The sequence below is a fragment of the Syngnathus typhle genome, linkage group LG13, assembly GCF_033458585.1.
Source record: "Syngnathus typhle isolate RoL2023-S1 ecotype Sweden linkage group LG13, RoL_Styp_1.0, whole genome shotgun sequence".
NCBI classification, from domain to species: domain Eukaryota; kingdom Metazoa; phylum Chordata; class Actinopteri; order Syngnathiformes; family Syngnathidae; genus Syngnathus; species Syngnathus typhle.
The window spans coordinates 2,483,742-2,624,542 of NC_083750.1; the positions used below are offsets into that span (position 1 = coordinate 2,483,742).

General features: G+C 45.6%; 1 protein-coding gene across 6 annotated transcripts; it reads left to right on the plus strand.

Moving 5' to 3' along the window:
• Window positions 1-9,540: 9,540 nt before the first annotated feature.
• On the plus strand, window positions 9,541-85,767 carry LOC133165482 (opsin-3-like). 6 transcript variants are annotated; one of them, XR_009717606.1, is made up of 6 exons: window positions 9,541-9,919; window positions 30,853-31,181; window positions 62,191-62,424; window positions 64,084-64,159; window positions 65,016-65,191; window positions 66,691-68,058. XR_009717606.1 is itself a non-coding variant. In XM_061295166.1 (5 exons), exons 1-4 carry the CDS (start codon window positions 9,541-9,543, stop codon window positions 70,126-70,128), a joined length of 1,095 nt encoding a protein of 364 aa, XP_061151150.1. In that variant the 3' UTR covers window positions 82,552-82,660. The 6 variants fall into 6 exon arrangements, 5 of the variants coding, with proteins under 5 accessions (XP_061151150.1, XP_061151152.1, XP_061151151.1 ...); XM_061295166.1 differs by lacking the exons at window positions 64,084-64,159; window positions 65,016-65,191; window positions 66,691-68,058 and adding exons at window positions 69,976-70,128; window positions 82,552-82,660; XM_061295168.1 differs by lacking the exons at window positions 65,016-65,191; window positions 66,691-68,058 and adding an exon at window positions 69,976-70,070.
• The last annotated feature ends 55,034 nt before the right edge of the window (window positions 85,768-140,801 follow it).

The window sequence follows — 140,801 nt, forward strand, 5'->3', positions numbered from 1 at the left end:
TCAACTTCATGTTATTATCACATTTTCCATGGTCATCAAAAAAAGGCTTATAGTTGTCATTAAGAATTGATCAATATTGCTTTCAAGACCTGTTGAAAGTCATCTGAAAAGACAAATAATGGATGTCCGATCATTTTGAGATACTCTTTGATGCGTTCCTATTATGTTAGCCTGAGATTATAGTTGATCAATGCAATCTCAAAGAATTTGGCTTGGTTTCCCATCCAAAAGCTCTTTTGCAATCACACTTACTCAAGGTTACTGATAAACCCCAATCACATATGCTCTTAAAACTACAAAGACTTAGACAAACAGGGATGAGCGGACAAATATTGCACCTGGCAACCAGAGTGGGGCATTTAAAACTATTTGGCTGTAATCAGACGGCAATTTCCCTTTTCATGCGTGAGACGGTGATGGATGTTTGCAAGGTGATTCATACAAAAGGTTCTTTAGTCAAGTGTTGTTGTTGGCTTTAGAACTTTTAGTAACTTTTAGTTACTGATGCCAGTGACCTTCAGGTTATACACAACTAGAGGCAGAAATAAATCCTAATAACTGACTTTTAAATTCAATTCAAGTTGATGTAAACACCTAGTTGACCTAAATATGTGACCAAATACCAACCGCCCAGTCCCACTGAGATGATTAAATAAGGTTGATCTTCACCACAGAACCTGAGTGCCATAATTAGGACAGAATATGTTGTCAGAGTAAATTTCGCGGAACGTTTTTCTCGGGTAATTACTTTGTTGGAGTGCATCAAGAGTATTATTTAGTGGGCACGGATTAGTACGCACCTTGGAGAGAAAGACTATCATTTTTAGCTCTGTACCACTCCCCTGGCATTGCATAGGAAAAAGTTGGGCATATATTTGAAGGCCACGAAATGCCAGCTTTTAATCACATGGGCCTACTTTTAATTGCCACATAGTGGTTGACATCTTGAACCACTCATTGTGGTGAATCTTGTTAGAATTGTCTGCACTCACTAAAAAGACAAACATGCAATATAATTGCAGGGATGTACGGTGAAGACGAAGAATTTGTTGATCCTGGAGTAGACAGATTTAGAAATTAATTAAATATTTGGGGTCTTCTTAATTAAACAAAGGTCGTGCTGTTCTTTCCCTAAAAATAATAAAAACGTTTAACCAAAAACCATAAAACCCAAGCGATTAGCGCTGGTGCAAACGATATAAAAAAAAATAATAATAATTCCCCTCTCACCCTCCGCGGGTGGTCTCCCACTCCAAGCTCGGGTCCTCTACCAGAGGCCTGGGAGCTTGAGGGTTCTGCGCAGTATTTTGGCTGTTCCTAGCACTGCACTCTTCTGGACTGAGGTGTCTGATGTTGTTCCTGGAATCTGCTGTAGCCACTCCTCCAGTTTGGGGGTCACTGCCCCAAGTGCCCCAATGACCACGGGCACCACCGAGGCCTTCACTTTCCAGGCCTTCTCAAGCTCTTCTTTGAGGCCCTGGTATTTCTCTAGCTTCTCAAGTTCTTTTTTCCTGATGTTGCCATCGCTTGGTATTGCTACATCCACTACAACGGCCTTCTTCTGCTGTTTGTCCACCACCACAATGTCCGGTTGGTTCGCCATCACCATCTTGTCAGTCTGGATCTGGAAGTCCCACAGGATCTTGGCTCGCCCGTTCTCTGCCACCTTAGGGGGTGCTTCCCACTTTGAACTTGGGGCTTCCAGTCCATACTCTGCACAGATGTTCCTGTACACTATGCCAGCCACTTGGTTATGACGTTCCATGTATGCTTTCCCTGCTAGCATCTTACACCCTGCTGTTATGTGTTGGACTGTCTCAGGGGCCTCTTTGCACAGCCTACACCTTGGGTCTTGTCTGGTGTGGTATATATATATATATATTTTCCGCCCTATAAGGCGCACCTAAAAACCTAAATTTTTATCAAAAGTCAACAGTGCGCCTTATAGTCCGGTGCGCCTTATATATGGATCAAGTGATGAATTTGTTGATCCATACTGGTTGTACACAGTGCTCTGCCAAAATGTTTTAGTACGTTTTAGTACGACTAGTAAATTACAAGGTCGCATCGCTTCCCAACATTACGGTAACTGTAGTCAGGGGGCGTCACCGAATAGCTGTTGTACCCGCGAGGCTATTTCATTTCAAAATAGGCTGCTCCGTTAATGTTTCGAGTAAATCTACGGATCGATATGGAAGGGAAACATAGGTAAGTAGTACCAATGCGTTAGATCAAACTTTAGGCAGTTCTGATCATTTTATAGGAGCTCGTTTGAGAAACGCGATTGTTTACACTTTGCTGAGGCTCATGGGATATTGCGAGCTGAGGGTCATGGGGTTTTGCGGATGGCTAATGCTATAACGATAGCTGCTATACGCGCGAGGCTATTTCATGTCAAAAGAGGCTGCTCTGTTCATGTTTCGAGTAAACCTACGGATCGATATGGAAGGGAAACATAAGTAAGTAGTACCAATGCGTTAGATCGAACTTTAGTCAGTTCTGATCATTTTATAGGAGCTCGTTTGAGAAACGCGATTGTTTACACTTTGCTGAGGCTCATGGGAGATTGCGAGCTGAGGGTCATGGGTTTTTGCGGATGGCTAATGCTATAACGATAGCTGCTATACGCGCGAGGCTATTTCATGTCAAAATAATCTGCTCTGTTCATGTTTCGAGTAAATCTACGGATCGATATGGAAGGGAAACATAGGTAAGTAGTACCAATGCGTTAGATCGAACTTTAGTCAGTTCTGATCATTTTATAGGAGCTCGTTTGAGAAACGCGATTGTTTACACTTTGCTGAGGCTCATGGGAGATTGCGAGCTGAGGGTCATGGGTTTTTGCGGATGGCTAATGCTATAACGATAGCTGCTATACGCGCGAGGCTATTTCATGTCAAAATAATCTGCTCTGTTCCTGTTTCGAGTAAATCTACGGATCGATATGGAAGGGAAACATAGGTAAGTAGTACCAATGCGTTAGATCGAACTTTAGTCAGTTCTGATCATTTTATAGGAGCTCGTTTGAGAAACGCGATTGTTTACACTTTGCTGAGGCTCATGGGAGATTGCGAGCTGAGGGTCATGGGTTTTTGCGGATGGCTAATGCTATAACGATAGCTGCTATACGCGCGAGGCTATTTCATGTCAAAATAGGCCGCTCTGTTCCTGTTTCGAGTAAATCTACGGATCGATATGGAAGGGAAACATAGGTAAGTAGTACCAATGCGTTAGATCGAACTTTAGTCAGTTCTGATCATTTTATAGGAGCTCGTTTGAGAAACGCGATTGTTTACACTTTGCTGAGGCTCATGGGAGATTGCGAGCTGAGGGTCATGGGTTTTTGCGGATGGCTAATGCTATAACGATAGCTGCTATACGCGCGAGGCTATTTCATGTCAAAATAGGCCGCTCTGTTCCTGCTTCGAGTAAATCTACGGATCGATATGGAAGGGAAACATAGGTAAGTAGTACCAATGCGTTAGATCGAACTTTAGTCAGTTCTGATCATTTTATAGGAGCTCGTTTGAGAAACGCGATTGTTTACACTTTGCTGAGGCTCATGGGAGATTGCGAGCTGAGGATCATGGGTTTTTGCGGATGGCTAATGCTATAACGATAGCTGCTATACGCGCGAGGCTATTTCATGTCAAAATAGGCCGCTCTGTTCATGTTTTGAGTGAAATCTACGGATCGATATGGAAGGGAAACATAGGTAAGTAGTACCAATGCGTTAGATCGAACTTTAGTCAGTTCTGATCGTTTTATAGGAGCTCGTTTGAGAAACGCGATTGTTTACACTTTGCTGAGGCTCATGGGAGATTGCGAGCTGAGGCTCATAGGAAATTGCGGATGGCTAATGCTATAACGATAGCTGCTATACGCGCGAGGCTATTTCATGTCAAAATAGGCTGCTCTGTTAATGTTTCGAGTAAATCTACAGATCGATATGGAATGGAAACATAGGTAAGTAGTACCAATGCGTTAGATTGAACTTTAGTCAGTTCCAATCATTTTATAGGAGATCGTTTGAGAAACGCGATTGTTTACAGAGGGCTCGTTGGTTATTGGCTAGTGGGTGCATACCGCAACCCTAGTCAACCTCAGTTTGTTGCAGTAAAGCTTCTATTTTATATCTATCTTATAGGCCGGTGCGCCTTATATATGGACAAAGTTTTAAAATGGGCCGTTCATTGAAGGTGCGCCTTATACCCCGGTGCGCCTAATAGGGCGGAAAATACGGTATATATATATATATATTTTTATTAAATTGTTTTGGATTGCTTATAAAGTGTTGTTTGTGCATGAGTAGACGCTTCTCATTTTGTGGATAACCACCTTTTGTATTTTAGACAGACAAATAAATAAACTAATTAACAAATACACGTTAATCTAACAAAAAGCCAATTGTAAATAAAATAAGCAACAGAAATGTTATGATAGCGACAAATAAAAATAACCATGTCTTCATCACGAAGAACGCAGTGTAGACAAAAACTAACATTTGCAACAAAATGTTCACACACGTGCTAATTTTCAAACGTATAACTTTACTATTCATGATTTAAGGAGTTACCCTTCCAATGTGATTTTTTTTCTCACTGGAGACCCCTTTGCCTACACTATATTAGATTTTCAGTGCTGATATAATGCAGTCATGTTAAAATCCCTCAACAGTCATCACCACGTTTCTAGACAGAAGCATTATTTCTTCGCCCAGTGTGAGTTTAACTTTAACTTTGCTCACCTTATATTCTGTCTGTCTGTGAATACAATTATATAAAGTTGTTTACATGGCCTATAATTCTTGAGAGCCAGGAAATGAACAGCAGAATTATTTTTTTACTCTACTCAAGGCAGGTGCAGAGGATGTAACTTTGGGTAATTCGACTCGTCACTTGAATGAAGATGAGCTCATATTCCGAAAGCTTTTTTGTTTGTTTGTTTTTCTATTTGATGCTGTTTAAATCTGTTATATAATGCATCTGTTTACCGACAATGAGCACCAGTTTTTACTCTACAACCTTTCACTCTCCCGAGTGTGCAAATTTGCTTGCTCATCCTACAAGGGACACTGTTGAAATATTAGATTTTTCAATTTTCATTCATTATAAAACCCACTTTCAATTTCGATAATATGCAGAAATAAAAAAATGTGTTCCATCACATCAACGGACATTTGTATAGAAAATTAAGTGCACAAGTTTTGACCACTCTGTTTAGTCTTGTTTTTGATATGCAACCGATCATTTACCAGAAAAAGAAAAAAAAAAGATTTGTGGTGCTTCATGATTGTTTTACACCTACTAAATGTATTTAGTGGTGTTGTCATTTTGCCCCACTTCTTCAAGCCATCATTGTGATGGGTCTGAGTCTGTTTAGTTGCTTCTGCTTCTCTTCGTTACAATTGTCCCTTTCCTATTTCTGGCAGAGTTTATTTTCTCTTTATGGATTCCAGTCTGAGTGCCGCTTTTTTTTTGTCTGCATTCTTCTGGATCAAATAGGGTCACAAAGGATGCCAGTCCTTCGCTGTTATTTACGCACAGAAGGAGACCCTAATGGCACAGATGCCGTGAATGGCCTGTAAAATGGTGGAGGTTGACCTTCTGACCACTTGGTGCAGGGACAACAATCTCCTGCTGAACGTCGACAAGACCAGGGAGATTGTTGTTAACTTCCGGAAGGGTCACACCCAACACCTGCCGCTGACCATCGACGGTGGTGTGGTGGAGAGAGTGAGCAGCGCCAGGTTCCTGGGGGTGCACATCAGTGAAGATCTCTCCTGGTCCACCAACACCGCATCACTGGCGAAGAAGGCCCAGCGCCGCCTGTACTTCCTGCGGAAACTCAGGCGAGCGAGCGCTCCTCCGGCCGTCATGACTACATTTTACCGTGGCACCATTGAGAGCGTCCTCTCCAGCTGTATTGCTGTTTGGGGTGGCAGCTGCACTGACTACAACTTGAAGGCCCTGCAGCGCATAGTGAACACGGCTGGTAAGATTATTGGTGCTTCACTCCCCTCCTTGAAAGACATTTACATCTCCCATCTCACCCGCAAGGCGACCACGATTGTGAGTGATGTGAGTCACCCCGCTCACTCTTTGTTTGAGCTTCTGCCCTCTGGGAAGAGGTACAGGAGCCTGCGCTCCCGCACCACCAGACTCACCAACAGCTTCATACTCCAGGCTGTTAGGATCCTGAACTCTCTCCCCCTTTCTGCTTAGCGTCCTGTACTTTGCGCTATGCTTACTGTCTGCTGTATGCACACTGGCTCAGTTTTGCTCCTCTTATTTATTGTGTTATTTGTTTATTATTTATTCATCACTCATTATTTATTTATTATTTATTATTTATTGTTTGTGCCTTCTTGTTTTTATTTTGTGTCGTCTACTTGTATGTCTATCGTGTACTATGTCTCGTCACCGTAGGATAGAGGAAACGGAATTTCGGTTTCTTTGTGTCTTGACATATGAAGGGATTGACAATAAAGCAGACTTTGACTTTGACTTTGATAATTAGAATAAATACAGTATATATATATATATATATATAGTAGATGTATATGTAGATGTAGCTAAGGTATACCAGTGGTGGGCTGTCAGGGCTTGCAAGGCCTTCTCTGCTGGCCTAAAAATATCTGAATCACAGACTGATGTTAGTTATATTTTGTCCATGAATACATGTATTCATTTAATACGTATTCATGGACAACATTTATTTCAAATGTATTTAATACGTATTAAATACCATATTGGCCCGAATATAAGACAATGTTTTTTGCATTGAAATAAGACTGAAAAAGTGGGGGTCGTCTTACATTCGGGGTCGAGACATTATACCCATTCACTCGTGTGCAGCGGTAAGTTAAAGGTTGCTGGTATCGACTGAGAATGTTGCTGTGATCGTGTGCCTCTTGGACACAAAGTAAGTATATACATTTCATTGTTACTACGGTACACTGTCGTGCCGTTTGTCCGATCGCGGTTTGCTTCGTGTGCGCGCCGTTTGATTGACAGGTCCGGCGCGCTCCTTTAAATTTGCCTTGCATCGTACGAGTAGCCTGTTACGCAGTGGCACGGCGACTAACGGTCGCCAGCAAATGTATTTTGTTGTCTCGATGACTTATGTTTGGTGTGTTGCCGAGAGTATTTCATTTATGGGTATTTAGTATAGCGGAACCGTTACGCAGTTAATTATGTAATGTGTGCCGTCGTGTTGTGTGACGTCAGAAGTTGAGCGTTGACTTACGAGGTGTATTTACTGTACTGTTGCAGAACCACACACACCACGCACACACACACACACATGCACACACACTCCACACACCCTTCACATCTTTCATACAATAATCACACATACAAGAATCGCATTCACACACCCAAAGACTCACCCATGTACACTACACACACCTGCTCTCACATCCTTACGACCAAACGTGTGCCTATACCCTTTTGCCAGTTTGCCTGTATGCCCTTATGAGCCACAGCGCCTGTTACTTTTTTGCCAATAATTCAGTAAAGCAATCAAAACTGAACCACGTCTTCCCTCCTGTGTTCTGACCAACACCCGGGGGCGAAAATAACATAACCATCCGAGCCAACTCCCATACAGTCCTCAGGCTCCCCAACAATAGCGGTAGCAGTTTGCATTATTTTATTGCAATGTTTTTCCTTATTCAGATTTGTTTCAACACTACAGTTACAGTTAGACTTCACTTTGATGGTTAATGCAGTTATTGCAATTTTGTTGTTTTATCACAGTATATTGGTTTATTTACATTTCAAAACCTAGAAGCCATTCATTTACAAATGTATTTGCACTTTAGTTTACATATTTAATGTTCAGATATTAAGATGTAATAGTTTTTGCATTATTTAAATGAGGCAAAATAACATGCTTTTTCTCTCGAATATATTATAATTTATAATCATTTGTTTCAGATGTACTGTAATTATTTTCTGTATAAAAATTTAATTTTGTGTTCAAAAAGTCTTTTTCAAACTTGAGTCTTGAAAAAGAGGGGGTAGTCTTATAATCAGGGTCGTTTTATATTCGGGCCATAACGGTAATTCCAAACGGTCTGTCCGCTTCCTTTCATTGCGAGCCCCCTGGTTGCGCTGCTTCCAGACGTGTATTTTCATATTTAAGCATTTGCCCAATCACATTTCAGCAACTATTTGTTGCCAGGGTCAAAGAAATCTGCCTGGAGGCCTTCACAATCAGTTCTGCGGGCCCTGTAGCATAAAATAAATGTCGATCAGACTGTTGCTTCAACTAATCAGATTTTGAGTTGGCGACACCAAGGCCTTCTAGCAGGCATACGGAAACGTCAGCGTATTCACACGCTTTGATTGGATAGTCAGAGAGTGTACTAGCCAGAGCGAGCAAACTGCATCTGTAGTGAGCTGAGTGTTCATTTAATCGCTGTTTTGTCAACCCACCAGGGCTGAAGTGTCATGCTGTCGTGTTTTGTGGATTGTTTTTGTCTTGTCCTGTTCTTCGTATTGTCACTTCCTGTTTTGTTTTGGTAACTCTCCTCTCGTTTCAGTTCGTGGGTCCTTCTTCTGCACGTCAGGCCACTTGACTTCCCTGATCCCAATTGTGTGCACCTGTGTCGTTGGACCTAATCGTCTGCACCTATGTCCTCCCCCTTCTGTGTGTGTATATACTATATACGGTCCTCGGGGGCCGAATCCTTACATGTTTTCCAAGTTTCCCTCGTTAAACACACCTGATTCAATTAATCAGGCTCCTGCTGAAAGTGAGGACGAACTGGACATTTGAATCAGGTGTGTTTAACAAGGGAAACTTGGAAAACATGTAGGGATCCGGGCCCCGAGGAAAGGAGTTTGACACCCCTGGTATATAGCCTGCGTCTTCCCCTTGTCTTGTGCCAGTGCGTCTTGTCCTGTCTTGAACACTAGCGATCACGTAAGTCACAGAAATCCCCTTAGAGATCATAGTTAGAAGATACCTTTTGTCCAGCCTGAGCTCTGTGTTTTTGTGTAGTTAGGTTTTTAGTAGTAGCGCATGCACGAGCGCATGCAGTTTTACATCTCGTCCACGAAATGATGATGATGGCAATGATGACGATGAAGATAGTCTGATTGGCCGCTCAGTCTTTCCCACTGCACCGGCGCGCCTTACGTCAGCAGCCTTGCTCGGCCAAGAGTGATTTAAACACGGCCAGAGTGGGAAGGTGTCTGAGAGGGAGGCGCGAGCATCTGTAGAAAGAGCCAGTGTGAGTGTGCATGGACACTGCCACACGGTGGAGCAAAGTCTTATGAAACTTTTATTCTTCGTTATTACCCCCTTCTCATACACTTTGAGAAGTTCTAATTACCCCCACCCCCCTTTTAAAATAAACATTTGCACCAAATTATGACCCACGGTTTTAAAACAGAAATTTGATGGCTGGACATAAAAGCCTTTGTCCACTCGCACACATAAAGAGAAAGCCCAACGACAGCAACAACTGTCGTGTAATTGTGGTCGTCAATTAGTTGGTGCGCAGTGGCCGCCCAGTGCGCCTACGCCGCGATGCTTTTGTCCAACGTGAGCCTGAGCATCTGCGCGGGCTTCAACAGTGCCCTGCACGGCGGAGCCGGGCAAGGGCACCCGGACCTGGGAGGCGGCTCTCAGCGCTCCACCCTCAGTCCGACAGGGAACCTCCTCGTGGCCGTGTGCTTGGGCTTCATCGGCACTTTTGGACTTGTCAACAACTTGCTGGTGCTGGTTCTCTACTGCCGCTACAAGATACTGCGCTCGCCCATCAACTTGCTCCTGATTAACATTTCCATCAGCGACTTGCTGGTGTGCGTGCTGGGGACGCCGTTCAGCTTTGCGGCCAGCACACAGGGAAGGTGGCTCATTGGAGCGAAGGGCTGTGTATGGTACGGCTTTGCCAACTCTCTCTTTGGTAAGTAAGTACGGTACTCTTTCCACAACATTCGTGTATTTAATTGACGGACGTTTAGCGACTGGAGGCTTTCCAGATTGCCAAGATCGATGATTCGCGGCTAAATTCACGCTTTCTGTATTTAAATGAAGGGATGAATGATTGAGAATAAGTTTTCTCACAATCAGTGTTCATCACAAGTTTGATTCAAGCCTGGAAACATAGCGTTTCGCTAAGCGTGTGTGAAAATGATGGAATTTTAATGACAATTCTCAAACTACCTATTTCCAAGTGGGCAAAAATGCACAGGTTTGTATTGCACTCCTCGTTGATTGCGGCTGTGGTCATGCTATTTAAAGGTAATTATAGACTCCGCAGTTGCGCACCATGCTCTTAAATACAACAATTAACGACGTCTTCTGGTGTAAATGAGCATTGTTCCTATTGGGGGATACCTTTAAAGACATCCCCGTTCCATCCTCACGCATCCCACAGCCTGCATGAAGGACAGTTGAGTACCACAGCTTGTATATATGGATGACATTTAAGTGGGCTCATTAACGCGACTTTACAAGCGCGTCCTTAACATAGACTGCCTGGTCATTATTGTGGCAATGACTTATTTGGGTTCTTGTGAGTGCACAGGATGAGGGAGAGTGCAGATGGTCGTTAAATATTGCCGATGTTATTGTGTATTGGATATTGTCATTGAGAGCGCCTGAGGCAGCCGATGCTCCATTGCCCCTTATTTAGCTGTGGCGCACGCTCCTTGGGTTATGAGCAGGCGGAGGCACAAGCAAGGCAAAAGGGACAGTTTTAATAAGAAACGGGACCCTGGTGTAGCTACCTTTGCTGGGATCATAAAGAGTGAGCATGGTGACGGAAATTATGAAAAATGGCCCGTTCACCTGAAACCAGGTCAGGCTGTGAAAAAAAAACAAGCCCTCATGTGTGCACCTCTTTAAATGCAGTAAAACCAGCGGGTCTGCATAATTCATAGAACGGCAATTTGATCAGAAAACAGCTAATCTGTTTTGACCTGGTGCAACAACCTGGCAATGTCCAATGAGGGGAGCCGCTCTAATGGCCCCAGAAACAAGTCAACTGTGCTGACTTCCACGTCATTGTAAACGCCCCCTCAAATTTACAAAAATACCAAAAGAAAACCCCAACCATGCACTTTGCACTGGAAACAAAAACGAATGATTTAATGTTTGTTTTTAACTGGTCAATTTTTCATCCATCATCTAACTACCAAAATATTTGTTAAATAATTCTTGCAATGATCTGAAAAAAAAAACTACTGTCTTATAATTTATTGATATCATGTTTGAGTGAGTGACCAAAACAAATCATACATGTCTAAAAGTGTCAGCATGCTTTTCAATATGTTGCATTACAAAGGCACATCCTCATAATTGTTAAAACTGCGATATACAAGGCAATCTATCAGCGCTGTTCTTGTTTTGTATTTCAGTCATTTATCTTATTCTAATTACCTGTTTGTACAACACGGGACACATCCATCAATCCACCAAATTTTACGCTCACCTACTCTGAAACATCTCCTCCAGCTCGTCCGTCTTAACAATGAAACCGTATCGCCTTATGCACAACTATTTAATAGGATCACAAAATAATCCATCCATCCATTTTCTATACCCCTTATCCCCACGGGGTTCGCGGGCGTGCTGGAGCCTATCCCAGCAGTCATCGGGCAGTAGGCGGGGGACACCCTGAACTGGTTGCCAACCGATCGCAGGTCACATAGAGATGAACAACCATCCGCACTCGCACTCACACCTAGGAGTAATTTGGAGTGCTCAACTGGCCTACAAATCATGTTTTTGGGATGTGGGAGGAAACCGGAGTGCCCGGAGAAACCCACGCGGGCACGGGGAGAACATCCAAACTTCACACAGGGAGGGTCGGAGGTGGAATCGAACTAGCACCCTCCTAACTGTGAGGTGGACGTGCTAATTAGTGCTCCACTGAGCCGCCCTCACAAAGAAATATTGAATAAAATCTCTATCAGTTTTCAGAAAGTCTTACCTCTACATTCTTTCTCAAGCCTATGCACGATAAGCTGCAGTCGCCGGTCATAAACTTACCGCAGTTTTGTGGGAGGGCTCGTATATCTTTGGCTGGCTACTATGTGTTTTGAAAAGCTGCTTTTGAATTTAAAACATTGATTCGGCTGTGTGTTGCACTTAAAGAGAATCTGGAATAGTCCATATATCACAGAAAACTGTCTGAAGAAGATATGTGGATGAAATGTGGACATCCAGATTTTGTGTTTGAGAAAGTCAAAAGCAAGGTGCTCAGTAAATCAGATTCAGCATAACATCAAGCTCATGTCTATTATTTACTTCGCTGGCTTTGTGAATTGACAACCATTTTGCTTTCCATATCAAATAATGAAACTCCTTCAACCTTTTGTGCTCCACATGAATAAATTTTACTTTTACTTTTCTTGAATCTAGTATAAACCCAAAACAGACTCTCATGCTTTCACTTCAAGTTCCGAAGCGTTTATTTTTATTTTTTAAAACAGCATCGCATATAACAAAGTCAGCCACCCAATACTGTAGTATATCTGGATGTCGTTTTGCTGAAGCCACAACCTCACTAAGTCAAGTGTTAGGCTGATATTAAACTCTGACGATGTGTTGCGCTCACATCCATAGGAGCCAATTTAGTCTGATCTGACAAGAGTTTGGCTTGTGCAAGAGGAGGAGGAGCGCCACATTGAAAGTATGTTGAAAGAGCGATAACATCATTAGCATCTGCATTGCTTGTGGATGGATGACTTATCCCCTAATGGGCTCATAAAAACCAGCAAAGAATCAGATTGGTTATATTTAGATGGAACATGTTAGATTCACTTGTGAATCTTCAGTAAAAATGGTCATTGGAGCTTGAAATTGAAAATATGTTTAAAGGCTGATGCATCAATGTAATAATAATAATAATTCATTAAATTTGTATAGCGCTTTTCAAAAACCCAAAGACGCTTACAGGGAACAAGGCAAGGACATACATGAGGGGAGGGGGACGGGGAGGAAACAATCGGATAAACTTAAGAAGAGGAAATCAGTTATGGGTAGGGGAGGTCATGAGCTTGGGAGAAGAGGTAAGTTTTTAGACGGGACTTAAATATGGGGAGTGTGGGTGAGTCACAGACAGACTGAGGGAGAGAGTTCCAGAGTCGGGGTGATGTGCAGGAGAAGGCTCTGTCACCGGATGTAGTGTTTTGATAATTAGACGCTACCCCTTTAAGAGACTGAGGAAGTGAGAGGGTGTTAAACAGTGAGAGTGGGAGTTGTAGTTGGACAGGACAAGCGAGGAGTCAATGTTATACTACCTGTAACTGCGAATGAAAGTTATTAAAGCTTCAACTTAAAAGATCTAAACTGAGAGGACATCCAGTTTCTACACCGAAGGATTTGAGTTTGGATTTTGGGACTGTCAGACGTGAAGTATTGAAGGATCGGAGGGGACGGTTGGAGCAGTAGGGGACAAGGAGGTCGGATAGGTAAGTGGGAGCCAGGTGGTGAAGGGCTTTGAAGGTGAGGAGGAGTATCTTGAAGATGATACGCTCCTTCATGGGGAGCCAGTGAAGAGAGTGGAGAACGGGAGTGATGTGTTCACGGGACCGGGTGTGGGTAAGGAGGCGGGCAGCAGAGTTTTGGACTAGTTGAAGTCTATGGAGTGAGTGAGCAGTGATTCCAGTGAGAAGGGAGTTGCAGTAGTCAAGCCGGGATGAGATTCAGCGGCAGGGAGAGAAAGGCAGTGCCAGATTTTGGCGATGCGTCGGAGGTGGAAGTAGGAGGTCTTGACAACTGAGCTAACATGAGGTTGAAAGGACAGTGTGGGGTCAAAAATAACGCCAAGGTTGCGTGCCAGAGGGTATGAATGTATGCATATTATATGTGCTGTTATCATCCTGATTAAGTTTGTTCGAGTCTCTCGGTTGGAGTCTGCTCCTTTTATACTCACAGCAGACTTTATATTCTTTTGAGAACTTCCACAGATTTGATTTTATCAGGAGCACAGACTCAAGCATTTTTGGCAACATACCTGTTCTGGATAAATTCCTCCTGCATCATTTTCCCCGTGTCTTACACTATATACTACATTTGACCCATTCACCTTTGTCGGCCACCTTTGACGATGGGGACTTCCAAAGGTTCCTTTTTTGCCTTTTCTAAATGACATCAACGCTGCGTGTCCGTGCATGTTGTTGGACTCCTGCTCCTGGGCTCAACTGGACTCTGCACACAGTCACTGGATAAACCTTGCGGTGCTCAGCCCACTTGCTGCATACTGAAGTTAGATTGCCTTTAGTGCACGCACACAGACACGCACGGACACGCGCATACACATACACATACACATACACATACACATACACATACACATACACATACACATACACATACACATACACATACACATACACACACACAAACAAAAACATGCTTGGATATCTTTAATGTGAGCACAAAGATGAATGCACACGTTCAGAGGGGAGTGATTGCATATCAATATGGGCATTTTGTAGACACACCTGGTTGGACTGAGGTTAACTTGTCATGACGGTGAAAATTGATATTAGCATGGAAAGAACAACACACATCGTTATGAGTTTCCGTTGGAGACATACTAGTCACTAGTAACTAGTTGAATAGATAGTGACTGAGGAGGATCACTGCTGTGATATATATCTTTGCATTGGAAAAACATCTCAATCCCACGTTTTTCATTCAGTCTGCCTTTTCCTGGCTACATTGTATCAGTGGTGACATTATGAGCTTGATGCTTCCTATCAGACTCTGAAGCGAGAGGCGCACGAAAGCATCAGAGCTAGGACAGAATAAAGATCCTTTCTTTATCTCGTCGTAACGTCCTTGATTTCGGGAAATTAGATTCAGCCGTTGCCTTTGATCCGTTCATTTGATTTGAGATGTTGTGAAGTTGAGCAAAAGTTGCGCTCGCTACTACATTGAATCGCCTCAAGCAGTGGGAGATGGCATAATAAAAAAAAGGACCTGTAATTGCTATGGAAAACACAATATTATAACTAGTAGACTTAAATATGTTGGCTTGACTGGAGATCACCTACTTTACTGGTCTGGAATATTAGAACAGTACGGAAAATTGTGTTAGTTCTGTCAGGGTCCTGGGTGGCATGTTTCTTTTATCCACAGGGAACAACTGTGAGCAGAGTGCAGAGGGCCCAGGTGTGTCTCATCAGGCTCGTTAAGGAGTGCTCTTAAGGAGCATGCTGTCGACTGCTCGTCACCTGAGTGTCCCTACTAGTGTGATCATCTCCATGGTTGTGCCTCTAGCTCCGCGATCTTGCTCCTTGTTCGCGCCTTGCTCATCCACGCCACGCTCTTCAGATTCCTCTGGTTCGCAGTAAGATCTCCGCCACAGTCACGTTGATTCCTCTGACGAGGTCTTGTGCATCCTGCTTGCAGATTACTTCCACCGATCACCACCAAGATCTACCCCGGTCTGGCTGAACTCCTCACGCTCCGCCACTGCTGCTCCGCTCCGTGCTCCTGGCTCAGATCATCCCGCTCTACCTCACCGCAGCTCCTCCAATAAACACTCCTAACTCATTGTCGACATCTGAGTTGGTTTTTCTGCATGTGGGTCAAATCAGTCGTTACAACAATGACAGAACACTCAGGCCAATCAGACCCAGCAGAGCCACTCAGACGCGCCCTCGCGGAACAACAATACCAACTCCAATCCCACGACTCAAAGCCCTCCTGGAGCAGCAGCAGCGAACCAATGATCAGCTAGAATAAGTGACCAAATTGCTCCAAAACACCCAGGTCAGAGAAACCCCCTTTCCGCCAGCTGGCGCCTCGAGCTCTTCCGCATCGCCGCCGAGTCTGCACTTTGGCGAGGTTCGTTCCCCTCATCCGGAGAAGGTGGTAATTGCGGAGGTTTCCTCCTGCAGTGTTAGTTAGTTTTTAATCGGTCTCCCCAGTCTTTTTCCCACGACGGAGCTAAGATCTCTTTTATTTTGGGACTCATCACGGGCAAGGTGCTGCGATGTGCAGAAGCCCGCTTTTCTGACTGCAGGTATTTTGGCTGTTCTTATGAGGAGTTTTTGGAGGAATTTAAGCAGACCTTTTCGACCGAGACCGATCAGACCGATGTGTCTCGCTGGTTGTGGGGGCTTAGGCAAGGGAATGGCACCGTGCCAGATTTCTCCATTGAGTTTCGGACGTTAGTAGCTGCGTCCGGGTGGGGCCCTGTAGCCTTAAACGGTATTTTTCTTATAGCCTTAAATGGGTCCTTAAAGGACGAACTGGCAGTCCTGGAAGAACCAGGGACTTTGGACAATTAGGGAGAGACGGAGAAGCTCCCGATGGGAGCGGACGGAGGAGAGATCACAGTTTTTAAGCAGGCCCAGTCCGCCCAGGCGATCGCCCAGCCAGTCCTCTCCAGAACCCGAGGCCATGCAGATTGGCCGGGCCCGACTTTCCCGGGAGGAGCTGCAGCGGCGCCGCGAGTCCCGACAGTGTCTGTACTGCGGCTCCCCGGATCATTTCATTGCCTACTGTCCAGTTCGGCCAAAAGAGCGGGTCCGACGGTCTTGAGGGGAGGACCGCCGGACCAGCCGACAAATGTTAAGTCTCCTCGCTTCTCCCTACCCGCCATGATGTCTGTGCACAACCATCACTACGAGCTATCCGCACTGGTCGACTCGGGGTGCGAGAGAAACTTGATCGACCAGGACTTTGTCTCCCGAGCCAAAGTCGAGATGGAGCCCCTCCCTACGCCTCTCGCTGTCGCTGCCCTGGATGGGAGAGGGCTCTCTAGCATAACCCAACGCACCAGACCCGGCGAGCTAGTCATCTCTGGCAACCATCGTAAAGTCCTTTCCTTTTATGTTTTCCCCGTGAGACAGTCAGCTCTTGTACTTGGTTTCCCCTGGCTCTAGAGCAGTGGTCCCCAACCTTTTATGGACCACGGACCGGTTAGGTGTCAGAAATATTTTCGCGGACCGGCCTTTATATAAATAAATATATTTATTATTTAAATATTAATATGTATAAATAGGATGAAATAAAATGATACGACTGGCATAAAAACAAATATAAACCACATAAAAATAAAATGTTGAATTAGTGGGAGCACCGAGCTCTTTTCTCAGAAATGAGCCGTTCCCATCTAGGCGTAATCGGAGACAATGACACCCAAAGTGGTTAAGGTTTGTCTTTAAATGCAGGATGCTTGGTCTCCATGTGCCGAAGCAGGTTTGAAGGCTTCATTGCCTCGTTAGCTAGCCTTTCGCCACATATGCGGAGTGCACTTGGCGCGTCAGAGTCACCTGTGGCGATAAATCGGGTTAAGTAGGACTCCAGAAATGTTCTTTTAAATGCAGCTTTCCTTTTCTGAAAAGTCGTAGCCTCTTCTTCTTCAGTGTTCTCATTGGACGTTTTTCCCTTTCCGAAGAAGCTTTCCAAACTTCTCTGTTTCTTGCTCATTTTTGCTTGCCTCGCGGGTTTGACTGTGGTGACATGTCACGTGACCGAGACGAGCGCCCTGTGTCAAGAGTCCTTATTTTTCAGATACACCGACAGATGTAATTGGGAGAGATTCGCCAAATTTTTTATATTTTTCAAAATAAATTCTTACTCATTTTTGCTAGCTTTGCAGGCTCGACTGGGGAAACATGTCACGTGACCGGGACGAGCGTCTTAACATGAATGAATTGATCGTCAATGGAAAAAAAAAATTTTTTTTTTTTTTTCTTGTGCGGCTCCGCGGCCCGGTACCAAGTGACCCACGGACCGGTACCGGTCCGCGGCCCGGTGGTTGGGGACCACTGCTCTAGAGACACAACTGGTCAGAATGCCATATCGAGTCCTGGTCCACGACGTGCTTGTCCTCTTGTCTTCAGTCTGCCGTGCCATCTTGCCCGCCCCTAGTAGCACCTGAGGAACCTGGGCTGATTGACCTTTCACAGGTGCCCAGAGAATACCATGACCTGAGACAGGTTTTTAAGAAGAGCAAGGCTTTATCCAGCTCAGTGGCCTAGTGGTAGAGTGTCCGCCCTGAGACTGGAAGGTTGTGGGTTCAAACCCCGGCCGGGTCATACCAAAACTATAAAAATGGGACCCATTGCCTCCCTGCTTGGCACTCAGCATTAAGGGTTGGAATTGAGGGGTTAGATCACCAAATGATTCCCGAGCGCGGCGCCGCTGCAGCTCACTGCTCCCCTCTCCCCCAGGGGATGGATCAAAAATCACACGGGGATGGGTTAAATGCAGAGGACAAATTTCACCACACCCAGATGTGTGTGTGATGATTATTGGGACTTTAACTTTAACTTTACCACCGCATCGCCCCTATGATTGCGCCATAGAGCTTCTTTCCGGAGCTCCGCTACCGTCCAGTAGACTCTACAATATCTCACGCACCGAGAGACAAGCTATGGAGACTTACATCAATTAATCACTGGCCGCTGGCATCATTCGCCCATCCTCCTCACCCCTGGGGGCAGGTTTCTTCTTTGTGGGCAGGAAGGATAAGACTCCCCGCCCTTGCATTGACTACCGTGGCCTCAACCTCATCACTGTCAAAAACAGGTATCCTCTTCCCCTCCTTTCATCAGCATTTGAACCAGTCCAGGAATCCACCATCTTCACCAAGCTTGACCTCCGTAATGCATATCATCTGGTCAGGATCCGCCAAGGTGATGAGTGGAAGACCGCTTTCAAGACCCCGCTAGGCGACTTCGAGTACTTGGTCATGCCTTTTGGACTTTGCAACGCCCCCGCAGTCAACAATGTCCTTTGGGACTTCCTCAACATATTCGTCTGTCTACCTTGATGACATCCTGATCTATTCAGGGAACCCCTCCGAACATCGCCATCATGTCCGCCTGGTGCTGCAGCGTCTCCTGGAAAATCGCTTATTTGTCAAGGCTGAGAAGTGCGAGTTCCACAAACATTCATCACATTCACATTCTTAGGATTCATTCTCGAGGGAGGCCTGACCCCGACAAGATCAAGGCTGTCCTGGACTGGCCTGTTCCAGAGAACTGCAACCAGGTCCAACGCTTTTTCAGGTTTGCCAACCTACTACAGTCAGACAGCCGCTCCCCTAGCAGCCTTGACCTTTACCAAGACAACATTTACCTGGACTCAAGAAGCCATCACTTTAAAGGAGATGTTCTCACAGGCACCAATCCTGATTCATCCAGATCCCAGCAAACAATTTACCTTGGAGGTCGACTCTTCCAACAGTGGAGTAGGGGCTATCTTGTCACAGCGCTCTGATTCTGATGGGAAGCTTCCCCCCTGTGCCTTTTTCTTGACGTCTGTCACCCGCAGAGAGGAATTATGATGTCTGTGACCGGGAACTTTTGGCCATTAAAGTGGCGCTTGAGGAGTGGTGTCACTGCCTGGAGGGCACTGAGCAACCGGTGCTAGTCTGGACCGACCACAAAAACCTGTCTTATCTACAGTCCGCCAAACGCCTGAATCCTCGCCAGTCTCACTGGTCCTTGTTTTTTTCTCGTTTTATTCTGTCCATTTCTTATCGCCCAGGCTCCCAGAACACAAAGCCAGATGCCTTGTCACACCAATTTGCTCCCGGCGAGTCTGTGGAAGAACCAGCTCCCATCCTTCCCCCCAGTTGTACCATAGGCTCCCTCTCCTTGGATATCGAGGGCCTCGTTGCTCAGGCTCAGCTACGGGAACCCGATCTAGGCACAGGGCCACGGGGAAAGACAGTCCGTCCTCGCTTAATTAACCGGTTTCATTCGACCAAATTCTCAGCCCATCCCAGGACCAGCCGCACCATCGCGTTTATCACCAGACTCTTCTGGTGGCCATCCATCCAGAAGGACGCCAGGGAATACATTCTCGCCTGTCCCATCTGTGCTCGGAACAAGTCCTCCCATAGATCTGGTCTTCTACAGCCAATCGCCCCTGGTCCCATATTGCATTAAATTTTGTCACTGGCCTGCCCGTTTCACAGGGAATGACCACAATCCTCATCATCGTCGACCGTTTCTCCAAGTCATGTCATCTTGTATCGCTCATTAAACTGCGTTCCAGACAGCTCAGCTTCTCATCAAACACGTCTCCACGGTATCCCGCAGGAGATCCTGTCTGATCGAGGTCCCCAGTTCTTATCCAGGTGTGGAAACAGTTCTGTTCAGCCCTTGATGCGAAGGTCTCCCTGACATCAGGCTACCATCCCCAGACTGAGCACTTGAACCAGGAGCTCGAGGAGGCGCTCTGATGTCTCCACTCTGATACCCTGTCCGAGTAGAACAAGTTTCTCCCCTGGGTAGAGTATGCCCACAACTGTCATGTCTCCTCTGCCACAGGACTCTCCCCGTTTGAGATTTCATTAGGTTATCAACCGCTGTTGTTCCCGGCTACCGAGAAGGAGATCTCGGTCACGTCTGTTTGACACCATATCCGACGCTGCAAGAGCATTTGGTCAAACGCCGTCAAGGCCCTTCGTCGGTCGATCGAACAGAACCGCAAGTATGCCGACCGACGCACGCCTGCCCCTCTTTATTCCCCAGGTCAGAAGGTCTCGGGATGTCCCCCTCAAGTCCGTGTCCCGGAAACTGGCCCCATGCTTCATCGGGCCATATGAGATCCTGGCAGTAATTAGTCCCTCGGCGGTCCGTCTCAGTCTTCCTCGGAGCCTCCGAGTCCATCCCACCTTCCACATCTCTCAGATAAAGCGAGTCGAGTCCAGTGCGCTTCTTTCCCCGGCCGTGCCCGCGCCTCCTGTGCGGGATCTTGATGGGGACCCGGTCTACCCGGTCCGACTGAGCGTGGGCGCCCGTCGGCAGTACCTCGTCGACTGGGAGGGCTACAATCCCGAGGACCGGTCGTGGGTGCCCCGTTCCTACATCTGCGACTTTGCCCTCGTCTCAGACTACTGGTCGTCACTCCCTTCTTCCTCTTCTGGGCGGCCGTTGAGGACGGGGTGGTATCAGGGTCCGGGGTGGCATGTTTCTTTTATCTACAGGGAGCAACTGTGAGACGAGTGCAGAGGGCCCAGGTGCTTATCAGGCTCATTAAGGAGTGCTCTTAAGAAGCATGCTGTCGCCTGAGTGTCCCTACCAGTGTGATCATTGCCACGGTTGTGCCTCTAGCTCCTCAATCTTGCTCCTTGATCTTGCTCCTAGTTTTCGCCTTGCTCATCCACACCACGCTCTTCAAATTCCTCTGGTTCGCAGTAAGATCTCCGCCACAGTCACGTTGAATCCTCTGACCAGGTCTTGTGCATCCTGCTTGCAGATTACTTCCACCGATCACCACCAAGATCCACCCCGTTCTGGCTGAACTCCTCACGCCCCGCCACTGCTGCCCCGCTCCGTGCTCCTGGCTCCGATCATCCCGCTCTACCTCACCGCAGCTCCTCCAATAAACACTCCTAACTCATTCTGGACATCTGAGTTGGTTTTTCTGCATGTGGGTCAAATCAGTCGTTACAACAAGTTCAGATGCTGTGCCAGTCAAACACTTCACACACATTAAAATGTCAAGTCGTGCACACTATTTGATTGATTTATTAAGTATCGTTTTTTTCCACGTATAATGCGCCCCGATGTATAATTTGCACCCTAAAAATGGCATGTCGATGCTGGAAAAAAGCCTGTACCCATATATAATAAGCACCCCAAATTTATTTTTTTTGATCTTTTGGTCACATTTGGGTGTGGTGAAATTTGTCCTCTGCATTTAACCCATCCCCATGTGATTTTGATCCATCCCCTGGGGGAGAGGGGAGCAGTGAGCTGCAGCGGCGCCGCGCTCGGGAACCATTTGGTGATCTAACCCCCCAATTCCAACCCTTAATGCTGAGTGCCAAGCAGGGAGGCAATGGGTCCCATTTTTATAGTGTTTGGTATGGTCTTAACTAGGCTGGATGTATTTTTTTTTGTTGGCGTTGATTTCTCCGACTGCCCGTGAAGGCACCACCGCGATCAGTTAGGTTAAAATGAAAAGAGGAAAGTGACGTGCGGACATGTGAAAAAGGCGGCTCTGTATGGGAGAGAAGTTGAAGAGGAATAAAAACACCCTTGGAAACCAAAACTTGCCCCTCGATGTGACTCGTAGCCGCAACAAATGTTTCAGATTTGTGTAGGATACATTGTGACAGCAAACGAGCAGGTGATCGAACAAGCGTCTGATACGAGAGCATTGCGTTCGTATGGAGCGTGTTTGAAGTGAACAGCAGAGACGAAAGGAACAAGGCAAAGTGTTGTGAAATAAAATATTACCTGTAATACGCATTTTGTTATTTGCTGATTGTATTAAACTATCACATTCATTGTCAGTCAAGAAGAGAAGAGGACTATTCGCATCGGATCCATAGTGCGCATGCGCAGTGATACTGCCTCCGTATGACGTCCAGTCCGCGATGGAGATTAAAAAACATAATTTGACAAAAACACAGGTTTCTGTTCCTGTCTTTGGTAATGTCACCCTGTCTTTTTGTTCCACGTCTTTGTCGGTCAGTCCTGTTGGTTTTGTTAGAGAGTTATGTTAGTTTACCAAGTCTGTGTTTTGAGTTCCTCCAATGAACCCTGGTCCAAGCTGCACTTGGTCGCCCTGCTCCTTTCCACATTCCATCCGTGACAAGATTTTCTTCAAAAATTGTTGTACCATGATTTTTTAAAAAATATATAAAAATTAAAAAAATAAAAAAAAATAAAAAAAATTGTACCCATGTGTAATGCACACCCCAGATTTTAGGACAATAAATTAGTTAAATTCTGCGCATTATACATGGAAAAAAACGGTAGTAAGAATTCTATCCATTTTCTTAAACTGAATCTTGAAATGTTTTTGAACAAATAAAAGTATGTTTTTTTCCATGTATAATGCGCAAAATTTAACCAATTTATTGTCCTAAAATCTGGGGTGCGCATTATACATGGGTACAATTTATACTTCATACAGAGGCCGCCATTACAGATGCGCTTCCTTCTCTGCTGGTCACTTAAAAAATGCTCCATACAAACACAATACTCTCGTATCAGACGCTCGCTCGATCACCTGTCACAATGTACCCTACACAAATCCGAAACATTTCTTCGCTATTGAGTTTGTTAGTGCATGCGCAGTGATACTGACCGGCAGAATAACATCCGGTTGTTCCCAAAGATGATCTTTTTTCTGAAATAATTTTACGTTTACGGACTTAAGTAGGAGTAAAAATTTAGGTGCGTATTATACATGGGTACAAGCATTTTTCCAGCATCAACATGCAATTTTTATGGTGCGTATTATACATGGGGCGCATTATACATGGAAAAAAACGGTACACCAAAAGAGGCAGTCTATACTCACTGGCACATAGGTTGTGATCCGAAAAAAAGTATAAAACAGTTATTGAAAGTTGAGCCACAAGCACTTCACACTGCCACTAATCTCATGACAGCACCTCCACGGAAACAGTAGCTGGAACCACCCAGAATCAAAACACTGCGGTAGATTTGAAAACCAGTCTAACTTTCATGCCAATGTGAAAACCGGTATTACTAAAGCTGCCCAATTAAATCAGTAGCAGGACTTGATTTCAGAGAGGGTCTTCAACACATTGATCAGCTCATTGAGTAGCCACCGTGGGTATTATTTTTCAAATCAATAGAAGAATAGTGCCCATTTTCTGTTTCTTGATCATTCAATAGGCCTTTCTTTATTCTGTTTAACCAATTCCACGCATCATTGCTGCAACGTAATCATAGCCAATCGGTTTGGATCATAAGATTAGATCAGATAACTACTACATGCTACAATGATGACTGACATATTTTTGGGAATATTTGATGTGCTAAAATAGAGAAGAAACATGATTCAATGCATATTTTCTGTGTGGTAAATAGACTTACATATGTACGTCTCTTAGCTGTCCATCGCATTCGATGATGACGCTTGCTCCAAGTGGGAGAGGGGGGCGGGTAGGGTCAGCAACAATGTCGCTGTTGGCACTTTTCGTGGGCGTAGAGCCCGATCCTTGAGCCGCATAACCGCTCAGTGATGGAGCAGGGGAACCCAGATACCAGGGGGTTACCAGCTGCCCACTGGTGTTGTTCAATGCACCTCTATCTATCTGTATCTAATACAGTAGATCCCGCCCGCCTTTTCTTGTCTTCCGGGTTAGAGCAACGCTGGCGTCTGGACTGTTGACTGCCGCTTCTACCCCGTACCGTGTCCGCTACTTGTTTGTCCCCCGTCTGTTTTGTGTTTCCCGTTTTAAGTGTGCCCGTTTTTTTTAAAATTTTATTTGCTCGCCTTTTCTCCTGCCCACCGCGTATCTCTGGAGCTCTGCTTGCACCTCTCCGATCCCGCTCCCTCTGACTACGAGCTACGCTAGCCAGCTAGCCAACCCACCACCGGACCCTCCTACCTCCCGGCTCTGAGCCTGTAGCTGCTTGCTCTTGGCTCGGCAAACGGCTCCAACCCAACTTGCTGGCCACTTGGCCGGCGTCCTCGGGGGGGAGCACCCGCTCGCTGCGAGCTCGCCGGTCGTGGCTCGGCTGTGTGCCGCCATGACACACTGGGGCGTGCCGTTTGCATGGGTACAGTCGGGATTGGCCAACACCACCACCCACTCCATCAACATCACGACTCGGTCCACTGCTGCTTCCATGCATTTCACTGCCTACCAACTTCTAGTTAACCAGCTACTAGCCATTTCTACCATCTTATCTGGATTATTCCCTGCTGCTGTCACGTCTCATCTCCTGCATGAACTATCACTTCTGCTACTCCAGGCTTCCATTCCACTAACTTCTCGTCCATTCGTCTACACTGCTGCTGATCTTCATCATTTCAACGATAATCACCGTCTCCCTGCTGCTGCTGCCTCAGCTGCCAGCAAGGCTGGGATCCTCCGCCGTCGCCGCTACATCCACCGTAGCTCCGGACTATCTTTTAAACGACATTTCCCTGATGGCTCACCCATCCCCTCTTTCTGGACTAACTCTCTCCCCCCCCCCCGTCACCCCCACCTTCCGTACTGTGAACTTCAACAATCTCCGTTCCCCCACCCCCGCTCCTTCATCCATCACCCTTGCACTGCTGAACTGTCGCTCCCTCTCCAACAAATCACTAGTTATTTTCGAACTAATATTGGACAATAATTTGGATCTGCTCCTTCTCTGTGAAACATGGCAACAGCCCCTGGACTATTTTTCTCTCAACCAAGCCACTCCGTCTAACTACAGCTACATCGCCAAACCCCGAGGAGGGCGAGGAGGTGGTATTGCTGTCATCCATAAGCGGTCCCTATCAATCACTGAATTGGACCTTAACCTCCCATCCATTTAATCCTTTGAATATCTCGCTTTTTCCCTCCCCAACTCTACTACTGCTGTTCTTATCTACCGCCCCCCCAGTCACATCCGTCTTTTCTCTCTGAACTCTCTGAACTTCTCACCATCGTATCCTCAGTCTCCTATTCCCTCCTACTAATCGGTGACTTCAATATCCACATCGACCAGCCAACTGCTCCACTGACGTCTGACTTCATCTCCGTTCTGGACTGCTTTCATCTCACCCAGCACATCAACTTCCCCACCCACACCAAAGGCCACACTCTGGATATAGTATGCTCCTCCATTCCACTCACATCCAACCCCCGTCCTCTCACCTTTCCACTGTCAGATCATCTCTGCATCCTCTTCTCCGCCCCTCTACCCTCGCCTCATAAATCCACAAAGCGCACCATCTCCTACCGCAACATCAAGACTGTAAACCCAATCACGCTTTGCCAGCTCTTATCCTCTGCTCTTCCCTCTGACCCCACTTCTTCCTCCCCTGATGACCTTGCCACCACGCTCAACAACATCCTTTCTGACTCCCTTGATTCCCTAGCCCCCTGGAAAACCTCCTCTGTTACATTCACTAACTCTGCCCCTTGGTACACACCGGAACTCCGCACCATGAAACAAACTGGCCGTCAACTCGAACGCCTCTACAAAAGAACCCGCCTCACCGTCCATGCCAAAACCTTTAAACAACACATCTCCTCCTATCGTGATGCTCTTCTTGCTGCCAAATCTGCTTACTTCTCATCTCTCATTAATAACACCAACCGAAACCCCCGCATACTGTTCTCCACCATCAACAAATTGCTCCAGCCACCGGTCACTAAGCCACCCTCCTCACCCGCCCTCTGTAACTCCTTCCTTGTCAACTTTAACAACAAAATCGCCCAAATCAACAGTTCTCTGACCGACACCATCAATAACTCCTCCTCCCCTGCCCTCCTGCCCCCCCTTCCTGACCGCCCGCCCTTTCCCTCTCTCACTGCCTTCTCCCTTGTTGACTCCTCCACTATCCTAGACATCATTACCTCATCCAAGACAACCACCTGCTCTCTTGACCCTCTTCCAACGACCTTAACTAAGGCCTGCCTCCCTGTCCTCCTCCCCTACCTCACCACTCTTTTTAATCAGTCTTTATCCCTAGGCCACTTTCCCACTGTCTATAAACTTGCAGCCATCACCCCCATCCTCAAAAAGCCCACCTTAGACCCACTCAACCTCTCCAACTACCGTCCCATCTCCAACCTTTCATTCCTTTCCAAAGCCCTTGAACGCATTGTCTCCGCCCAACTCCACACCCATCTCCAGTCCAACAACCTCTATGAACCCTTCCAGTCCGGATTCCGCCCACTTCACAGCACTGAAACAGCTCTAGTTAAAGTCACCAACGATCTCCTCATTTCTGCAGACTCTGGTGCCCTCAACATCCTACTACTACTTGACCTTAGCGCAGCCTTTGACACTGTGAACCATTCCATCCTCCTCCAAAGGTTGCGCCAACTAGGTGTTGAGGGCACTGCACTCGACTGGCTCACCTCCTACCTCACCAACAGAAACCAGTTCATCTCTCTCTCCGGTCACACATCCATCCTCTCCCCAGTTACACAAGGGGTCCCCCAAGGCTCAGTTCTTGGCCCCCTCCTATTCATCTGTTACCTCTTTCCCCTTGGTACTGTCATCCGCAAACTCAATCTGGACTTCCACTGCTACGCTAATGACACCCAGATCTATATACGTACGACACCAACCAGTAACCCTTCCCTCACCCATCTTGAAACCTGCATCTCTACAATAAAAGCATGGCTGACCCACAACTTTCTCAAACTCAACAGTGACAAAACAGAGCTCCTCCTCATAGGCACTAAATCCTCCCTTAATAAAACTGGATCCATCACACTCACCAGTGACTCCTCAAACATCACTCCTTCCCCTCTGGCACGCAATCTTGGCGTTATTTTCGACCCCACACTGTCCTTTCAACCTCATGTTAGCTCAGTTGTCAAGACCTCCTACTTCCACCTCCGACGCATCGCTAAAATCCGGCACTGCCTTTCTCTCCCTGAATCTCTCATCCACGCCTTCATCTCATCCCGCCTTGACTACTGCAACTCCCTTCTCACTGGAATCACTGCTCACTCACTCCATAGACTTCAACTAGTCCAAAACTCTGCTGCCCGCCTCCTTACCCACACCCGGTCCCGTGAACACATCACTCCTGTTCTCCACTCTCTTCACTGGCTCCCCATGAACGAGCGTATCATCTTCAAGATACTCCTCCTCGCCTTCAAAGCCCTTCACCACCTGGCTCCCACTTACCTATCCGACCTGCTTGTCCCCTACTGCCCCAACCGTCCCCTCCGATCCTCCAATACTTCACGTCTGACAGTCCCAAAATCCAAACTCAAATCCTTCGGTGACAGAGCCTTCTCCTGCACATCACCCCGACTCTGAAACTCTCTCCCCCAGTCTGTCTGTGACTCACCCACACTCCCCATATTTAAGTCCTGTCTAAAAACTTACCTCTTCTCCCAAGCTTATGACCTCCCCTATCCATAACTGGTTTCCTCTTCTTAAGTTTATCCGATTGTTTCCTCCCCGATCATGTATGTCCTTGCCTTGTTCCCTGTAAGCGTCTTTGGGTTCTTGAAAAGCGCTCTACAAATCTAATGAATTATTATTATTATTATTACCTCTCAGATCATCTGTCTTGGTTGGTTTGATGAATTTTTGAAATTGCAGTGGCACAAATCATCTGCCAGGTGTATCTGTCGAGTACCAGTTTCAAGCTGCGTAGTGTTTGTTGGATCGCTTTAAAAGGTCCGTGGTGTAGTCCTTAAAGCGCCGCTTTTGCCCCCCAACAGAGCGCTTTGCACCTCTCAGTTGGCCGTAAAGAACTTGGCGGGGCAGACGGTGGTCAGGCATGCGGTGTCACGGAAGGAATGGAGCAGGGCGACCAAGTGCAGCTTGGACCAGTGTTTATTGAAGCAAACTCAAAAGACTCGGCAAACTGACATGTCTTACTAACAAAACCAACAACAGGACTGACCGACAAAGACATGAAACAAAAAGACATGAAGACATTAATGATCCGGCGGGGCATGAGGGGCAGACAGGATTTATATACACGACAGGTAACAAGAGGCAGGTGAGAATAATCAAACTAATCATGGGCACACAGGAGGAGAGGGGCGAGCACACAGACAGAAACATTGACAACAGACACGTAGTGGAACGGCTGGGGACGAGACGTGACATTGGGATGGTGTTTCCACTCCACCGAAGATGCTTCTTAGCCACGGCCGCGTCCATGCAGGTGGAGTTGGTGTTTTTGAAGATGTCTGTATAGGGGACTCGATCTTTCCAGGACAGGCCAAGGATCTTCTGTAGCCAACGGATGTGAAATGCCTCCAGCTTATTGATGTGTCGACGGTATGGGGTCCATTACTCCCCCCCATCGAGGAGAGTGGAGACACATACTGCGTTGTACACGGTAATCTTGGTGCTGCCCTTCCGGTCACGGTTTTCAAAAACTCTGCGGCGTAGGTGACCAAAGGATGATGAGGCTTTATTGATACGGGTGTGCAGTTCAGCATCAAGGGAGCAGCATGAGGACAAAGTGGAGCCAAGGTAAGAGAAGCAATCCACTGTGTTAAGTGGAATGCCATTTATATGGAATCTGGGGGGTGGGGAGGACATGACTTCATTTTTTTTTATGTTGACCTGGAGACCAAAGTATTTGCACAGGCTGGAAATGGTGTTGAGGGCGTGCTGCATAGAGTCTGGGCTGTGAGCTAATACAGCGCAGTCATCAGCATACTTACTGATGTTGGTCATAGATCCAACTTGGTCTTTTTGTGGGCCTGGAGCCGTCGGATGTTGAAGAGGCTCAGTGGCCTAGTGGTAGAGTGTTCGCCCTGAGACTGGAAGGTTGTGGGTTCAAACCCCGGCCGGGTCATACCAAAGACTATAAAAATGGGACCCATTGCCTCCCTGCTTGGCATTAAGGGTTGGACTTGGGGGGTTAGATCACCAAATGATTCCCGAGCGCGGCACCGCTGCTGCTCACTGCTCCCCTCTCCCCCAGGGGATGGCTCAAAATCACATGGGGATGGGTTAAATGCAGAGGACAAATTTCACCACACCCAGATGTGTGTGTGACAATCATTGGGACATTAACTTTTTTTATCTAGGTGGTACTCCACCTGGACACCATATTAATGACCCTTGCCACGATGGAAGAGGCACGTAATTGCAGAGAGGAGGATGTTAAAGAGCACTAGAGCCAGGACACAACCCTGCTTCACCCCGACATTCACCTTGAAGGGCTCTGACTGGAGCCCACCTGTGAGCACTCTGCTGGAGGATACTTAGAAACTTGGGTCGTACGCCTAGTTTGGAGAGGTGTTTCCACAGGAATTCACAGTTGATGGTGTTAAATGCTTCGCTGAGGTCGATGAAGGCTATTAGAGGTCCTTGTGATGTTCTCTGTTTTTCTCCATTAACTGTCTTAAGACAAAGATCATGTATGTGGTGAATCTAGTTTTCCGGAAGCCACACTGAATTTCCGAGATGTGCTCGACCAGCCGGCTGAGCATGATCTTCGCCACATATGTACGTACATACATAAGTACATAGGTATGTATGTACGTATTCATACATTCATACATACATACATACATACTCTATACATACAAACATACATAGGTACGTACGTACACACATCATATACATACGTATATTCATATGTACGTACATACGCACAAAATTAACACTAGCAAGTACATACTGTATTTGTCAGAATGCTAGACAAACAGACATCAGTTTGTTAGAAACTATATTTCAAAAACAATTGATTAAGCCAAATTAAATGCAGTGAACAGCATCAAAATTGACCTTTGATCGGAAGTATGAATATCAGAGGCACTTTCTTCTCATGTTTGGGTGAAAATCCTCTGACCACGCTTTGATGTTGCAGAGCTATAGAACAAACACAAGCAACAGACAAATAGGAAAATACAACACTAAGTGGTTTGCGAGCAAGATTAATGAAGCAAGATAAGTTGTTGCCATTAGAGCAGATCAAATAGAAACACAAGCATGAGGTTGTAAGATAATAAACATGTAAGCTATCTTTTTTAAATTAATATAATTTTTAATATGTGGGGAGTGAAAACTTTTATGTTCACTCATGATGACTTGATGGGCTCTGATCAAGTGGACGTGTTCTTCACAATGCCCTGAGCAGAACCACACGGCACAAACATTTTAGCAATTATTGTTTTACCTTTCAGATTGGAGCCACAAAAATAATATGAGAGCCATAGGAGAGATGATTTTTGAAGAGATCATTTTAATATTATTTTACTGTCAGGTCATAGAAAAAGTTTCAACACATAAGACTGCAAACTGTGCAGTAAAGCAACTGTAAAGTTAACAGCATATTTTCAATGCCTGCTAATAAAAGTGGTTATTTTTAATGTTAATGACTGCATTGTTGCTTCGAGTCTCACAGGAAAATGTAAAGTGGTTAAAACTTACTGAAGTGGTGATTTGGTAAAGATGATTCACTGTTTGTTGATATCGTTGGGTTTGATGCATTTTTCTGATTTCACTGTAGGCATTGTGTCCCTCATCTCTCTGGCTGTCCTCTCCTACGAGCGCTACAGCACCATGATGACCCCGACTGAAGCCGACTCCTCCAACTACTGTAAGATCTGCTTGGGCATCACCCTTTCGTGGGTTTATTCCCTCATCTGGACCCTGCCGCCACTTATTGGCTGGAGTCACTACGGTCCAGAAGGTCCCGGGACCACCTGCTCCGTGGACTGGAAAGCCAAGACGGCCAATAACATATCTTACATCATTTGTCTGTTCATCTTCTGCCTCATTGTGCCATTGATGGTGATCGTGTTCTGCTATGGAAAGCTGCTGTGCGCCATCAGACAGGTGAGTTCTAACAAGGGAAGGGGAAGGTTTGCTACATCAACACAATCATGTGAGCCTAAGTATAACATTTTCTTATGATAAGATGCACCCACATGTATAATTTTCATATACCCCCATAATCCTCATTTTAATACTACTACTACTACTACTACTACTATTGCTGCTGATAATAATAATAATAATAATAATAATAATAATAATACCACCACTACTACTACTATTACTACTACTACTACTACTACGACGACTACTACTACTACTACTACTACTACTAATAATAATAATACCGTTTTTTTCCATGTATAATGCGCCCCCATGTATAATACGCACCCTAAAAATGGCATGTTGATGCTGGAAAAAAGCCTGTACCCATGTATAATACGCACCCAAATTTTGACTCCTACTTAAGTCCGTGAACGTAAAATTATTTCAGAAAAAAGATCATCTTTGGGAACAACCGGATGTTATTCTGCCGGTCAGTATCACTGCGCATGCGCTAGCAACCTCAATAGCGAAGAAATGTTTCGGATTTGTGTAGGGTACATTGTGACAGCAAACGAGCAGGTGATCGAGCAAGCGTCTGATACGAGAGCATTGTGTTCGTATGGAGCGTGTTTGAAGTGAACAGCAGAGAAGAAAGCGCATCTGTAATGGCGGCCTCCGTATCATATCCGGATTTAAAAAAAAAAAAAAAATTTTTTTGTTTTTTGTACCCATGTATAATGCGCACCCCAGATTTTAGGACAATAAATTAGTTAAATTTTGCGCATTATACATGGAAAAAAACGGTAATAACTCTTGCTAGGAAATGTCAAACTTAAGTGACTCACAGGAAAGAACATGCTAACTGCCCTAGAACACAGAACAATTTGTACTATTGATGGGTTTGTACATTTACAATAAATATTTCCGAGCAGACTGCCCATGATGCCCATCTCGAAACTGCATTTGGAGGTAATCATTGTTAGCATTTCACATTGTCCAGACTATACTCAAGAAAATGTGGGTAGCCAGAACAAGTGCTATATAGTCCTTTCCCTCTCTAGGGAAAGCGCATAGACTCACACTCACACACATCCAAACAAAGTCCACTGTTTGCAACCAGTTCTAGAGCAAATTTTACAGGATTGCAGACTACTCCAACTGTGAGAGTCATGTCTGTCAAATCAACACAATGCGCATGTGTTTTTTTGCATCAGCACACTCTTGTCTTATCTGGCAGCAGCCTGCCATTGGTGTATGAATGTATGAATGGGTGAATGTGAGGCATTGTAAAGCGCTTTAGGCACCATGTGGTATAGATAAAAGCCACCATTTCCCATTTATCTTGTAAATTTCCTTGCAATCTAAGGCGTGATATTGAGACAGCAAAGTGGTGGAAAGAATGACAATCACTCTCGGCACAACACTGTGACCTTCCTTCAGTCAAGACAAGTGTGTAATTGTTTCTCTGATTAAATTGAAGTTGTTTCTTTGACAACTCTAAATTTTTGTCCATTTCAAAAATAATCATTTGTGTGTTGGAAGAAAGAACCAAAGTGAATAAATTGCATTTTATTTTATTTGGTGCTGTGTTATTTGAAGGTGACGGGTGCTGTCATTTGCGACATATTAAAGGGAAGGTGCCAACGAAATGTGGAAAGTTCAAATCCCTCATTTGATAATGGGGCACTCAAGTAAACAGTCCGCATGGGGGTGATTCATATTTAATTTGGGCCTTGAGATTGATGAGAAAACAAGAATTTGGGAAGTATTTGACTTCTTTGAGTTCTCCTCACATGTAAGAAATAAAACCATCAACATATAAACAGAAAAGTCAAATGTTTAGGGATCATTCTTATTTTGTTACGGAAACCAGTAACTGCTAATTTACGCCAGTAAAACTGATTTAAAAAGATTTAAAACATCATGTTTGAATCATCAGGTTGAAAAGGAGCAAAAAATAGTTGGTAAATAATTTAGGTCCTGTCCCCCAAACCTGCGGTCTGAATGATGCAACTCACAAATCCTTGTGATTTTTAGCAATTCACTCATGCTTTAAATTTTGCCAACATCCTTTAGGCTATGTGACACAGTTAGAAATGGGGCGGGAGGGTCGAGGGGGAATGAAGATATCAAGAGAAAGTGTAGCAGCCAGAGAGATGAAAGAGAAGCGGATGGCTGTGCTGGTATGGGAATCCCCTTCAAAGTGCCGGGCCCGAGTTTCAAATGTAGTGACCTTGTATCAGTCAGTGGTAAATTCATTCGCCACAAGCATTTTTTAGTCTCAGACCATTTGCTAATGCTAATTCAAGATTCAAGAGTTTTTATTCGTTTTTTATTATTTGAGCGTGCCAAACAAGGAATTTGACTTCGGTAAATCACACCCTCTGTTCAACATTTAGGTGACTAACAACACTCAGGACGTGAAAAATGGCAGATTTCTCAAACATCCCCTGATCTTAAACTCCTAAAAGGGCAAGGAAAAACTCAAAACTCCAGCTAGGGGAAATGAGAAACCTTGAGAAGAGACCACAGATGGGAAGGTCCCTTATCCAGGATGACCAGGCTGCAATGGATGAAGACAGGACACATAGTACAAACAGTGTAGACAAATTCAAAAAAGGTGTGGAGAACAGGATGTTATTGCACAGTAATGACTCTGAGACTCTAAGAGTGGTGTGAGTTAATCAGCGCAACAGCCTGGGGGAAGAAGCTGTCTCTGTGTCTGCTGGTTTTGGCGTACCGAGCTCTATAACACCGTCCAGAAGGGAGTACCGTTTTTTTCCGTGTATAGTGCGCAAAATTTAACTAATTTATTGTCCTAAAATCTGGGGTGCGTATTATACATGGGTACAAAAAAAAAATATTTTTTTTTTTTTTAAATTTTTTTTTTTTTTTTTTTTTTTTTTTTTAAAGAAAGTCATGGTACAACAAAACCAACAACAGGACTGACCGACAAAGTCGTGGAACAAAAAGACAGGGTGACAGTACCAAAGACAGGAACAGAATGACAGTAACACATGCAATGATCCAACGGTGAGCGAGGGGCAGACAGGACTTAAATACAAGACACGTTACATCGATTGAGGTGACACAGGAAGAGAGGGGCGACGCGAACAGAAACTATGGCAACCTAGACACATAGCAAAACTGGGGACGAGACATGACAAATCTCCCCCGAAATAAAACTCACCTTTCTTCTTGTTTGTTGTCAATCGCGCATCACATTCAGCCATCGTGCCCAACACACTTAGTCAAAAAAATCCATAATTGACGACACATCGTTTGATGCGATGGTGCAATCCTTGATGGTGTGTTATTGTCAAATATTGTTTGTTTTTAATCTCCATCGCGGACCGGACGTCATACGGAGGCCGCCATTACAGATGCGCAGAACGTATGCGCAAGACACGGTCAGCTATATTAAGAGCGAGATATGTTTTCTTCCTATTAGTTTCAATTCACAGTTTAATTAGCAGTTTCAATCAGCAAATAACAAAATGCGTATTACAGGTAATATTTTATTTCACAACACTTTGCCTTGTTCCTTTCGTCTCTGCTGTTCATTTCAAACACGCTCCATACGACCGCAATGCTCTTGTATCAGACGCTCGCTCGATCACCTGCTAGTTTGCTGTCTGTCACAATGTACCCTACACAAATCCAAAACATTTGTTGTGGCTCCGAGTCACGACGAGGGGCAAGTTTTGGTTTCCAAGGGTGTTTTTATTCCTCTTCAACGTCTCTCCCATACAGAGCCGCCTCTTTCCCGTGCGCGCACGCAGCGCGGTGGTGCCTTTACGGGCAGTCGGAGAAATCAACGCCAACAAAAAAAATTACATCCAGCCTAGTTAAGACCATACCAAAGACTTTAAAAATGGGACCCATTGCCTCCCTGCGTGTGTGACGATCATTGGGACTTAAAAAAAAAAAAAAAAAAAATTAAATTTTTTTTTTTAAAAAAATCATAAAAATTGGGTGCGTATTATACATGGGTACAAGCTTTTTTCCAGCATCAGCATGCCACTCTTAGGGTGCGTACTATACATGGGGGCGCACTATACACGGAAAAAAACGGTACATTTCCCAATAGCCAATTCCCATCAAATAACCACGTTTCTGTAATAGCAGATTTGTTTATGTGATCATCCATCACACTAATTATCGATATCCATTTCTGCTGCCGAGGCTCCTCATGCTCCTCACTACACTGACTCTGTATAAATGCAGGAATTCAACCTTAACACACACTACATACACAATCATAGCAGAATTAAAAAATATATGTTAGAGTGGTGCTCACTCTAACTTATTTTGCAAGAACCACTCGGAGACAAGTTAGTCGTTTTAGACACCTGCAGGCGAGAGTTCACTCGTCGCTGTGCTTACAGCGATGGTCGAATGAAGTCTGACTCTCGCTTCCCACAAGAGCATCTTTATTAAGAGAAAAAGGGTGGGGGTGACAGTGGACTGAATAAACAAGTTAAAGCTGTTGACCTCTAGATTAGCAGAGCAGGGGATGTTTTACGACATTGTGTAGGATGGGACAAGCTAAGTTATTTATTACCGGTTACATACATTCCAACATAATCGTAGATCAAGATAGTTTGGAAAACCCTGACACATCCCTCCTTTTTTATCATATGATTATGTGAACCCGATCAACCAAACACAAGGAAGAAAATATAAAGAAGAATAGTAAAAATAATAAAAACAATAACAAAAAAGATCAATAAAAAACTGAGACGACAGCGGACGGGTCGGGGAACGTGTAGGGTGAAACACGACAAAAACAACAACCAATGATAGCAACAACTTCCAGTGAAGATGAGGTTTTCTCTCAATACTCCAGTTCAAACTTATTGTGTGATCTAAAAACCTGCTGGCCGATGTTAATATGCAGGAAAAGTCTCACACGGTCCCTCTGCCTTAGGCGACCAGAATGCTATCAATAAAAAATATAAATAAAGCCACGATCCGTTCCGAATGAAGTAGGTCCCGTCCAATGGTACAGCCATGTTGGCAGGAGAGCCCTTACGCCTTGAAATGGCTCTCCCATCCTGGCACACAGCGGTGATGTCCAAAGTTCCCATCCAGTTCCCTCCTGGAGAGCAGTTGTCGTGAATGCATTCGTGGGTCTTGTTTTCTTGGATGAAACACGTGTAGTCCATTCCAGGTAGCGTCCTGGTTTAGGCCACTTGTGGCATCTGTCGTCCTCCAACAGTCACATTGGGATTAATCCAAAAGAGTTTGATCACAGATTCATTCCTGCGAGTCTAGGGTGGTAGGGGTAGCGTCACTGACTGTGACAGCACAGTGTTGATATCCAACTCCTCCCATGGATGCCATACATTTCGCTTCAGTGACATTCATTGCTTTGGCCTCCAAGTGAACTTGTGTGGAGCAAGGGGAGTTTTTGAACACACACATAACATCCCACCTGTGTGTGCGCTCTCACAGTGACCTTCACATACCGGTACCAAGCGTTGGTTTCGTATCGGTTTCTGGGGTCTCATGACCAGTCCTCAAAGTTCTCATCGTGTGACCATCGTTTTCCACGGTCAACATTATCACTTGGTCTGTTCAGATGTGTCCATGGACCATAGCATGCTCCAACCACAACGCAGCAGAGGATCCACCTGTCATGTGGAGCCCCGTTGCTACTAAGATGACAGGAACACCGAGACATACCCCCGCCTAGCGGAGTTGGGATCGTCGTTCGCAGACTTTGCCACCGCCCCGAAATGAGGGGTCCAGCACTCCTTGTAGCTTGCAGTGGCTAAGGTGAATCCAGCTGGGTCGTTCAGCGATCTTCACTGCGGTGGGGGTAGTCAGCAAGACTTGGAATGGTCCCTCCCACCATGGCTGGCCCAGTTCTTTCCTTTGATGACCCTGATGTAGACCCAGTCTCCTGGATTGATGGGGTTGTCGACCTGTGAGGAGGAAAGATCAGGCGGCAGTAAATTTGCATTGGACATATCTTTCAGGTTGAAGGACCTGATCATATAATCTGCCAAGGACTGTTCTTCATCTGCCCTTTGCAACTCTTGTAGTCAATTGTAATGCCCTTTTTAACGAGGCAGATAGGAGTGTTTGAAAGAAGAGTTTGAGCACTTCCTAATGATTCCTCCTAACCAAAGACCGTTCATGACAGGGGCTTTCCCATTTATTGCCTCCTGTCTTAAAGGAGATTCCCTTATCCATGCCGTCTTCTTCCTAACACGTCCGCACCCACACAGGTTGTGCACATAAACGCACACACACCGAGCGCGCACCCAAGGCTCAGACGACAACAGCCTGACACAATTTTACAGAGATTACGCACGAACACAGAACACAGACAAAGGGATTCTACACATCTCTCATGTAGCTTCTTTTGACAGAACCTCCTATTGGTAACTGCATAGCGGACTGTTTATCATATAATCCCTTACTCAATTCCCTTGCTTCTACTTTTCCATGTCGGTGCAGTCGTAAGTGACCCCGATTGCAGTCAGTCTTGTTAACTGTCGCCTCGTGCGACTCCTATGCATGATTGTGTGAAAGTCAAAAATTGAACGTATCCAACTGTCTGATCACCCAAACTCCACTGTGGTGCAACGAACTTACTATTTTATTGACATTGAGCAACCTAGCTTCCTCTTGACTGAATTCACTTTAGTCCAAATGTCCTATTCTAAAATTTATATACGTAACTCGACCTCTACTTCTTAAGCCTGACGAGCCAAAATATCAGATGTCGCTCTTGCTTCCTACCGTTTTAGCCTATTTGTCCTATCCAAATCTCAGTCTCCGATTATGATGCTTTTCTCTGTAGCTTTACGCATTATTTAATTATTATTATTATTATTTTAACAAATCTCCTCAGTTCTGTCAAACTCAGTGCACAATGAAGCTCCTGTCCACTTTGACCCAAGCCCCACCAGGTTTAGCCACGCCACAGCAAGGAGTGCGATTTGGCCGTCGGCCACTTCATGTCCATGTGTCTTCTGCTGCAAGTTGGTGTTCTTTTGTTGTTACTTCAGAGCCAACCCATCCATCACTCTCGAATGAGTCCATTGTTCAAATGAGTCCATTTTCAACATTGTGAGTTCCTCCGCTTCTCACTGTCTTTTCTCGTCCCCGAGGATGTCGTCTTTCCTCCGGAGTGTACTTGCCCCCCTCCAAGCACAACAGTCTTTCTTTGTCCTCGCCAAAGGTCAAAGGTGCCTCAAAGCCAGGCACCGTTTTGTAGACGTCCACGGCTGCAGGCAGAGTCTCGGGATCGAGTTTCAGGGATCCTGGCACTGAGAGTGACAGACTGGGACATTGTAACCAAATGTAGCTGCTGCCATTAATTCGCTAGTAACGTTTGTTTACCAAACTTCAAATTCTCCTAGTAACAGCAATCTCGTCTTTATATTGTAAGTTCTGTAACTCATCCTATTTCTGAGCTACGTTTCGTCTATAGTTCAAATTTAACGGGACAGTACATTGTGTCTTCAGTAACATTATTCAAAATTAACTCAGAGGTCTGCGTTCCACATCTAGCCCTGATCTACGTCTTGATCTCTCAAACCTTATTACCTGTGTCATGCTTGCTCAAAAATGTTACTTAGAATATGGTGCTGTGAATTTCCAATCTCCCTGACCAAATTGGATCCCGCTTCTTAGCTCTTCTTTCTCATGCTCCTATTAGCCTGCAATTGTTCAAATCAAAAATGTTATTTTCTTTTAACTGTCTTTCTATTGAACCTCTAAATCTCTCGTTTTGTGAACCTATCTACACCAGGAAGGGTCTTAAAGAAAGGACCAACAGATTACTCCCAATATCTCCTCATTATTTATGAGTTAGCCTCCCTTTCCTCACTCGGGTGCATATCTTGTCAGTTGTTAATGGAAACCAGATGTCTCGTGCCAATGAGATCATGGACCAAGGCCCAAACAATCCCGCACAAACCTGACCCGAAACATGACCCGGTCACACTTAAGCTTACTAGTGAGATATACATTGCATGATACCAGAATAGAAATTTACCACAGTATGACACCAAATGTATTAGAAAATCCATATGTCGTAAAGTGTTGTATTATTATCTTCCACTATCTCTTCTACTCACTCCCTCCTTCTGAGGCTTGGCAGCGCCCATGCCACACCTTGACAAGCTGTTTGGGAGAATGTGTTCTTTACTACATATGATTCCATCATTTAATTTGACTTTCTTTCCAAAATGCTTCTCAATTTCCCAGTTCACACATCTTCTGCATGTGTTACTGGTTCTCCAGTTTTTTCTCTAGTTAATCATTAATCCAAAAGCTACGTTTTTCATTTTAGCATTTAACTTACTCAAAATCACTCTTTCAGCAAAGTCGCTCTACTAAGTTTTCATAGTAGTCGCCAACAACTTCAACCATTCAACCTGTATTTTCTTTTCATTCAGGGAATCATTCATCAATGCTCATTTACATCTCACACACAGTTTCCAAAAAGGAGTCTTTCCATCACATTGGTCCCAATTTATCCAAGCTCACCACACAACACTCATATACAACTCAACTCAAGGTTCCTGATAGAACAATCCACCAATCCAAAAAAAACTCAACTCATAAAAACTACTGGCAAATTAATCTGAATTTTTCTTTGTTTTTAGATTTAACAAACTCAATTTCTCAGATTTAGCTCGCATATAGCAGTTTGTATAATTTTATAACACCATCAATCAATTATTCCTATTAAATGTAGCATTGCAATGTTTAGAATTCACAATTTTGCTTCTTCCAATTCCTGAAAGCATGTTCTGTCGTTTTTTTTTCAAATTTCTCATGAGGGCTCGACACTTAACATGCACTAGTGTGGATCAATTTCTGCTCGCAAACACATTTCTCTCTTTTCCTCTCATTTTTATCTTTCCAGATTGTTTCTGTTCTGCGGTGCAAATTGAATAGACCACAGTCTAGCAAATTTCTTTACACTAAAAGTTTAACCAATCTTCATCATTTTAACACACATGCACAGCTCTCGTGCGCGAAAGATAGATCCCAGCACCAATGATTTGTCACAGGCTGGCCAATTCCTGTGGTCGATCATGAGCTGGTCCCTCCCACGCACACGAGGACAGTACATTCAAATTTTTTATTTATCTTCTAGAACAGGGGTGGGCAAACTACGGCCCGCGGGCCACATCCGGCCCACGGGACCATTTAATCCGGCCCGCCAACCCTGAACAAATTGTATTATTAAACTTTTTTTTTTTGGTCATTTTGCCTGCAATGACTGCGTCTTCCCAGTAGATGGCGAAGCGCTCGCCTGCGCATTTACTACCGGAAGCCGTGTCAGAAAGCTCGGTGCACACTCACAAGTGCGTGTACGTGCTCAGTAGTACGGACTTGGCGCACTCTCGCTCTATTCGTATCAGTCCCGAATTTAGAGCGTGGGCTTTGATGACAGCATTCTTATAATTCGTGTGCTGAGCTTTCAGATGCAGTTTTGCGCTAAAGCCACCCACAAACCTTCCCCTGAAATGCTTCCATTAAAATGAGTCGCCCAAGGAAAAGCAAGGTGGACACAGTGCCGAGCGTTTAAAAGAGAGTGGCCAATTTGGCTCGACGTACGCGACCTGACGTTCAGCCACATGAACGTCAACATCAACCCGTCACAGATCGAGGTAAACGGACCAACACCTCGGCTCTTGCCTAAGAATTGCCACAACAAATTTTACTCCAGACTATGACGCACTAGCAAACTTTAACAAAAAAGACAGCGGTGTCTACAAGCCTACTGGAACCGACAAAAAGATTATAAGGAAGGAACACAAGAACTTTGAGAGACTGCTCATATGTGTCAGAGAGATTCTGCTCTGACAACTGAGCTGAACTTTTATCTGTTAAGATTGTGCATGGCACAACAGAAAGTTAATGTTCCATGGCTTTTTTTTCTATGAAGAACCCAGAGAGAGTTATTTAGTTATTATTTATTTCCTGTTTTTTCTGTGAAGAACTCAGAGAGGGTTATTTAGTTATTATTTATTTCATTACCGTTTTTTTCCGTGTATAGTGCGCCCCCATGTATAGTACGCACCCCTAAAAATGGCATGCTGATGCTGGAAAAAAGCTTGTACCCATGTATAATACGCACCCAATTTTTATGAATTTTTTTAAAAAAAATTTTTATTTTATTTTATTTTTTTTAAGTCCCAATGATCGTCACACACGCAGGGAGGCAATGGGTCCCATTTTTATAGTCTTTGGTATGGTCTTAACTAGGCTGGATGTAATTTTTTTTGTTGGTGTTGATTTCTCCGACTGCCCGTAAACGCACCACCGCGCTCCGTGCGCGCACGGGACAGCAAACGAGCAGGTGATCGAGCAAGCGTCTGATACGAGAGCATTGCGGTCGCATGGAGCGTGTTTGAAGTGAACAGCAGAGAAGAAAGGAACAAGGCAAAGTGTTGTGAAATAAAATATTACCTGTAATACGGATTTAGGTAGAGAACTGAACTCTCGCTCTTTATATAGCTGACGTGTCTTGCGCATCCGTTCTGCGCATCTGTAATGGCGGCCTCCGTATGATATCCGGTTTGCGTGTGTGCGAGAGCGAGAGAGAGAGCGTGCGAGAGAACGCTCAACCGTAGCGCGCCGCCGACCGCCCAACTGCACCGCGCTGGTTGATTATTGTGACAGAGCCGTCGCTGAAATTTAGAAGATATTTTTAAAGTCCTGATGTACTTTCTAAAATTTAAGTGGACCTCAGTGCGCACTGCGCAGGGAGCTTAATTTGGTGCGGTCGCGCAACCGCAGCGCGCCGGGCGCTCACTGTCGCATTGCTTAAAGAGCGCCTTTGTGTTTTAGGATGAACAGCAGAGACCAAAGGAACAAGGCAAAGTGTTGTGAAATAAAATATTACCTGTAATACGCATTTTGTTATTTGCTGATTGAAACTGCTAATTAAACTGTGAATTGAAACTAATAGGAAGAAAACAACTCTCGCTCTTTATATAGCTGACGTGTCTTGCGCATCCGTTCTGTGCATTTTATTTCACAACACTTTGCCTTTTTTCTCTGCTGTTCACTTCAAACACGCTCCATGCGACCGCAATGCTCTCGTATCAGACGCTTGCTTGATCACCTGCTCGTTTGCTGTCCCGTGCGCGCACGGAGCGCAGTGGTGCGTTTACGGGCAGTCGGAGAAATCAACGCCAACAAAAAAAATTACATCCAGCCTAGTTAAGACCATACCAAAGACTATAAAAATGGGACCCATTGCCTCCCTACGTGTGTGACGATCATTGGGACTTAAAAAAAAAAAAAAAAAAAAAAAAAAAAAAAATTTTTTGGGACCCATGTATAATGCGCACCTCAGATTTTAGGACAATAAATTAGTTAGATTTTGCGCACTATACACGGAAAAAAACGGTAATAGTGTTATTATTTGTTTCCTGACTTTTTTTCTGTAAAGAACCTGGAAAGGGTTATTAAATAACCGTTATTTGGTTATGTGTGGCTTTCTGGAAAACAATAAATTGTTTAAGCTCCCTTTTCCTTTTTGGATCACTTTTTCAGCATGCCTGTCCCACTGCATAGTTGTTGTATACAAGTTTTGCACACGAGCGGAATGCCTCTCTTGCTCTTCTGCTTGAGCTGCGGCTGGAGCCGTGGCCGGGACTGTGCGCCTGCGCACTGTGGCCTCATTGTCTTCCGTCCTGACAAACAGCACTTTTCAACTTTCTGTCTTTTGTCTTTTGGATTTATTCTCTTCTCTCTTGTGAAGCTTTCAACCACAGTCTAGCACAATTCAACTCTCTCTCTTTTCCTTTTCCACTTCAGCATGTATTACATACAATCAAGAAATCTACTCGCCATGAACTCATCTCCTTCAAGAGCTAGAGATTTATCGTTCCTTTTTCCCATCTTAATTTTAGTTTTTCCAGTTTTTTTTTTCAATCTCTTTTTTTTCTTTTCTTTGAGGATTCTCAATGCAGGTTTAAATTGACCTTCCAACAAATTACTAGCCTGTGTTATTGCCGTCGATCAATGCTAGAACTGCTTTTTAGTCAATTTATCCTACCAGTCACACTCAACCACACAACTTTCATGCAAACAGCTTGGAAAAACAGGCAAAAAACCCAAAAAAGGAGTCTACACCCTTCTTCAATTAAGAAAAAGAAGCTCTGTTTTTTCTTAGCCCGTTCCTTCCACTGGGACAAGAATCCCAGCTGTTTCTTAGCTTGGAAAAACCAAAGCCGTATCTCTCATAGCTCGGACAAACCAAAGCCGTATATCTCATGCACCTTTAATTTTTTACGCGTTTCATAGCTCGAACAAATCAAAGCCGTATCTCATAGCTCGGACAAACCAAAGCCATACCTCATAACTCGGACAAACCAAAGCCGTATCTCATAGCTCGGACAAACCAAAGCCGTATCAGCGCTTTTTTTTCTTTAACTTACGTGTCTTCTGGTTCGTTGCACTGCCGGGTCCCGTCAATCCACCTCTGTCAGACAAAGGCAGACTTAAGATGCTGGCCCAGCGAAGAAGTTCTCTTCCCAGGACTTTCTTTTCCAGGTCCTCCTAATGGACGCTGGCTTCTCGACAATGCAGCACGTCTTCCTCCGTCAGCCAGATGGCGGGTATGAGGGTCCCGGGTTTCGGCACCAAAATGTTAGAGTGGTGCTCACTCTAACTTATTTTGCAAGAACCACTCGGAGACAAGTTAGTTGTTTTAGACACCTGCAGGCGGAGAGTTCACTCGTGGCTGTGCTTACAGCGATGGTCGAATGAAGTCTGACTCTCGCTTCCCACAAGAGCATCTTTATTAAGAGAAAAAGGGTGGGGGTGACAGTGGACTGAATAAACAAGTTAAGGCTGTTGACCTCTAGATTAGCAGAGCAGGGGATGTTTTACGACATTGTGTAGGATGGGACAAGCTAAGTTATTTATTACCGGTTACATACATTCCAACATAATCATAGATCAAGATAGTTTGGAAAACCCTGACAATATATATACTATATATATCCCCTCTGTGAGTCGTCACCTTATCGTGGTGGAGGGGTTTGCGTGCCCCTATGATCCTAGGATCCATGTTGTCTGGGGCTTCATGCCCCTTGTAGGGTCACCCATGGCAAACGGGTTCTAGGTGATGGGTCAGACAAAGCACGGCTCACACGAGACCCTTATGACGAACAAAATATATGGATCTCGTTTTCCCTCGCCCGGACGCGGATCACCGGGGCCCCCCTCTGGAGCCAGGCCTGGAGGCGGGGCTCGAAGGCGAGCGTCTGGTGGCCGGGCCTTCGACCATGGGACCCGGCCGGGCACAGCCCGAAAAGGAAACGCGGGTCCCCCTTCCCATGGGCTCACCAACTGTGGGAGGGGCCAAAAGGGTCGGGTGCAATGCGAGCTGGGCGGCGGCCAAAGGCAGGGACCTTGGCGGTCTGATCCCCGATCTGAACCCGAGCAGTGTTCTATTGTTGGACTTCTGTGCTCGACACGGATTTTCTATAATGAACACCATGGTCAAACATAAGAGTGTCCATGTGTGCACTTGGCACCAGGACATCCTAGGCCGCAGTTCGATGATGGACTTTGTAGTCGTGTCATCGGATTTGCGGCCGTATGTTTTGGACACTCGGGCGAAGAGAGGGGCGGAGCTGTCAACTGTCCCCTGGTGGTGGGTTGGCTCAGATGGTGGGGAAAGATGCCAGTCCGACCTGGCAGACCCAAACGCTCTGTGAGGGTCTGCTGGGAACGTCTGGCGGAATCCCCTGTCAGGAAGAGCTTCAACTCCCACCTCCGGCAGAGCTTTTCCCACGTCGCAGGGGAGGCGGGGGACATTGAGTCAGAGTGGACCATGTTCCGCGCCTCCATTGTTGAGGCAGCCGACTGGAGCTGTGGCCGTAAGGTCGTTGGTGTCTGTTGTGGCGGCAATCCCCGAAGCCGCTGGTGGACACCGGCGGTAAGGGATGCCGTCAAGCTGAAGAAGGAGTCCTATCAGGCCGTTTTGGCCTGCAGGATTCCGGAGGCAGCTGACAGGTACCGGATGGCCAAGCGGAACGCGGCTTCGGCGGTTGCTGAGGCAAAAACCCGGGCGTGGAAGGAGTTTGGCGAGGCCATGGAGAATGACTTCCGGACGGCTTCGAGGAAATTCTGGTCCAGCCTCCGGCGTCTCAGGAGGGGGCAGCAGTGCAACGTCAACACAGCTTACAGTGGAGATGGCGTGCTGCTGACCTCGACTCGGGACGTAGTGTGTCGGTGGGGAGAATACTTCAAAGACCTTCTCAATTCCACCTACACGCCTTCCATTGTGGAAGCAGGGCCTGGGGACTCTGAGGCGGACTCTCCAATCTCTGGGGTCGAAGTCACTGGGGTAGTTAAAAAACTCCTCGGTGGCAAGGCCCCGGGTGTGGATGAGATCCGCCCGGATTTCTTAAAGGCTCTGGATGTTGTGGGGCTGTCATGGCTGACACGTCTCTACAACATCGCGTGGACATCGGGGACAGTGCCTCTGGATTGGCAGACTTGGGTGGTGGTTCTCCTCTTTAAGAAGGGGGACCGGAGGGTGTGTTCCAATTACAGGGGAATTACACTCCTCAGCCTCCCTGCTAAGGTCTATTCAGGGGTGCTGGAGAGGAGGGTCCGTCGGGAGGTCGAGCATCGGATTCAGGAGGAACAGTGTGGCTTTCGTCCTGGCCGTGGAACAGTGGACCAGCTCTTCACCCTCAGCAGGATCCTCGAGGGTGCATGGAAAGTTCGCCCAACCAGTCCACATGTGTTTTGTGTACTTGGAGAAGGCGTTCGACCGTGTCCCTCGGGAGGTTCTGTGGGGGGTGCTTCGGGAGTACGAGGTACCGAGCCAACTGATAAGGGCGATTCGGTCCCTGTATCACCGATGCCAGGGTTTGGTCCGCATTTCCGGCAGTAAGTTGGATTCGTTCCCAGTGAGGGTTGGACTCCGCCAAGGCTGCCCTTTGTCACAGATTCTGTTCATAATTTTTATTTATATATTTAAGTATCTTGGGGTCTTGTTCACGAGTGAGGGGAGGATGGAGCGCGAGATCGACAGGCGGATCGGTGCAGCATCGGCAGTAATGCAGACTCTGTACCGGTCTGTCGTGGTAAAGAGAGAGCTGAGCCAAAAGGCAAAGCTCTCAATTTACCGGTCGATTTACACTCCTACCCTCATCTATGGTCACGAGCTATGGGTCGTGACCAAAAGAACGAGATCCCGGATACAAGCGGCCGAAATGAGTTTTCTCCGCAGGATGTCCAGGCTCTCCCTTAGAGATAGGGTGAGAAGTTCGGTCATCCGGGAGAGACTCGGAGTAGAGTCGCTACTCTTCCACGTTGAGAGGAGCCAGATGAGGTGGCTCGGGCATCTCATCAGGATGCCTCCTGGACGCCTCCCTGGGGAGGTGTTCCGGGCATGTCCCACCGGTAGGAGACCCAGGGGACGACCCAGGACGCGCTGGAGAGACTATGTCTATCAGCTGGCCTGGGAACGCCTTGGGATCCCCCGGGATGAGCTAGATCAGTGCTTCTCAAATAGTGGGGCGCGCCCCCCTTGGGGGGCGCGGTGCTATTCCTGGGGGGGCGCGTGTGACCCTGGGGAACAGGCTTTTTTTTTGGCAGTACTTGGGGGGCGCGGTGCTATTCCTGGGGGGGCGCGTGTGACCCTGGGGAACAGGCTTTTTTTTTGGCAGTACTAGAATAAAGTGTAATTGCGCGTTTACTACAGCAGGGGGCAGTGGCGCTCTCATTGTTACTTCTGTCACGTTTGCGACAGTGCAACATTTTACGACTTACAAGACAAGTTAGGATAGTCACGGTGGGGAGGGGGGGCGCGAATAGTTTTCTTCTTGCTAGGGGGGGGCGTAACAGAAAATAATTGAGAAGCACTGAGCTAGATGAAGTGGCTGGGGAGAGGGAAGTCTGGGAGTCCCTCCTGAAGCTGCTGCCCCCGCGACCCGACCCCGGATAAGCGGAAGAAGATGGATGGATGGATACATACTATATAAAATATTATATATATATATATATATATATATATATATATATATATATACACATCCATCCATTTTCTGAACCGCTTAGTCCCCACGGGGGTCGCGGGTGTGCTGGAGCCTATCCCAGCAGTCAACGAGCAGTAGGCGGGGGACACCCTGAACGAGTTGCCAGCCAATTGCAAGGCACACAGAGACAAACAACCATTTGCACTCGCACTCACACCTAGGGACAATTTGGAGTGCTCAATTGGCCTACCAAGCATGTTTTTGGGAGACTGGAGTGCCCGAAGAAAACCCACGCGGGCCCGGGGACAACATGCAAACTCCACACAGGGAGGGCCGGAGGTGGAATCAAACCCGCACCCTCCTAACTGTGAGGTGGACGTGCAACCCAGTGCGCCACCGTGCTGCTGTATACGTGTATATATACGTAGCTAGTCGTGGCTGAAATGCGGCAGATTCATGAAAAGTGCAGGACAAATGTGAAGTGGAATGGACAGTTTGCCCCCTCATCCAATCTGCGAGCCGCTATCATCTAGAACCCGCTGATTCTTACCTTAGTGAGGAACACTTCCACCGAGCGGAGGCCACTGTGCCCATTTTAAACAATCCTGAGAGACAGATAAATCGGATGAAAAGGTGTAATCAAGTTGAAACTATAAAATCATGATGCAAAAAAAGTGCTCCACTGCCAAAACAGGTCAGACAAAGCCAACAGAGATTGTGTCCCGCTTGATCTTTGCAATCCTGATCTGCTTTTATCTTAGGACTTTGGTTCAATTCCATCATCCATCCTGTGTTTGGTTGTTGGAACAGGGGAACTTTTCCCAGGGTACATTTCACAACCAGAGACATAATGAGGTTTTTCTTTTTCTTCGAAACATATACACATTCACACACAACATTTAGCGACATATACAAATATTCAAATGCATCATCATTAGTATGATTGTGATGAAGCATGACTGTCAAAAAATGGATATGCTCTTAAAACAGATGGAAGAAAGAACAATTAATCTATGCATCCAACTGTTGCCATTCATATAAAAAGGAGTCAGTGTACGCACACACACTAAGTAAAGATGGGATAAATGACATACGGGCATGTCGATGTACGTGTGATCATTTCTAGTAGGTGACTTCAAAATTGAGATATGTTCATTTGAAGGCAGGCCAAAAGCCATTTACTCCTCGTCAATTATTAAAACTGATTAGAATGAGAGCGTTCATATTTTAGAGCAGTTGGATATTGAAATATAACCTTGAGGTACTTCAACACCCACTTTATTATAATACTCAATGGCTATTTTTGTATTTAAAGGCAATGTTCACTCACTCTACACTGTATGCGACATGCAGTCTTCTATACGTAATGTAATTTTAAGTTAAAAAAGTTAATCTTATAGAGTATTAGTCGATTTAACTTTGTAGTGGGGGTAGTAAAAGCTTTCTAATGTGCATGAGTGACCCCAGTAAATCAAAGCACAAATTATAAGTGACTTGAGTTAAAGCCATCTGTCCCGTGATGTTTAGACAGCTGTCATCAAATGCCATATATGGTACATCTTCAAATTCCCCTCACGTTTGTCAAAGTGGGACATAAAGTCTGAAAATAACAACCTTAATGTTTTAATATGTCAAGATTTCATCTTGACTTCCTTCAGACAAAGTTGAAACTAGTTGGCAGTAATGCATGTTAGGAATTGAGGCTTCTCTATTTCATGTGACTCTTCAACATCCCTCAAAGGCCACTCACTGAGATACTTGAAATGATGACAATCAGGATAATTTACATTAGAAATATAATAATCTATATGAAATATGGGGATTGCCCCACCCTCATAAAAACAAAACAACCTGTGAACTATTTATTATTTTCCTGCCTTCCCCATGCTTACATTCAGCAGATATTTTTTTTACTTTGGCCTTTGATGGCCTCTTTGAATTTATTAATAATTAAAAAAAAAAAAAAATTGGCATCAGGAAAAAGCTCCAAAAGCAATCTGAAGCAAAATAACAACCCTTGGGTCTGCAATTCAAAAAGTCAATTCCATATAGTACTGTGTAGTGGCCTCCCTGAGGTCTCCGCAGCACTGCAGTGTAAAATGAAGGTATATTTCTGGGTATTCAATTTGAATATAGTATACTGCTAATACAGATAAGTGCGCACACACACACGCACACACACGTACACAAACGCACAAAAGTCAAAGTCAGCTTTATTGTCAATCTCTTCACATGTCAAGACACACAAAGAAACCGAAATTACGTTTCCTCTATCCCACGGTGACGAGACATAGTACACGATAGACACACAAGTAAACGACACAAAATAAAAACAAGAAGGCACAAACAATAAATAATAAGTGTGATGAATAAATAATAAATAAACAAATAACACAATAAATAAGAGAAGCAAAACGGAGCCAGTGTCCATACAGCAGACAGTAAGAATAGCGCAAAAGTACAGGACGCTACGCAGAAAGGGGGAGAGAGTTCAGGATCCTAACAGCCTGGAGTATGAAGCTGTTGGTGAGTCTGGTGGTGTGGGAGCGCAGGCTCCTATACCTCTTCCCAGAGGGCAGAAGATCAAACAAAGAGTGAGCGGGGTGACTCGCACGCACGCACGCACGCACACACGCACACACATTCAGTCCCCATCCTTCCCTGAATTACTTCAATGCTATTCCCTTGCATCCGCCACTCTTTTTCAAGTTGTTTGTCTCAAGCAGACGGTGAATAAACTTAACAAGTGCAGGACAGCTTTTCTTGAATCTTTGCTTTAATAAAAGTTCAAATCACAAGCATGCATGTACCTTAATAAGATGGTGAAGGAAAAAGATGGTGCAAGGGTTGATTGGGCAGAAGTGTTTGTGAAGCATTTGGGCAAATTATTCAGGCGGAGGGTTTAGCAGGCCACAGCAGGTTGTTGGGGGGCAATGAACAAACGCAGCACACTGAAATCCTGTAATCAATCATGTTTAGCAGCCATCAAGTGCGCTGGCAGAACAACTGGTTGAATTAGGTACCAGATTGCTGAGGTGAAACAAGCCAGCTAAAAGTGCTGCATCCATGTCTTTGACACTTGTGCGGAACTATCACCCCTTAAAAATTAGCATTAACATTATTCGTCATACTGAATCGAAGAGGAAGAGAACACAGCCACTGCTTTTTGTAGATCAGATAAAAATCGAATCGTTTCATAGTCCCCATTGCCACAAGTTTGGCGCTCCCAGTTTGAAGCTTAGTTTTAACACCTCCTGGCTGAGTCGATCATGTTGGGAGCTTTAAATTGCCAACGGTTGGGAGAAGCGTTCATGTTGTGGTGCCAAGAGTCTGGTTAGCTTTGACATTGTCATGTCGCTGCTGTCAGTTACACCAAAGGCACAAAAACAGGATTCAAACTAAAAGAACCCCCCCCCCCCCAAAGAAAGTTGTACTTTCCAGCATGTGGAATTATTTCCACTTTTAATGATGCCCGAAAACAAAAAAGTGCCTCTTTAATTCCATTAAAAAGTGTATTCCTCGCATGCTTTCTCGACTTTCTGTCACACACATATTGATGTTAGAAATGATACTATGCTCGTGCAAGTGATCATATAAGAAAAGTGGGGGTGGTGCCAGTCAAGAGCGCTGGATGCAGAGATGTTATCCGACGCCCTTTTTTGGTCCTTTCAAATTAGACACATGCAGAATATAGCTTGCAGCATCTTAACTTTCAAAGTGTTGTCGAGATTTAGATTTGATATGGAACATGTTTTCCACAGAGCAAGTTTTTATTCTTGTATTCATAAAAAGGGACCGTCGCTGTCCAAAATGCTGTCATCTCCTTTTCCTTTTCTCTTGAGCTAGTTGCATCTCACCAAGAAGGTTGAGCTCACTTCTCATGTCTGTTGACGGTGCCTTCCTGGAAAACATCTTTCCTGGAGATACGTACTGATTGCTTTAAATCATTGGTGTGAATCTCAAGGCCCGGGGGGCAGATACGATCCGCCCCACATCATTTTATGTGGCCCGCAAAGATCATTACTAAAATTGCAAATTGTCTTCACTTTTTAAAAATAGATATTGACAGCAATTTCTATTAGCATTCATCTTTTCAAATAATTTTAACAGTTTTTACTAGTCTCTGATTTCAAAACTAGTTATTCATCAGTTTGTTGTGTAGTCTATCGTGTATGTATCTATAGAAGACCTTGACAGTCATAATGACCCTCCGAGGGAAACTATGACTACAAAAATGAGTTTGACACTCTTGCTTAAAATGAGCAGCTAAAGGTTTTCTGTTTTGGAAAAAAAGTCTCCGAGCTTGAGTGGTTGAGATTGTTGAGTACAGCAATGTAGCAACTGAAGTTTGAAGTTACAGCGCAACCTCTCAAGTCAACACACTTGATTCTGGGATGTTTCATTTCATTATATTTTCTATAAGGTTTGTCATTAGGGTTATGAGTGAGTGTGTCTTTGGGCAAGAGGCGCAGCATACTTTGGAGGAGTCGCTAGACAATCACGGTTGACAGATAAAAAAAAAAAAAACACTGACACTCTCATTCATACCCTTGGGCAATTTAGAGAATGAGAATACATCATTTGTAGTTGCTTCATTGGCAGGGTTGGATAGGTTTGTTTCAAAATATACTCTGATACAATTTCTCCATAAAAGCATTGTCTCATCCCCGCCCTCAACTGCTGATATGTAAATTGAGGCAAATAATGTGTTTTGCCTTGCTTTTGATCAAATTTTACTTACCCACCTCCCGGGTCTCCTTTCGCCTTGCTGCACCTCTCCACATGTTTGAAACAGGGCCGGTTCTAGGAATGCACATAAGAGGGGGCAGTCAGAAATGTGAAAGGGGCATGTTCTTTTTTTTTTTACACATTTTTAACACTGTTAGTGTTTTCTTCACGGCAGTTGTTAGCTGTGTGTCCAGATCTCAACCTGGAGAAGTGGATTGCACTCTGTCAGGCCTCTACACTAAGACCTGTCCAGCTTGGGTGTCCCACCTGAAGATTAAAGCTTCTGCTGGTATTGCTCTTAGGGTCACTGAGGCACGCAAACCCCCTGACCACAATAAGGTGGCAATCTCTCGGGGGGGGGGGGGGAAACATATAATATGAATGTTATATTAACTATTATTTGAGTTGTCGTTAATCATTAGTTATATCATGGGTCATTACGACGAGTTTGGTGGAGTTTTCACTGCTTCTTCCAACTCCTACCGCGCTGACTGTAACTTGACACAGTCTGGCTGCGTCTTGCCTCATTTGCATACTCACAGTGATTGGATGTTTACGGAGAGGCGCGGAATCATGACAGCAGGCTGTGTGACGACACACATGAGAGAAGAGAGGGGGCTGATTAATGTGTGTTTCTATCAGTGGATTTTTCACTTCTAAATGTTTGATTCGAGGGGGCAGGACATCTTTTTGAGGGGCCGTTGCCCCCTCTTGCCCATGCGTAGAGCCGGCACTGGTTTGAAACAACCAATCTGATATGTCCCACTCTCTGTACTCTATCTGCTCTATTTTTTCCCCTGACTCTCTTCTTTGGCTCATACTATTATTTTTTTTTTTTGCTGCCTGCCACCAACCTCACGGTCGAATAGCCAGTTTTGTGTTGCGACAAACTGAAAAGAAATTGAGAGAAGGACAGGTGGTGCAGCAGCATGAGGTGCATAACTACCTCCAAAGACTGAGGTGATTTTCAGTCACCAGTCTGGCAACCACTCGCTTCAACCTTCTAATTAGTTAGTGCCTCGGAATTAACTGATTATGTCAATTCATTAAGAACACAAGAGTGAGTTAGGATTGTATCGGACACGGCTGCCACGTGTTTCCTTGCTGTGAGATGTGAAAAGAGTCACTCCCCTGACATGGAGAGAAAGTGAGCATCTAGGCCTAAACAAATGAAGGCGTCTGTCTACTAGCATTAGCTTGTAAACATGTTTTGCATATTTGGAACACATCCCCGAGAGCCTCTCGAGGATGATTAACGTGTTGTTCAAAGTAAATGTTTGTTCTGCTGTACTGTATGACTCAACTGATTACCTACAAAGTTCAAGATTTGCTGAGCATGTTGGGAAATTTGGTAGACCAATCTCAGCTAAACCCGACGTGCTGGCGCAATGATTTGAACCTAGGCCTTCTTAAACCATATCGGCTGCTTAGAACATCTGCCTCACAGTTCTGAGATTCAAAGGCTACAGGACGTTGCCGAAAAATCTTCCATATCTGACTAAAAGCACTGTTTAAATAGTAAATTTAAAGAACCTTCGCGAACAAAGTCCATGTAGGCACTGTGGCCACTTAGTGCCATTTAGAGAAGAGTTAATTTGCCCCATTTGTGTTTGCCTTTCTTCCACAGCGTTTGTAAAAATGTCAGTGGTCTCCCACAGGCAGATCATGGTTGACATACTAAATGAGAACAGAACCAAGTGCCAACTTTAATTGCTTCTCTAAACTTCACTGCAATATTCTAAAAAGACAGTCACTGTTTAATCAAAAAAAAAAAACGATGACTTTGCATTTTGTTCACTCTAAATGTTTAACTCCGAAAGAGCAAGTGTGCCATGGTGCCTTGTTAAATCACAGCATTGTTGTACACCTTTAATTTTGTTCCAGCCCCTTAATCTCAGTGCCAGCTGCCTCGACTTGCAACATTTTAAAAACAACTGCATGCCACTGGAGTACCACTTTCTTTTTTAATCTTGCTTTTTGGCAAAAGTCCCTAAGACTATGGTTATCAAACTAAAGGTTTCCTGTATATGGATAGATTTTTTTTTTTAAAGTCAGTCTTTACTTGGTTGAACTTTTAGGCACAGCTTGATTAGGTAGATTTTATTTTATTCCCAGAAGGCAACACTACTGACGTGTCAAATAAATGACAGACTGCCAGGGACTCAAGAACAGACAATGCACCTTCTGTTGAGGCAGAAAGTGTCACGGAACAGAGACAGGGCTACCAAATGCAGCACGATCCTTTATTGAAAAAGGGGGAAAGGGGAAGTGGGACGCTGGACCGGCGGTCTGGCTGGCGTGGCGGAGCAGCAGAGCACAGCACGTAGTCGTAGTCGGAGGCAGGCGGCGATCAGAAGCGTGGTCGAAGAACGAGCAAGTAGTCAGGGCAGGCGGCGATCAAAACGTGGTCAGTCAGTTTACGAAAGCAGTTGGCAACAGAGATCGTTCCGGGGACAAAAAAAGGCAGTGGTGTCACAGGCAGGGTGAGTAGACGAACTGACAACCACTGGCAGAATACAGAGAGGTTAAGTAGGGGACCTAACGAGCTGTAGCAGGTGCTAGCAATTCCTCGATTAGGGCTTGGCTGGAAGTCAGGTGACGCAGGAACGTGACAGAACCGCCCCCCCAAGGGACGGCTCCCGACGTCCGAAAAACCCCGAGCCAGAGCAAGAGGACGGGCGGGAGGGGGGTTAAGCCAAGGCGCGTGTTAACAAAAATCCGACAAGTCCCAGTCAGAACACGTCGACCAAGCACTGTCAGCAGGCGGCACCACCGCCCAGTCCTCCGCCTCAGCAGTGGCTTCGGGAGATGCCGACCTGGGGGCCGGCACGGGAACCAAATGGGTCTCTACCGGACGACCTCGAGCAGGAAGCCGGTCAGACCCCAACGCCACGCCCGCCGGAGTAGAACCCGGCTGCGGACATTGCAACGGCAGCCGAGCAGGGGCCCGGGCCATAGGCGACGACGATACCGGGCTCGCGGCCGTTGTCCATGGGCCGAAGAAGCGGAGGGCCGAGAGGCAAGGGCACGGGCTGGAGTCGCAGAGCGGGTCTGGAGCAGGGACTCGCGACAGGTGGTAGGGGGCAAGCAAACAGTTCCCAAACGGAACCTGCTAGGCGGGTGCCCTTAGCTCTCTTCTGGCAAGAGGCCACCCAGTGACCTTCACCCCCGCAGTACAGGCAAAGCCTATCTCTGAGGCGCCTACTACGCTCCTTTGCCGAGAGAGAGGTGCGTCCTATCTCCATCGGTTCCGGCCAGTCGGGCTGGGTGGGAGTAGTAGTAAAGGTGCGCTGACTTAGGTGGACGGGGTCCCTGGTGGCCGACAGGTCAGGCGGGAAAACAGGTGCTCTCCCTGACACCCGAGGTGTCTGGCTGATGTCACGGCGACGGAGGGGCGGAGTCACCCTCCTCTTCTCGCGTCGCCTTGACTGGATCCGCCGATCCACCCGTGAAGCCAGGTCCATGGCCTCTACAAGGGTCTGAGGGGACTCGCAGGACACCATCTCGTCCTTGATATACTCCGCCAGTCCGTGGAGGAAGGTGCCGACGAGAGCCGGGGTGTTCCAGTCGCTACGACCCGCCACCGTCTGGAACTGGATGGCGTACTGGGTGACGAATCTGCTGCCTTGGTGCAGCGTGATGAGTTCCTTGGAGGCGTCCTCCGAGGCGGAGCCCAAGTCAAACACACGCAAGATCTCAGCTGCGAAGGCGTCGAACAGGCGGGTCCCTGCCGCTCATATTCTGCCGTTCCCCACATCCATGCCTCGCCCGTCAGGTGAGTAAGCACAAAACCCACCTTGGCTGGTTCCGTGGCAAACGTGACGGGCTGGAGGTTAAACAAGACACGGCAGTTTGTAGAACTGGCCCGGACGTACTTGGGATCACCGTCGAACCTCGCGAGGTTGCTGAGTCTGGGCTCTGGGACGTCCACGAGCTGCCTGGGCGCCGAGGCAGGACGGGGCGTGGACATAATGGTGGGCTGATCGGCGGGGCTGAGTGGAACGGTCGTGGCCAAGGCTTGTGCAGATCGGGTCGCAGCAGCCAGAGGAGCCAAGTCTTTGAGGGCCTTGAGAGCTTCTACCAGTTCTTGGTGGAGCTGATGGTGCTGCTGGAGCTGCTGTTGCTGCTGCTGGACGACCCTCGTTAATGCCGCCATCGCCTCTGTGATCTTGCTAAGCTCCCAGTCCGTGTGGGTCAGGCGGTCCAGGACTGAGGGACCGTGCGCTGGTAGCATATTTGGTCAGTTCGTTCTGTCATGGAACAGAGACAGGGCTACCAAGTGCAGCACGATCCTTTATTGAAAAAGGGGGAAAGGGGAAGTGGGACGCTGGACCGGCGGTCTGGCTGGCGTGACGGAGCAGCAGAGCACAGCGCGTAGGCGTAGTCGGAGGCAGGCAGGCGGTCGAGGCAGGCGGCGATCAGAAGCGTGGTCGAAGGACGAGCAAGTAGTCAGGGCAGGCGGCGATCAAAACGTAGTCAGTCAGTTTACGAAAGCAGTTGGCAACAGAGATCGTTCCGGGGACAAAAAAGGCAGTGGTGTCACGGGCAGGGTGAGTAGACGAACTGACAACCACTGGCAGAATACAGAGAGGTTAAGTAGGGGACCTAACGAGCTGTAGCAGGTGCTAGCAATTCCTCGATTAGGGCTTGGCTGGAAGTCAGGTGACGCAGGAACGTGACAGAAAGATGTAAGTCATTGGATATTTAATATACTATAATGTATTCAAACAATGGCTGTGAAGGTTGGGGGAGTGGGCCGTTTTCTGAATAAAGTGTCTTTTTTTGACAAAACAGAATCCCCTGCAAAAAATTCTGCAATTTTTCTTTCTGCCATCTTTGTGCATGCAAGTGTCATGCACATAATCTTCATTTTACCCTGGTAGCTAAAACAGGGTGTACTATTGTTATATTTAGAAGTTTACATCATTATGTCCATCAACAAGTTTATTGTTGCCAAGCCAGCCTTTTGACACAAAAGTTCCTCATATAGTCCTCACGCAGATGCAACATGTAAAATATTTCAATTTCTTCTGGGACTGCTGCTCAGTAGGGGTGTAACGATTCATCGATACACATCGATTAATCGATATAACGCTCTACGATTTATTGGCATCGATGCTAAACGTAAACATCGATTTATATCGCCGTGTTTGACCTCGGACATTAGACGCGACTTTATTTTGAAATCCAGTTCATTGTTGCTCGCTTCCTCTTTCCGGGAGCAGTGCGCGCGGCATTGTTGTGTTGTGAGCAGAGCAGGCACGTGAAAGGGGAGTCGACAACTAGTACGCGGCTCCTGGGCTGGTGCTATAGCTAGTGTCCAAAAAGACGAGGAAATTTGCTCCCCTTTAGGCTTCAAGTCATTCGTTTGGAAGCACTTTGGATTGCAAAGAAAAGATGGCTCAACGGACAAGACACGTGCAGTTTGTAAATCCTGCCATGCGGTGATCAAATATTCAGGGACCACAAATCTCACCGCACATTTAAAGAAAAAACACGACATCAAAGTTCAGTGTTAAAATAAGCACTTTGTATACTACAATACTCTTGTAATTTCCGAAATAAAGAGTTTGCAGTACCTTGTTGATTTTGCGTATGAATTGTTATAAATCAGGATATTGTTCTATATTTTTTATTTAAAAAAAAAATCGATCGTAGAGCACTATATCGCGATATATCGTGAATGAATCGCAGCAGGCTTTAAGATATCGGCAAATATCGTATCGTAGTTCTTTGTATTGATAAAACCCACGATTTACACCCCTACTGCTCAGCATATGAAAGTGTTTCCTCATCAGAAAAGACACTTAATAAATTTGCTCCGTTCATCAAATAACCTTTCTGATTGCAATCATTTAGTATTTATTTTGCATCTTTTTCATTTGTCTGTGAATTTTTGTCATTGAGGTTATGTAGTGTCACGAGAGAAGCAAGATCATGGTACAACTAATTAGTTACAATGAAAAATTAAATTACGAAATGAATCACACTCCTCAGCCTCCCTGGTAAGGTCTATTCAGGGGTGCTGGAGAGGAGGGTCCGACAGAGGTTGAACCTCGGATTCAGGATGAGCAGTGTGGCTTTTGTCCTGGCCGTGAAACAGTGGACCAGCTCTACACCCTCAGCAGGATCCTCGAGGGTGCATGGGAGTTCACCCAACCAGTCCACATGTGTTTTGTGGACTTGGAGAAGGCGTTTGACCGTGTCCCTCGGAAGGTTCTGTGGAGGGTGCTTCGGGGGTACGGGGTGCCGAGCCAACTGATGAGGACGGTTCGGTCCCTGTATCACCGATGCCAGAGTTTGGTCCGCATTTCCGGCAATAAGTCGGATTCATTCCCAGTGAGGGTTGGACTCCGCCAAGGCTGCCCTTTGTCACCGATTCTGTTCATAATTTTTATGGACAGAATTTCTAGGCGCAGCCGAGGCGTTGAGGGTGCCCGGTTTGGGGACCTCAGCATCGCGTCTCTGCTTTTTGCAGATGACGTGGTGCTGTTGGCTTCTTCAGGCCGTGATCTCCAGCTCTCACTGGAGCGGTTCGCAGCCGAGTGTGAAGCGGTCGGGATGAGGGTTAGCACCTCCAAATCCGAGTCCATGGTCCTCGCCCGGAAAAGGGTGGAATGCCCTCTCCGGATCGGGGATGAGATCCTGCCCCAAGTGGAGGAGTTCAAGTATCTTGGGGTCTTGTTCACGAGTGAGGGCAGGATGGAGCGCAAGATCGACAGGCGGATCGGTGCACCGTCGGCAGTAATGCAGACTCTGTACCGGTCCGTCGTGGTAAAGAGAGCGCTGAGCCAAAAGGCAAAGCTCTCGATTTACCGGTCGATCTATGCTCCTACCCTCACCTATGGTCACGAGCTATGGATCGTGACCGAAAGAACGAGATCCAGGATACAAGCGGCCGAAATGAGTTTCCTCCGCAGGGTGTCCGGGCTCTCCCTTAGAGATAAAGTAAGAAGCTCGGTCATCCGGGAGAGACTCAGAGTAGAGCCCCTGCTCCTCCACGTTGAGAGGAGCCAGATGAGGTGGCTCGGGCATCTCATCAGGATGCCTCCTGGACGCCTCCCTGGAGAGGTGTTCCGGGCATGTCCTACCGGTAGGAGACCCCGGGGATGACCCAGGATGCGCTGGAGAGACTATGTCTCTCAGCTGGCCTGGGAACGCCTTGGGATCCCCCGGGATGAGCTGGATGAAGTGGCCGGGGAGAGGGAAGTCTGGGAGTCCCTCCTAAAGCTGCTGCCCCCGTGACCCGACCCCGGATAAGCGGAAGAAGATGGATGGATGGATGGATGGATGGATGGATGGATGGATGGATGGATGGATGGATGGATGACTAACAGCAAAATTTAGGAAATATGTTCAAACCAACAACAAGAGTTTTAATTGTCATGTTGATGATTAGCCCAAGCATCCACAGTTCTTTGCACGCCATTCATTCCCTGATACTCGTGCCTTATTTTTTTCGAGAAAATTATCTCAAAGATGAGAAAAAAACAAAGACATTCTATGGACTGTACGTTTTGATTGTAATTTTTGATTAGGACTGGAAATGGACTTCCATTGTGTGTCGCAGTAATAAAAAAAAAAAAAAGAATCAGGTGGTACACTATATCTTATGTTAATGTTACAGAATGATTGACAGTAAGGGAATCAACAGAAACGAGCAATTTAAAGCAACTCGGTCAGTGGGGGGCAAACTGAATAATGCATTATGTGAGAAAAGTTCCTAAACATACTTACACAAGCTTAGCTTACAGGGTCTTGTCTTCCAGTATCCATATACAAAATGAAATCTTTGTCTTCCTGGTTCATGTGTGGCTTTATTATATTATTACCGTAATTTTCGAAATAAAGGTCGCTCCGGAATATCGCATTAGCATTAGCCATAAAATGCACAATAAAAAAAGAAAAAAAACGTATATAAATCGCTCCGGAGTATAAATCGCATTTTGGGGGGAGGTTTATTCGACAAAATCCAACACCAAGAACAGACATGAACGAGCAACAACAGGCTAAACCAGTGGTTCCCAAAGTGGGCGGTACCGCCCCCCTGGGGGCGGTGGAAAAATCTGGGGGGGCGGTGAGGAAGAAAGGCGCGGTAGGGGGGCGGCAGTCTACGTGCAAAGTCTACGTTTGTTTGACTGAAAACAAAAACGACTGAAAATTACTGACCGCGGGGATCTACAACTTCTTCTTAGTGAGTTCCAGCCTGATGTTGAGAAGCTTATGTCCCTGCACCAAGCACATCCATCCCATTAATATTAAGTGTGAGACAATGAAGGTTACTGGTGGAATGTTTATTTACCATTCTATGTTGCTGAAACAGTTAAAACTGCTAAAAAATAAATTGGTTTACTAAATTGGGTTTTATTTGTAAAATACACATTTGTGTTTAACGTTTCTCTTTTCAAATTGCAGCATACCAAATATCAAGAAAGAGGTGTTTGTTTCCATATGTGTCTGTGTGTGTGGGGGCGCTAGGAATTCACTGGGGAGCCAAGGGGGCGCCAACCTGCGAAAGTTTGGGAACCATTGGGCTAAACGATAGGTATGCTAACGTGACATAAACACAAACGAAGAGCTGAGAACGGGCCTGACGTAACATTCAGAGTTGTTAAAAAAAACGATTAAATAAATGACACGTTTATAAAACCATCTGTCACTCCAATTCATTAAATCCATCGATCGTCCTTTGTCAACAATGGGTACGCGCCGCTGACGGCGCTTGCACTTCAAAATATTCCACAGGCCCATATAACGATATATAAAATAGATGTCAAATAACTATTATACAAGCGATAATATTATCAAACCATCTGTGCACTCTAAATCTTAAATCCACCGATCAAATTCCTCGTCCTTTGTCAACATCGCCGCGCGTGCGCCTGACGTCAGCCTCGTCGTTATTCCACAGATCTACTATATAACTATATTGTAGCGTTAACAAAGTTCAAGGAAAGACGTGGGTTTGGTAAAGAGGCTCTTTATTTTAGCTATCATTTAGCCTGTTGTTGCTCGTTCATGACTGTTCTTGGTGTTGGATTTTGTCGAATAAATTGCCCCCCAAAATGCGACTTATACTCCGGAGCGACTTATATATGTTGTTTTTTTCGCTTTTTTGGGCATTTTATGGCTGGTGCGACTTATACTCCAGTGCGACTTTTAGTCCGAAAATTACGGTATGTAACTATATAGTAGCGTTAACAAAGTACAAGGAAAGACGTGGGTTTGGTAAACGGCTCTTCATTTAACAAAACAAACTTCCAGGCATGTGGCGGCGTGCACTTCCAGCCATGGAGGTGGAAGAGAGATCCATAGAATAGGACCGGGCGTAAAAGTCATGACCGAGCAGCCACCCGGCCGAGCGCCGGCCCCAGACTTCCATCCACGGAGGTTAAAGAGAGCTCCGTAGAGTAGGACCGGGCGTGCGTAAGAGTTGTGTGCGAGCCCCATCCACCGTCCCCGGACAGCCACCCGTCCGAGCGCCAGCCCCAGACTTCCATCCACGGAGGTGAAAGAGAGCTCCGTCGAGTAGGACCGGGCGTGCGTAAAAGCCATAATAGTTTTTCAAACCTTTTGTGTCACTCCAAATCCTTAAATCCTTCAAACTCTTCGTCCACCGTGTCACTTAGAAACAAAGCCGCTAATGATGCCGGTAGTACCTTCGTCATCTTCATCATCCCGTGATCAATCATTTGTCCTTTTTGTAAACAACCGCTGCGCCACGCCGCGTCGCGCTGCCGACGTCACTTGAAAATCAAATTACAGTAATTCCTTGCTACATCGCGGTTTCACTTTTTTTTTTTTTTTAACATTTTTGAAAAAAAAACACAGAAGTCGCTCCTTATTATAGGTCACCCCTCCCCCCAAACTATGAAAAAAACGCGACTTATAGTCCGAAAATTACGGTATATGTATGTGTTGTGAAGCTCTCCCAGCAATCCAGAGAGGATAACCAGAAAAAATGACATTTTCAGATGCCTCTACCCCTTCCCTCAATGATAGTTATTTTTTCTTGATGCACTTCTTGATCCTGTCGTCCGTCATAAGGTTCCTGGTTCTCAAGAACCTATAAACCTGATAACATTATCTTCATGTGCTTATGAAAGGCCCTGTGTCTCCACCTCATATCCTCTAAACACGTGATGCCTTATTCTGTGAGGCAAATCAGGCGATGTTGCGGGTGGAAGGCTTGTTGGGGGCTCCATGTCAATAACACAATGGGAAATCCTGATGACACTGCAAGGACAGATCAGGATTGTGGAAACTGCCACTGCCTGAGACCAATTTTTCCTTTCCTACCTTGCTGTCTACAGGTGAGTGGGATCAATTCGTCGATGAGCAGGAAACGGGAGCAGCGAGTCTTGTTCATGGTGGTGATCATGGTAATCTGCTACCTTATGTGCTGGTTGCCTTACGGAGTCATGGCGCTGCTGGCCACTTTCGGACCACCTGGCTTTGTCACGCCCGAAGCGAGCATTATACCTTCCGTTCTGGCAAAGACGAGCACAGTCATCAACCCGGTCATATATGTCTTCATGAATAAACAGGTAAGGGAGGTCCGTTTATCTACTAATTTGTTATTGAATGCATGGTCTGCAGCCATTCAGACCCTACTTTGATTAGTCTGGACCTAAACTTTAGATTATCAGGCATCACCAGTTATGGTAAAATCCTTTGAGATGTGACAAACTTGTGTGATATAATAGACAATGGCAGTTTAATTTCTTTCTTTTCTTGCATGGCTTTTAACATGGGATTCCACTTTAGGGAATCTATTGGATTCTAAATTACACCGTTTACTAGAAAATATATACAATAATATTTTCTTCGTCCCCATAGTTGTTCTTTACAGATCAGAGGGCAACATAAAGTGGTAAAGTCTGATAAAGGCTCTAAGTAGCATCCTATCTAAATATAAACACAGTTATATATTTCTAATTAATTTCTCACTGCAAGTGGTGGCATCTAAACCATGGGGGACACCTGCAGTACAATTAACAATAGCATGTTATTATAAACACTCTCAGCGGGTCTCGATGCCCACTCAAGACAGTGTGGTTGATTACTTAAAAGAAAACAGTTTTTTCTTTATGAATTACTTAGGGATATTGTGCTCTACTCTTCTATACTGGAATAGAACAGAATAGAATGGGGTTAGGGTTTAAAACTAGGGTTAGGGTTTCATACTAGGGTTAGGGTTTCAAAGTCGGGTTTAAAGCTAGGGTTAGGTTTCAAAGTAGGGTTTCAAACTAGGGCTAGGGTTTCAAAGTAGGGTCTCATACTAGGGTTAGGGCCTCAAAGTAGGCTTTAAAGCTAGGGTTAGGGTTTCAAACTGGGGTTTCAAAGTAACGTGAAGGGGCCCGGGGGCCAATATCTTTTTTCGCTTCTCTTCCCCGGGGGGGGGGGGGGGTGCTAACGGGACGTCAAAAGCTGCGCATTCGCTTCTCTTCCGGGGGTGCTAATCGGACGTCAAACGCGCAGTTTGGCCGTAGTTTGGACACCCATAGGTTAGGGTTTCATAGTAGGGTTTCGGTTTCAAAATAGGGTTTAAAGCTAGAGTTAGGGTTTCAAACTAGGATCAGGGTTTCAGACTAGGGTTTCAAACTAGTTTAAAACCCTTAGATGCACAAGGCCATCAATTTTTCTTTGGTGACATTTTTCTAACTACAATTTCTTAATATGTATACGTAAAAGGTAAGTTAAAAATGTAAATGACATTATGTTAAAAACATGCTTTTTGAGGAATACCTGGAAGATGAAAAGATAACTTTTATTATAAAGATATTAAATAACAAAAAAACTCACCAAGTCATTTTTTACCCACTTATGCATCACTTATCACTTATGCGTGATTGTTGGACTTGCAAATTATTTTGAACAATATGCCTTGGAATGACTAGTTGGTGATTAACCACATCGGATTGAACACGAGCATATAACGGGTTAACACGCTTTTGTATTCAAGCCATGTCATTTTTCTTGTCGATCTTTTATTCCATTCCACAGTCTGGAAACCTCATGGCCAACTAAGAGTATTAATGTTTATACAAGAACTGTGTTAGTTTAGTCTATTGTAAGTCTTTGGAGAAATTAAATAATCTTTAATGAGCAACATTGCCAAGCATGTCAAAGTAGTGTTGAAGTTTGAGGTCAGGTATTGTATAACGGTTATGTCTGGATGCCTTAACTGCGGCTTACATTTCCAGGACATTCTCATCCCCTGGTGTCCAACACAAGTGTATTAAATGGAGCCTCTCAGCATCTGATATTGACACACAGCAGGTACACTGTTGGAGTGCACTATAGTAAATCTGAAGTACCCTATTTATTCTAATTATCGCCCATATTCTAACAATCGCCCAGTGTGTGTTAGCGATGACATAAATAAAAAACATTGATACCTCTAATTATCGCCCATGCTGCTAAAAATTCCCCCCAAAACTTACGTTTTCCTCCACGACCGCATGCCGACGTCATTGCGCAAGTTTAAACATGGCTGATTCGACAGCACGTCGAATGTCCCTTTAAATTGTTTTTCTCCATAAACTATGATACAATTACACTCGTCACTCCGCGACAATATCCTCACACAATTACGTTATTGGGGCGTGCGCTCGAACAAGACGATTGCGATAATATGACGTGCGCAACATGTGATGTGCGACGGTAACGTGTCGCATCGATGGAGCGTCAATTGACGCACCCGCTGTTAGAGGTAGATCAAAACAGCCGCTGTTCTAGTGTTAAGAACACCAGTGAGATGCAGGTATTGCATACTACATAAGGAAAATATACATATTATCGCCCTGGGCGATAATTAGAATAAATACGGTATGTCAACACTCTCACCAGGTGCACGAGGAAACTAGAGTTGAATTAGATTGCATTTTCACAAAATATATTTATTTTAACATACTTTATTTTATTTCATGATGACTTTTGTGTTAATTTCTTTGCATTGTTGAAATCGACGTGTTCCAGATCTGATACGAAGCAGTTTTATCTCGTTTCTATCTTTAAACACAAGACCTCCGCTCAGCTACAAATAGAAAACCTCACTGGAAATTATAACCAAACACATTTACCAACTTGTGACAGCCTGATGGGAACACTCCAATGTCCTGTATGTCATTTTCAGTCTTCAATTCCTCCCAGCCCGTTACTATGGAAACTGTGAGTTGAGGCGAGTTGAAGACTAAAAATGCTGTACAGATACAAGAAACAGCTGGCGTGCGATTCTCCCATCACCCGTCAGTGGCGCCAATAGTGCCAACTAGGCCACCGGGAACAGGAACTCATACCGTGGACCTGTGGGTATGTTTTCGCTCTATACTCTTTTTGATTCCCGTCAACAAACGGTGTTTTGCATGTCATTGACAAAGTTGCAGAGACAGAAAAGCACTGGAGTGAATAACGTCCAGATGAAACATTACTGATGCCTAATTAACTATCTGCCCATCTGGAACATCTTGCAAACCGTCACAGCTCACAGCCAGCTTGACAATTTGGAACAATCTTGAGGTTATTAGGGCAGCGTTTGAAGTTGCCGCCCCTTTCTGAGACCTTACAGACCCGTGCACATTAAGCAGCCTCATTTTTAATACGTACAAAAAAATATCTTATTCCAAAAACACAATTCCAAACATCCCTATATATTTTTGTATTGATATATAGTGTTTTCCAAAACACGGTTGTACTGTAGCTCTTCAAGACTATTTCACGTGAGAGGACTCCACTATATTTAGATCAACTGGTGCCTGAAAAAAATCAATACGATGCATATTACAATATAAGGATCCTCCTACTCAGTCGTCGGGGAAGTTAACTTATTGTCATTTAAGACAAGCAGCTTTTGTGCTATATGAAAACATCAAACTCAACTGTCCGGAAATCTGATGCGTCTGAAATTTCAGGCTCATGTACATGTACAACACACACGATACCAATTACATCCTGACCAAAAGGAAGAATGCTTTCCTTCATATATTCTTGCATGTGGCTCTAAAACAGTTTGTGCTCAAAACATATCGATTCACGTTTTTCAGTTCCGGAATGCTATTCCATCTCACTGTTTATGGACGCAAATCAAATCATCCAATTATCATAGTAATGCCCATAAACAAAGCATGGAATCACTTCATTTAGATCAGGGGTCTCAAACTCAGACCTCGGGGGCCGCATTCCTGCATGTTTTCCAAGTTTCCCTCGTTAAACACACCTGATTCGATTATCAGGCTCTTGCAGAACGTGAGGATGAACTGATCATTTGAATCAGGTCTGTTTAACGAGGGAAACTTGGAAAACATGTAGGAATGCAGCCCCCGAGGACTGGAGTTTGAGACGCCTGATTTAGATTATCTAAACCGCACTCAAGTGACTGTCAGCATCTTAATAACTATCAGACCACTGGAGGATATGGAATCTATTCTGCGGCAAAGATTAGCGCACATCCTTTGGAAAATTCCCACTGAATATACCGAAGGAGGATAGACCTATACAGGCTATTTATTTGCAACTGTATGTCTATTTTGAGAATCTCAGCTACATTTGACATCATTTGGTTTGGATGGGTAATGATTCACAAAATCAGCTGGAAAACAAATCAAGTCTAAATAATAAATCTATTTTATTTTTAGGAATGTTACAATTATAACATGATTCATGTTCCCGTGCCTGTCTTCTCCGTTTATTTGACCTTATCGCCCTCGCATGCGTACGTGTGTGTTGGCACAATTCAACCCCTTCTATTTCTTCCACTTTTTCATTGATTTTCATATTATGTATTATTTGTGCCCTCTCTACATCCATTGCAGCCTGGTGATCCTGAAAGGGGGATCCTTCCATCTGTGGTCCCTTCTCAAGGTTTCTCATTTTCCCCTGACAGGGTTTTTTTCAGTTTGTCCTTGGTTTTTTGGGAGCTTAAGATCAGGGGATGCTTTGAGAATAATTGTCAATTTTTGTCTACGTGAAGCCCTTTGAGACTGCTTGTGATTTAGGGCTATACAAATAAACTTGACTTGACTTGGTCGACTGAGCCTCGTCAGTGTATTGGGAGAATCGTTGCTTTCCTCTATTCTTAGACGAACTGCAGGTTATTGACAGCCAGGCAAATGGGACCAATGCCTTGCTTATAGAAATATACTGCTCACATCCAGCAAATATTTGATAAGGTCAGGGTCAAGTCATCCAGGTTTGTTTGTGACGGTACAGAGCATCTAAGAATTCAGTCATTCATTTACCGTAATTTTTGGACTATAAGTCGCTCCGGAGTATAAGTCGCATCAGCCATAAAATGCCCAAAAAAGTAAAAAAAACATACATAAGTCGCTCCGGAGTATAAGTCGCATTTTGGGGGGCAATTTATTCGACAAAATCCAACACTAAGAACAGTCATGAACGAGCAACAACAGGCTAAACGATAGGTATGCGAACGTGACATAAACACAAACTAAGAGCTGAGAACGGCCCTGACGTAAAATTCAGAGTTATTAAAAAAATTATTACATAAATAACACGTTAATAAAACCATCTGCGTCACTCCAATTCATTAAATCCATCAATCGTCCTTTGTCAACAATGCGTGCGCGCCGCTGACGGCTCTTGCACTTCAAAATATTCCACAGGCCCATATAACAATATATGAATTATATATCAAATAACTATTATATAGTAAGCAATAATGTTATCAAACCATCTGTGCACTCTAAATCATTAAATCCTTTGTCAACAATGCCGCGCGTGCGCCCTGACGTCAGCCTCGTCGTTATTCCACAGATCTACTATATAACTATATTGTAGCGTTAACAAAGTTCAAGGAAAGACGTGGGTTTGGTAAACGGCTCTTTATTTAACAAAACAAACTTACAGGCGTGTGGCGGCGTGGACTTCCAGCCACGGAAGTGGAAGAGAGCTCCATAGAATAGGACCGGGCGTGCGTAAAAGCCATGACCGAGCCCCATCCACCGTCCCCAGACAGCCACCCGGCTGAGCGCCGGCCCTCCACTTCCATCCACAGAGGTGAAAGACAGCTCGGTAGAGTAGGAGCGGGCGTGCGTAAAAGCATTGTCCGAGCCCCATCCACCATCCCTGGACAGCCACCCGGCCGAGCGCCGGCCCCCGACTTCAATCCACGGAAGTGAAAGAGAGCTCCGTCGAGTCAATCTTTGTCCTTTATGTAAACAACCGCCGCGCTGCTGACGCGACATCGCGCTGCTGACGCGCTGCTGACGCGCTGCTGACGCGCTGCTGACGCGCTGCTGACGCGCTGCTGACGCGCTGCTGACGCGCTGCTGACGCGCTGCTGACGCGCTGCTGACGCGCTGCTGACGCGCTGCTGACGCGCTGCTGACGCGCTGCTGACGCGCTGCTGACGCGCTGCTGACGCTTGTTTACATAAAGGACAGAGATTGACTCGACGGAGCTGCTGCTGACGCGACGTCGCGCTGCTGACGTCACTTGAAATTGAAATTACACTAATCCCTTGCTACATTGCAGTTCGTTTATCGCGGTTTCACTTCTTTTTTTTTTTTTTTTTTAATTTTTGAAAAAAAACCATATATAAGTCGCTCCTGAGTATAAATCGCCCCCCCACCCAAACTATGAAAAAACCCGCGATTTATAGTCCGAAAATTACGGTATTATTTAGAGTTCGTGTGTTGTCTACGATGTGCGAATGTTTTATTCAATACTTTCAATGTAATGTAAATACAGTTATTGTGAATGAAGGTCAAAGGGCAAATGCAAATGTGGCTGTTGATATTTCTTGTATGGACTCAGTTGGGTTCTTATTTTTATTTTCTTATTTTACTCAAAACAATATATTTCCCCACCACTTTCATATCTGCTAGACCTTTGTCAATGTACTTTTTGTAATGTTATGAATGATCTCTTCTGTATTTTGTGTTTATTGGAACAATATTGTGTAGTTCTGTTTCCTCTCTTGTCTCTCTGCTTTTCTAAACAGGCTGTGAACGACTTTGACCGTATTTTGCACTTATGATAAAATGTAGTAGACTATAAGTATACGTTCAAGTCATTGCGCATACTAAGTATACTACGTTTTCTCAAGAGTGTTATCAGATTCCACGCTTACTTGGAATGAAGGAATAAAAGTGTCAAATGTGTGTTTCCTGTCTTAACTATACACTCTGCGGATGGACGTGTTTGGAAATGCCTGGAATTTCAAGTACAGCCAAGCATCCTAAATGAATTGTTATGCTGTCAAACTGCTGCTCGGGTACTCAATTATTCAGAATCTTCCTATCTGTCCATCAGCCGAACTGGATACCTGGACTTTGAGCTGCGTGACACAGGACTGCAATGGTTATTTTTAGACAGAAAGAAAAATGAAATGAAGTTCTTGTTAGAGTGGTGCTCACTCTAACTTATTTTGCAAGAACCACACGGAGACAAGTTAGTCGTTTTGGGCACCTGCAGGCGGAGAGTTCACTCGTCGCTGTGCTTACAGCGATGGTCGAATGGAGTCTGACTCTAGCTTCCCACAAGAGCATTTTTATTAAGACAAAAAGGGTGGGGGTGACAGTGGACTGAATAGACAAGTTAAAGCTCTTGACCTCTAGATAAACAGAGAAGGGGATGTTTTACGACATTGTTTAGGATGGGACAGAGCTAGGTGGTTATCTACCGGTTACATACCAACGTAAGCATAAAACTAATCTACCTAAGTTATTTATTACCGGTTACATACATTCCAACATAATCATAGATCAAGATAGTTTGGAAAACCCTGACAGTTCTTCTGTGCTCTCTCAGTGCAAATGAACAACTTCATCATTCAGGCAATTGAGAATGCAATAATGGTGAATGAAAATCTAATTACCAGTATGTTTGATATCATTTGGAGACTACCTATAAATTACATATGGGAGCCTTTTTCTTTTGCTTGTAAAAGTGTTTGGCAGAAAAACCCCAATAAGAGAATCACGTGGCAAGACGCAGGAAGGAGGGAGATCGGTCAGAATTACATCTAAGTACTCACTATGCGAGAAATTACATGGCAAACATTGATTTGCTACAGGAAGGATCTTTACTGATTCTGTACTTGTGTTTTGATCCAACCCTTGTCTACTATGCCTCAGTTTTACAGATGTTTCCAAGCGCTGCTACATTGCGAGGCTCCTCGGCGAGGCTCCAGCGTGAAGAGTTCATCAAAAGTTGGCACCAAGCCCATGAGGGCTACAGCATTGACTGTTTTATCATATGATTATGTGAACCCAATCAATCAAACATAAGTAAGAAAATATAAAGAAGAACAGTAAAAATAAGAAAAACAATAATAAAAAAATCAATAAAAAACTGAGATGACAGCGGACGGGTTGGGGAACGTGTAGGGTGAAACACGACAAAAACAGACAATGATAGCAACAACTTCCAGTGAAGATGAGGTCTTTCCTCAATACTCCAGTTCAAACTTATCATGTGATCTAAAAACCTGCTGGCCGATGTTAATATGCAGGAAAAGTCTCACACGGTCCCTCTGCCTTAGGCGACCAGAATGCTATCAATAAAAAAGAAAAAGAAAAACACAGAAACAGTACATCATTGTATCCATCACTTGCGAAGCATTTTCGATGGTCAAGTTTCTGTAAAACATGCACAGTATAACAGCACCTACGCAATCCGCGTTTCATCAAGGTCGTCACACCCGTCACGACTAAGAAGTTGTATATGTACGTGTGCTACGGTAGAAGAGACAACCCTCGTCACAGCAGACTTCAAACATGGGATAACACAGGTCGTAAACAAGCACAACACCAGCACAACAAGCACAGGAGACACTAGTTTCAACAGCAGTTGCCACCAGTTGCCAGAGAATAGCCATGAAAAGAAACCCCACTGTTGTTGTTAGGGTGGTGCTCACTCTAACTTATTTTGCAACAACCACACTGGAGTCAAGCAAGTCATTTTAGACACCTGCAGGCGGAGAGTTCACTCGTCGCTGTGCTTACAGCGATGGTCGAATGAAGTCTGACTCAGGCCTCGTCAGGTGCTTATTTATTGAGAGAAACAGAGTGGGGTTGAAAGTGGGGGTGTGGGAACACGCAGGATAAGGTGAAGACGGTCCTCTGCTGATCAAAGCATAGCAGGGGGCCTTTTACGACTTTCTGTAAACAAAGCAACTTTGATTGCTTCCTCTGCGTCTAGTCAATCAGTTGAAAGGACCTTAGCACTTTGGTAAACTAATTTTGTCTAGACAGGACAAACTAGTTAAATTATTACAGGTTACCTTCCAACATAATCATACGATGAAGATATTCTGCAAACCCTAACATATCCCTCCTGTTTTATCATATGATTATGTCAAACCCGAACAATCAAACATAAGTAAGAAAATACAATGAAAGCAATAACTTCCAGTGAGGTTTTTCCCTCAATACTCCAGTCCAAAGTATGTGCAACTTAAAAACCTGCGGCCAGATTAAATGCAGGAAAAGAGTTACACGGTCCCTCTGCCTTAGGCGACCAGACTGTTATCAATCAAGATAAAAATTGCTCGTGATTGTTCAGCCGTTGGGGGCTTGGCACGCCCACTGGTGGAGGGTGAGCACGATTCTCACCCCCTTCGCAGATCTGCTCCGTCCGGGGAGAACTTGGAAATATCTGCTGCGTGGTCGTTGTCTTCAGTGGCTCAGGGTGGACTACCTGGCCACCAAGGGGGAAGAGGATTTATTCTGCCTCTGTTTGTACCGGGGGCGGGGACGCTGTTGATGGCGGATCTGGTTCCTGGCAGGAAACCTTCACCGGGGCGCACTGGGACAGATGATACCACGTATCTCCTTTGCCGGCCAGCCGGACGGCATGTGAGATGGGCTCATTCGAGATGTTTCTTCTGCTCCTCCCATCACTGTGTGTTGAATTCTTACGTGCCCTGTTAAGACTCCAAAAACAATTACGTTTGACAAAACATTGAATCTTACAGTACATTAAATCATTCTACTCCCCCACCGTTTTGACACATTCACGTAATGTGTCAATAGCGTCGTTGGGGAGCGAAAAGGACCAGCAAGGTGTCTCTGACACATTATCATACCCATCCCAGCTGGACTAGATGGTCCTGTCTTGTCCAGCCACAGGAAACGGGCCTTCTCCATTGAACCATTTGACGTCAATGTTGCCCCTGAGTAATCATCAAACACTTACAGGCGAGAGGGATCTTATCTTCAATTGTGATCACGTCGCCTCCACATCAACCTACCTAGGCCATTCATATGCGCGCACACACGTACAAACTAACAGACACAAAGGCACCCATTCATTCACCATCACATCTCAACCTCTGTCCCACCTTCCAACATCCGTGGAGACAATGGAACAGAACGGTCCATGTGCAACACCACAGGAGCCGTCTCACACAGCCTTTCCACACCACAATACCACACTCCCCCTGCTACAGTCCAGTCTCAGTGGAGACAATGGAAGGCAGGAAGGCACAGGTGAGACACCGGAGTCGCAAGCTCCTGCAATCCTTCCACAAACCAATTACAACAAAAGCCCAAATCATTTATTTCCATTTGGGAGGATCACAACGGCCAAATTTTACAAATGACAAACCTCAAGACGCGACGCAGGTCTTGGAACCACATCGACGACCGCCAAACGCAAATGCCGGGTCAAGGACTGTTCTTCGCCTGTTCTTTGCAACTCTTGTAGTCAATTTTATTGCCCTTTTGAACTGGGCAGATAGGGGTGTTTGCGAGAAGAGTTTGAGCACTTCCTAATGATTCCCCCTAACCAAAGACCATTTATGACAGGGGCTATCCCATTTATTGCCTCCTGTTTTAGAGGAGATTCTCTGGTCTTTGTCGGATGTGGGCTGGGGGAATGGATGTTAAGTCCTGTAGCAAATGGTTCCTTTGATCAGTCAAACAAATGTTGATTAGCCTAAGTGCGTGCCCTTCCAAACATGTACAGCACTTCCTCATAGCTTCTTTAGTCATTTTTCAATCATCTTCCAATTGTTTACAGCACAAATTAGAAAAGCTCGAGAAAATTTTAACTTAATAGCATGACGCCAAATGTGTTAGAGAATCCATATGTCGTAAAGTGTTGTATTTTTACTATCTTTCACTATCTGTCCTACTTACTCCCCCCTTCTGAGGCTTGGCATCGCCCATGCCTCACACCTTGACAAACCTTTTTGGGAGAATGTGTTCTTTACTACATATGAGTCCATCATTTAATTTGACTTCCTTTCCAAAACGCTTCTCAATTTCCCAGTTCACACATCTTCTGCATGTGTTACTGGTTCTCCAGTTTTTTCTCTAGTTAATTATCACTCCAAAAGCAACCTTTACTTTTCTTTTGTCTGTTTTTTTTTGTTTGTTTTTTTCTTAGCATTTAACTTAAATTTCGTTGTACGTGTTACAATGACAAATAAAGATCTACCTATCTACTCAAAATCACTCTTCCTTCAAAGTCGCTCGACTAATTTTCCATGGTAGCCTCCAACAACTTCAACCACTTAAGCTGTATTTTCCTTTCAGTCAGGCATTCAGTCATCAATGCTCATTTGCATCTCACACACAGCCTCCAAAAAGGAGTCTTTCCATCACATTGGTCCCAATTCATCCAGGCACTCCACACAACATTCACATACCATTTTCAACTCAAGGTTCCTGATAGAACAATCCACCAATCCAAAAAAAACTCAACACAAAAAAAACTGCCAGCAAACTAATCAGGATTTTTTTTTCACTGTTTTTAAATTTGAAGAACTCAATCTCTCAGGTTCAGCTCGCATATAGAAGTTTGTATAATCTTATAACACAACCAGTCAACTATTTCTACTAAATGTCAATGTCTTAAATTCACAATTTTGATTCTTCCAATTCCTGAAAGCATGTTCTGTCGTTTCTTATTTAACATGCACTAGTGTGGATCAATTTTCTGCTCGCAAACAGATTTCTCTCTTTTCCTCTCATTCTTATCTTTCAATTTTTTCTGTTCTGCGGTGCAAATTGGATAGACCACAGTCTAGCAAATTTCTTTATACTAAAAGTTTAGCCAATTTTCATCATTTTAACACACATGCACAGCTCTCGCGCGCGTAAGGTAGCTCCCAGCACCAATGATTCGTCACAGGCTGGCCATTTCCTGTGGTCGATCATGAGCTAGTCCCTCCCACGCACGCGAGGACAGCACATTCTAATTTTTCATTTATCTTCTCGAAGCAAGTTGCATTTATTTACCACTTGATTTGCAAATTTTAACTTCAGTGTACACACACAATTTGATCTCTGGTCATTTGTCATTGGGCATACAACAGCATTGCCATACTTCTCGTATGGACAGGAGCTCTAATAATCTAAAAAACGTTCTAATAATCTGACAATGACATGTTCTGCTGTCATATGGACATCTGTTACTTCTTTCTCTGCATGAGCATGAGGGGTCAAAGTGGAGGAAGCTTGTCATGCTGTAAATGTGACCTTTCCTCTGCCCCTTCCCCCACCCCTTGATTGGTTTTGTCTTGCAAAACGACACGCTCTTGCCAAGTGTCCTCGTCTCCCACAGTTTCAACAGTTGTCAGAATCTGATGGGGGTTTCGAATTATATGGTGGCCTGCGACCTCGCTGGCCTCTACCTCTTTCTGGCCCGCTGGGACCCATGGAAGAACACTGTTGTATCTTCATCTAGGTCATCATCATCATCGTTGCCTAGATGAAATACATCAGAACTTTTGCCTCTTTTGATCACTTTTTCAGCATGTCTGGCCCATTGCATAGTTGTTGTCACACTTGCAACATCTACTTCCACCAAATGTTTTCTCACCCAGTTGCCGATTTCAGGGCGGAAATTCGTAAGGAGCGCATTTTTAAGCTGTTGCTGATCAGCACTCTCAGCTGCATCATTGAATGGGATGCCACTATGCACCCTGAATTCTTTTTCAAATCTTAAGCGAAAATCATCAGTATCTTCGCCAGGCTTCTGTTTAATTCCTGCCAAATGACCATAATTCGCTCGTCTTCGAAATATAGTTCTCACTCTTTGCACAAGATCATTCCATTGTGCTGCATACTCCCCTACCAATTGATTTCCCTCAACGGGATAGGGAAAGGGCCCTTGATTATTTCTACCTGTATAATGACCTCTAACCTTTGCCCAGTCTTTTCCCAAAGAAGACATTGCAGCTTCTCCTGCCTCATGCCCATTCAGTCTATAGGAATGTATGATTCCAGCCATGTCTTCTGCCCATTTATCTGGGTCTTCAGCAACAGGGGTAACCCCTTCAACTGCTTTTCTTGCTTCTTCCAAAGTCCATGGCCGAAAAACATACGTATGTGGAGGTTGGCCTTCCCCTACAATAGGGTTTGGCACCTCTATCATTGGGCACACATCAACATTGTCCAAATTTTGGGAAAACCTAGCAGCAGTGGTCAAACTTCTTGTTTGTACAGGACTTCTAGCAATGTGACACTGACTTTTCTTTCTGTTATATGGGGGAGGGTGCAGGTCTGTTAAACCTGGATACAAGTTTTGCATACGAGCGGAAGCTCCCTCTTGCTCCGCTTGAGCTGCATTTCCAGCTGCGTCTGGAGCCGTGGCCGGGACAGTGCGCCTGCGCACTGTGGCCTCATTGTCTTCCGGCCTGACAAACATAGATGCAGCCTCATCACTTCTCAACTTTCTATCTTTTGTCTTTTGGATTTGTTCTCTTCTCTCTTGCGAAGCATTCAACCACATTCTAGCACAAATCAATTCTTTCTCTTTACTTTTATTTTTCAGTCCCTTTGACTTCCTATTCACACTCTCCTCGACAACATCAACCACTATCTTCCAGACTTCCACTTTCAACTTTGCTTCTACTCCATACTTTTTCTTCCACTTTGGCATGTATTGCATACAATTAAGAAATTTACCTGCCATGTACTTCTCATCTCCTTCAAGGGCTAGGGATTTACCGTTCTTATTTCCCATCTTAATTCGGTTTTTTAGGTTTATACAATTTTTTATTTCTTTTTTTTCTTTTCTTTTCTTTGAGGATCCTCAATGCAGGTTTAAATTGACCTTCCACCAAATTCTCTTTGCAGTCAATTTATCCTACCAGTCGCACTCTCTCAACCACACAAACACCAACGCTTTTTATTTCTAAGCCTATCCAGGATGGGTGTAAAACCCTCCAACACAGCTTGGAAGAACGGACAAAAAAAAGAATCTACGCCCTTCTTCAATTAAGAAAAAAAAGCTCTGTTCTTTAACTTAGCCCGTTCCTTCCTCTGGGACTTGAACCCAAGCTGTCTCCCGCGCTTTTTATTTCTAGGCCTATCCAATATGGGTGTAAAAGCCTCCAACACAGCTTGGAAGAATGGACAAAAAAAAAGAATCTACGCCCTCCTTCAATTAAGAAAAAGAAGCTCTGTTTTTTCTTAGCCCGTTCCTTCCACTGGGACTTGAACCCAAGCTGTTCTTTGGCCGGAAAAACGTACAAAGAAAAATCTACACTCTTCTTTGACCAACAAAAAAGAAGCTCCGTGTTTCTTAGCATGTTCCTTCCACTGGGACTCTAACCCAAGCCAGATCCCTCAGCTTGGAAAAACAGACAAAGAAGAATCTACACACTTCTTCGATGAACGAAAAAGAAGCTCTGCTTTTCTTAGCCTGTTTCTTCCCCTGGGACTTGAACCCAAGCTGTCTCCCGTGCACCTTTTACGCGTTTCACAACCACACAATTTTTTAACTTACCTGACCCCTGGTCCGTTGCATTGCGGGAACCCGTCAATCCACCTCTGGCAAACGAAGGCTGACCTAAGATGCTGGCCCAGCGAAGAAATTCTCTTCCCAGGACTTTCTTTTCCAGGTCCCCCTAAAGGACGCTGGCTTGTCGACAATGCAGCACGTCCTCCTCCGTCAGCCAGATGGCGGGTATGAGGGTCCCGGGTTTCGGCACCAAAATGTTAGGGTGGTGCGCACTTTAACTTATTTTGCAAGAACCACACTGGAGTCAAGCAAGTCATTTTAGACACCTGCAGGCGGAGAGTTCACTCGTCGCTGTGCTTACAGCGATGGTCGAATGAAGTCTGACTCAGGCCTCGTCAGGTGCTTATTTATTGAGAAAAACAGAGTGGGGTTGAAAGTGGGGGTGTGGGAACACGCAGGATAAAGTGAAGACGGTCCCCTGCTGATCAAAGCATAGCAGGGGGCCTTTTACGACTTTCTGTAAACAAAGCAACTTTGATTGCTTCCTCTGGGTCTAGTCAATCTGTTGAAAGGACCTTAGCACTTTGGTAAACTAATTTTGTCTAGACAGGACAAACTAGTGAAATTATTACAGGTTACCTTGCAACATAATCATACGATGAAGATATTCTGCAAACCCTAACAGTTGTGGAACTTTGTCATTCGACATGGCCTGCTGTAAGTTCTTCAGTGAAGCCATGGCATCGTAGATGTGTGTGTCATTTTCTCCCGGAATGTGTGTGCAACAGGAAGTCCCAATGATGTGGCACACACCACCTTGTGCTGCCGTCAACAAGTCCAGAACCATCCTGTTTTGCAAGACCATCAGCCTAATAGCCTGAATCTCTCTATTTTGTCCATCGTTGACTTGTAGTGACAGATTCGCAAAGGATTGAAAACGATAGTTCAGTGTCTCGATGAAGAGTGAATGTTTTCCAACTCCGACCCAGGGAAAAAGCGCATGAACAACTTTGTCTCCAACGGACCATACTTTATGGTCGTCTGGAACATTCGCACCCCAGATAGGGTCATGAGGGTCAAAGGTTGCAACCGCCCTGCGTTGACGACCAGAAGAGTTGTGTGCTGTCGTCAGCTGTCGATGTCGTATCCTGTCGGTGTGGTCTGTCACCCACACTGGTGCACACACTCCTGTCCAGTTGGCGGGCAGCATCGGATAAACCTTGTGACCACAAAGCCACCAGCCATTCTGTATGAAGTATGTTCCGTTCGATGGTGCAGACATGTTAGTCGGAGAGCCCTCCCCAACTGAAATGGCTCTCCTATCCTGACACCCAGCGGCGATGTCCAAAGCTCCCATCCAGTTTCCTCCTGGAGAGCAGTCACTGTCAATGCATTTGTGTGTCTTACTTCCCTGGATGTAACACGTATAGTTCACTCTAGGTCGCCGCTCTGTGTAGGCCACCTGCGGTAATGTTCGTCCTTTAACAGTCACATTGAGATTTGTCCAGAAAAGCTGATCACAGGTGCCTTCCACAAGTCCAGGGCGGAAAGGGTCGTCATCACTCACTTTGACTCCTCCCATGGATGCCATACATTTTGTTTCAGTGACATTCATTGCTCTGGCCTCCAAGTGAACTTGCGTGGAGGAAGGGGGGAGTTTCGAACACACACAACATCCCTCCTGTGTGTGGGCTCTCACAGTGAACTTAACGTACCGGTACCACGTGTTGGTTTCGTATGGGTTTTTGGGGTCCCATGACCAGTCCTCAAAGTTCTCATCGTGCGACCATCGTTTTCCACGGTCAACATTGTCACTTGGTCTGTTCAAATGAGTCCATAGACCATAGCATGCTCCAACCACAACGCAGCAGAGGATCCATCTGGCATATGGAGCCCCGTTGCTACTAGGATGGCAGAGACACCGGGACATCCCCTCGCCTAGCGGAGTGGGGATCGTTGTTTTCTTCACCAACATTGAGACATCCCACCCTAAACGATAGGACCCCTTTGAAGTCAGCCTTCCCCACCACTCCGAATTAGGGGTCCAGCACTCTCTGCAACTTGCAGTGGCTGAGGTGAATCCAGCTGGGCCGTTCAGCGATCTTCATTGCGGTGGGGGTAGTCAGCAAGACTTGGAATGGTCCCTCCCACCATGGGCTGACCCAGTTCTTTCTTTTAACGACCTTGATGGAGACCCAGTCTCCTGGATTGATGGGGTTGTCGACCTGTGAGGAGGAAAGATCAGGCGGCAGTAAATTTGCATTTGACACATCTTTCAGTTTGAGCGTCCTTATCATATAGTCTGCCAAGGACTGTTCTTCATCTGCTTTTTGCAAATCTGCAGGGAACACAGGTTGTCTATATGGTCTCCCATGGATGATTTCAAAAGGGGTTAGCCCTTCTGAAGTGGGAGTAATTCTCATATAGAGCTTCACTAAGTCTGGGCACTCTGGCCAAGATCTGCCTGTTGTTTCCATGCATTTTTTCAACCTGCTTTTGATAGTGGAGTTTGCTCGTTCAACCAGGCCAGCGCTCGCAGGATGCCAAGCGCAGTGGTTTTTAATGTTATCCCAAGGTGTACGGCCATGTTCTGTACAACTTGGTTCACAAAGTGTGGACCATTGTCACTGTAAATGGTTTGGGGGATGCCATGAGTCGGTATGATGGCTTTGCAGATGGCTTTTGCCACTGTTAAGGCATCTGCTCGTTTAGATGGAACTATTTCCACCCATTTGGAAAATGCATCAATCATCACTAAGCAGTATTTGTGAGGTCCACTTTGTGTGAGCTCAATAAAATCCATGTGCATGATTTGAAATGGGTAAGACGGTTTTGGAAATGAGCCTCTCTTAGGTCTCATATTTCCTTGTGGATTATGTTTCACACAAACAGGACATGCTTTACAATTTTTTTCTAAGTAAGCATCTAAACCAAAGGTAGTGAATTGTTGATGTATGATAGACTTCATCCCTCCTGTCGACACATGGCAAGGCCCATGTGTCGCAATCGCTGCTGCCTTAAAAAGTGATTTTGGTAAAACAGGTTTGTCATTGATGCGGTGGATATTATCTGTATCCATCATTGCACGTTTTGTCGTCCACATTTGTTTTTCCACCATTGGAGCATTGCCCTGCATATCTGTCAGTATAGTCTTATCTATGAGTTGCGTGTCCTCTGAATCTATTAAAAAGAATTCATTTCCCTCAACGGGATAGGGAAAAGGCCCTTGATTATTTCTACCTGTGTAATTTCCTCTAACCTTTGCCCAGTCTTTTCCCAAGGAAGACATTGCAGCTTCTCCTGCCTCATGCCCATTTAGTCTATAGGAATGTATGATTCCAGCCATGTCTTCTGCCCATTTATCTGGGTCTTCAGCAACAGGGGTAACCCCTTCAACTGCTTTCCTTGCCTCTTCCAAAGTCCATGGCCGAAAAACATATGTATGTGGAGGTTGGCCTTCCCCTACAACAGGGTTTGGCACTTGGATCATTGGGCACACATCAACATTGTCTAAATTAATTTGACCCTGACCTTTTTTGCTGTTATATGGGGGAGGGCGCAGGTCTGTTAAGCTTGGATACAAGTTTTGCGCACAAGCGGAGAGCCTCTCTTGCTCCTCTGCTTGCGCTGCATCCGGGACAGTGCGCCTGTGCACTGTGGCCTCATTGTCTTCCGGTCTGACAAACATGGTTGCAGCCTCATCACTTTTCATCTTTCTATCTTTTGTCTTTTGGATTTGTTCTCTTCTCTCTTGTGAAGCATTCAACCATATTCTAGCACAAATCAATTCTCTCTCTTTCCTTTTCTTTTTCAGTCCCTCTGACTTCCTATTCACACTCTCCTCCAAAACATCAACCACTATCTTCCACACTTCAACTTTCAGCTTCCCTTCTACTCCATACTTTTTCTTCCACTTCGGCATGTATTGCATACTATTAACAAATGTACTCGCCATGTACTTCTCATCTCCTTCAAGAGCTAGGGATTTACAGTTTTTATTCAAAGTCAAAGTCAAAGTCAGCTTTATTGTCAATCTCTCCACATGTCACAACACAAAGAGACCGAAATTACGTTTTTCTCTATCCCACGGTGACGAGACACATAACACGATAGACATACATGTACGCGACACAATATAAAAACAAGAAGGCAAAAATTCAAACAATCAATAGTAAGAGTGATGAATAAATAATAAATAAACAGATAACACAATAAATAACGGAGCCAGCAAGCATAGCGCAAAAGTAAAAAACATCATAAACAAAAAGGCACAAACAATAAATAAGAGTAATAACAAATAATAAATAATAAGAGCCAGTGTGCATTCAGACAGTTCAGACAGTAAAAGTACAGGACGCTACGCAGAACGGGGGAGCGAGTTCAGGATCCTAACAGCCTGGAGTATGAAGTACCATCTTAATTTGGTATTTTAGGTTTATACAATTTTTTTATTTTTTTATTTATTCTCTTTCTTTGAGGATCCTCAATGCAAGTTTAAATTGACCTTTCAACAATTACTAGCCTGTATTATTGCCGTGGATCAATTCTAGAACTGCTATTTAGTCAATTTATCCTACCAGTCACTCTCAATCACACAAACTCCAGCGCTTTTTATTTTTAGGCCTATCCAGGATGGGTGTAAAACCCTTCCAAACAGCTTGGAAAAACGGACAAAAAGAAAAAGAATCTACGCTCTCTTCAATTAAGAAAAAAAAACCTCAGTTTTTTCTTAGCCCGTTCTTTCCACTGGGACTTGAACCCGAGCTGTTCTTTAGCCGGAAAAACGTACAAAGAAAAATCTACACTCTTCTTTGATTAACAAAAAAGAAGCTCCGTGTTTCTTAGCACGTTCCTTCCACTGGGACTCTAACCCAAGCCAGATCCCTCAGCTTGGAAAAACAGACAAAGAAGAATCTACGCACTTCTTCGATGAACGAAAAAGAAGCTCTGCTTTTCTTAGCCTGTTTCTTCCCCTGGGACTCGAACCCAAGCTATATTCCGTGCACCTCTACCTTATACGCGTTTCACAACAACACAATCACACAACTTTAGGGCTTTAACTTACTCGTCCCCTTGATTCGTTGCACTGCCGGGTCCCGTCAATCCACCTCTGTCAGACGAAGGCAGACCTAAGATGCTGGCCCAGCGAAGAATTTCCTTTCCAGGTCTTTCTTTACCAGGTCCGGCTAAATGGACGCTGGCCCGTCGACGGTGTACAGCGTGTCGTCCTCCGTCAGCCAGATGGCGGGTATGAGAGGTCCCGGGTTTCGGCACCAAAATGTTAGAGTGGTGCTCACTCTAACTTATTTTGCAAGAACCACATGGGAGACAGTTAAGTCTTTTGGGCACCTGCAGGCGGAGAGTTCACTCGTCGCTGTGCTTACAGCGATGGTCGAATAAAGTCTGACTCTCGCTTCCCACAAGAGCATTTTTATTAAGACAAAAAGGGTGGGGGTGACAGTGGACTGAATAGACAAGTTAAAGCTCTTGACCTCTAGATAAACTGAGCAGGGGATGTTTTACGACATTGTTTAGGATGGGACAGAACTAGGTGGTTTATTACTGGTTACATACCAACGTAAGCATAAAACTAATCTACCTAAGTTATTTATTACCGGTTACATACATTCCAACATAATCATAGATCAAGATAGTTTGGAAAACCCTGACAGTTCTGCTGTGCGCTTTCAGTGCAAATGAACAACTTCATCATTCAGGCAATTGAGAATGCAATAATGGTGAACGAAAATCTAATTACCAGTATGTTTGATATCATTTGGAGACTACCTATAAATTACATATGGGAGCCTTTTTCTTTTGCTTGTAAAAGTGTTTGGCACAAAAACCCCAATAATAGAATCATGTGGCGAGACGCAGGAAGGAGGGAGATCAGTCAGAATTACATCTAAGTACTCACCATGCGAGAAATTACATGGCAAACTTTGATTTGCTACAGGAAGGATCTTTACTGATTCTGTACTTGTGTTTTGATCCAACCCTTGTCTACTATGCCTCAGTTTTACAGATGTTTCCAAGCGCTGCTACATTGCGAGACTCCTCGGCGAGGCTCCAGCGTGAAGAGTTCATCAAAAGTTGGCACCAAGCCCATGAGGGCTGCAGCATTGACTGGTCCCCGTCGTACGAACGACTTTCTGTTCATGGTGGCCTCTCTGGGTCAGCCAGCTGTTGCGCTGCCCCAACTGGAACCCACCCTTGATGTCACCAAAGCCCCTTCTTCAGACCTCAACCAGCCTGTTGTCGTATCACTCGTGGCTCAGTTCGATGGGTGAACGCTAACGATAACCGTGACATCCACAGAAAACCATGAAAAGGCGTCACGAATGAGTGGTGCTGTTTTCTAGTTTGAGCCAGTTCAAACCAGTGTCCAGGTTGCTGCCGAGCAGTTCTTGACGGAACCCTTGGACTTGCTTAGGGTTGAATTTGACAAGAACTGAACTGACGTACATTTACAGTCTGTGTTTTCTTGAGCGCAAAATGTGGACAACTCTTACAGTATGACCTGAACATGAAAAAAAACAGCAAAGAGCTAAAAGAAAACTTTTGAAGTGGATGATTTATCTTTGCAATCCGAGATCAGCATTTTAGTCAGATCTTGAGTTGATCACTTGTCACTTTAAAATGCATTCAAGTCCCCCCTAATGGTCTTTTCATCCTAATACGGAATTGCACATGTAGCATTGCTGCCATGTAAGCGGCATTGGAAGGTAGTAATGATCTGCATGCTTGAGCGTTACTGAATCGTTGCCTCATGTGCACTTGACGATCGATACCATTAGAATGTTTGATCCCGCTTAATCTCACATTGACATTTAGTCATGTTTAGTGGATGGCACTAGAAAGTTTGCACCCCTGCAAGAAAAAAACAAAAACAAAATGAACAATCCCTTTGGAATGATCTTTTCATTGTTTGTAATTTGATGCATGACAGTCAAATGTTTCTGGTTAAACCCATAACTCAGGGTCCCTTGTTTTCTAAACCCAGTACAAGTGTTGGCAGTACAAATGTCTTTCTAAAATGGACACATTTTATACGCCTTGCAAAAACATGTTTACAACCAAACACCCGAGACTATTTCCAACAACGAGGATTATGTCATACGTTTTTCTAGAGCAAAACAGTCTGTTCTTGCTAAGATTATTGTGTTGTGTATATATTGTTTGTCGAATGCTTGTCTGCATCCAGTTGAACTATTTAGACCTTTTATCGTCTGTTACGATAGCTTACGAAGATGTTTGAAAGCAGATCGAGAATCAGTAATGTGGTGCCAGTGAATGCTTAAGATTTCAGTGTTGTGGTTATCGCATTCCTGGAAAGATGTGTTGTGTAGAACCCCCACCCAACCCCTCCCCTTCCTATGGGCTATAAAGATCTTGTATACACAAGATGATACCAAAGCTAAAGAAATTTTGATATTTTTGTGAGAGGTGATGTCTTAAAACAGTTGTTTTTTTTATTTGTCGGTTTAGCTTCAATATATATTATGTGTATTTATAATCACATACAGAGCCGCACAAGTGAGATTCTAAGATCACAGCTTGACAAAGCCAACAGAACATTGCACATCATCTGCAAAAAGCTGAGATGTGATACATCATCAATCGGGACTGCCTCAACGCTTTGGCTGCGGAAAGAAATTCTGTCCAGAAAACGTTTGAAGAAAATCCGTGACAGAAAGTAGCAAACCATCACTGGAAAGAAAAACGTTTTACTGCTGGCAAAGCGGATGCACTGGGTACAAGTTCTGATGAACTGGTAGAATATCCACAAGACCTTGACATCAAATTCTATTTATCTTACAACTTCTTCAAGATTCTTCATCAACAGCCATATTTGCCACAAAGTATCTACATTAAAATTACTTGGGAGGATTGGAGATTCGAGCACTCCTCTTGGAATTCAATGTACTTATCTTGTTCAGGTTCATAGCTCGCTGGAAATTATCTCAGCTCACTAGTCACCAGTCAATTACGTGGCATTGCATGCAACTGAAAAATAAAATGTTGTAGATTTCTATAATGTACTGTATAATAAGCCTTATCCTGGTCTTTTGATCTAATCTCAACCCTTTAGTTTGTTCAGTCACCAGTATTCAGTCTAATACTTTTGTGTGAGCGGCATTATTTTTTATAGTTAAAAAAAGTTTCACTATCCACCTTAAAATAAATGAAAGCATTCATTATAGTTCAGTAGAAATAATAAAGCTGTGCAATATAAGCATTACACTAATTAAATATTAAATATGCATATATTACAGGACCCGCAGGAAGTAATGAACCGAGTGATTAAATTGTCCCAGAAAAGAAGCAAGAAAACGCCAAAAAGTTTCCCTCCCTCCATTTGTTACGCTACAAGAACTCTTCCTCTTAAAGTAGAAAATGACCTTGTTATAATTTTGAATAATTGATTGTCTCAAAATGTTGCTCTGCCCTAACTAATGATGGGGAAATCCTGCCAAAGGATAATAATGGACAAAAATCCATTAAGGACAAGACAGCAGATTAAGAAGAAGATTGCTATTTTGAGCTGAATGAAATAGCACAGTGGTGCACACCTCCACTTTGATAGACTTTTATTATCAGAGCACTGGAGACAAGTGTGATAATCACATATCAGGTCAATTGTAGAGTCAGGTATCTATGGACTGTCTCTGTCTCTGTCTCTGTCTCTGTCTCTGTCTCTGTCTCTGTTTCTCTCTCTCTCTCTCTCTCTCTCTCTCTCTCTCTCTCTCTCTCTCTCTCTCTCTCTCTCTCTCTCTCTCTCTCTCTCTCTCTCTCTCTCTCTCTCTCTCTCTGGCCTTGTGCCATCCTATCAATTGTATCATATTTAGAGAAAGGAAAAATGTCCTGCAGGAAGAAAGAAAGTTGGAAAAAAAAGACCAACAAGGAATTACACAAGACAAAATGAGGATATTTTTCCCTCTTAGAAATTAGATCTCTATAATCATAATACATACAAAAGCATAAACAGTGATTATTCATTTGGCTCACTTTGCATTTTCTTTTCTAAATATGGAGCTGAAAAATTACACAGAAATGTATAAATTAGCAACGCATTCCTAATCTCAATTCAATTTGTGGTGCCCCAGGAATATTTATTAACAAATTTATTTTCCTCAAAATAAAATGCCACTTTTCTTGGATTCATGCTTTTATTGTGTTCATACGTCTGCTGTTGTTTGTCGTGATTAAAATAAAATGCCACTTTTCTTGGATTCATGCTTTTATTGTGTTCATGCATCCGCTTATTATTTTCACTCCTTGGTCGTTATCACACAGAAATGTAGGAATGTATATCCTCATTTGTTTGCTGACATTATACTAAGAGCCCCCAAGCTTTGAGCCCTGCGCCTAAGATATGCTAAATAAATGAGGTTGCAGTGTCTTTTCTTGATTGCTCAGCGTGTGATGCGGCCACACCTCCAGAGGAATCAGCAGATGGTGCTTGCTGCCCTCAATTCAATATGCCTCTCGCATCTCCAAATAGCAAGTGGGAACAATTTGACTTATCCCCTCACTGGGCTTGCATAGCTTAAAAACAGCAGGTCACTTTGAGGATGGGATTTCTGTTTCATTAGGCAGTATAGTAGTGCAATTTCTTATCTGGACCATCACTAAAATAAAAATTAGAAAATAATGTGAACCCCCCAGAGTGCAGAGGGAGGATGAATTCCCCATGTTCTCTTTTTTTATTCATACTTTTGGTCTGCTACCTACTTGACGAGGTCGAAGCCTATCCCAAGTCAGTTGGGCTGATCACCTGTCAATCACAATACACAATCACAAGAGGACTACTGTGCGACCTGAGGGTATTTAATTTCTTAGTTCTGTAAATTTGGAGTGCATTAAATACTATATATATATTTATTTATCTCTTTACCACTAGACCTTTCTAAAATTGTCTTCATGAAGAAAATAATCACTGTGTTCATTATGGTTGTAGTATTGGCAATTACATCTGATAGCAATCTCTGAAGCCTCTCCTCCGTGCCTCGTTGTCCTCACCCTTGTGGCATAACACTATCAGCTGCCTCTCTTACACTTTCCAAGCCTGTACTCGATCTCTGTTATTCTCCTCCCTGTCCATTTGCCACTGCCACAAATGTAGAGGAGAATCATCTTTGAATCTCAAAATAATTGCTGCCCAGCAAGCTATGTTTAAATGAGAAAGGCACAGATGCTGTGGGAGTAATAGGAAGAGCACTTTTTGAGTCGAGAAAAGAGAAAGGGAAACAGTAGGCTGCTCATACGGCATTAAACACCAGCCAGGACGACAGCCAGATTAAATTGGAAAGGCAGAAGACTTTTGTCATATTTCTTCATCTGACAACTTTGGTTAGATTTACGCTGCACATTCAAGCACCATTAGATTCATTCAGATTTTATGTGGCACAATTTGGTTTTGCATCACTAACTCATAAAATGTGCATGGAACCAGACAACCTCTGATCACTTTCAAATTCCATTAGAAATTGGTTCATTATTGGATCGGCCAATGCAACTGCAGTGGAAACTTTGCTGTCAATGTAATCTTAATACACCAACTTTTAAAAAAAAAGCCACATCTACAGATCTTAACCATCCAGAACATTAATTATGGTGTGAAACTGGTACTTCACAGGTTAGTCCATCCCTAACCCTAAGCACCTAACCACCTCCCAAAATTTTCAAAAACTGTTGTGAAGTCTCAGCTGAGTTACAAAATAACCAACTGCTAGACAGATTTCCTAAACCACTGAAAGTTTCTCCTATCAAGCCACTTCTAAAAAAAAGAAAACAATGAATATTTTCTCTTCAGCAAATTGAAGACCCATCTCAACCAGGCTGTAAATATTGAAACAGAACTTTGTGAATATGTAAACATACATAAATATTAAAAACGGCTAAATTGTTTTGCATTGGACTGCGTTCCAGCAAAATAGATTTTTCCTCTTTTGCTCAGCAACCCATTTCCCCGAAATTCCCAAAAGCTATTTAGGATTATCTGCACTCAATTAAATGTTAGTAGTCCACTATAGTTGCTTTTAATGCAGTTCCAACAGAAAATAGTAAGAGAAGCGCATGTTGCAATTTACCACAAGTTTTTTAAATCTCACTTGCCATTTTGTGCTAAATTACATATTGATGTTGTGCATCAAAAAGCTATAAATGCCATGACAGGAAAGCGCATAGCAAAGAACATGAGGTCACATATTTTTTAAATGATCACATATTGCATCAATTACTCACCGACGTGTTCTCGCTGTTGACCAAAATTACATAATGTGCTATTATACAAAGGCCCTCTTGGAGTCAGTGGGAGCTAATTAAGATAGTAATTATATGCTCTGTTTAGCTCTTAAGCGTCAACTGTGTCGAATAATTTTGATGAACACCACTTTTTTTTTTTCACTGTGAAAAGATCAGAGTGTCAAAGTGCCAAATGTACTGTAATGGGATTAAAGTCATTACAATTGGCTGTTTGTTTGTGTGTGTGTGTGTGTGTGTGTATGCGTGTGCGTGTGTGTGTGTGTGTGCGTGCGTGCGCGTGTGTGTGCGTGTGTGTGTGTGCGTGCGCGTGTGCGTGTGTGTGTGCGTGTATCTGTTCATTCGTTTTTCATTTCTTTTAATTTGTTGAGATATTTCTGTGCTTCCAATCTTATTATGGTTTGTTAATGTTTTGATTATTTTCAGGAGGATCGATTTAAAAAATTTTGAGTAAAATAAAAAACTGTCAAATGACATTAAAAATATCAGCAGTTGTTGGAGGTACATAATTCAGCATATTCTTTTTCATCCACTTTTTTTTATAGTTTTGAATTTTACCACTATTCATCCCAAATGAAAACAAGACAAAAATTGCATGTCTAAAATGTTTGTCTGACTGTGATTTATTCAGATGGCTTTGTTGCATTTTACACGTTGACGCACATCCCGTTTGAGAAGGACAGTGGAAATGATCCGAAGAGCATGATGGTATGCTAATGAGGTCTCAGTGGCATAGCTCGCTTCACTAAGTGACCTTCCCAACTGAACTGGACAGGAAGAAGAATGGAGGATGGAGAAAAGAAAGTTAATGAACAGCCTTGTCCACTTTCAAGGACTGTTTGTGATGCAGATGCGCACACTCAGATTGACTGGAAAATGGGTTGCTTTCCCTTTTTTTGTACGACATCACACACAGTCTCATTTAAGTGTGTTAATGAAAAAATGTGAGTGCAATTTTTGCTTGGAAGTTGTTAGCTGGTTTGGTAGTTACCAGAATTTCACAAAATCTTCACATACATTTTGCTTGAGACTCAGTGGCGGGGTGAAAAACTGGAGCCATAGTCACCGCTGCAATTTTTAGCCATTTATTAAAAACAGGGAGAACGGCAAAACAAAGTGAGCATACTCAAATGGATGCTACTGTCATCCACATCTCATCTCATAGTTGTCTCCCTTGACTGATTAACGATGCAGCAACGTCAAATATCAATATTGTCACTCTGCACTTGAATGTGCAAAGGTGTCAAACTCAAGGCCCGGGAGCCAGATACGGCTCGCCACATCATTTTATGTGGCCTGCGAAGACAAATTGTGCATCAAATCCATGTGTCATTACTAGAATTGCAAATTGTCTTCACTTTTAATAATATATATATTTTTTTAATGTTTGACCAGTTTTTACTCGTCTGATTTGAATATAATTTACTGTATATAATATGAGGTGCTCATACATTTATTTGGATTGACAGTCATAATGGCCCTCCGAAAGAAGCTATGACTACAATGCGGCCCATGGAAAAAATGAGTTTGACACCCCTGCTCTAGTGTGTCTGATTCAACAATATGCATTGAATAGTGTTGCAGACAAAAAGCCATGTTTTGATAATGTCATAAGCTTAAGGGAACAATGCTGCTTAACTTTGCTATTGATTGTTAATGCTGAGGGAGGAAAACTTGACACTTAACCCAGCAGATCTTTGTTTATTTACATCTTCTATGTTTTTGTGATATATTCAATGCAAATTTTTTTGGCCGTTTAGGAAAATCAACTGAAGTAGCCCATGTCTAATAATTTGGAACACAGTGTAAGCTTGGGCATTCACACACACAACCCTGACTTATTTTTCTTTAAATTTACCCATGTTAGGTTTAAAAATATCCAGGGAAGGACATGGATTGTGAAAATGAGACAGTGGGAGGAATCAGAGTCAAAGTCAGCTTTATTGTCAATCCCTTCATATGTCAAGACACACGAGCCGAAGAAACCCGCTCCGTCCTGCTTCAATGACTACCGCCCTTCATATGTCAAGACACACAAAGAAACCGAAATTCCGTTTCCTCTATCCCACGGTGACGAGACACAGTACACGATAGACATACAAGTAGACGACACAAAATAAAAACAAGAAGGCACAAACAATAAATAATAAATAACAAATAAATAAAATGAGTGATGAATAAATAATAAACAAATAACCCACTAAATAAGAGAAGCAAAACTGAGCCAGTGTGCATACAGCAGACAGTAAGCATAGCGCAAAGTACAGGACGCTACGCAGAAAGGGGGGGCGATTTCAGGATCCTAACAGCCTGGAGTATGAAGCTGTTGGAGAGTCTGGTGGTGCGGGAGCGCAGGCTCCTGTACCTCTTCCCAGAGGGCAGAAGAATCAATATGGCATCCCAGAGGTCTCAGTGAAAAGGGTGGCTCTAGTTGTTGGAGGGAAGAAAGAGACCTTGTCATTTGCGGAACTTTAATTAATAGTGGCTGCCCTGAGACCAAGAGACAAAATGGAGGTAGGGCCGGTTGTATGACACCTAAACTCGGGTAGGTGGACAAGAACATTTGGAGAACATCTGGGTTCTATAATCGCTTCTTCGTGTTTATTCATTTTGATATTCAGGCTCATCTGCTGAAATGAGAACATATATTGCTGCTTTTCAATGAAGTTTTTATTTGGATAATACTCCTATAAAGTTCATCCATCTTCTTTCGCTTATCCGGGGTCGGGTCGCGGGGGCAGCAGCATTAGGAGGGACTCCCAGACTTCCCTCTCCCCAGCCACTTCATCCAGCTCATCCCGGGGGATCCCAAGGCGTTCCCAGGCCAGCTGAGAGACATAGTCTCTCCAGCGCGTCCTGGGTCATCCCCAGGGTCTCCTACCGACAGGACATGCCTAGAACACCTCCCCAGGGAGGCGTCCAGGAGGCATCCTGATGAGATGCCCAAGCCACCCCATCTGGCTGCTCTCAACGTGGAGGGGCAGCGGCTCTACTCCAAGTCTCTCCCAGTTGTTGACTTCCGGAAGGGTCACACCCAACACCTGCCGCTGACCATTGACGGTGCTGTGTTGGAGAGAGTGAGCAGCACCAGGTTCCTGGGGGTGCACATCAGTGAGGATCTTTCCTGGTACACCAACACCGCATCACTGGCAAAGATTACATGTATAGGGGTGTAACGATTCATCGATACACATCGATTAATCGATATAATGCTCTACGATTTGTTGGCATCGATGCTAAACGTAAAAATCGATCACCATTGAGAGCGTCCTCTCCAGCTGTATTGTTGTTTGGGGTGGCGGCTGCACTGACTACAACTTGAAGGCCCTGCAGCGCATAGTGAACACGGCTGGTAAGATTATTGGTGCTTCGCTCCCCTCCTTGAAGGACATTTACACCTCCCATCTCACCCGCAAGGCGACCACGATTGTGAGTGATGTGAGTCACCCCGCTCACTCTTTGTTTGATCTTTTGCCCTCTGGGAAGAGGTATAAGAGCCTGCGCTCCCGCACCACCAGACTCACCAACAGCTTCATACTCCAGGCTGTTAGGATCCTGAACTCCCTCCCCCCTTCTGCGTAGCGTCCTGTACTTTTGCGCTATATTCTGACTGTCTGCTGTATGCACACTTGCTCCATTTTTGCTCCTCTCATTTATGTTATTTGTTCATTTATTATTTATTTATCACTCTTATTTATTCATTGTTTGTGCCTTCTTGTTTTTATTTTTTTGTGTTGTTTACTTGTATGTATATTGTGTACTACGTCTTGTCACCGTGGGATAGTGGGAACGTAATTTCGATTTCTTTGTGTGTCTTGGCATGTGAAGAAATTGACAATGAAGCAGACTTTGACTTTGACTTGAGATGACCGAGTTTCTCACCTTATCTCTGCGGAGGAAACTCATTTCGTCCGCATATATCCTGAATTTCGTTCTTCCGGTCACGACCCATAGCTCGTGACCATAGGTGAGGGTAGGAGCATAGATCTGTCACGGGCGGATGGGGAATGGAGCAGGGCGACCAAGTGTAGCTTGTACCAGGGTTTATTGGAGAACTCAAAAGGCAAACTGACACGACTTAACGAAACAATAACTTGAGTGACTGACCGGGACGTGAAACAAGAAGACAGCAGGACATGACGACAGCAACAGGAACCAAAAAGACATCATGACCAGGGCTGTGAACTCGGACTCGGGGACTCGGACTCGGTCGGACTCGGGTATTTTTGCCCGACTCGGACTCGGACTCGGTGCTGATTTTGACCAAGTCCACCGAGTCCGACAATAAAAAAAATACGTTCAATTTTATTTTCATCATGCTGCTGAGAATGCGCGTAGGAATACTGTCCACAGCCCTGCTTGCTTGTTATGGAGACAAATTTAGTTGTTGCGTGCGCGCCCGCGCCTGCCTGCCTGCGTGCGTGCACCTACAAGACCCACCATGCCCCGCGCGCAGCCAAGATGGAAGAACAATGTTTTGCCTCTAGATTTGTGGGTGAAATGGAGCGTAAGTTACGATCAATGCGGCCACGTTGAGTTGCACTTAGGCTAATGTTTACATTATGTACCAATGTCAAGGACGATTATGTCACCCAGCTTATATCATTGATGTGTTTCGATAGTTGTGAGGTCATCACTAATTATTTGTGTTTAGATAAATGTCTGAGCTATAATGGTGTAATTAATGATTAAAACTTGAACGTATCTGTTTATTGTATTCGTTTATATGTTTAATAAAGACAAAGCCATCACAAAACTGTTGTAATCATTTAGATTTTGATCTAAATTAGCCTTGAATAAAGACTAAGCAGTCACATGAATTAACAGAAAAAATGGACACCCTGACTCGGACTCGTGGTCAAGAGGCCGGACTCGGACTCGGTGCAAAAACCAACCGAGTCCACAGCCCTGATCATGACACTAACACACAACCCACACGCACACAACAACAGACACACAACACACACGCACAATGATCCGACAGGGAGTGACACACAGACAGGACTTAAATACAAGACAGGTAACAAGAGGCAGGTGATAATGATTACACTAATCATGGGCACACAGGAGGGTAGGGGCGAGCACATAGACAGAAACTATGGACATGAGCACACAGGAGGGGAGGGGCGAGCACACAGACATGATCAGGGACGAGTCGTGACAAGATCGACCGGTAAATTGAGAGCTTTGCCATTTGGCTCAGCTCTCTCTTCACCACGACAGACCGGTACAGAGTCCCCATTACTGCCGCCGCTGCACCAATCTGCCTGTCAATCTCGCGCTCCAACCTGCCCTCACTCGTGAACAAGACCCCAAGATACTTGAACTCCTTCACTTGGGGCAAGATATCATCCCCAATCCGGAGAGGGCATTCCACCCTTTTCCGACCGGGGACCATGGACTCGGATTTGGAGGTGCTGAACCTCATCCCGACCGGTTCACACTCAGCTGCGAACCGCTCCAGTGAAAGCTGAAGATCACGGCTTGAAGAAGCCAACAGCATCGCGTCTGCAAAAAAAAGAGACGTGATGCTGAGGTCCCCAAACCGGACACCCTCAATGCCTCGGCTGCGCCTAGAAATTCTGTCCATAAAAATTATGAACAGAATTGGTGACAAAGGGCAGTCTTGGTCCAACCCTCACTGGGAACGAATCTGACTTATGTCGGAAATGCGGACCAAACTCTGGCATCGGTGATACAGATATCAGTTGGCTCGGCACCCCGTACTCCCGAAGCACCCTCCACAGAACTTCCCGAGGGACACGGTTGAACGCCTTCTCCACCTCCACAAATCACATGTGGACTGGTTGGGCACACTCCCATGCCCCCTCAAGGATCCTGCCGAGGGTGTAGAGCTGGTCCACTGTTCCGTGGCCAAGACGAAAGCCACACTGCTTCTCCTGAATCCGAGGTTTGACCTCCCGATGGACCCTCCTCTCCAGCACCCCTGAATAGACCTGACCAGGGAGGCTGAGGCGTGTGATTCCCCTCCAGCTAAACAGGTTCTACTGCAGGTTTGATCGGTCCTCCCACACAACAGGACCTCCTGCAGCACAATCAACATACTCACCTCCCCCCACAACCGCTCTGTCCACACCTCCATCACCGTTGTCACCTACTCTCTCTCTTGCAGAGGCCGCGCCCGCACTCCAGATCCGCGAGGAGGAAGTGCGCCAGATGTCCCGGAGACAAAAGATCAGGAAGGCACCAAGCCCAGGCGGCGTGTCACCTTCCTGCTTGAAAGTCTGTGCTGAGCAGCTGGCACCCACCTTTGCACGGATCTTCAACCGTTCCCTGGAGCTGTGTGAGGTGCCCTCGTACTTCAAGAGCTCCACCAAGAAGCCACGCCATCACAGGTTTGAATGACTATAGACCTGTTGCTCTGACATCTGTGGTCATGAAATCTTTCGAGAGGTTTGTGCTGAACCACCTGAAGGATGTCACGGGCCCCCTGCTTGACCCCCTCCAGTTTGCCTATCGGGCAAACAGATCGGTGGATGATGTGGTCAACATGGGACTGCACCACCTGGACACGCCAGGAACGTACGGCAGGATCCTGTTTGTGGACTTCAGCTCGGCGTTCAACACCATCGCTCCTGACATCCGCTTATCTTGGCAAAAACTCTGTATTTTTCTCAAGTTATTAATCTCAATAAAAACAATCCGAAACACCTATTTGATACAGTGGCCAGCCGACCCCCGATAGTTCCTTCCACTCAGCTGACGAGTTCATGAATTTTTCTGGTCAAAAGATTGAATCCATTAGGCACGAGATCAAGGATACCATTCCAATCGCTCGGTCGAGCCCGCTGTTTACCAACGCTAATGATCATGCAACAACCCTCTCAAATTTTAAAAGCGTGTCCCTTGAAAGGCTTACACAGTTGGTTAGTGCGGCTAAACAAACAACATGTTTACTCGACCCTCTTCCAGCCAAACTACTTAAAGAATTATTTCAAATTTTAGGACCGTCCATCTTAAATATAATCAGTCTGTCTGTCTCCTCTGGGGTAGTGCCAACAGCCTTTAAAACCGCTATCATTAAACCGTTACCTTAGCAACCAAATCTGGACCCGGACTGTCTCAGTAATTATAGGCCAGTTTCAAACCCCCCATTCATAGCAAAACGTCTTGGAAAAAGTAGTAGCGCAGCAGCTTATTGATTACATGGTCGCCAATAATCGATATGACACTTTTCAGTCTGGTTTTAGAGCTAATCATTCCACTGAGACAGCACTTGCTAAAGTGACTAACGATCTCCTCATAGCTATGGATTCAAGCACTTCGTCTGTACTGTTACTACTCGATCTTAGTGCTGCCTTCGACACTGTAGACTTCGATATTTTATTAGGGCGTCTTAAAAGTTCAGGGCTCGAAGCTTATTATTTGCCCAAGTTGCCCTCGGGCAAGTTGGAGAACATTTTACTTGCCCGAAACAAAATTTTACTTGCCCGAATTTTTTTGGAGTGGATTTTTACTTGCCCGACACATTTTTGCAATAAAAAAGACAACACTATAAGTTTTGCCTTCATATGCCTTCGTATCCGCCAACCGGAAACAAGCTCTGCTGGTGCGCAGGCGCAGAAGAGCCAGGGACGGGTGAGGCAGCATGCATTTAATTACGAAGCGCTTTGCCGTTATCAATGTATTGCAGACTTACACGAGAAACTAACCGCTCCCTAGAAAACAAAATGTCGGACCAGAAGCGGCAGAAGTTGCGAGAAATTATGCACAAAATCGTCTTTTTACAGCTTGAAAACATGGTATTATGGCAGGGCAAGTTCGGGCAAGTGAGGAAAAATTCTACTTGCCCGTCTGCCATCGCTACTTGCCCCGGGCAATCGGGCAATCGTTAGTTTCGAGCCCTGAAGTTGTGTTGGTATTTCAGGCTACACTAGGCTGGTTCCATTCCTATCTATCAAACAGGACGCACCGAGTGGTCCATGGCAATGCGTCCTCGGAGCTCAATAATGTTACGTGCGGTGTCCCACAGGGATCGGTTCTCGGACCAATTCTATTTAATATTTATATGATTCCGCTTGGGGACATAAAACGTAAATATAATATTAGTTTTCAATGCTACGCGGATGACACCCAATTATATATGCCGTTATCGATGACAGATCCGCGGGATTGTTGTAATCTTGAGGCGTGCCTTGCGGAGATCAAGAAATGGATGTCTCTCAACTTCTTTCGTCTTAACCCAGATAAAACTGAGATGTTGATAATTGGTCCAACTCGTTATCAACACTTATTCAAGGAAACCCCTATAACTATAGATAACCGTACTATCACTCAGAGCGATACTGTAACTAATCTCGGGGTAATATTTGACCAAACTCTCTCCTTTCAAAAGCACATTAAGAATATAACCAGAATTGTGTTTTTTCACCTTCGTAACATTGCAAAGATTCGTCCGATCCTCTCGACCGGTGATGCGGAAACTATTATACATGCGTTCGTCACGTCGCGCCTGGACTACTGTAATGTACTATTCTCTCGTCTTCCTAAATCCCGCATCAAAAGTCTACAGTTAGCTGCAAGGCTGCTCTCACGGACAAGAAAATTTGATCACAATCCCCCAATATTAGCCAACTTACATTGGCTCCCGGTCCATTTAAGATGTGACTTCAAGGTTCTTCTATCAACCTATAAATCACTGCATGACTTAGCGCCTTCATATCTCGTCAACCTAGTTGTTCCTTATGTTCCGTCTAGTAACTATTCGTTCGCAAAACGCTACACCGAGGGCCAAGAAAATGTCTGCAGGGTCTAGAGCATTTTCTATTCGGGCTCCAGAGCTTTGGAATGTGATGTACCGAAGTCAAATTCCTTGTTTGGCACGCTCAAACATGGCGAATAAAAACTCTTGAATCTTAATTGGGAAACACCCGCCAGTCCCCCCTTCTTAAAGAGGGGAACCACCACCCCAGTCTGCCAATCCAGAGGCACCGTCCCCGATGTCCACGCAATGTTGTAGAGGTGTGTCAGCTATGACAGCCCACAACATCCAGAGCCTTTAAGAAGTCCAGGCAGATCTCATCCACCCCCGAGGCCTTGCCACCGAGTATCTTAACTACCTCAGTGACTTCGACCCCAGAGATTGGAGAGTCCGCCTCAGAGTCTCCAGGCCCTGCTTCCACAATGGAAGGCGTGTTGGTAGAATTGAGGAGGTCTTCGAAGTATTCTCCCCACCGACTCACGACGTTCCAGGTCGAGGTCAGCAGCACCCCATCGCCACTGTAAACAGTGTTGACGGTGCACTGCTTCCCCCTCCTGAGACGCCAGGTGGTGGACCACAATTTCCTCGAAGCCGTCTGGAAGTCATTCTCCATGGCCTCGCCAAACTCCTCCCCCGGCCAGGTTTTTGCCTCAGCAACCGCCAAAGCCGCGTTCCGCTCGGCCATCCGGTACCTGTCAGCTGCCTCCGGAGTCCCGCAGGCCAAAACGACCCGATAGGACTCCTTCTTCAGAGTTGACGGCATCCCTATCCCATACACACATGTATGTACTTATTATTTTTTTTCTTTCGGTATGGCGCCGTAAGTGGCTGCCTCCCAGCAGTGTTCTCTCCTTTCCTCTTTATTTCTTTCTTTTCTCCTTTTTCTTTCTGTCTTTTTGTCCATTCGGCGATGCTGGTGCCTTCTACCGCACCTCGGTATCTCTTCGGATCGGATATTTTGTATTATTATTTTTTCTTCCTGGGACCGGGATCATCGGTCGAGACCGGCGTAACTCTACGGCGGCTTCCTGCTTATCCGGCCAGTGATGACCGGGTCCCTCGCCTTGGCCTTGCAACCGCAACCCCTGTAGGGACTCCGCTTCCTCGTGCTCGTCGGAACCAACGACTTTCGCCATGCTAGCCCCGTGGTGACCATCTGCACGTGCATCCGACTGGGTGCCCAGGACGCTGCTCACACGTTTGCCTGCTTTGTGATGTTTTTCACCGATTCACGACCACGGTCCATTGGGCGCCGTTGAACTGGACTGCCGTTACACCTGTCTATGGACCCCGTGGAGGCTATTTTGTGTGTTTTGGGGTGTTCTCTTGTATTGAGGGGTGCTGGTTGGCCACAGTTTTTTTTTTTCCTTTGTCTTTTAGCTTTGTTTTGCTTTGATGGCTTTTATCTTGAGCACTTTCTGGCTTTCTTTGTGGCGCCGTTGTGTGGCAGCCTGTGTCTTTTGTATACCCACTCTGTGGTATGAATACTGCTGGGGCCTGAATTTCCCCACCCCTGGGGATCAATAAATATTCAATCAATCAATCAATCAATCAATGTATATACATACGTATATATATATATATATATATCGGCTGGATAGCTCAGTAGGATAGTCGCCAGACTATCAACCAGCGGGACCCGGGTTCGAGACCAGGTCGGGGCGGAGCCATACCATCATCCAGTGTGGGTCTGTGGGCAAGACCCTTGACGATATCGCCTACCTCATAAACATGATGAGAGATAAAGAATCAAATGAGATGCCGGCTCAGACGTCGCCCGGACAAACAAGGTCTGCGTCAGGCATTGGGGAACCAGAACGCCTAGATGTAAAGTGAGCTACTGGAACAAGGCGGAAATGGGCGAGATGTGAGAACCTAACACTGTTGGAGTGCTACTACTCCAGTGAACCAAGACAGAGAGGGTACATGAAGCGAATGTGGGAGCAATGGCAAGGGCGATATCCACACTCAACACTAACCGCTAAACAACTAGTAACTCAGTGCTCCAATATCCAGAAACGGCAATTGATATCACAACTTGAGATTGACGAGGTACAACACAGATGCCAAGTCACACAGGAACCCGAATACCAGGTCAGAGAGGAGTCAACATCAACTGCCCAAGTAATTGGGTACACAGCTCCAAGAGAATATGCAAGCCTGAACAAGTCAGCAACTGACCTGAAAAATAAGATCATGACTCGAATGAACAGCGGCCAACCCCGACGCCAACTACAAAGGCTAAGAGAAGCACCACCAGAAGATCTGGTTGAAAATCTGAATGCAGCACTGAGAGCAATCCCTACAACCACCATCACTGAAACCAATGAGTTGATATACACTTCAGCAACAGTGATCCTGGAGATGCTTGGTTACAAGAACAATATCAAGCATGAGATACAAAACCCACCATGGAAAACAAGGTTGGAGGCTAAGATCAAGACAGTGCGGAGAGACGTGAGCCAACTATCGGAGATCCAGAAAGGTGCAATGAAGAAACCAGCACCCAAGAAGTACAGCCAGATGAACGTACCTGAAGCACTGGAGACTGCCAAACAGAGGCTCCTAGCCCTGTCCAGCCGCCTAAAGAGATACACAAGAGAAAGTGAAGCCAGGCGAATAAACAGGCTCTTCACAACCCAACCAGGAAAAGTGTACTCTCAATGGCAGGGTAACAACAGCAGAGCAGACCCACCAAGACTGGAGACTGTGCAATACTGGAAGGGCATATGGGAGAAGAACACATCACACAACAGGGAGGCACAATGGCTAGTCTCTCTAAGAGAAGACCACAGCAACCACCCTGAGCAGAACCCAGTTACCATCACTGTGACAGACATCCAAGAGAGAGTCTCAGGTATGAAGAACTGGACAGCACCCGGGCCAGATATGATCCATGACTACTGGATTAAGAAGCTCACTGCACTCCATGAGCGCCTAGCAGAACAAATGAACCAGCTACTAAAAGTTGGAACTCACCCCGAATGGTTAACTGAAGGACGCACAATCCTGATCCTGAAGGATCCCACGAAGGGTACAGTCCCATCCAACTATCGGCCAATAACCTCTCCCTACAACATGGAAGATCATGTCAGGCATCATAGCGGCTAAGATAAGTGTGCACATGGCTCAATACATGAGCACAACACAGAAAGGCATAGGCAGCAATACCAGAGGAGCCAAACACCAGCTGCTGGTTGACGGAACAGTCGCCCGAGACTGCAAGACTCGACACACCAACCTGTGCACTGCCTGGATTGATTACAAGAAAGCCTACGACTCCATGCCACACTCATGGATCACTGAATGCTTGGAACTGTACAACATCAACAGGAACCTGAGAGCCTTCATTGCAAACTCGATGGGACTGTGGAAAACAACCCTTGAGACCAATTACAAGCCAATTGCACAAGTCTCCATCAAATGTGGCATATACCAAGGAGATGCTCTGTCCCCACTGCTGTTCTGCATAGGTCTGAACCCCCTCAGCCAAATAATCAACAAGACTGGCTACGGATACCGACTCAAAAATGGGGCCACCATCAGTCACCTCCTATACATGGATGACATAAAGTTGTATGCCAAGAGCGAGCAAGACATCGATTCACTGATCCACACAACCAGGATCTACAGCACAGACATTGGAATGTCATTCGGACTAGAGAAGTGCGGTCGCATGGTGACAAAGAGAGGGAAGGTAGTCCATACAGATGGGGTCTCACTCCCAGAAGGAACAATAACAGACATTGAGGACAGCTACAAGTACCTTGGTATCCAACAAGCAAATGGCAACCTCGATGAAGCCACAAGGAGAGGAGCCACAGCCAAATACCTACAACGAGTAAGGCAAGTCCTCAGAAGTCAGCTAAATGGCAAGAACAAGATCCGGGCAATAAACAGCTACGCCCTGCCAGTCATCAGATACCCTGCAGGAATAATAAGATGGCCAAAGGAAGAGACTCAGACCACAGATGTCAAGACACGGAAGCTCCTAACCATGCACGGAGGGTTCCACCCTAAGTCCAGCACCCTGAGACTGTACACTAGCCGCAAAGAAGGAGGCCGAGGACTACTGAGTGTGAGAGCCACTGTTCGGGATGAAACAGCCAAGATCCATGAGTACATCAAGGAAAAGGCCCGAACGGATGTCGTGCTCAGTGAATGTCTCAGACAATGGCAAACAGAGGAGGAGTGGCTAGAGACACCATCATGGGAGGACAAACCCCTACATGGGTACCATCGACAGATAAGTGAAGTGGCTGACATCAAGAAATCCTACCAATGGCTGGAAAAAGCTGGACTGAAGGACAGCACAGAGGCACTCATCATGGCTGCACAGGAACAGGCTCTGAACACCAGAGCAATAGAGGTCAAGATCTACCACAACAGACAAGACCCAAGGTGCAGGCTGTGCAAAGAGGCCCCTGAGACAGTCCAGCACATAACAGCAGGGTGTAAGATGCTAGCAGGGAAAGCATACATGGAACGTCATAACCAAGTGGCTGGCATAGTGTACAGGAACATCTGTGCAGAGTATGGACTGGAAGCCCCAAGTTCAAAGTGGGAAGCACCCCCTAAGGTGACAGAGAATGGGCGAGCCAAGATCCTGTGGGACTTCCAGATCCAAACTGACAAGAAGGTGATGGCGAACCAACCGGACATTGTGGTGGTGGATAAACAACAGAAGAAGGCCGTGGTAGTGGATGTAGCAATACCAAGCGATGGCAACATCAGGAAAAAAGAACTTGAGAAGCTAGAGAAATACCAGGGCCTCAAAGAAGAGCTTGAGAAGGCCTGGAAAGTGAAGGCCTCGGTGGTGCCCGTGGTCATTGGGGCACTTGGGGCAGTGACCCCCAAACTGGAGGAGTGGCTACAGCAGATTCCAGGAACAACATCAGACATCTCAGTCCAGAAGAGTGCAGTGCTAGGAACAGCCAAAATACTGCGCAGAACCCTCAAGCTCCCAGGCCTCTGGTAGAGGACCCGAGCTTGGAGTGGGAGACCACCCGCGGAGGGTGAGAGGGGAATTTTTATATATATATATATATATATATATATATATATGTATATATATAGATCTATATATATATATATATAAATAAATATATATATTATATATTTATATAAAAAAAGCAGTAGCCATCGAGTCCAGTTTTAGTGAGCGTTCGCTATTCGTCTCTGTGAGGGCGTGAACAGACAGTGTTGTGCGAGTTATGAATGGTGTGTGAAATTGGAAGTAAATAATAGCAGTGTACATGCCATACTTTTGCTCTGTAACTCTGTAGAGTAGAGGTTGCATGCCCATCGCACTGAAATATGGCGCTGTCAGATTGAGGCACATAGAGCAGCGCTGAGAAGGACACTGTGACCCAGGCAGGGAGTCGAGTGGGGTGGGGTTGCTATTGCAACATCATTGAGCACACACTTTGATTAGGTACACCGGTATGATGGATATAAATATAATTAATCAATTCTAATTTTTCCATGCCTTAGCACTATGAAATGCCCATATATGAATTGCACTTTATAAATGAGCTTGACCTTGCCAAAACATTAGATCACACCGCCAACTAAATTAACGACAGCAATACTGATAATTGTGCATGCTACTTGAGAAATTAAAAATAGATTTCAAATTCAATTAGGTTCTACAATCAAGATCTTAAATGAGCATTTCTTCTTCTTCTTTCGCATAACGTCAAATGTCCAACTCGGTGTCGTGTAGCCATGCCCGCATCTCTGGTCCTAGGTCGAAGAGGCTGGCTTCCGAGGGTGGTCCATATAAGGGGCAGATGTTGATTATGTGGTCAGCGGTCTGCTCAGGGTCACCACACTCGCATGCCGCACTGTCCGCTAAGCCCCACGTCCTCATTGATGACCCAAAGCGACCGACCCCAGTCCGTAGGCGGTTCAGCGTGGTCCATTGCTGGCGTGGTAGGTCGTCTCCTCCGATGGCGCCATCTCCTGGGTCCCAAATGTAGCGGTGGACTCGGGAGGGTCCGGCCGACTCCCACTCCTGCTTCCAAGCTGCTGCCAACCATGCATCTCTGGAGATGTCCTCAGAGGTGGAGTTGAGCATCTCTTGTGCTGCCTTGTTGTAGGGGTGGCGGGACTTGAGTCTGCTTGGAGGTGCTGGTGTTATTGTGGTGTTGTGCAAGATGTGCCAGTCATATTTTTGTGCCTTCCTGTCCAGGGCGAGGGTGGCAGCCTCCCGTCGGAGGCCGGCCGGTGCTATTCCCGCGAGGACCGGCAAGAGGGACACAGGAGTAGGTTTCAAGCATCCAGTTATTATCCGGAGGGAGGTATTAATAGCCACGTCGACCTTTCTCGCATGCGGGCTTCTGCTCCAGACTGGGCTGCAGTATTCTGCTGCAGAGAAGACCAGGGCTTGGGTGGATATTCGCAGCGTCTTACAGAGGCTCCCCAGGTTGTTCCAGCGAGGTGACGGATCAGCGCGGCTCTGGATGTCACCTTGGCCTTGACTTCTTCCAGGTGTTGTTTGAAGGATAATGTCCGATCCAGGCGCACTCCAAGGTACTTCAGGGCTTGCTGGACCTCCAGACATTTGTTGTCTACGCGCACCTCAAGTTCCCTCCTGGCTTCTCTGGTGCTAAGGTGGTATGCCGCTGCGACTGTCTTTCCGACGCTGAGCTGTAGACGCCACCTCCGAAGGTATGCTACCAGTGTGCCCATGTCTTCATTAAGACCCTCTTCCATCGCCTTCCACGTTGGTCTGCTCAGCATTAAGGCAAGGTCGTCTGCGTAGCCATACTTTCTCGATGCTGTATCAGGTAGGTCGTGGATGTAAACGATTGGAAATTGTCTCCATGATGAAGTTCACCATGTGCCGGTCTGGTATTGTCCTCAGCAGCTTCAGGTAGAGTCCCACACGGTGCCACACGGTGTCATATGCAGCCGCCAGATCCAGGTACACTACCCCTTCTTTCTCACTGTCCTGGAAGCTGTCCTCGATGTCCTGACAGAGTAGTCTGCTGTTGATCTTCCACGACGGAAACCAGCTTGTTCCCATGGGAGCTGTGAGTCCACCACTGGCTCGATGCGGCTATGGATCATCTTCTCCAAGATCTTAAATGGGACACAGAGCAGCGAGATTGGTCTGTATGACTTAGGATCTACTGCAGGTTTATTTGGCTTCGGCAGAGGTATGACAGAGGCACGGCGCCAAGTCTTTGGGAGCTTTAATCTCCGGTAGCATGATGTAAAGAAAGCACAGAGCCAACCAGATGTTGTTGTGCTCTGGTGGATAACAAACTCTGGGTGGATGTTGTCACGGCTAGGGGATTTGCCTGGCTTGAGCTTGCTCAAGGCCTCACTGAGTTCCTCTGCTGTGAATTCTCCCGAGAGGTTGGAATCGACACTGGCCGCTCCCGAGAGGCCAGACACCTCACACGATATGTCGGCAAAAACTTTGTCAGCATCCGGGAAGCGGCCGTTCTTCAGGAGATGGGATGCAATGGCATTTTCTGTGACTGGGCAGCTGTGGGGTGTTGTATTTCTGCCTGTGAGCTGGTTGATGGTCTGCCACGCCTTGCGACTAGAATGGGTGAAGTCAATTGATTCGACGAATTCTGTCCATCTGGCCCTACGGGTGATATCCAGCTTCTGGAGCAGTGCTGCTGCAGTCATGTCCACCTCTTCTCTGGAGCTAGCCCTCTGGTGATCACACAGAAGGCGGCTGCATTCCTTGTCCCAACCCGGGATGTAGTTCCTGTTATAGCCCCGTGGGATGGTCTTCTTTGCCGCACCCAGGAGGACCTGGCAGTAAGCCCCATAAGCCGCATCCAGATCGGCTGTGTCTGGGTCTGGCAGGCCAGCTGACCATCTTTCAGTCTCCTCAGCATACGACTCCCAGTTGGCCTTTCGGAAGTTCCATCGCTTGACGGGTTTCCCTGGTACCGGTTCCACCAGTGCTGGGACTGGGACTTTCAAAGCCGCCCCCCTCCCCCATCTTGGCCTTTCTGACCATATCATTGTTATGCTTTTGCCCGCATACAGACAAATGGTGAGAGCATCCAGACCGGTTCGAAAGCGGGTACGGGTGTGGCCTGAGGGTGCCTCTGATGCGCTTCGTGACTGCTTTGGCTCTACTGACTAGGACATGTTTAGGAGGGCTGCCACTTGCGACGATCGGACAGACATTGAGGAGTATACTGACTCTGTTTCCTTCTACATCAGGAAGTGCATTGATGATGTGACTCACTCAAAATCCATCGTCACTCAGGCTAACCGGAAGCCATGGCTGACGGGGGCTGTCTTCAGGCTGCTGAGGGCCAGGGACAAAGCCTTTAGAGCGGAGGATGAGGCTGACTTGAGGACTGCGAGGGCCGACCTGTCCCGGGGCATCAAAGAAGCAAAGAGGGCGTTCTCTTGCAAAATTACCGCCCACTTCAAGGACAGCAGGGACGCACGAAGCCTTTGGCAGGGCATTCAGACCATCACGGACTACAAGCCCGCACCGCAGAGCTGTGAAGGGGACGTCCGTCTGCTCAATGACCTTAACCGCTTCTTTGCTCGCTTCGACGCTCAGAACAGCACTTGCCCGCTGAAGGCCACTCCCCCTTCACACGAGCTGCCCCTGTGCCTCTCCGCCGACAGCGTGAGGAGGGCGCTTGTCGCTATCAACATTCGTAAGGCGGCGGGCCCTGACAACATCCCGGGTCGTGCGCTGAAGGACTGCGCTGATGAGCTGACGGATGTCTTCACGGACATACCGTTTTTTTCCGTGTATAGTGCGCCCCCATGTATAGTACGCACCCCTAACAATGGCATGCTGATGCTGGAAAAAAGCTTGTACCCATGTATAATACGCACCCAATTTTTATGAAATTTTTTAAAAATTTTTTTAAATTTTTTTTTTTTTTTTTTTTTTAAGTCCCAAAGATCGTCACACACGCAGGGAGGCAATGGGTCCCATTTTTAAAGTCTTTGGTATGGTCTTAACTAGGCTGGATGTCATTTTTTTTGTTGGCGTTGATTTCTCCGACTGCCCCTAAACGCACCACCGCGCTCCGTGCGCACACGGCGGCTCTGTATGGGAGAGACGTTGAAGAGGAATAAAAACACCCTTGGAAACCAAAACTTGCCCCTCGTCGTGACTCGGAGCCGCAACAAATGTTTCGGATTTGTGTAGGGTACATTGTGACAGACGGCAAACTAGCAGGTGATCGAGCGAGCGTCTGATACAAGAGCATTGCGGTCGTATGGAGCGTGTTTGAAATGAACAGCAGAGACGAAAGGAACAAGGCAAAGTGTTGTGAAATAAAATATTACCTGTAATACGCATTTTGTTATTTGCTGATTGAAACTGCTAATTAAACTGTGAATTGAAACTAATAGGTGGAGAACTGAACTCTCGCTCTTTATATAGCTGACGTGTCTTGCGCAACCGTTCTGCGCATCTGTAATGGCGGCCTCCGTGTGACGTCCGGTCCGCGATGGAGATTAAAAAACAAACAATATTTGACAATAACACACCATCGAGGATTGCACCATCGCATCAAACGATGTGTCGTCAATTATGAATTTTACTAAGTGTGTTGGGCAGGATGGCTGAATGCGATGCGCGATTGACAACAAACAAGAAGAAAGGTGAGTTTTATTTCGGGGGAGATTTGTCATGTCTCGTCCCCAGTTTTGCTATGTGTCTAGGTTGCCATAGTTTCTGTTCGTGTCACCCCGCTCTTCCTGTGTCACCTCAATCGATGTAACGTGTTTTGTATTTAAGTCCTGTCTGCCCCTCGCTCACCGTTGGATCATTGCATGTGTTACTGTCATTCTGTTCCTGTCTTTGGTAATGTCACCCTGTCTTTTTGTTCCACGACTTTGTCGGTCAGTCCTGTTGTTGGTTTTGTTGTACCATGACTTTATTTAAAAAAAAAAAAAAAAAAAAAAAAAAATTAAAAATTTTTTTCTTTGTACCCATGTATAATACGCACCCCAGATTTTAGGACAATAAATTAGTAAAATATTGCGCACTATACACGGAAAAAAACGGTATTTAACATTTCCCTGCAGCAGGCCATCGTCCCGTCGTGTTTCAAAGCTGCCACCATCGTACCTGTGCCGAAGAAACCCGCTCCGTCCTGCTTCAATGACTACCGCCCTTCATATGTCAAGACACACAAAGAAACCGAAATTCCGTTTCCTCTATCCCACGGTGACGAGACATAGTACACGATAGACATACAAGTAGACGACACAAAATAAAAACAAGAAGGCACAAACAATAAATAATAAATAATAAATAAATAATGAGTGATGAATAAATAATGAACAAATAACACAACAAATAAGAGGAGCAAAACTGAGCCAGTGTGCATACAGCAGACAGTAAGCATAGCGCAAAGTACAGGACGCTACGCAGAAAGGGGGAGAGAGTTCAGGATCCTAACAGCCTGGAGTATGAAGCTGTTGGTGAGTCTGGTGGTCTGGTGCAGGCTCCTGTACCTCTTCCCAGAGGGCAGAAGCTCAAACAAAGAGTGAGCGGGGTGACTCACATCACTCACAATCGTGGTCGCCTTGCGGGTGAGATGGGAGATGTAAATGTCTTTTAAGGAGGGGAGTGAAGTACCAATAATCTTACCAGCCGTGTTCACTATGCGCTGCAGGGCCTTCAAGTTGTAGTCAGTGCCGCTGCCACCCCAAACAGCAATAAAGCTGGAGAGGATGCTCTCAATGGTGCCACGGTAAAATGTAGTCATGACGGCCGGAGGAGCGCTCCCTCGCCTGAGTTTCCGCAGGAAGTACAGGCGGCGCTGGGCCTTCTTCGCCAGTGATGCGGTGTTGGTGGACCAGGAGAGATCCTCACTGATGCAGATTTTAGAGCATGATGATTTCATTTTCCAGCATGATCTGGCACCTGCCCACAGTGCCAAAACCACCAGTAAATGGTGTACTGACCATGGCATTACTGTCCTCGATTGGCCTGCCAATTCCCCTGACCTGAACCCTATAGAGAATTTGTGGGGTATTGTGAAGCAGAAGATCTGAAAGACACCAGACGCAAGAATGCAAATGAAATAAAGGCCGCTATTGAAGCACCCTGGGCATCCATAACACTTCAGCAACACCAAAGGCTGATTTCCTCCATGCCACGCCGCATTGATGCAGTAATCCGTGCAAAAGGATTCCCAACCAAGTACTGAGTGCATCAATGGACATTTTTCAATGTTTGATTTTGTTTTGCTGTTATAAATCTTTTTTTTTTTACTTGGTCTGAGGAAATATTCTAATATTTTGAGATAGGATGTTTGAGTTTTCTTAAGCTATAAGCCATAATCAGCAATATTAAAATAATAAAAGGCTTGCAATATTTCAGTGTATTTGTAATGAATCCAGAATGTATGACATTTTAGTTTTTTTAATTGCATTACAGAAAATAAAGAACTTTATCACAATATTCTAATTTTCTGAGACAGTCCTGTGTGTGTATATATATATATATATACACAGTCCAATGTGTATTGAACATTAAAATGATTGCTTCATAGGGTTGCCCTTGTTTGTGTGTGCATACAGACTTTCAACTTGCAAGTTCTAGCTGAGGAGGAAAAAAAAAACAGCGGAAAGCTGTCGGCAGCTTGATTGATGGTTCGGTAGCATGTGTCGATTAGGCCGAAATAGCTTGCTGTTACTCATGTCATGCTTTGGAATGGAGGAGCTAAGAACACAATGAAGAAAGGGTAGCAAGGAGGCATAGAGGAAGCTTGTTGAAGAAGGCCAACGAACAGGTTGGAGTGTATCAATATCTAGCCGCAGCTGGTCACAAGCCAGGATAAAAAAAAAAAAGGTGAATATCTCTCACACGCACACATGAACGCTCAAACAGACGCATGCACAAGTGCTGACATCAGCAGAAAGCAAACATAAATAGAGATTTCTTCACAAATGTGCTTTTCACACATTTTATAAATGCCAAAGCCATTCTCGGAATCACATCGCTGGGTCTAAAAATATATATATAAATATTGAAGTACCGTTTTTTTCCATGTATAATGCGCAAAATGTAACTAATTTATTGTCCTAATATCTGGGGTGCGCATGGGTACAATATTTTTATTTTTTTTTAATTTTTTATCCGGATATCATACGGAGGCCGCCATTACAGATGCACTTTCTTCTCTGCTGTTCACTTCAAACACGCTCCATACGAACACAATGCTCTCGTATCAGACGCTTGCTCGATCACCTGCTCGTTTGCTGTCACAATGTACCCTACACAAATCCGAAACATTTCTTTGCTATGGAGTTTGCTACCGCATGCGCAGTGATACTGACTGGCAGAATAACATCCGGTTCTTCCCAAAGATCTTTTTTCTGAAATAATTATACGTTTACGGACTTAAGTAAGAGTCAAACTTTGGGGCCGTATTATACATGGTTACAGGCTTTTTTCCAGCATCGACATGCCATTTTTAGGGTGTGTATTATGCACAGGGGCGCATTATGCACGGAAAAAAACGGTATATAGAAAATGTAGGTTGGATTCTGATGCTACATCCTCTGGAACTTTTTTTCCAAAGTGTCAGAAAAGTTCTTCTATTGCATGTCAGAGCTGTCTCTGGTGCTCATGACAATATGCAGCAGTTCAAGCACTCATCCAAGGCAAAACACTGAGGGAAATACATTTTTCCTCGCCAATTAATCACTTGGGATGAGTCTGGCAGAAGCTGCCTTCATTATTTGAGTGGAATCCATACGCTGTGTTTCAATAACCTCCAATCTTCCATCTACTAATGCCACAGGTGAACAGTCATGGCGAATTCTGCCGATTCAGCAAACGTGGCTTGCAACAAACGTAATAAATGAGATGCCACATTTTTACTGGCTCTCCAATGCTTCTGTTGAGCTGATGTCCTCAGTGCCGCTTTCCGTGCTTCTGTGTAACCTTTTATCTTCAGTCCGGTCCCTCTTCCCGGGGATGAAAAATGAAAACGGGAGCAAGAGTGTCCTGCCTGAGTCAGTCGTTGATGCTTCATTAGGTGCTTGGCAGGGCCATTCATTGCTGTTATCGCCTCGCCACAAGGGGCCCCCGCTACTGTTGCCTCCTCTGCACTCGCATGTACTCATACACACTTTGCACGTAAAGACGCAGACACACACACACATACGCACCCACACGCGCACACACACACGCACGGTCATTATTGACTAATTGGACCCTCAGTGTTGATTAATTTTCATAGCTTGGACGTGCCACCAGCTGTTCAATGCCAGCTTGGACGTGCCACCAGCTGTTCAATGCCTGGGTTAAATCATTATATTGATTAGTCAAAGGAAATAAGAACACTTTTAGTGGTCTACTTAAGGCTCGATTGAAATGCTTTCCAGGGCATCTCTGTGTCGAATTTATCAATGGGACTTGGAAAAAAAGGCAAAGCTGGGAGATCAAATGCTCATTTGGAGGAGAAGACGACAGCCTCCACGTGGCCTCCTCTGCAAGTAGCAAGAAATGGTGCAAGACCAACTTGTGAAACGAATGTCGTCAACCAAACGTCGAGCTCATCAAGCTCGAGCTGGCAGGCTTAGGACCGAGGCCTTTCAGTGCTTCAACTCAATGTCGAGGGCCTAACAACCACCAAACTCGAAGTCCTGCGTCACCTGGCTGACTCCAACGAGGCAGCGGTTCTGCTCCTGCAGGAGACACACTACACATCCGACAACATCCTCAAGATCCCTGGGTTCCATCTTGCTGGGTCCATCTACAGCAAGCAACACGGTGTGGCAACGTTCGTCAGGACTGAAGTAAGCTGGTCAGCCAGCAGCCAATCCCCACCAGGCTCTAACATCAAGTGGCTGGTTACAAAAATCCAGGAAACATCAGTCGTCAACGTATACAAACCCCCACCATCGGAGCTGTCTGTGACATCACTCCCATCAACAACTGCACCTGCCATCTATGCAGGTGACTTCAACTGTCAGCACACAGACAACCACACAACACCTAATGGAGTGGCGCTGAGTGAATGGTGCTGTACGACCCCAAGGAGCCTCCAACGTTCTTCTCTGCACGCTGGAACACCTCCACCAACCCGGACCTGGCCTTCGCCATCTGCCACACTAACGACCCGAAACCGGAGAGACGCATAGGTTTCCCCGATCACATCACCGGCTATCCATCATTAAAGTTCAAAGTCAGCTTTATTGTCAATCCCTTCATATGCCAAGACACACAAAGAAACCAAAATTACGTTTCCTCCATCCCACGGTGACGAGACACAGTACACGATTAACATACAAGTAGACGACACAAAATAAAAACAAGAAGGCACAAACAATAACTAATAAATAATAAATAAATAAAATGAGTGATGAATAAATAATAAACAAATAACCCAATAAATAAGAGGAGCAAAACTGAGCCAGTGTGCGTACAGCAGACAGTAAGCATAGCGCAAAGTACAGTACGCTACGCAGAAAGGGGGGGCGAGTTCAGGATCCTAACAGCCTGGAGTATGAAGCTGTTGGAGAGTCTGGTGGTGCGGGAGCGCAGGCTCCTGTACCGCTTCCCAGAGGGCAGAAGATCAAACAAAGAGTGAGCGGGGTGACTCACATCACTCACAATCGTGGTCGCCTTGCGGGTGAGATGGGAGGTGTAAATGTCCTTCAAGGAGGGGAGCGAAGCACCAATAATCTTACCAGCCGTGTTCACTATGCGCTGCAGGGCCTTCAAGTTGTAGTCAGTGCAGCCGCCACCCCAAACAGCAATACAGCTGGAGAGGACGCTCTCAATGGTGCCGCGGTAAAATGTAGTCATGACGGCCGGAGGAGCGCTCGCTCGCCTGAGTTTCCGCAGGAAGTACAGGCGGCGCTGGGCTTTCTTTACCAGTGATGCGGTGTTGGTGGACCAGGAGAGATCCTCATTGATGTGCACCCCCAGGAACTTGGCGCTGCTCACTCTCTCCACCACAGCACCGTCGATGGTCAGCGGCAGATGTTGGGTGTGACCCTTCCGGAAGTCCACAACAATCTCCTTGGTCTTGTCGACGTTCAGCAGGAGGTTGTTGTCCCTGCACCACGTGGTCAGAAAGTCAACCTCCAGCCTGTATTGAGTCTCGTCTCCCTTGGTGATGAGACCAACCAGAGTCGTGTCGTTAGCAAACTTCACTATGCGGTTGTCGCTGTAGGTTGCAGTGCAGTCGTGCGTCAGGAGGGTGAAGAGCAGCGGACTGAGCACGCAGCCTTGGGGGGCCCCCGTGCTCAGCGTGATGCTGGCGGAGATTTTGTCGCCAACACGTACCACCTGTGGCCTCTGACAGAGGAAATCCAGTAGCCAGTTGCAGAGGTAGGTACTGAGGCCCAGCGTGTCAAGTTTGCTGATGAGGCGTTGTGGCACAATGGTGTTGAAGGCAGAACTGAAGTCCACAAACAGCAATCTCACATACGAGCCCCTTCTCTCCAGGTGGGTGAGGGCTGAGTGGAGGGCAGAGCAGATGGCATCCTCAGAGGACCGTTTGGCTTGGTACGCAAACTGGAAGGGGTCAATGGTGGGGGGGAGAACGGATCGGATGTGCTCCAAGACAAGCCGCTCAAAGCACTTCATGATGATGGGTGTAAGTGCCACGGGGCGGTAGTCATTGAAGCAGGACGGAGCGGGTTTCTTCGGCACAGGTACGATGGTGGCAGCTTTGAAACACGACGGGACGATGGCCTGCTGCAGGGAAGTGTTAAAGATGTCCGTGAAGACATCCGTCAGCTCACCAGCGCAGTCCTTCAGCACACGACCCGGGATGTTGTCAGGGCCCGCCGCCTTACGGATGTTGATAGCAGCAAGCGCCCTCCTCACGCTGTCGGCGGAGAGGCACAGGGGCAGCTCGTGTGAAGGGGGAGTGGCCTTCAGCGGGCAAGTCCTGTTCTGAGCGTCGAAGCGAGCAAAGAAGCGGTTAAGGTCATTGAGCAGACGGACGTCCCCTTCACAGCTCTGCGGTGCGGGCTTGTAGTCCGTGATGGTCTGAATGCCCTGCCAAAGGCTCCGTGCGTCCCTGCTGACCTTGAAGTGGGCGGTAATTTTGCAAGACAACGCCCTCTTTGCTTCTTTGATGCCCCGGGACAGGTCGGCCCTCGCAGTCCTCAAGCCAGCCTCATCCCCCGCTCTAAAGGCTTTGTCCCTGGCCCTCAGCAGCCTGAAGACAGCCCCCGTCAGCCATGGCTTCCGGTTAGCCCGAGTGACGATGGATTTTGAGTGAGTCACATCATCAATGCATGATGTACATAGAAGGAAACAGAGTCAGTATACTCCTCAATGTCTGTCCGATCGTCGCAAGTGGCAGCCCTCCTAAACATGTCCCAGTCAGTAGAGCCAAAGCAGTCACGAAGCGCATCAGAGGCACTCTCAGGCCACACCCGTACCCGCTTTCGAACCGGTCTGGATGCTCTCACCATTTGTCTGTATGCGGGCAAAAGCATAACAGTGATATGGTCAGAAAGGCCAAGATGGGGGAGGGGGGCGGCTTTGAAAGCTCCTTTATGCGAAGAGTAGACCAGGTCCAGGAAGCTGTCGCCACGCGTAGGAAAATTAACATGCTGGTGAAGCCTCGGAAAAACAGACTTCAGATTAGCATGATGCTCAGTGGCATAGTGGTAGAGTGTCCGCCCTGAGACCGGAAGGTTGTGGGTTCAAACCCTGGCCGGGTCATACCAAAGACTATAAAAATGGGACCCATTGCCTCCCTGCTTGGCACTCAGCATTAAGGGTTGGAATTGGGGGGTTAGATCACCAACTGATTCCCGAGCGCGGCACCGCTGCTGCTCACTGCTCCCCTCTCCCCCAGGGGATGGATTAAAATCACACGGGGATGGGTTAAATGCAGAGGACAAATTTCACCACACCCAGGTGTGTGTGTGACGATCATTGGGACTTTAATCTTAATCTTAATCTTTAATTAAAATCCCCAGCGAAGATGGTGAAACCGTCAGGGTGCGCTGTCTGTTGTTCACTGACAGCCTGGTACAGTTCACTAAGAGCCGCGATCCTGTCGCCTTCAATGTTGGAAGGCGGGATGTAAACCGCGACTAGCAGAATCGCGGTAAATTCCCTTGGCAGGTAAAAAGGACGGCACTTAATGATCACAAACTCTGCCAGTGGCGAGCAGTGCTTGCATACCACTACAGAGTCCCGGCACCATTCGTCACGGATGTAGACGCATATTCCACCTCCACGAGATTTTCCCCCTTGTACAATGGCCCGGTCCGCCCGATAGCACGCTAGCCGCTTATTCATGATAATCTGTGCGGAGTTTGCATGTTCTCCCCGGGCCCGCGTGGGTTTTCTCCGGGCACTCCGGTTTCCTCCCACATCCCAAAAACATGCTTGGTAGGCCAATTGAAGACTCCAAATTGTCCCTAGGTGTGAGTGCGAGTGCAAATGGTTGTTTGTCTCTGTGTGCCATGCGATTGGCTGGCAACCGGTTCAGGGTGTCCCCCGCCTACTGCGATGACGGCTGGGATAGGCTCCAGCACGCCCGCGACCCCCGTGGGGACTAAAGCGGTTCAGAAAATGGATGGATGGATATTTGAGTTTTCTTAAGCTGTATGCCATAATCAGCAATATTAAAATGATAAAAGGCTTGCAATGTTTCAGTTGATTTGTAATTAATCCAGAATTTATGACATTTTTGTTTTTTTAATTGTGTTACAGAAAATAAATAACTTTATCACAATATTCTAATTTTCTGAGAGAGTCCTGTATACAACTGCAGCGCACCACCGAACGCGCAACGGTAGCGCGTCGCCGACCGTGCAACTGCACCGCGCTGGTCCCATTATTGTGACAGACCCGCCACTGAAATATAGAAAATATTTTTAAAGTCCTTATGTACTTTCCAAAATTTAAGTGGACCTCAGTGCGCAGGGAACCTAATTTGGTCCGATCGCGCAACCGCAGTGCGCCGGGCGCTCACTGTCGCATTGGTTTAAGAGCGTCTTTGTGTTTTAGGATGGCTTTACAGCTCCCACTTGCTTTCTTTGGAGGCATGATTAGGGGTTAATACAATCCTCAAAGTAAGGAAAATGCAATTACGAACGGAGTCAGTCAGCATCCGGGCCGCGCGGTCTGGTTTTCTCGGGTCCTTTAGGCTCAAATCGCGACGTTCGACCTCCGAATTATGTTCGACAACCGAAGCAAAAAAAATCTCTAATTTTTCGTTCGAACTCCGATTTGTTCGAGAACCGGGACATTCGAAAATCGAGGTTTGACTGTACATCTGAAAAACATGATTATAACAGTATATTCGAGAGAAAAGGCATGTTATTTTGCCTCAATCAAATCATGCAAAAGCTGTCTATCACATCTTAATATCTGAACACTTTAATATGTAAACTAAAGTGCAATCACGTTTGTAAATGAATGGCTTCTGGTTTTTGAAATGTAAATAAACCAATCTACTGTGATAAAAGAACAAAATTGCAATAACAGCCTTAACCATCAAAGTGAAGTCTAACTGTAACTGTAGTCTTGAAACAAATCTGAATAAGGAAAAACATTGCAATAAAATAATGCAAACTGGTTTAAACTTGAGAGTAGCTGAGATCTGTCATGTCAGAAACATCTCACAAACATCATCTGGCTCGCTGTGCTCAGTGTCACTGTCCTCACATTTTCTGTTATCTCTTCACTTGTTTTCTTCTCTTTTCTTTCTTACCGCTATTTTCTATTTCTCTTCTTCGTGCTACCGCTATTTTTATTTTTATTCTTCGTGACAGGGGTTCACTTTGTCGAGTTAAGTTCAGCATTTGCTTTAAAGATATCTGGCGCCATCTAGCGTTGTGAATGGGTATAATATCTAGACATCGAATGTAAGACGACCCCCATTTTTTCAGTCTTATTTCAATGCAAAAAACACCGTCTTATATTTGGGCCAACATGGTATATGGATGAGATCTGAATTCAAACTTGAACAACAGAAACTAGGGAGGAAAATAATTGAATGGGGAGCTCATTACTTGGCTTGCCTGCTCAATTATCTTGCAATTCCGTTCTTAAAGAATGAGCATGTAGAGCTGGAATGAAGAGGCAGGCCTCAGTTTTTTGGGGTGGTTTAAATTGTGGATAAACCCATGAGGGTGCCCAAAGGCAGAAATGAGCTATGAATTACTGTTGACCCAATGCCAATGCTCATGACTAAGTACACACTCAGGACACAGGAGACTTATGTTTTGCCTTCAGGCTGAGAGTCGTTGTGTGCAGCAGCTGCTGTTTACAAAATAGCAGCAGCATGTCTTTCCAAATAAACATTTATCATTTTAGTGTGTTCCAACAATGGGTTGTTTGTTTTTAGCCAGTGCACTACCCTGATTTCAGTTCGGTGTGAATCTGTTACATTTAATTTGTCATGCAGTAATCCACCACAGAGGAGATCTCATAAAGAAATATTGAAATTCTGTGCAAAGGAATGCCACAACAATACCACATGTCATTCCACAACATTTAACTTCACAAAGAAACCCTAAATGTTAATGTGAGGTAAAATGATGCAACTTGTCACAACTCGTTCCCGGTCATTTCCTTGTGTCTACAGGACTGTCTCAGAAAATTAGAATATTGTGATAAAGTTGTTTAGTTTCTGTAATGCAATTAAAAAAACTAAAATGTCATACATTCTGGATTCATTACAAATCAACTGAAATAGTGCCAGCCTTTTATTATTTTAATATTGCTTATTAAATTGCCTACAGCTTAAGAAAACTCAAATATCTTGTCTCAAAATATTAGAATATTGTCTCAGACCAAGTAAAAAAAAAAAAGATTTATGACAGCTAAACAAAATCAAACATTTGAAAATGTCCATTGATGCACTCAGTACTTGGTTGGGAATCCTTTTGCACGGATTACTGCGGTCATCTCTCTTGGTTGTGCAGCGTTTCCTACCACATTTCCCCCTTCCAACAGACTTTTTGTGGATGTGCTTTGAAACTGCACTCTGTGAACAGCTTGCTCTTTGAGAAATTTCTTTTTGTGTCTTACCCTCCTGATGAAGGGTGTCAATGATGGTACTCTGGACAGCAGTCAGATCAGCAGTCTTTCCCATACTTGTGATTTAGTAGTTTACTGAACCGAGCTGAGTGTTTTTCAAGGCTCAGGAAGCCCTTGCAGGTCTTTCGAGTTAATTAGACGATTCAAGTGATTAGTTGAATACCCTACTAGTATACTTATTCACGATATTCTAATATTTTGATTAATATTTTATATGTTGTCATGGTTTCTGTCCGCGTCTCTGAGTACTCACCCCGCCCCTCCTGTGTCTACTCACAATCAATGTTTAATTACTGTCACGTGCCTCTCGTGACCTGTCTTGTATTTAAGTCCTGTCCGCCGCTCACTCCCCTGTCGAATTGTTCTCGTCTTTCTGTTCTTGTCTCCCATCTGTGTCTCCGCCCAGTGTTCCTGTCCTGCTTGTCGGTTTCCCCCCGGTCTTGTCTGGAGGCTCACGGTCAGAATCTGTTCCGGTGTCCGAGTGGACAGCTAGTCTGGCTGCTAGCTGGGAGTCTCTATCCCGCCTGTATCTTTGTTTGCCCCCTTCCTTCCCTCAATAAACCCTGGTCCAAGCTGCATTTGGTCATTCGTGACACAACTACATAAATGTTACTTGATCTGGTCAGATTTGACAGAGCTATAAATGACTGAGCATATTAAATGGAACGTGCAAAACGCATATTCAGCATGAAATAATCGAACGAATATCACTTAAGTTCCTCCAGGTTCTGCATTGCAAAATAACTACGAGAGAACTCCTTTTGTCCCTAAAATGTGGATGGATAGACTGCAAAATGAGATCATGTGTGACTGATGAACGTTATACAAAGTGAGCTTCACAGTTAATCATATTCATAGAGTGCCACTTTCCCACAGCACTGAACAATCACAGCTGATTATTTTTCCCGGAACAACTTGAGCTGATGATCAGCTCAGCATTGCCATTTTTCTTTTGGCCTCTTACTCAATGCCTCACACCTGCCGTCCTCGCGTGTTCGCTTGGGCTCTGAAAGCCCATCAACGAGATAACAAGATGGACATAAAAGTCATTGTGGCTTGACAAGGAAATAAGAATCATCAATCAAAAGCTTTGGCTACTTACAAAAGATGTCAGATGGACCTGAGGGTCCTGAGCACCCACTCGGACTGTGTTTATTTCTGGACGCTCAACTAGATCATCACATCAGACAGCTGGACACGCATTTCCAGCCAGAGAAGGAAAGTTCTTCCATGACCCTTAACTGTGCTGACCAGCTTGCGGCCCAGTTGTCTCACCGCCATGGGAGATAGTCGAGGAGAACGTATTCATCATCCATATCACACCATCGGGATCATTCCTCTTGTTCCAGCTGCACACTGACAGAGCTTTGTGTTTTGGTAGCCATCAAGCTCTGGGTTCATGTCACGTGCACGTATGAATGAATATCGGGCTCCTTGTCAACAGCTGCGTCGCAGATAAGGCAATGAATATACAATTTTGTCCTACCTGGTACTGTCCTGATTCATGGCAAATGAATGAATGGCTGTCTGCAACTTAATCTCAAGTTCATCCTGTTTCATAAATTACTGTTAGGCTGTTCTTACATAAAAAAGCTAACGGGCAGGAACAAAAAGATTCAAGAGATTCAAGAGTTTTTTATTCGCCATGTTTGAGCGTGCCAAACAAGGAATTTGACTTCGGTAAAACACACCCTCGTTTCAACATTTAGGTGACTAACAACACTCAGGACATATCAAATATGGCAAAAACAGTGTAGACAAATTCAAAAAAGGTGTGAAGAGCAAGCTGTTATTGGACAGTAATGACTCTGAGACTCTAAGAGTGGTGTGAGTTCATCAGAGCAACAGCCTGGGGGAAAAAGCTGTCTCTGTGTCTGCTGGTTTTGGCGTACCGAGCTCTATAACGTCGTCCGGAGGGGAGTAGTTCAAACAGATTGCAACCTGGGTGAGAAGGGTCTGTAGAGATGTTCGTTGCACGTTTCCTGGTCCTGGACAGGTACAAGTCTTGGATAGTGGGAGGTTGATTCCAATGATCTTTTCTGCAGTCCTGATTGTCCGTTGCAGTCTGTGCTTGTCTTGTTTGGAGGCCGATCCAAACCCGACAGTGATGGAGGTGCATAGGACAGACTGGATGATGGCAGTGTAGAAGGTCTTCAGAAGCTCTCGCGGCAGGTTGAACTTCTTGAGCTGTCTCAGGAAGTACAGCCTCTGCTGGGCCTTCTTCCGGACAGACTCTATGTGGCAAGAGAGAGAGTGGGTGACAACGATGATAGAGGTGTGGACAGAACAGTTGTGGGGAGAGGTGAGTATGTAGATTGTGCTGCAGGAAGTCCCGTTGTGTGGGAGGACCGATCAAACCTGCAGTAGAACCTGTTTAGCTGGTTAGCAAGCCTTGGGCTCTCCACAGGACGGGGGGTTCGTTTCTTGTAGCCCGTGATGCTCTGCAGACCTTTCCACACTGTTGAGGGATCAGGATTGGCAGAGAGGTGTCTCTTCATGTTCTCCCCGTAACACCTCCTGGCTTTCCTGACCTCTCGGTTCAGTGTGTTTCTGGTCTGCTTGAACAGGTCGCGGTCGCCCCTCCTGTAGGCCTCCTCCTGTAGGCCTCCTCTTTGAGTTTGAGTAGCCTCCTGAGGTTCGGTGTAAACCAAGGTTTGTCGTTGTTGTACGTGCAGAAGGTCTTAGTCTGCACACACAGATCCTCACAAAAAAGTCTGCAACTTCAGACTTGCAGCCTCGAAAACTCCCCAATCGGTGCAGTCAAAGCAGGCTTGGAGGTCCTGCCTTGACTCCACTGTCCACTTCCTCACAGTCCTCACCACAGGCTTAGAAGTTTTTAGTTTCTGCCTGTAGGCCGGGATCAGATGAACTAGACAGTGGTCCGAGAGTCCTAAAGCTGTACGATCCGAAGACTGTCCGATGTTTAACAGCGCTTCTCTGGTAAAAGTGATCCGGGATGGACAGCAGAGGACACTGAAAACACACAAAATAAGACAAAGAAACAGAGAGCGACTCACCGTGGCTGCCATCCGCGGCGCCATCATATGACGTCATATGACTGTAAAAGAAATTTACAGTACGTGCCTTTCTACAAACCAATTCAAGGGCAACATCACAAATCAATAATGAAGCGAACGATGCTGTATGTTTGGTTTAGCTATCTGTGAATTAGGCGTGGTCTTATTGGAAGTTCATTAAAAGGGGAGGACATTTCCTCCAGCATATTTCAAAAGCACATTTATGTGTCAATACTTCATTATGAGAAAATATTAATGCTCGCACTGCAGACATGTGTTGTGTAAGTGATAGAATTGTAAGCGACAAACTGACTTTTATATTCAGCAGGGCGGCCCCCTTTTCCTGATTAAACAGCAATGCCTTTATCGGCGTGCAGAGGCCAACGCACTTCGTAGCAAATATTTTGCAAAAATGTGACCTGCGTGCCGCACGACCAAATTGAAAAAGTGCAGTGAGATGCAGTGTAGCACTGCATTAGAATAGATTACATTCAGTCCATGGCAGTTGAATCAGCCATCTTATTTTGGAGCTTATTATCCCTTCCAAATAAAATGGAATTTTCAATAAAATGGAATGAAAATACCCGCCCCCTTTTCTTGTCTTCCGGGTTAGAGCAACGCTGGCGTCTGGACTGTTGACTGCCGCTTCTACCCCGAAACCGTGTCCGCTATTTGTTTGTCCCCCGTCTGTTTTGTGTTTTCCCGTTTTAAGTGTGCCCGTTTCTTGTTTTCTTTTCTTTCATTTTCTCGCCTTTTCTCCTGCCCACCGCGTATCTCTGGAGCTCTGCTCGCACCTCTCCGATCCCGCTCCCTCTGACTACGAGCTACGCTAGCCAGCTAGCCAACCCACCACCGGACCCTCCTACCGCCTGGCTCTGAGCCTGTAGCTGCTTGCTCTTGGCTCGGCAAGCGGCTCCAACCCAACTTGCTGGCCACTTGGCCGGCGTCCTCGGGGGGAGCACCCGCTCGCTGCGAGCTCGCCGGTCGTGGCTCGGCTGTGTGCCGCCATGACACACCGGGGCGTGCCGTTTGCACGGGTACAGTCGGGATTGACCAACACCACCACCCACTCCACCAACATCACGACTCGGTCCACTGCTGCTTCCATGCATTTCACTGCCTACCAACTTCTAGTTAACCAGCTACTAGCCATTTCTATCATTTTATCTGGATTATTCCCTGCTGCTGTCACGTCTCATCTCCTGCATGAACTATCACTTCTGCTACTCCGGGCTTCCATTCCACTAACTCATTGGACGCATTTGTCTACACTGCTGCTGATCTTCATCATTTCAACAATAATCACCGTCTCCCTGCTGCTGCCGCCTCAGCTGCCAGCAAGGCTGGGATCCTCCGCCGTCGCCGCTACATCCACCGTAGCTCCGGACTATCTTTTAAACGACATTTCCCTGATGGCTCACCCATCCCCTCTTTCTGGACTAACTCTCGCCCCCCCGTCACCCCCACCTTCCGTACTGTGAACTTCAACAATCTCCGTTCCCCCACCCCCGCTCCTCCATCCATCTCCCTTGCACTGCTGAACTGTCGCTCCCTCTCCAACAAATCACTAGTTATTTTCGAACTAATATTGGACAATAATTTGGATCTGCTCCTTCTCTGTGAAACATGGCAACAGCCCCTGGACTATTTTTCTCTCAACCAAGCCACTCCGTCTAACTACAGCTACATCGCCAAACCCCGCCTCTCTGGGCGAGGAGGTGGTATTGCTGTCTTCCATAAGCGGTCCCTATCAATCACTGAATTGGACCTCAACCTCCCATCTATTTCATCCTTTGAATATCTCGCTTTTTCCCTCCCCAACTCTACTACTGCTGTTCTTATCTACCGCCCCCCCAAGTCACATCCGTCTTTTCTCTCTGAACTCTCTGAACTTCTCACCATCGTATCCTCAGTCTCCTATCGCCTCCTACTAATCGGTGACTTCAACATCCACATCGACCAGCCAACTGCTCCACTGACATCTGACTTCATCTCCGTTCTGGACTGCTTTCATCTCACCCAGCACATCAACTTCCCCACCCACACCAAAGGCCACACCCTGGATATAGTATGCTCCTCCTTTCCACTCACATCCAACCCCCGTCCTCTCACCTTTCCACTGTCAGATCATCTCTGCATCCTCTTCTCCGCCCCTCTACCTTCGCCTCATAAATCCACAAAGCGCACCATCTCCTACCGCAACATCAAGACTGTAAACCCAATCAAGCTTTGCCAGCTCTTATCCTCTGCTCTTCCCTCCGACCCCACTTCTTCCTCCCCTGATGACCTTGCCACCACGCTCAACAACATCCTTTCTGACTCCCTTGATTCCCTAGCCCCCTGGAAAACGTCCTCTGTTACATTCACTAACTCTGCCCCTTGGTACACACCGGAACTCCGCACCATGAAACAAACTGGCCGTCAACTCGAACGCCTCTACAAAAGAACCCGCCTCACCGTCCATGCCGAAACATTTGAACAACACATCTTCTCCTACCGTGATGCTCTTCTTGCTGCCAAATCGGCTTACTTCTCATCTTTCATTAATAACACCAACCGAAACCCCCGCATACTCTTCTCCACCATCAACAAATTGCTCCAGCCACCGGTCACCAAGCCACCCTCCTCACCCGCCCTCTGTAACTCCTTCCTTGTCAACTTCAACAACAAAATCGCCCAAATCAACAGTTCTCTGACCGACACCATCAATAACTCCTCCTCCCCTGCCCTCCTGCCCTCCTGCCCCCACTCCATGACCGTCCGCCCTTTCCCTCTCTCACTGCCTTCTCCCTTGTTGACTCCTCCACTATCCTAGACATCATTACCTCATCCAAGACAACCACCTGCTCTCTTGACCCTCTTCCAACGACCTTAACTAAGGCCTGCCTCCCTGTCCTCCTCCCCTACCTCACCACCCTTTTTAATCATTCTTTATCCCTAGGCCACTTTCCCGCTGTCTATAAACTTGCAGCCATCACCCCCATTCTCAAAAAGCCCACCTTGGACCCACTCAACCTCTCCAACTACCGTCCCATCTCCAACCTTTCATTCCTTTCCAAAACCCTTGAACGCATTGTCTCCGCCCAACTCCGCACCCATCTCCAGTCCAACAACCTTTATGAACCCTTCCAGTCCGGATTCCGCCCACTTCACAGCACTGAAACAGCTCTAGTTAAAGTCACCAACGATCTCCTCATTTCTGCAGACTCTGGTGCCCTCAACATCCTACTATTACTTGACCTTAGCGCAGCCTTTGACACTGTGAACCATTCCATCCTCCTCCAAAGGCTGCGCCAACTAGGTGTTGAGGGCACTGCACTCGACTGGCTCACCTCCTACCTCACCAACAGAAACCAGTTCATCTCTCTCTCCGGTCACACATCCATCCTCTCCCCAGTTACACAAGGGATCCCCCAAGGCTCAGTTCTTGGCCCCCTCCTATTCATCTGTTACCTCTTTCCCCTTGGTACTGTCATCCGCAAACTCAATCTGGACTTCCACTGCTACGCTGATGACACCCAGATCTACTATATACGTACGACACCAACCCGTAACCCTTCCCTCACCCATTTTGAAACCTGCATCTCTACAATAAAAGCATGGCTGACCCACAACTTTCTCAAACTCAACAGTGACAAAACAGAGCTCCTCCTCATAGGCACTAAATCCTCCCTTAATAAAACTGGATCCATCACACTCACCATTGACTCCTCAAACATCACTCCTTCTCCTCTGGCACGCAATCTTGGCATTATTTTTGACCCCACACTGTCCTTTCAACCTCATGTTAGCTCAGTTGTCAAGACCTCCTACTTCCACCTCCGACGCATCGCTAAAATCCGGCACTGCCTTTCTCTCCCTGCCGCTGAATCTCTCATCCACGCCTTCATCTCATCCCGGCTTGACTACTGCAACTCCCTTCTCACTGGAATCACTGCTCACTCACTCCATAGACTTCAACTAGTCCAAAACTCTGCTGCCGGCCTCCTTACCCACACCCGGTCCCGTGAACACATCACTCTTGTTCTCCACTCTCTTCACTGGCTCCCCATGAAGGAGCGTATCATCTTCAAGATACTCCTCCTCACCTTCAAAGCCCTTCACCACCTGGCTCCCACTTACCTATCTGACCTCCTTGTCCCCTACTGCCCCAACCGTCCCCTCCGATACTCCAATACTTCACGTCTGACAGTCCCAAAATCCAAACTCAAATCCTTCGGTGACAGAGCCTTCTCCTGCACATCACCCCGACTCTGGAACTCTCTCCCCCAGTCTGTCTGTGACTCACCCACACTCCCCATATTTAAGTCCCGTCTAAAAACGTACCTCTTCTCCAAAGCTTATGACCTCCCCTACCCATAACTGGTTTCCTCCTCTTAAGTTTATCCGATTGTTTCCAAATGTATGTCTTTGCATTGTTCCCTGTAAGCGTCTTTGGGTTCTTGAAAAGCGCTATACAACTCTAATGAATTATTATTATTATTATTATTAAAATTGCACACTGAAATGAACACAAATACTACATAACAAATCTGTTAAGTAGGGAAAAATAGAAGCATCATTTTAGACTATGGCATAAACTAGCATAAATTCACCGTATCATGATTGTCCTGATTATTTTTCCAAGATACTGTTAAGTAATTAGCATTAGTACTAGGGGTGTAACGATTCATCGATACACATCAATTAATCGATATAATGCTCTACGATTTATTGGCATTGATGCTAAACGTAAACATCAATTTATATCGCCGTGTTTGACCTCGGACATTAGACGCGACTTTATTTTGAAATCCAGTTCATTGTTGCTTGCTTCCTCTTTCCGGGAGCAGTGTGCGGCGTGTTGTGAGCAGAAAAGGCACGTGAAAGGGGAGTCGACAACTAGTACGCGGCTCCTGGGCTGGTGCTATGGCTAGTGTCCAAAAAGACGAGGAAATTTGCTCCCCTTTAGGCTTCAAGTCGTTTGGAAGCACTTTGGATTCCAAAGAAAAGATGGCTCAACGGACAAGACACGTGCAGTTTGTAAATCCTGCCATGCGGTGATCAAATATTCAGGGAGCACAAATCTCGCCCCACATTTAAAGAAAAAACACGACATCAAAGTTCAGTGTTAACTGAGCACAAATAAGCACTTTGTATACTACAATACTCTTGTAATTTCCTAAATAAAGAGTTTGCAGTACCTTGTTGATTTTGCGTATGAATTGTTATAAATCAGGATATTGTTCTATATTGTTTATTTAAAAAAAAAAAAATCGATCGTAGAGCACTATATTGTGATGTATCGTGAATGAATCACAGCAGGCTTTAAGATATCGGCAAATATCGTATCGTGGTTCTTTGAATCGATATGATATCGTATCGTGACAAAACCCGCAATTTACACCCCTAATTAGTACACATCATCCAAAGGATGAGGATTTATTCTCACTTTTGGTTGTATTATCAGTGATGCGACAATATCGGAATCTCACTGTCTGATATCTTCGTAGTATTAATGTCATGGTAAGGTATTATTGTCGTATTGTAATAATTATGTTCATCTATAATAATATTAGCTTGGGGTGGGGGCGGAAAGCTATATGTGGAAAATAAAGTGTCAGGAATGGGAATATGTGTGCGTGTAAAGAAGTTAGAAAAATGCCCCAGTATGGAGGCATAAGTTTTATGAGCTGGAAAAAGATAAGCTAGTTTGGCCTGTGCAGAAACAAGGAGAAACAAGTGCAGCTGTAACGGTGCCAAAAAAATTTCAACAAAATACGACTCACCGTGTGCTTGTGTTCATAAAGTACAACCAGATATTTTGATAAAGCCACAGAAAAAAATAAGATTCGACTGTCAAGTTGACCATTTTTACATTGCGAGTCAATATTTTGGTTCATCCATTTGTGGATTTTCAGAACTCTTTATCCTCATTAATTAATTAATTAATTAATTAATTAATTAGTAGAGAGTTGAATTAGTTAATTTCATTCAAGTTAGTTAATTAGTTTCATTCAAGTTCGTTAATTAATTAATAATTAATAAATTATCACTTTATTAATAATTAATAATTAATAATAAATTACTTAGCAGTTCACTTATTATCCATTCAACTCTCTACTTCGTTAATTAATTAATCAATCAATCAATCAATCGGGTATGCTGGAACCTATCTTAGCCACCTATTAGATCAGGTGGCTCGATCGATAGAGGTCTTGCGATGTTGTAAAGAGAGTCTTGATGTTGTTTAAGAGATAGCTGCAGCCAGTCAGTTCAGCCCATGCTTGAGTAAATATCAGCCGAGCTCCTCCAATGTGACTATCCTGAAAGCGCATACAGAACCATTCATCACTGCCAGGTTGAAGGCCACAAGGCATTATTTAAGAACCACTCGCCCTTCCACACCAATACTCAGCACTCAGAACACAAGCCGCAATAGTGTGCGAGAAGGGCGCATGTCACGGTACAATGGACATTTTTTTTATCTATGCAGATCAAGGTTTAAGATGAGTAAATTGCATGTCGTTAAGCCATCACAAGATGAAGGTCCACATACCACAAAGAGAAACAATTGATTCTTAAGCCATGCATTCAAGTGTAATTAGTATATAGCAGTTGGTAAGAGAGCAATTTGAAATAACCAAGTCCAATTAATCAATTTACAGGTCAAAAGAGGTGTTGGCGCTTATAAGCTCGTTCATGAGGCCTAACAAATAAGATCTTGCCTCCTTTAAAATCCTCATTGTTCTGTTATACTCTGTAAAATAGAGCGAATAGAGATATATGGTTTTCATTAGCTGTTGTGATTGGAGGTAATACATCAAAATAAGTATGGCACTTTGAATAAAGAGAGGAAAAAGGTGATATTGTATAATTACAACCATGATTAAATGACTAAGTGGCAATTGTTTGTCTTCTTTGCTGTGTGAGCAGTCAACTTGCTGTCAAGTGGAAAAGCACGCCGGGCATTGCATGTTCACTTATTATCCATTCAACTCTCTACCACTCTCACCACACTAATAATTATCTTTGGTAAATTGGTGAGAAGCGGAGACCAGTGTTGGGATCTCCTGTCTGTCAGCGCAAAGCTGCAAGAGGGATCTTAAAGTATGTTGGCCTTTTTGGGAACGTGTTGGAGACACTCAGAAATATTGGATAAATTATCAATTTTGAAGTGATTCAAACCTTACGAAATAGAAAAAAATGTTTATCTAAATGTTCTTTGTGTCGGGAAAATCTTGATAGCGTACAGCTCAACAAATGGATCTTCAATGCAGACTTGTAGTTACGCCAAAGCTATTGATGTATTCTTAGCTGAAAGAGAAATAATGGCCTCGGTGCAATTAAATCAAGCACGGCTGGGATAGTTTTCCACAGGCGAGAACTGACAGGATTAGCTATAATGAGGACCTGCAGGGATCTGTAAAGGGATGGACAGCGTATTCAGTCGTCAAAGTAATGGCCTTTTTATTTATTTGGCACCACGGTGGTGTGAGTGTGAGTGTATTTCTCCTCAAGTTTGAGTGAGTGGCGTGTCTATGTGGGCGCTGTTTAATGCAGTCGTCTTCCTTTGCTACAAGCCCTGAGAAATACTCCGGTTGAATTCAATATTTAATCCAGTGCGTCTGGGGCAGAACATTTTATAGAGCTGTGTGGGAGTATCCGAAGCTTATTTTTCCATTCACTGCTGCCTATTTGTAAAGAAATGTTTATTTTGGTCCCCGATACTGATTTGTTGTTATGGTCCGTCTGTCACACAAGATAGATCCGGTGGGAGATCACGCCATCTTGAGTAACTGCTTCACTTGAGCAAGCAAACTATTTGTTATGTGCTACATGGACATCAAGTAGATTTAGGAAAAGATCCCTTTTGGGCTTACCTTGAGCACTCACAGTAAAAGATTCATAAATGTGGACAGGGTAGACTATTTCCTTTGGCTCTCATGAAATGAATAGTGGATAAAAAGGCAGTTATTTCTTGCCATATTTACCGCCCCGAGAGATGGGGACATTGATGTTTCATATAGGTATATCAAACAGATGATAGTGAGGAAATTACAGTGAAGGAGACTTTCCTATTCAGCTCTTTCAAAATAGCTGACCTCCACACCTTCAGCTCAGTTTGCTTCACAGGCTTGATGTAGTCCATCCATCCATCCATTTTCTGGACCGCTTAGTCCCCAGAGGGGTCGCGGGTGTGCTGGAGCCTATCCCAGCGTCATCGGGCAGTAGGCCGGGGACACCCTGAACCGGTTGCCAGGCGATCGCAGGGCACACAGAGACAAACAACCATTCGCACTCACACCTAGGGACAATTTGAAGTGCTCAATCAGCCTACCAAGCATGTTTTTGGGATGTGGGAGGAAACCGGAGCGCCCGGAGAAAACCCACACGGGCCCGGGGAGAACATGCAAACTCCACACGGGGAGGGCCGGAGGTGGAATCGAACCCGCACCCTCCTAACTGCGAGGCAGACGTGCTACCCATCCGCCTGGCTTGATGTAGTGCTCAACACAAATGGATCACTTAAGCAAGGCAAATGAAAACCCAGAGCCAAGCCAAACACAATAACCGGCCATGGAGCCGCCGCTTCCTTTTTTGTGCATCTCTTCTCACGTGCAATTTTGTTCTAGATCAGGGGTGGGCAAACTACGGCCCGCGGGCCACATCCGGCCCACGGGACCGTTTAATCCGGCCCGCCAACCCTGAACAAATTGTATTATTAAACTTTTTTTTTTGGGTCATTTTGCCTGCAATGACTGCGTTTCCCCAGTAGATGGGGAAGCGCTCGCCTGCGCATTTACTACCGGAAGCCGTGTCAGAAAGCTCGGTGCACACTCACAAGTGCGTGTACGTACTCAGTAGTACGGACATGGCGCACTCGCGCTCTATTTGTATCAGTCCCGAATTTAGAGCGTGGGCTGTGACGACAGCATTCTTGTAATTCGCCCGCTGAGCTTTCAGATGCAGTTTTGCGCTCAAGCCACCCACAAACCTTCCCCTGGAATCCTTCCATTAAAATGAGTGGCCCGAAAAAAAGAAGTGAGTGCCGAATGTTAAAAAAGAGTGGCCAATTTGGCTCGACGTACGCGACGTGACGTTCAGCCACATCAACATCAACCCGTCACAGATCGCGGTAAACGGACCAACACTTCGGATCTCGCCTAAGAATTGCCACAACAAATTTTACTCCAGACTATGACGCACTAGCAAAAAAGGGAGACCAACAACACTGTTCCCACTGAAAATGAAGGGGAGGCATTTTGAATATGATTTGTACACATAGCAGGGATTGAAACTAGTGACCATTCTCATTTTCAAACAATGCAGGATGCTCAAGGACATTGATGCACCACCTGTTTGCGACTAATCTTAACCTGTAAAGTTCTTAAGGCTTACTTTAAGGAAGTGTTTCTCGTTTCCTCACCTCTGTTACCAGGTGTTTGTGAGTTAAAACTCTTCTCTGATTTTCAGATACCCCTCACCGTTTTGATTACTTTATTTGGATGTATGCGTTCACCGATTCTTCAAGATGATATATTTGGTCAGAATGTTTGCCGTTTGATGTGATCTCATAAAATCTTTCATTAATCTGACCTGCAGGCACTGAAGTGATGGAGACTGTTATTCATAATAGCAGTCTCGTATTTTATGAGAATCACTGATAGCAGTTTTTTAGTGAATTATTATTATTTTTTTTAATGCTGTTAATAAATGCATTTGTTTTCAAAAAACTTGTTTGGAATATCCATGCTTTACTATCTACTAAAGGCCAAAATCTTTTATGCAATGACCTTTACAGGTCGCTTATATTACTTCACACAAACACTACGTCCATCTGCTCCTGGTTCGGCCCTCCGGTCCAAATTTAGAACCCAGTTCGGCCCGCGAGTCAAAAAGTTTGCCCACCCCTGTTCTAGATCAACAGTTCATTTAGTGAACATTTTGCCATTTTTAGGAAGACAAAGTTACTCTGATAAGTGATTGGTGAGTCACGGAAACAACGTGTAACCTTGACATCCTAAATGACTTCTGCAAAACACACTTTATTTGTCTTTGTCAATTATGGGATACTTCACTACACCTGCCCAATCCACATCCAAAACATATTCAGGAAATGATGCATATTATATTTGATTTTTGAGCTGCAGTTGTGTTTTGACATTTTTGTCAATTTTTAAAACTCGATACATTTGGAGTAATTGTATGAAAAGTGGCACAGCCAAGATAAATAGAGGAGGTCCACTTTGATGGCCTCTCTGCTTTTTGCAGACCATGTGGTTCTGATGGCTTCACCAAACCACAATCTTCAACTTCCACTGGAGCGCTTCACATCAAAGTGCAAAGTTGTTGGTATTAAAATCAGATGAGATGAAGATTCATCTATGAGCAATAAGAGGAAAGCAAGGCCAATTTCAAATCACTGACATAAAAGGACCATGAAAAGTTTCTCTCTGCTAGAGAAAAACTTTCTTTACAAAGCACTTTAACAATAAAATATTTAATTGGCTATTGTTTTCCGTGAACTAGTTGGCCTGGTCTCATGGTGCTCTAAGGAAGTGGTCCCCAACCTTTTTTGCGCCACGGCCCGGTTACGTGTCAAAAATATTTTCGCAGACCGGCCTTTACATAAATATATAATATCCATCCATCCATCCATCCATCCATCCATCCATCCATCCATCCATCCATCCATCCATCTTCTTCCGCTTATCCGGGGTCGGGTCGCGGGGGCAGCAGCTTCAGGAGGGACTCCCAGACTTCTCTATCCCCAGCCACTTCATCCAGCTCATTCCGGGGGATCCCAAGGCGTTCCCAGGCCAGCTGAGAGACAGTCTCTCCAGCGCGTCCTGGGTCGTCCCCGGGGTCTCCTACCGGTGGGACATGCCCGAAACACCTCCCCAGGGAGGCGTCCAGGAGGCATCCTGATGAGATGCCCGAGCAGCCTCATCTGGCTCCTCTCAACGTGGAGGAGTAGCGACTCTACTCCGAGTCCCTCCCGGATGACCGAACTTCTCACCCTATCTCTAAGGGCGAGCCCAGACACCCTGCGGAGAAAACTCATTTCGGCCGCTTGTATCCGGGATCTCGTTCTTTCGGTCACGACCCATAGCTCGTGACCATAGGTGAGGGTAGGAGCGTAAATCGACCGGTAAATTGAGAGCTTTGCCTTTTGGCTCAGCTCTCTCTTTACCACAACGGACCGGTACGGAGTCCCCATTACTGCCGCCGCTGCACCGATCCGCCTGTCGAGGGCATTCCACCTTTTTCCGATCGAGGACCGTGGACTCGGATTTGGAGGTGCTGACCCTCACCCCGACCGCTTCACACTCGGCTGCAAACCGCTCCAGTGAGAGCTGGAGATCACGGCCTGAAGAAGCCAACAGCACCACGTCGTCTGCAAAACGCAGAGACGCGATGCTGAGGTCCCCAAACCGGACACCCTCAACGCCTCGGCTGCGCCTAGAAATTCTGTCCATAAAACCACCAGTGATGGAACTTTGATGATGGAAGGTCGGTGGTGTGAGCGGGGGAACCTGTCAAGAACACGTCTTTCCGGTCTTGGGTCGTTGCTGCGGCAGATGGCGAAGGCCAGGTCCGGATTGGTGGTGGTGTTCCAGCGTGCAGAGAAGAAGGTTGGGGGTTCCTTGGGGTCGTACAGTAGCAGGGCATCAGTGTTGGAGGCCCATTCGCACAGCGCCACTCCGCTAGGAGTTGAATGGTTGTACCCCCAGTCTGTGTGCTGGCAGTTGAAATCGCCTGCATAGATTGCAGGTGCAGTTCCAGATGGGAGTGACGTTGTGGTTAGCTCCGATGGTGGGGGCTTGTAGACGTTGATGACTGAGGTTTCCTGGATTTTAGTAACCAGCCACTCGATGTTGGAGCCTGGTGGGGATTGTCTACAGGCTGCCCAGCTTATTCCGGTGCGGACGAAGGTTGCCACACCGTGTTGCTTGTTGTTGATGGACCCGGCGAGATGAAATCCAGGGATTTTGAGGATGTTGTTGGTCGTACAGTGCGTCTCTTGTAGGAGCAGGACCGCGGCCCCATTGGAGTCGGCCAGGTGCCGAAGGACTCCGAGTTTGGCGGTGGTAAGGCCCTCGACATTAAGTTGAAGCACCGACAGGCCTCGGTTTTCGACGGTCGGGATAACTGCCCGTCCACCGTTCCTCACTCTGCCGGCTCTGCGTTTGTTTGGCGACATTAGTTTCGCAAGCGTGACTTGCACCCTGACCTTGCTACTCACAGGGAAGACCGCGAGAAGGTTGTCGTCCATCTTCCCTCGGTAAATGCCAGGATCTTTCTGGGTGGCAGAAAAAGTGATTGACTACTGCAGCTCACCTAAATTGAAACAATAATAAAAAGATGGTGTGTTTGAAGTTGCGCTGAACAAAAGGTTAAGCTTTTTGTTTCCTTTCCCCTCCAAAAATAAAATGAATCCGGTACAACCTGTGGGTGCAGGAGGATAAATCAAGTAGCTGTTGGATGAAGCCGTAAAGATCCATGATCCCAAGATTGCTTGCCCGTCAGCTCAGCCCTAACCCTGAAAAGGATCCACGGTAGAGAATAATTAAACAATGTTATTACATTCCACATTGGTTGTACTGATGGTGTATGCATGCATGTTTTAATATGTACACTATATGATATACATTTTACAATTTGCCAGCAACAAACAAAGCACCCATCCATCCATCCATCCATCTTCTTCCGCTTATCCGGGGTCGGGTCGCGGGGGCAGCAGCTTCAGGAGGGACTCCCAGACTTCCCTCTCCCCTGCCACTTCATCTAGCTCATCCCGGGGGATCCCAAGGTGTTCCCAGGCCAGCTGAGAGACATAGTCTCTCCACCGCGTCCAGGGTCGTCCCCGGGGTCTCCTACCGGTGGGACATGCCTGGAACACCTCCCCAGGGAGGCGTCCAGGAGGCATCCTGATGAGATGCCCGAGCCACCTCATCTGGCTCCTCTCAACGTGGCGGAGTAGCGACTCTACTCAGAGTCTCTCCCGGATGACCGAACTTCTCACCCTATCTCTAAGGGAGAGCCCGGACATCCTGCGGAGAAAACTCATTTCGGCCGCTTGTATCCGGGATCTCGTTCTTTCGGTCACGACCCATAGCTCGTGACCATAGGTGAGGGTAGGAGCGTAAATCGACCGGTAAATCGCTTTTCCTTTTGGCTCAGCTCTCTCTTTACCACGACGGACCGGTACAGAGTCCGCATTACTGCCGACGCTGCACCGATCCGCCTGGCGATCTCGCGCTCCATCCTCCCCTCACTCGTGAACAAGACCCCAAGATACTTAAACTCCTCCACTTGGGGCAGGATCTCATCCCCGATCTGGAGAGGGCATTCCACCCTTTTCCGACCGAGGACCATGGACTCGGATTTGGAAGTGCTGACCCTCATCCCGACCGCTTCACACTGCTGCGAACCGCTCCAGTGAGAGCTGGAGATCACGGCCTGAAGAAGCCAACAGCACCACGTCATCTCCAAAAAGCAGAGACGCAATGCTGAGGTCCCCAAACCGGACACCCTCAACGCCTCGGCTGCGCCTAGAAACTCTGTCCATAAAAATAATGAACAGAATCGGTGACAAAGGGCAGCCTTGGCGGAGTCCAACCCTCACTGGGAACAAATCCGACTTACTGCCAGAAATGCGGACCAAACTCTGGCATCGGTGATACAGGGACCGAACCGCCCTTATCAGTTGGCTCGGTACCCCGTACTCCCGAAGCACCCCCCACAAAACCTCCCGAGGGACACGGTCGAATGCCTTCTCCAAGTCCACAAAACACGTGGACTGGTTGGGCGAACTCCCATGCACCCTCGAAGATCCTGCTGAGGGTGAAGAGCTGGTCCACTGTTCCACGACCAAGACGAAAGCCACACTCTTCCTCCTGAATCCGAGGTTCGACCTCCCAACGGACCCTCCTCTCCAGCACCCCTGAATAGACCTTACCAGGGAGGCTGAGGAGTGTAATTCCCCTGTAATTGGAACACACCCTCCGGTCCCCCTTCTTAAAGAGGGGAACCACCACCCAAGTCTGCCAATCCAGAGGCACTGTCCCCGATGTCCACGCGATGTTGTAGAGACGTATCAGCCATGACAGCCCCACGACATCCAGAGCCCTTAAGAAATCCGGGCGGATCTCATCCACCCCCGGGGCCTTGCCACCGAGGAGTTTTTTAACTACCTCAGTGACTTTGACCCCAGAGATTGGAGAGTCCGCCTCAGAGTCCCCGATAGGACTCCTTCTTCAGCTTGACGGCATCCCTTACCGCCGGTGTCCACCAGCGGGTTCGGGGATTGCCGCCACGACAGGCACCAATGACCTTACGGCCACAGCTCCGGTCGGCCGCCTCAACAATGGAGGCGCGGAACAAGGTCCACTCGGACTCAATGTCCCGCGCCTCCTCCGGGACGTGGGAAAAGATCCGCCGGAGGTGGGAGTTGAAGCTCTTCCTGACAGGGGATTCCGCCAGACGTTCCCAGCAGACCCTCACAGAGTGTTTGGGTCTGCCAGGTCGGACCGGCATCCTCCCCCACTATCTAAGCCAACCCACCACCAGGTGGTGATCAGTTGACAGCTCCGCCCCTCTCTTCGCCCGAGTGTCCAAAACATGCGGCCGCAAATCCGATGACACGACTACAAAGTCGATCATCGAACTGCGGCCTAGGGTGTCCTGGTGCCAAGTGCACACATCGACACCCTCATGTATGTTTGAACATGGTGTTCATTATAGAAAATCCGTGTCGAGCACAGAAGTCCAATAATAGAACACCGCTCGGGTTCAGATCGGGTGGGCCGTTCCTCCCAATCACGCCCTTCCAGGTCTCACTGTCATTGCCCACGTGAGCATTGAAGTCACCCAGTAGAATGATGGAGTCCCCAGAAGGAGCGCTCTCCAGCACTTCCTCCAGGGACTCCAAGAAGGGTGGGTACTCTGAGCTACCGTTTGGTGCATAGACACAAACAACAGTCAGGACCCGTCCCCCCACCCGAAGGCGGAGGGAGGCTACCCTCTCCTTCACCGGGGTGAACCCCAATGTGCAAGCGCCCAGCCAGGGGGCAATAAGTATACCCACACCTGCTCGACGCCTCTCATCGTGGGCAACTCCAGAGTGGAAGAAAGTCCAGCCCCTCTCGAGAGGGCTTGTACCAGAACCCAAACTGTGCGTGGAGGCAAGTCCGACTATATCTAGTCGGAACTTTTCTGCCTCGCACATCAGCTCGGGCTCCTTTCCAGCCAGAGAGGTGACATTCCATGTCCCAAGAGCCAGCTTCTGCAGCCGGGGATCAGACCGCCAAGGTCCCTGCCTTTGGCCGCCGCCCAGCTTGCACTGCACCCGACCCCTTTGGCCCCTCCTACAGGTGGTGAGCCCATGGGAAGGGGGACCCACGTTTTCTTTTCAGGCTGTGCCCAGCGTGGCCCCATAGGCGAAGGCTCGGCCACCAGACGCTCGCCTTCGAGCCCCGCCTCCAGGTCTGGCTCCAGAGGGTGGCCCGGTGACCCGCGTCCGGGCGAGGGAAAACGAGATCCATTTATTTTTTTCATCATAAGGGGCTAATGTGAGCCGTGCTTTGTCTGGCCCCTCACCTAGGACCCGTTTGCCATGGGTGACCCTACCAGGGGCATGAAGCCCCAGACAACATGGCTCCTAGGATCATAGGGGCACGCAAACCCCTCCACCACGATAAGGTGATGACTCACGGAGCATGTGAAATGATAAAGAAACCAAAACAACAATTTTTTTCCATGGGTTTAATTGGCACATGTGCAAACACCTGAATACACTTCAGCTCATAATTCCAATTTGTCTTATATACAGTAGCTAGTGTAAAACCTTTTTCTTTTTCTGCGCGAATTTTCATGAGCATGGTTAACAAATGTTATCAAGAATTATATGCCCTCACCTCTCCTAATGATACATTTATCTCCAGCTTAGAGACATATAGGTCTCTCGGGCAAACATCGGGCCGAAAACTGCATATGTAATGTCAGATACATTTTTAATAACTTCTACTTGGTATAGCAGCTAATTATTAACAGGGACGCTTAAAAAAACGTTACACGCTGATTAACAGCACTACCCTGTGGTACATTTGTAGTATTACAACGTCTACCCAAACACGTGACAAAAATTGGTTCCACAGGGATGTGTACCTTCTATCATATAGCATTAAATTGTTCTACCTGATGCTAAACATTGCTGGCTGGCCCTTATAGATAAAGAGATGCATTGTTTGGAGAACATAAATCATTTTTGGACTAACTAAGCAAAACTGGAAATGTCCCACCAATGTCCCTGTCACATGACACTGGTTGGAAATTGCTGGTCTTAATAAATATTGCAGTAAAAACCTTTTTTGTTTTTATTTTGCAATTTATAGCTGTTGCTTTTGGGGTGACAGAAAGACGAATAGCAGAAGTTCTGCTTCTAAGCAGAACTACAATTGCCTTTCTAAGCCTTTACTGAACAGTAAAATCGACAGAGAAATAAATGAAACGGTAACGATGGATAATTCTCCAAGGTTTTATAAGACTGATTACGCAACTATCAAAATTCCAGTAGGGACTGTAATTTTGACGCTATACGAGTTAAAGGGGCTGCTTAATGAGGTGTGTCCCAGTTAAATTATCAGGGACAGTCAAAACGATGTGAGCGATGAAAGTCAATGACCACCACAAGCTCTGCCATTTGTCAATAGTTTCCCAAAGTCAACTGAATTAAATTCCATACGAAATAGTTAGGTTCGGTGTAGTGGGTGTGGGCTGGGGTTAAGGTCATCGGTCACTCTCCAACTGTGAGGATGACGCAGTGATGCTGTCTTGACGACTGAGGAGGCCAACAGGGTGTGTTGGGGGCTACAGAAAACATGGGGGAAGGTCATGGTACATGGCAACTCATAAATAAACTTGTGACAGTGATAAATATTATTTGACAGGTAATCAGCAGAGTTCGGGTTGTCCTCTGAGGCAAAATACAACTGTGGGAGCGTCCAGGATCTCTCAAAGGCAGAGCGATGGACATCTGATTGAGGGTCGGTGTAGTGAGACGTTGCAAATATTGGATCTTGGAAAAGGAGACAGTGATCAAGCCCGAGGAATGCCTCAACGTGCAGCGTTTGTCAACTGGCTCGTGGGCAAACAGCATTATTTTTCCACTGTTCCACTGACAGATTTTTAAATTATTGCTGACTTTGGCACAGCAGCTCCCTCTTGAAATATAATGGAAAGCCACGTGGAGACGGGTTGTCAATCAATATTGCGCCCAATTTTTTTTATGCTTAATTGTTGATATTGTTCTTGTGTTGGCCCTCATTAGATTGTGCAAGTGTAAAGGCAATGTTGTATTCATGCTAGACTAGGGGTGTCCAAACTACGGCCCGCGAGTCCAGTTTTTATTGGCCCGCAGCAAATTCTGAAAACATAATTGAATATGGCCCGCACAAGAAACTTGAGCTCAACTCTGTTGCACTTCTCAGTTTCCACACTGGATAGAGCCCGCCACACAAAGCGTTTGACGTCCCATCAGAACGGCCAGACTGCACTGAGGGCAGACCTGTAGAGGAGCATCATATGAAATCGAAAAGCTCAATCGTTGGCAGCACACATTTGAAAATTGTTGTGATCAATCATGCTCTGGTCATCATCGTACATAAAATTGGGGTTAGGCCAGGGGTGGGCAAACTTTTTGACTCGCGGGCCGGACTGGGTTCTAAATTTGGACCGGAGGGCCGAACCAGGAGCAGATGGACGTAGGCTTTGTGTGAAGTCATATAAGCGACCTGTAAAGGTCATTGCATAAAAGATTTTGGCCTTTAGTAGGTAGTAAAGCATGGATATTCCAAACAAGTTTTTTGAAAACAAATGCATTTATTAACAGCATTAAATTTTTTTTAATAATAATTCACTAAAAAACTGCTGATTCTCATAAAATACGACACTGTTATTATGAATAACAGTCTCCATCACTTCAGTGCCTGCAGGTCAGATTAATGAAAGATGTTTATCTTATGAGATCACATCAAACGGCAAACATTCTGACCAAATATATCATCTTGAAGAATCGGTGAAAGCATACATCCAAATAAAGTCATCAAAACAGCAACACGGTGAGGGGTATCTGAAAATCAGAGCAGAGTTTTAACTCACAAACACTTGGTAACAGAGGTGAGGAAACGGGAAACACTTCCTTAAAGTAAGCCTTAAGAACTTTACAGGTTAAGATTAGTCGCAAATAGGTGGTGCATCAATGTCCTTGAGCATCCTGCATTGTTTGAAAATGAGAATGGTCGCTAGTTTCAATCCCTGCTATGTGTACAAATCATATTCAAAATGCATTTTTTTACAATAAACTTGAGAGCCTCCCGTTCATTTTCAGTGGGAACAGTGTTGTTGGTCTCCCTTTTTTGCTAGTGCGTCATAGTCTGGAGTAAAATTTGTTGTGGCAATTCTTAGGAGAGATCCGAGGTGTTGGTCCGTTTACCTCGATCTGTGATGGGTTGATGTTGATGTGGCTGAACGTCACGTCGCGTACGTCGAGCCAAATTGGCCACTCTCTTTTAAACGCTCGGCACTGCTTTTCCTTGGGCGACTCATTTTAATGGAAGGATTCCAGGGGAAGGTTTGTGGGCGGCTTTAGCGCAAAACTGCATCTGAAAGCTCAGCGCGCGAATTACAAGAATGCAGATGTCACAGCCCACGATCTAAATTCGGGACTGATACGAATAGAGCGAGAGTGCGCCATGTCCGTACTACTGAGTACGTACACGCACTTGTGAGTGTGCGCCAAGCTTTCTGACACGGCTTCCGGTAGTGAATGCGCAGGCGAGCGCTTCGCCATCTACTGGGGAAACGCAGTCATTGCAGGCAAAATGACCAAAAAAAAAAAAAGTTTAATAATACAATTTGTTCAGGGTCGGCGGGCCGGATTAAACGGTCCCGTGGGCCGGATGTGGCCCGCGGGCCGTAGTTTGCCCACCCCTGGGTTAGGCTCAAATTGACGTCTCAAGTGTGACACTCGTAAATTGCAGGTTGAATTGGTTTTCTGGCAAAATAGAACCCATTAGTGTTGCGAGAATGTTATTAAAATAAGTCCAGTACAATTTAATACTGTTTTTTTCTGTGTATAGTGCGCCCCCATGTATAATACGCACCCTAAAAATAGCATGCTGATGCTGGAAAAAAGCCTGTACCCGTGTATAATACGCACCCAATTTTTATGAATTTTTTTTTATGAAATTTCTTTTTTCTTTTTTTTTTTTTTTTAAGTCCCAATGATCGTCACACACGCAGGGAGGCAATGGGTCCCATTTTTATAGTCTTTGGTATGGTCTTAACTAGGCTGGATGTAATTTTTTATGTTGGCGTTGATTTCTCCGACTGCCAGTAAACGCACCACCGCGCTCCGTGCGGGAAAGAGGCGTGCGGACGTGAAAAAGGCGGGTCTGTATGGGAGAGACGTTGAAGAGGAATAAAAACACCCTTGGAAACAAAAACTTGCCCCTCGTCGTGACTCGGAGCCGCAACAAATGTTTCGGATTTGTGTAGGGTACATTGTGACAGACAGCAAAGGAGCAGGTGATCGAGCAAGCGTCTGATACGAGAGCATTGCGGTCGTATGGAGCGTGTTTGAAGTGAACAGCAGAGACGAAAGGAACAAGGCAAAGTGTTGTGAAATAAAATATTACCTGTAATACGCATTTTGTTATTTGCTGATTGAAACTGCTAATTAAACTGTGAATTGAAACTAATAGGTGGAGAACTGAACTCTCGCTCTTTATAGAGCTGACGTGTCTTGCGCATCCGTTCTGCGCATCTGTAATGGCGGCCTCCGTATGATACCCGGTTTGCGTGTGTGCGCGTGTGCGTGTGTGCGCGTGTGTGCGAGAGCGAGAGAGAGCGAGAGAGAGAGCGCGAGAGAGAACGCTCAACCGTAGCGCGCCGCCGACCGCCCAACTGCACCGCGCTGGTCGCATTATTGTGACAGAGCCGTCGCTGAAATTTAGAAGATATTTTTAAAGTCCTGATGTACTTTCTAAAATTTAAGTGGACCTCAGTGCGCACTGCGCAGGGAGCTTAATTTGGTGCGGTCGCGCAACCGCAGCGCGCCGGGCGCTCACTGTCGCATTGCTTAAAGAGCGCCTTTGTGTTTTAGGATGAACAGCAGAGACCAAAGGAACAAGGCAAAGTGTTGTGAAATAAAATATTACCTGTAATACGCATTTTGTTATTTGCTGATTGAAACTGCTAATTAAACTGTGAATTGAAACTAATAGGAAGAAAACAACTCTCGCTCTTAATATAGCTGACGTGTCTTGCGCATCCGTTCTGCGCATCAGTAATGGCGGCCTCCGTATGATGTCCGGTCCGCGATGGAGATTAAAAACAAACAATATTTGACAATAACACACCATCAAGGATTGCACCATCGCATCAAACGATGTGTCGTCAATTATGGATTTTTTTGACTAAGTGTGTTGGGACAGGATGGCTGAATGCGATGCGCGATTGACAACAAACAAGAAGAAAGGTGATTACAAGTTTTATTTCGGGGGAGATTTGTCATGTCTCGTCCCCAGTTTTGCTATGTGTTGCCATAGTTTCTGTTCGCGTCGCCCCTCTCTTCCTGTGTCACCTCAATCGATGTAACGTGTTTTGTATTTAAGTCCTGTCTGCCCCTCGCTCACCGTCGGATCATTGCATGTGTTACTGTCATGATGTGGTTTCTGTTCCTGTCTTTGGTAATGTCACCCTGTCTTTTTGTTCCACGACTTTGTCGGTCAGTCCTGTTGTTGGTTTTGTTTTCTAAAAAAAAAAAAAAAAAAAAAAAAAAAATTAAATTTTTTTGTACCCATCTATAATGCGCACCCCAGATTTTAGGACAATAAATTCGTTAAATTTTGCGCACTATACACGGAAAAAAACGGTACTTTATTTACACAGGTTTCTTTGTTTCGGTCCTTAAAATGCCTCATTGACCGCAAGTCCAAAACAAATCACTTGAAGAAAGGTCTTTTGTCTTTTTGAAGTCATCTCGTAAGCAATTTTCCTGCACAGCCTTTGTCTTTGTGAGACTAATCCTAAAGTGAAGGGCTCCAGGCTGAAGTATAGAACACATAATGGACCCGATTGGATTTTTAATTGTGTTTTTCTATTATGTGAGCGATGAAGCTGAAAACAGAAAATAAGACGGTTGGAAAGGAGAGTTAACCACAAATCTCTCCGATGTGAGGACAAACAAAATGAGATGATCTCAATATATTGATGACTTAGCAGAGG

What these genes read in the sequence shown, in the direction of transcription:
- LOC133165482 (XM_061295164.1), top strand. Translation starts at nt 9,541, where the DNA reads ATGCTTTTGTCCAACGTGAGCCTGAGCATCTGCGCGGGCTTCAACAGT. An exon ending in CTTTGCCAACTCTCTCTTTG is followed by an intron (nt 9,920 to 30,852) that starts GTAAGTAAGTAC and finishes ATTTCACTGTAG; the next exon opens with GCATTGTGTCCCTCATCTCT. An exon ending in TGCTGTGCGCCATCAGACAG is followed by an intron (nt 31,182 to 62,190) that starts GTGAGTTCTAAC and finishes TGCTGTCTACAG; the next exon opens with GTGAGTGGGATCAATTCGTC.